General features: G+C 32.8%; 5 protein-coding genes and 1 pseudogene across 6 annotated transcripts; 2 read left to right on the top strand and 4 right to left on the bottom strand.

Moving 5' to 3' along the window:
• Positions 1-18,559: 18,559 nt before the first annotated feature.
• Positions 18,560-28,786, bottom strand: LOC133181525 (TNF receptor-associated factor 3-like). Its single transcript, XM_061316012.1, has 9 exons — positions 28,520-28,786; positions 22,943-23,047; positions 22,324-22,491; positions 21,106-21,186; positions 20,834-20,911; positions 20,605-20,724; positions 20,322-20,435; positions 20,048-20,222; positions 18,560-19,131 (listed from the first exon to the last, which is right to left on the bottom strand). The coding sequence occupies exons 1-9, from the start codon at positions 28,784-28,786 to the stop codon at positions 18,560-18,562; spliced, it is 1,680 nt and encodes a 559-aa protein (XP_061171996.1).
• Positions 28,787-59,805: 31,019 nt separating this feature from the next.
• On the bottom strand, positions 59,806-94,589 carry LOC133181718 (unconventional myosin-Ie-like). 2 transcript variants are annotated; one of them, XM_061316281.1, is made up of 30 exons: positions 94,518-94,589; positions 89,436-89,561; positions 88,042-88,131; positions 87,540-87,634; positions 86,177-86,264; positions 85,772-85,861; positions 85,036-85,113; positions 84,679-84,763; positions 84,294-84,397; positions 83,220-83,352; positions 82,655-82,851; positions 78,380-78,547; positions 77,999-78,169; positions 77,069-77,149; positions 74,851-74,936; positions 73,762-73,843; positions 73,072-73,178; positions 71,888-71,986; positions 71,607-71,751; positions 71,306-71,420; positions 70,892-71,061; positions 70,593-70,652; positions 70,290-70,375; positions 69,358-69,507; positions 68,552-68,706; positions 67,596-67,751; positions 66,727-66,868; positions 66,239-66,277; positions 63,421-63,599; positions 59,806-61,551 (listed from the first exon to the last, which is right to left on the bottom strand). In XM_061316281.1, exons 1-30 carry the CDS (start codon positions 94,524-94,526, stop codon positions 61,475-61,477), a joined length of 3,363 nt encoding a protein of 1,120 aa, XP_061172265.1. In that variant the 5' UTR covers positions 94,527-94,589; the 3' UTR covers positions 59,806-61,474. The 2 variants fall into 2 exon arrangements, with proteins under 2 accessions (XP_061172265.1, XP_061172266.1); XM_061316282.1 differs by lacking the exon at positions 66,239-66,277 and having other exon boundaries at positions 94,518-94,588.
• A 7,302-nt stretch (positions 94,590-101,891) lies between these two features.
• Positions 101,892-102,473, bottom strand: LOC133181524 (uncharacterized; annotated as a pseudogene).
• A 310-nt stretch (positions 102,474-102,783) lies between these two features.
• Positions 102,784-103,995, top strand: LOC133183249 (uncharacterized). Its single transcript, XM_061318207.1, has 3 exons — positions 102,784-102,965; positions 103,143-103,523; positions 103,636-103,995. The coding sequence occupies exons 1-3, from the start codon at positions 102,809-102,811 to the stop codon at positions 103,815-103,817; spliced, it is 720 nt and encodes a 239-aa protein (XP_061174191.1). The 5' UTR covers positions 102,784-102,808; the 3' UTR covers positions 103,818-103,995.
• LOC133181523 (uncharacterized) lies at positions 103,902-106,628 on the top strand. Its single transcript, XM_061316011.1, has 6 exons — positions 103,902-103,906; positions 104,115-104,191; positions 104,359-104,532; positions 104,710-105,332; positions 105,424-105,751; positions 105,838-106,628. The coding sequence occupies exons 1-6, from the start codon at positions 103,902-103,904 to the stop codon at positions 106,626-106,628; spliced, it is 1,998 nt and encodes a 665-aa protein (XP_061171995.1).
• Positions 106,629-108,558: 1,930 nt separating this feature from the next.
• On the bottom strand, positions 108,559-110,785 carry LOC133183248 (small ribosomal subunit protein bS16m-like). The gene is made up of 2 exons (XM_061318206.1): positions 110,515-110,785; positions 108,559-108,836 (listed from the first exon to the last, which is right to left on the bottom strand). The coding sequence occupies exons 1-2, from the start codon at positions 110,762-110,764 to the stop codon at positions 108,565-108,567; spliced, it is 522 nt and encodes a 173-aa protein (XP_061174190.1). The 5' UTR covers positions 110,765-110,785; the 3' UTR covers positions 108,559-108,564.
• Positions 110,786-127,973: the final 17,188 nt, after the last annotated feature.

Below are 127,973 nucleotides of genomic sequence, written 5' to 3'. Positions count from 1 at the left end.
TTGAATTGTATTACCCCTCTTGAAGACTGAGAGAACTTCCATCTGAAAAGATTGAAACAGTGATTAAGTTGATGAAAACTAACTTTGATACTTTGCTTTTTAATTAACAAAATTTTCAGAAACTGTATCAGTTGGGTATATATATTTATTTCAAACAAATCTTGTACTTGATTTGGAAATAGATTTTTTTAATTTAAATCTAACAAAGATCTCTGATAATAATTGCTTAAAATAGTTAAGATATACTTAGAAGTATCAAATAAAATTCATTTTTTGTAAACGTGCCTAATTTAGTACATGTTTTTTTAAAGCAATCAATCTGCAGGCTATCTTTCAAAAAATTGTAAAGCAAAACAGTTTTTAAAAAATACCATATAGAATGAACGAAGTCCCAATGCTTCTATCGAACTTGGTATTTACTAAATGTATTAAATATTTTGTAAAATGCCTGAATCGGGCCATGTTAGTCCTTGTCTCAAATTGACAGAAGTACTTTAAAAATGCTTCTTAGTAAAGCATGAAAGCAAATAAAACTGGTGTCACTTTTACTTGTTTTACCTTTGACATAACAATTACATTTATATGTATTAAAAAACATTTTTAAAAACCACCTGTAATAAGACACCTTTTTATCTCATAAAGAGATTGCTTTATCAATGAAGATGACGAGCAATTATCAAGCTCAAAAGTCCATTGAAACAATATAAATTGTGAGCAGAGCAAACACGGACCTCCAAAAACCACACAGATGGATCAGGTGCTATGGAGAAGTAAGTATCCCCTAGCGACCATCACACCCACCGTGTGCTCCTGGTCTTGATCGAGTAAACGAAAAAATCCGTAGACAATTCAATGTGATAATAATGATCTTAGAATTTGTATGATAAACGTACGTCAGTCAACATTCAAGTTATCGAAAGATTGAACTCGTTAACAAGATTATTGTATCGACCATAAAATTTTCGAAATGTTGACTTTAAACGAGACTGTCGATATCCTTGTACCATCAACTTATTTGTCAATAGCTAGCCTCGTTAAGAAATTGTTCGTACGTAGAGCATGCCCTTGCGTAGTATCGAATCAACTGGGAGACATAAACTCTATATACAAGTGATAATGATATACACATATTATAACATAAATAGTTGACGATAGAAAATGTGAAGTCATCACGTTTATCATAAAGTTTTGTTATTAGTTTGCCATAATATCTCTTCTATTATAATATCCAAATGTGAAACAGATGTGCCAGACTTTGTAGTGTCTTTATTTCGAGTTCAAGGGGATACATATATATGGAATCAACGTACGGATGAAAGTAGATATTGTTTATTGATAAAACGTCGTCGATATCTTAATGTTGAAGCAAAAGTTTTTGAAATATTAAATTCTGCTTCATGTGTAACAAATATAGGTCATAACGTAACCATGAAAATTCTGACAGATTTTTGAAGACTTGATTTCCAAAAATTACATAAATATTGTCATTCAAAAACTCAAGCATCTTTTAAAATCAACTTCTAGGTACTTATGTGTACAATCAGAATGATTTTAAAAAATAATTTGCAGATGACCAATGATAAGGTATGTTTACATACGAGTTCCATTTTATTGAAAAAGCAGCTGTCTAAATCCCCTGTAACACTTTCAAAACAGACCAACGGTCGACGTTTTTTGAGGCAAAAATAGGATTCTTCGGGCGGCAGTCAGCAGTTCATCAGGCGTTGTCTCGCCCGACTATGACCTCTTTTTTGTCCGCCGACCAATTTTGTGTCCGTCGGGCCAGGTTATAGTTTTTTTTTAATGTCGGCGGCCAATTCCTTCATTTGAAACAGTCATTGGATAGTACGTCCGACCATCGGCAGGCAGTTTCCAGGGATGTGACTCGCATGTCACATCTGGTGGCCTATTTTGTTTAATTTGATGTGCCATCTTTTTGCGAACTTTTTCTTGTGATGTTTTGATTGTCAGTTTTACAGGATCTTTTTTCTAGCCAATTTTGGGGGATCAGGAATTATCATATTTTACGTGACCGATAATCAAAGCTTGTAATCTAATCCCCCTTTTGTGTGTTAAATTGTTTTTGTGTATACCGTCATATTAATAAAAGACATTATTTATCTCAATGAAAGTGTTTTATTTGACTTGTGCAAAATTAGCAAAATCAAGCTGCAGTGAGCTTGCCTATAAGCATTAGAAGTCATATAACAACAATTATTTGAATAATAATTGTGTTTATGTATTTAATGCGGTAATTTATTTACAGCTTTCTAGTGGGATTTTATGCCTGTTAATTGGGAAAATTCTTAAATCCACGCCTTGGCTGATGTAAAAATAGCTCCTAGCCAAGGATGGTGTAAGATCACATGGCCAGCTTTGCGAGTCATTCAGTTATTTGTTTGTTTGTGTGTTGTTTAACGTCCATCTCGAGAATTTTTCACTCATATGGAGACACCGCCGTACCACTTGCCGGTGGAGAGCTACAAATTTTGACTTATACTTGGCACTTAGGGCCATTGAGGAGTGAGGGATCTTTTTCGTACCTGCAACTACTGCGACACGGAACCTCGGTTTATACGGTCTCATCCGAAGGACCGGTCTCCACGTCCCACAGTGGGATTCGAACCCGCGACGTGTGGATCAAACTCTTACTCCGCGACTCTAGAGCAGACGCTCTAACCACTGCGTCACGCGGGAGACTATTCAGTTGTATTTTGATACCACCGTTTACACGAGGCACGTCTACCCCAGCATTCAATATGGTTAATGTATATATTAGTTCTAATCCAATTTGTTTTGATGTGCCATCTTTTTACTAACTTTTTTCTTATGATGTTTTGATTGTTAGGTTTTACAAATTCTTTTTTCTAGCCATTGGGGGTTCAGACAGTATCATATTTTACGTAACTGATAATCAAAGCTTGTGAATCTGATCCCCCTTTTGTGTGTTAAATTGTTCATGTTTATACCGTCATTTTCAAAAATGACATTATTCATTCTATGAAAGTGTTTTATTTGACTTGTGCAAAATCAGCAAAAACAAGCTGCGGTGAGCTTGCCTATAAGCATTAGTAGACATAAAATTTATTAAGTCGGCTGTCGGTTGGTCGACATTAAGGGATTGGGTTTTTCTTAAAAACGGAAAATCAAACTGCGGCCCAGCGAAAGATGATCGGGCAACTGTTAGCCGACTTATAAATCTTTAACTTTTAAGGCATCGGTGTTCCTAGGAATTAATGTGACTACTCTGCGTTGCTCGATACTAGTTTCGGCAATTACGTTTTATCAGTTGACGATACGAGAAATATTTGGTCGCCCGACCATCTGCTTAAATGTGACCTAGGTATAAATGGTTGTATCAAGTGTTGAAAAGTCGTACGTTTTGATGCTTATGATTTTGGTGAAATTTTGTGATTTTAATTTTTTTTTTACAAGTTCCTTGGAGTTTTTAAGTGTTTATATCGATTACCATCACTTCAAGAATATGTTATACACTACTCCTGAAATTTCTCTTTCAATGCAGTTAATATTTTGATTAGGGGTGAAGAAAGAGGCTTGGTGGAACATTTACTTGAACCTGCTATGTTTCTTTGTTCGTAAGGGTTTTTTAATGAAGTTTAGGAATCAAGTATAGGTTTGGTAATTCAAATTCAAATTGATTGTAAGGAATATCAAAATATTTTAAACTGACAAGTGATTTTGAAGAATTATCTCCTTATAAAGATAATTTGGAGTATAAGTTGAATTACCACTTGCAGAATTAAATCTAAGTTCCTGTAAGATACAATTGAAATAATGAGCCTTACAAAGACAGTGTAGCTACCTGCTTTTTTAAAACCTGGGACCAGTGCATATTGATCGTGTAATCCATCGAAATCTTTTTTTTTAACTTCTAAATTATTGAAGACAGAAGGTAAGACGATTTTCGTACTGTCCATCAAACGTCTAATGCAAGATTTCAACATCTTTTGGAAACTGATGACAAAGTGTCAAGATTTTCTTTTTCATGTTTGGCCCATCACCTGGTCTTATCTTCGAAATCATTCACAATATTCATAATTTGAAGGATCGTGGTTCCCTAAATTTTGTCCCTTTTAAAAAAAGTGATTTACAGCCTTAAATCTCAAAACTCTAGACGGTCCTTCACCTAAAGATGTCAAACTGTTGACATCACTTTTTTGCAATATTCACAACATGTTTAGAATTAATATTAATCAGTTTTGGGTTCATCCTTGTTTATCATTACATCATAATTTGACCTTTGATTTACAGCTACAATTATTGATGAAAAAGCTGTTGGTTGTTCGACATTCAGTAGGAGCAACAAATCGAAAACGTTATATAAGACAATTTCATCTGAATATGACACTTTTACATTTGTTGAACGATATAATAATAGAAATGCATTTCTAAGTTAAACTACATTTACCATAATGTTATAGAACATGGTTTACTTATCAGGATTTTATACTTTAAAAACGTCAAAACGAAAGTCAATATATCTCAAAAAATTGGAAAATTGCTTAACCGGTAGATAAATTGATGGTGCATCGATAGACCTTTTTTAATTCTCAAATCTTATGCATCATTTTGAAGAATTTTAAAAATTGCTTAAAAAGAATGTGCACTATTAATGGTATTTTTGCATTGGAATCCACTCGAAATGATATTCTTTTATTTGACATTTGACAAGCAATACCCTTTGTCAACACAAAGAAAGAAAACACTTTATCATTAAAAAAATAAGCTTCATGAAAACACAAAAATAATTTTAAACAAGAAAGCAAGGCAATTTTTTTTTATCTTGGTTGTACAAGTATCAGAAACGGCTCCTCTCCACTAATTATGGATCTGGAAAATATGAAATAATTATATAATTCCTTTTTTATAACTGGGATTACTTAAATGCAAACTTGGATTAGAAACAAAGTAACATGCATACGGAATCAGGTTTACCTCAGCTATATTTGTTGGCAAAGTCCATTGTTGCATGTATATCCCGAAGGGCATTGACTGCAGGAAGGACCACTTATGTAAGGTTTCTGGCCAAGGAAGTTTCCACTGCAAAAAAGGCAAATAATAATCCTACTTAGAATGACTGTACGTTTTTGTGGATCAGAACTCTTGGTGTTTGAAAAAGGTTAGACACTTCCATATATGATTATTCTAAGAATGGGAAATTTATATATATATATTTTTTTTACTTTTTGATAATCTACAGGAAAATTTACTAGGAGACATTCACTGGTTTCGTTTTTAGTTTGATTTTAACGTTTTGATTTAATATTAACCAAAATAAATATGTCAGTTTTTCTAAACTTGTGTCAAATTTCATTCAAACTCGAAGAAACTGTGGCAGCATTTTCAAATTAGAATATATATATATATATATATATATATATATATATATATATATATATATATATATATATATATATATATATATATATATATATATATACAGTCAATATTGATAGTCTGGTAGATGTACTTATTCAACGATTATCTTCAGGTTAATTACTTACGCAGGTCCATAATTACAAACGACAAGTGTCCGACCGTTGCAGTTTGGGTTTTCTGCACAGCCCAAATATTCCGAATCTGCCCAGACAACCTACAGAACATGTACAGAAGGTTAATATGTGAGGTGGCATCAAAAACAAATCGTTAACAAAAGACAATATATTTCTGAACATAACAAGTCGGATTCCGGCTGGACAAGAAACACATAAAAAAAGTTCCCTCAAATGCTAATTTCCAATATATGTTATTCCTGTGAAGATACGTACATGTAATGTATCTGTGTTAGGTCATTCTGGACCCTGGACCTTATAACTGTTAATTTCAGTTTTATGTTCGGGACAGATGAAATAGCATTTATATTCTTTCTAGTCAAAGTGCTCATTGTGATTTTATGCTTCGAAGTGTGGTAGCAAAATAATGAAAAGAAATACCTCGGTGACTTTTTTCGCAATTCCATTTTGATTAAGCGTTAATAAAACAAGTTTATGTGAATATATACTGAAACGCAAAAGAAACGCAACAAGCAGTAATCTACAGATATTTGAATTTTTATATAATGATTTTCAAAAATGAATACACTAAGGTAAAACTTGTTTAAAAACATCAGAGATTTGATAAAAATGTTTAATGATTATTTTTTAACTTTAGAAAGTAACATATGACTGTTAAACCCCCACCCCCACCCCGGCCATTCAATTACAGCGTGCAAGACTGCCATGCACAACAGTTGCAGCGTGGTTTCTACGATGCAGAAGGTTCATCAATCTCGAGATCTGATCGAAAGAAATATTCTTTGCCATTTTTTCAGATAATGAGGTCGAATTTTTTCTAGCAGTAGTAACCCTTGGATTTCCGGTCCAAGGACTGTCATTCATGCTAATGATAAGTAAGAGCCTGTTGAGGTGTGATGTGGGTCATATTTGCATCTGCAACTCTCCATCACCTTTATTTTGAGATTTTCCAGCTATAGCAATGGAAATGCGTACTTAAGTCATTTTCAGGAAGCCTTGGAACAGAAAGGGAAATTTATTTTTCGGAACAATGCTGCATTACTTATGATGAACAGATACAAATCCTTAAAACCCCATATTATTGCCAAATGTTTTGTTAAACATGCAATTTTTGATTTCTGTAAAGCAGACTCAAACTTAACTTCTGGTACAGTCCATGAAACGTTCTACTTTCCCATTTTTCCGTTCGCTCACCGTTCGTTCACCGTTCGTTCAGCGTGCGTTCACCGTTCGTTCACCGTGCGTTCACCGTTCGCTCTCCGTTCACAGTTTTGCGTTCAGCGTTCACCGTGCGCTCGCGTTCACCGTTCACAAAGCGTTCACCGTTCGCTCTTCGTTCGCTCACTTTGCGTTCACCTTGCGTTCAGCGTTCACTTATCGTTCAGTCTTCAGTGTCATTCGGAACTCCGAAGTGAAAGGACTTATCTTTTTTTAAGTAAGGATTTACAGGTTTTGAATTTAATAAATAACATACAGTGTTTAAAGAATCATTATTTCATGGGAAAAAAATTATCTACAATATTTATTTTTATTATTGTAACTTATCTGTTAGGTTATTTATAAAATTTATGTGGAAAATCAATGTTGTTATAAGTACATGTACATGTATGTACCGATGTAGAACGATGCTGAAAAATTAAATCTAAATACGGTCAAAATACTGATACTTCAAGTACTGCAACATTTTGCTTTTATGTTAAAGACGACAAATCTTAAATGGATAGATAGTAATCGAAGTCAATTAATTTACCACCTGCAACAAAAATACGAAAATATTTATTTCTATCACATTTTTTTCAAATAATACAGAAATACATGTTAGAACTTGTTCTGAGAATGATAAACAGTACTGCGGATATCCAGTTAATTAAATATCTTTAGAGCGGATTAAATTGATAGTGTGGTTAAAAAAAAAATATTTGTTTAAAATGTAATACATTAAAGAATTTTTTCTACTTTACATATATAAAGTCTTTAATTAGAGAGAGAGAAATGCCTTTATAACATGATTATCATTTATATAACCAAGGTGATTCTCCGGTAATGATATTTTTCACCGTAACTTTATGTTTGTCATTCGATATTATTAAGAGCCCCCCCCCCCCTTTTTCCCTTAAGTCGGTTACTTAGTTAGTATTTCCAATACATTTTAGTTAACATTTAAAAAGAAGTTAATGTGTTTTGTAGCACAAAAATTTCAGTCTCAAAACAAACATGCATCTAAACAAATTCATTAAACAATAGTAGTTCAAAATATACATGTGCCAGCGGTGATACATGTATTTTAAATTGGCAGGGAGTATGTTTCAAATTCAAGCGGCTTAATCATTCCAAGTGTTTCTTCCCAATGTATTTTATTTATTTATATATTTTATTTTATTTTATTTTTTTTTTTAGAAATGTTGGAATCAGATCTAGAAATGATAAGAAAAAATGTTAAAACTTCTTGGAAATACTAACACTTTGCCTTCGGTGTGACGAGACTTTCACACCTGCACAGTGTCGAATGATTTTGATTGACAGGTCAAGCACGTGGACTTCGTGTGAACTTGAAGCAGGAAAATAAAAACCGATTATGACTGTAAAACAAATGGATTTGTTGATAAAAAAAAAAAATGGATACTTTCACTGCCTGATATATTTAGAAAAGAATTAGAATTTTTGTTTGATATAGGTGCAAACATTTTAGGAGGGGGGGGCTAAGACCGAATCTCTCTCTCTCTCATTTGTCTGTTTAATAAAAACTATGCCAACATATTACTTAAATATCAAGTTGTGAAAATTTAATATATAACAAATAATATGATTGCCTCTTTGTATCATCTTGTCCGAGTATAATCACGGCCGGGAAATGTCTACAGATACATGTAGAAGTCCGCTCAATAAATCATCATAAAAAAATAAAACTGACACATAAATATATTATTGCATTAAGATTTTAAAATACGAGTGTATTTATGCAATAGGTCCACATACCTTTGTAAAAAATTTTTTCTCATTATTTTAAACGGAATCCCTTGTATGGTTGTTACAGCCGTTGTAATTCATTCTATAAGTCCGTAGTTTTCTCTTCTAAAATCCACATTATTTGCAATGGTTTTATATATCAAATAAAAATAAACATATTTATTTTACAACTAGATTAATTTCATCTGTTATACTACAGCGTTCGTTAACAATTACAATGTTTACAGCGATAAAAATCGTGTTATTAAAAAGTTGAATTTAAACATCGTACATATGTGCAGAAAATATTGCAAGAAACTTAAATTAATAATTTTACTTAATGTGCATGTATCGTCTTTCTTAGGACAATTTTCATTGATTTGTTTATTTATTATTTATTTATTTTTTTTAGCATCAAGCATTAGAACACAATAGAATAGTTTCAATGCAAGGAAAAGATTAGAGGCTTTCCGAATAAATCGTTCATCTTGCGTTCACCGTTCGTTCACCGTTCACTTTGCGCTCGCGTTTGCGCTCCCTTCGCGTTCTGCGTTCGCTCACCGTTCACCGTTCACACATCGTTCACCAAGTTGCGTTCAGCGTTCACACATCGTTCACTCACCGTTCGCTCTGCGTTCGTTCAGCGTTCGTTCACCGTTCGTTCAGCGTTCGCTCACCGTTCAAGTGGGAAAGTAGAACGTTTCAGGGACTGTAATGGTATGAAAATCATCAACCGTTAAATTACCGATATTTACAAAGTTGAAGATGTCCTTACTTTTTAGATACAAAATTATATCCTATATGTAATATTTCCCGCTAAAATATGATGTTGCGTTTCTTTTGCGTTTCAATATATGACATGTAATTTTCTGAAATTCCTGGTGTTCGTTTGTTTTTAACGTCCCTCTCGAGAATTTTTCACTCATATAGAAACGCCACCACTTACCGGTGGAGGGCTGCAAATTTATACCTATACTCGGCACTTAGGGCCATTGAGCAGTTAGGGATCTTTATCGTGCCAACACCTACTGCGACACGTAACCTCGGTTTATACGGTCTCATTCCAAGGACCGGTCTCCACGTCCCGCAGTGGATTCGAACCCGCGACGTAAGGATCAGCTCCTTACTCTGCAACTCTAGAGCAGACGCTCTAACCACTACGTCAAGCTGGCGACGAAATTCCTGTATGTTGTCAAAAAATACGATACTGATTTGACTTTGAGGTTACATTATCTTAACAGGACAACAGAACCGTTATTACTGCCCTCCTAATTGTAATTGATTAAAATAAATTACAAGTAATCAGATTTTTACATGATTACTAGTTACATCTAATTTGGGAAAAATTACAACTTACAATTAATGTCTATTACATGTCTGCTTTCTGTACAATTAAATGTCTGGAAAATAGTTTTTTGCCCAGAATTCCTACAACTTTTGTACGTACACATGTATATGTCTTGAGTTTTAAGAAAAATATTGCATTCCAATACAAGATTTCCAAGAAAAAACACCGGGCCTCAAGACCATAAACTGAGAACAGACTTAAGTCGAAATTTCGATTTATGATATCTCGAGTTCCATTTAACGCATGTGCATAAAAACTTACAGATTTTTTATAATACACAAACTCAAACACATATTGAAAATTTTGCTTCATTATCAAAATTATTTTAAAAATTATATTGATTTGAAACTTAAGTCTGTTCTCAGTTTATGGTCTTGGGGCCGGACCTGTGTATAATGTCCACATATCCCATAGCAATAGTTATTGTGGTAACTGTAGTCAGATGATTCTGAGGCCCATTCATTGACTACAAAAGACGCCGACGGTGTAAAGGAGCCTGAAATGAAACAGAAATAAAAATAAATTATTTATTATTATCATTATCATTATTTAAAATTAATTTGAAATGGACTTCTTTGTCTCAAACTTCTATCATTTGAAATTAAATATATTAACATTCATTTCTTATATAAGCATAGTTTTATTCATGAAAAATACGTGAATATATTTTTATTCTTACTGTAAAATAAGTTTTCTCCTACTGTCGAGAAGGACGATCCCGAGGGATCAGGGTTATGCTTAAATGTACAAGTAGATACCCAGGACTGGGCGATGTTAGCCAGTGTTTGGTCCCATTTCTGTGAGAAATGAAATACAACCTTGTGTGTATAACATACGGAAATCTATTAGTAAAAGACTAAATTCCCGTACTTACGAAAAAATTATCTCATAATTGTGAAAAAAAGGAAAAGAAAGAAAACATAGCAAAAACAGTATTGTTTTCAACTGTACACTAAAGTTTATGAAGCGTAACGAGGATTTGCCATAATTAAGCAGACCATGCAATAAAACCGCTGTAACTCGTAGTTCGTATCGTAAAATATCCATAAGTGAAATATAGTTTTAACATAAATGTGCAATTCCAATATAAAATCAATTAAATTTATTGTGACTAGACGTTTTTCAGTTTTTAGGATTTTGGGATGTAATAAAGCTTTAACCTATACTTACTTTATCTGTAGTTAAGAGTTGCCAACCATAGATTACAAGTCGTGAATATATATATATATATATATATATATATATATATATATATATATATATATATATATATATATATATATATATATATATATATATATATATATATATATCAGATTGGCCATGTGTTGCTCATGTAAATTATAACTTCTACTTTTAAATACACATGAGAAGAAAACACTTGCTGTGGCGTTCAACTCGACACAGATATATTGACAACGTTTTATCAATAAACAGTAGTTATTTTCATTTATATGTCAACTCGATATATCAAAATGAACTCGAAATAAGACACCACAGAGTCTTTCAGTCCACCAACAGTATTTTATATTTAGATGTTTTAGTGGCTATAAACAATATGGGTCAACTAACCTATCATTGGCTCTTATTTCATATATATTACAGAATATTGGAATTAAAACCTTTGTTTATAAATTGACTTCTCATTTTTGTTTACAGGAAGACTTGTGTACGATATTGACTTCTGTGTTTTGTATGGAATAATGTAAGAAAAACCTTTGTGTATGTATAGAGGAAAACCTTGTGTGTAAGAATTGACTTCTGTGTTTTGTATACGAATTGACTCCTTGGTTGCGATTCGGCTTGTGTAAAAATTGGTTTATGTACGAATTGACTGGATGCCCTTATTTTGGCTGACGTTTTTCATATCAATCGTTAGCTCTTTTTAAAATTAAATTTGACTACGGGAATACTGTATTATATTCCGTCTACCTGATCAATACTTGGGTGACCTATCGACAGGGGATGCTTACTCCTCTTAGGCACCTGATCCCAGCTCTGTAATTTCCAGGGGTCTGTGTTGTATTGCCTAGTCGGAGATTTGCATTGTTAGTGGGTTTTTTTTTTTTTTTTTTTTAGATCGATCACTGTTCGATATCTTCTACTTTTTCATTAAGTCCCGCAAATTTTATATGTAGTTTTACAATTGAGAAACACATCTTTTAATTGAAAATCTATCTTTGGTTCGTTCTTTTTAATTTTTTAGGGGGGGGGGGGTGGGTCGTGTGTGTGTGTGTGTATGTGTGTGTGTGTGTGTGTGTGTGTGTGTGTGTGTGTGTGTGTGTGTGAGGGTGGGTGTGGGTGTGTGTGTGGTTTACTAAGTGAACTGTACGAAAACTGATCTTCCGCCAATTATTTGTTAAGTTGTGTTTAAATCTACTGGAGTAGAACATGTTAATGCAACGTTTAATCTGAGAGAAAAAAAAAAAGAACAGAGAAAAGAACTCACCATTTCCTTCATATTTGCGGCATTTGGATTCACATTTCTTCTTTGGTTATTATGAGCCTAAAAAGATCAATTCATAAGGTGCAAACAAAGTTGACTTTTATTTACAAACAATTTCAGATCTGATTAAAACATTTTAAAACTATTCACTTAAAAATTGACCAAAAAGTTATTGATGACACAAGATATAAATTCAATACTATTGATCGATATCTAATTGTCAGTTGTAATCAACCAAATTGGACATCGTTTACATGGTACACAAACAAAAAATGAATATCTATTGTTTAGACGTTTCCACATTTTGATTTTTTTGTTAAAAAATATATTGTATAACGTATTGATTTATTTTTTAGCGATCTTTGCTATTCCATCGATCCCAAGTGATAATAAAGGTAGGTAAAGTCGTTATTAATCACAGTTCATTTATTTACGAGGGCTGTTCAATAAATTATGTCCTGAACTCTATGACATGCATTATAAAAATCATATGACATTAACTTTGGCTTTTTCTCATGATTGAATCTTTAATAAACTGATAACCGGTTATGTGACCACGTTTCATCATTCAGTTTCATTGTGAGAAGGTGGAAAACAAGGGCTATCCGAGATACTACATTCAAAGTGAATGGTAAAGAATCAGTAAACAAGAGTGAAGTTAGAAGCTTCATTAAAGCTGCTGTAAAACTTGGTAAAAATTCCAAAGAAATATTAACTGAAATATGTGATATCTACAGCAACCAATGTTTGTTTTATAGACACATGAGCAGGTGGATTTCAATGATCAGAAATGATAAAATAGGCGTCAAAGATGAGTACCGTCCTTGGCTACTAGGACTTATCAACCGATGTAATGTTTTCCAAAATTTAACAAATTATCACTGATGATATTTGATTGACTTTAAGACGCATAGCAAATTAGGTAGGCATATTTTTGGGGGTAGTTCACACTATTTTAAAGAAAAAAGCTTAGTACTTAATGGTTACCCTATGTTTTGACAAATGAGTGAAAACGGAAGCGTGTAAGAATATCCAAACAATTATTTTAAAAAATAAAAAATCGTAGTTATCTACGTTTGTCTTAAATTCTTAGGGGTAATGAAACCTGAATCCATTGCTTTGAACCCCAAAGAAAAATTTACAACAAGATGCACTTGACCAGAAAAAGCAAAGGTCTGGGAAGAGCAAAGAATTTCCAGAGCACAAGGAACGTTTTATATGCCGTTTTCGTCAATAGTAGTGGTCTTGTTGTTCAGATTCTTTATTCGGGAAGGCTCTTCAATTTCTGGACAAGTCTAGAAACCACAATTGTTGCAAAAAAATCAAAAGGTTTATAAGAGGAAGGAACCATAATCAGGAATCTGCTAGATTAATTTTCTACACAACAGTAGACCATCCCACAGGTCAAGAATAGTTAAGGAGTTTTTTGGATCAACAGAAAGTTAATGTTTTTGTCACACCAACAATATTCGCCAGATCTTTCACCCTTCGACTTGTTTTTTTTTCAAACTTGAAAAAACACCTTTCAGAAAGAAGAAAGAAGTCCAGGAAATCATAGGATCTGCCATATTCCAGTATAAGAAAGGCATACTCAAAAATGTGTTTTAAAAACAATTAGGAATTGGATAAAAATGTTACAAACATGTGTTTCAATTAAGGGAGAATATTTAAGAGAAATTATTAGGACAAAAACATTGAAAAGCCTTTAAGAAATCATAAGTCATGCATTTGAACAAAATCCTGCTGAAAATTCTTCATTAAACACCATGATAGTACAAAGATTTCGAATGACTATTATACATTACTAGTATTTTTTTAATTAAATGCACAGTTTCAGATTAGTAGTACTCATTAAAAAAGCAACCATCCGTGTACTCATAAATATACCTGCTGGCACATACCATGAACAGAGAGGACTGCTGCATTATTCCGATACAGAATTTTAAAAATTGTCAACGATGACACGAGTAATATAATATTTCGACTGAAAAATAAACAAAAGTCTATACTTCTTTTATCCGATATTCGAACAGGTTGTTGATAAACCTTAATTGCATGCCAAAGAATTGTAATTAATTAAATAATTCAAGTAATTGCTTGAGGGAAAAAACCAGCGTGACAACTAACCGATTTTCGAATAAACACTAAATGATTGTGATGTTACAGGAAAAGTTGTTTTTTCCGTCACTGCGATGGCAATCACGTATGTTGCTTTGTTTTCAGACCGAATATTTACTAGAGCAGACATGTCCTTAAGATAATATTAATCAAATACCTGTCAAAAAAGGATTCCTAATGGTAAAATTACAAAAGCAGATCTCCTGCTACTAGCATCATTATGTATGTAGCGTATATGATATTTCAAAATTGATATAGTATTTTAATGTCCAACATCTGAAAATGTGTAAATCATATTCCTATTCTAGTTTTATTAAACATAGATAAAAGCTTGTCGTCGTTAGAACATACATGTTATATCAACAATGAGATCGAGAGAATTACCTTTTTCTTATATATTGGCATTGAAATACTAAGTGTATATTAATTTGAAATGTAATATTCTTTGTCATTTTCACCGCAATTTTCAAAGTTCTGAATAGGCCTTTGTCTAGTTGTTTTGCAAAAATAAGTGTTCTTTATGTTATTATATTTTCTGAAAAGACGAAAAAAAAAATACGAGTATAGTTTGTATGCCTTACCTTTAATTCAAAGATGGATGAAATGTAAAGACATTTCTTTCTGTGTTTTCCCCTCCAATATGAAAATTTCATTGCAAGTGTGAATAAGTTTAGTTAAATAATTTTGGACTTTGAAAGAAAACTTAATTACTTAAATAGACATATATATATATATATATATATATATATATATATATATATATATATATATATATATATATATATATATATATATATATATATATATATATATATATATATATATATTAAGCATCAACTATTCACCTGGACATATTCAGCCGGAACAAGAGCCTGAGCAATAACTACTTGGGTGAGTACAATAAAGATGGCGGCCTTCATGGTAAACTTCTGACTGCTGATATTCTGAGGAGATGTGGACTCAAACCTTTATAAGGATTTCTACCAATCCTAAAGCTAATGTCTATTGATTATGAGAGGAAAGTCATGAAAACTTGTTTACTTCATTTCGTTTTTTATTAAGATCTTTCTTGCTGATAAAATTGAAAGCTTATAATTGATAAGGGATTCAATACAGTGTAAAAGTACAGTCATTACTTAAAGTACTTTAAGCGAACTGCATGGACTCTCTAATCGTGAACTTATAGGTGATAGTTGTTTTTTGTAAACGCATATCCTAAAGCTCTTGCCCGGGAGTACAGCTTCATATCTTAGGCTTCATTTGTCTCTGGTTCTTTAGAATTTCGAATTTAATTAATTAATTAATTTAATTACTTGAATTTCTTAAAATTCAAAAGTGAACATTCGATCGTTTTAAACAGCGACAAAGTAAGGAGTTTAACTGCGAAGTTCACCCGTTATTGATATAATGAAATATAAAGATAACGAAACATTTCGATCTATTGCATCCATTCTGTGTATGTACCATTTACTGTATGAGTTATATAAACTCTGTTTTCATTGCAGGATTAAGCCGTTTATTGAAACTCTTAATATTGCTCATTGCAAGAGTTCTGATTCTATGGTAGTTTTATGCTTTAAGTGTGGTCTGCCGTTTGATGTAAAAATGGAATAAATGGTGTTCTACAGTGATGAAATATGACGATAACTTGTAGTAATCAAGCTCAAAAGTTCATTGAAACAATACAAAATGGGAGCAGAACAAACACGGACCTCTAAAAACATCAGAAGTGGGATCAGGTGCCATGGAGGAGTATGCATCCACTGTCGACCAGTCACACTCGATTGAGCTCCTTGTTATGATCGGGCAAATGGAAAATGATGGTCTAGTAAATTGTACAAAAAACGTTAGACTTGGCAATAAGCTGTATTTGCTAGCAAGGTCATTGAATCGACCATAGAATTTGCGATATGTTGACTTTAAACATGACTAATGATATCCTTTTTATCAACTTATTTGTCAATAGCGTGCCTCGTTTAAGAAATTAATTGTTCGGACGTACATGTAGAACATGTTCTTGCGTATCGAATCAACTGGGAGACATAAGCTTCATGTGCAGGTGATACTGGCATATTGCGACATAAATAAGGGAAGTTGACGTTAGAAAAGTTAAGATCTTCACGTTATCGTAAAGTTTACTTGTTAGTTTGCCATTAATGGCGTTCTCTAATAGAATATCCAAATACAAAACAGATCGTGTCAGACTGTCTTTTATTTCGAGTTCAAAGGGATAAAGGATGTATCGAATCAACGTAGGAGTGCAAATGAATTTCGTTAATTGATAAAATGGTACCGGTCGTCGATACATCTAAATATCGAATTCAAGGCCTCCTCAAGAGACTTTTTATGTAGATTGATTAATGTAGATTTTTTAAGCCCCATTTGAAAAAAAAATCACTCATACAAAGTTGTCACCTTATACCTGTCAAGTGCTTCAAATTTAGACCTATACTCGGTACTCAGGGCCACAGAGCAGTGAGGGTTCTTTATCCTGCCAATGCCTACCGTGACACGGAACCTCGGATTTTATGATCTCAACCAAAAGACCCATGACTTTTACTTCTAATGCTGGGCGCTTGGCGAAGGAACAGTTAACTACCTATATTTACGTCTTAGGTTCGGAAAACAAGAATCGAACCCCGGGCCTCCCAATCACGAAGTAAACGCCCTACTACTAGACTACCGTGACTGGTTTCTTTTCGTGAAGTAAGTGAATAAATTCTGTTTCATATGAATACAAAAATAGGTCGACTAATAACAGGGCCCAATTATTACCCAAAGGAATTCCAACAGATTATTGGAGGACCTTATTTCCAAAAACCACATAGATACTGTCAATCAGAAACTCAAGCATCTTTTTAATATCAGTTTCGGAGTACTTAAGTGTAGAATCAGAATGTTTTTAACAAAATAATTTTGCAGCTGACCAATGACAAGGTAAGTAAATTTTCAAGTTCCATTTTTATTGAAAAAGCATTTGTCTAGGAAGTCAAAAAGCTGGTCTTGAATTTATCCTGGGGAATTGTTGTATAAAGTGTCCGAAAGTTGATGCTATTGATAGTAAAATATTTAAAGCTGACATATGATTTTGAAGAATTTCATCCTTAGAAAGGAAAATTGGGATAAAGTTGGATTATCACTTGCAGAATTTAATCCAAGTTCCTCTACAATACAATTATGATAATGAGCCTTACAAAGACAATGTTGTTTCCTGCTTTGTTGGCTAGGACCAGTGCAGATTGATCGTATAATCTATCTAATGCTTTTTCACTTTTGAATTACTTAAGACAGAAGGATAGATCCTTTGCATATTCTCCTCAACCGTTTAATACAAGATTTCAACATCCATTTGATACTTTTAATCCATTCTTACAAAGTGTTGTCTTTTTCAAGTTTAGTCCATCGCCTATCGTAATCTTCGACAGAATTCATAATATTAATGAAATTTTGACGCCAGGTGAAAGTAAATGACACAACTTGAAACAGATAAACATTATATTAATCAGAGATAAAGTTATTAAAACATTATTTGCATGTGTTTTTCCATTGGAAGTAAACAAGAGCGATTTCTATTCAGTAATACTTCATTGTCTTTGAACATTTTACAGGAGATATATAGCAGATGTCCTATGTTGAAAATGAACCATATAAAATTCAGTTTGTTTTCAGCTTCCTAAAGGATGTATGCTACACCAAAATTTTATTTAATTGATGTTTAAAGTATCTTTTTTGACATGATTTCATTGAAAGACCAATATAACCTCTTAATATTTATTAATGTTTTGTTGGTATTTTTTTTTTCAGAAAAAAAAATGAAAAATTGTTAAAATGAAATCATATATGAAAATAGATACTTTAAATATCCAGGAAATACAATTTATTGTGGCATAACTCATTAAAGGAAATATTGCTAATTCAATTTGGAAGATAAACATTTTCCTGTCATCTTTTATAGAGTATAGGTGCACGTTCACAGAGGTTTTTTCTTGACTGGATTAATTTTAAAATGCCTGTATCTCAGATAATTATGAGTCGCATTGATAGTATTAAGTGATTTAAAACACTAAATTGACAGTGCTCAAGAAATGTTGGGAAAAAGTCATTGAAATATCAATTGAAACAATTCATTTTCGAGCCAACAGTCTTTTCAATTTCCAGAATTTGACCCTAATGTAGTTTCAAATCGTCGGTGGCTACCACTACTTTGATGAATATCGTGTCGTCTCTGAGGTATCCAGGTGTTTCTAAAACAGGGTGACTTACAAACATTGGACAACCAGAAGCTATATTCATCTCTGTATTCGGTCGTTTAAAACTAGAGCTTTTTACATCTGGTCTAAACGAATCAGCGATATGTCTTGTTCTGTTTTCCTGATCTAACAACATCAGCGTAACTTTCTGTTTGAAAGGCCATGGTAGCAGCGCGTCATATTCACCTTTCTGGACAACAAAGAATAAAGACAAGTGCGTGCCTTTTCCAACGCCATCTCCATTCAAATAAACACGCGCACACATTTTATATCCAAATCTTCCCGTGTAGAATGGCTGACTGTACAGTGATACAGTCCTTCCTGTCTTTGCATCTTGCTTTCTTTTACTGTAATCTCTTATCTTCCACATCAACACTCCGTCGTAGCTTGCCGCCTCCATAACCTGCATCTTCAAGTCTATCTCAGCACACCGAGCATCCATTAATGCTAGTTGTCGATCGTGTTGATGAAGCTGTGATCGCACCGTTTCTGGACAAAATCAAGTCGTGTAGCATATTAGGGACCACAGTAGGGTACATGTAGTATGGCGGCATATTTCTGCCACTAATTGTAAAATAATTTCATTCACTTATCAGATATCAACTTGTCAGATCTTTATGTTGACATATGAGATAATTATAATGACTGGAAACTCAGTACTTTAATATCTTGCTAATGACACTTACGGAAATCTACTTGTCATCATAATATCTGACAATTAGACATTGTGTCGAACATGTAAACATAATTATCTGAGAAGTCGACTTATCAGATGTTATGTGACTTGTCGCTTTATGATGGTGACTTTTGAGATGTTATGTCAATTTATCAGATGTTATGTCGACTTGTCAGAAAATTATGACGACTTATCAGATCTTCAGAAAAAAAATGTCGTCAACTGGATTGTATAAACTGGCCATAGACACGTTTTATGAATATAAGTGAGTACTCACCAAAAAGCTCCGAGAAGTCAACAGAATTATCTGACAAGCCGAAATAATTATCTGTCAAATGATGGCAGAACTATGCCACCATAGTGTAGAAATTTAAATAACTGACAGAAGGTTTTTTTTTATCAAAGTACATATTGTCTTAAAATTTATAGCTGAAATATATGGAGATAACGAATAGTATTCAAGCTCAAAATCCATTAAACAATACAAATTACCTCTAAAACATCAGAGGTGGGATCAGGTGTCATAGAGGAGTGAGCATCCCCTGCCGACATTTTTGGGTATTTTCAAAGCCGAGAATGCGTGATAACAAGAGTAAATTACGTGCACTATAAAGAGATTGTGTTGGTTTTCATGTTTCTTTCAATAATAAATATTTATCTTCGGACGGAACGATAACAAAATAATTTTGCATTTGGTATTGCAGCAGTTTCACTTACCATTCGCGACACTGCCTCCCTCTGGACCCGCCCTCTCCAAGTACGTCACTCGCTGTTCCAGTGTCCCATGCTTGTCTTTTAACAACAATATATCTCTACGTTGTTTCTCCATCTCCTCTTTGTCAGCCATGTTTTCAACTCTGCGTTCTACATTAATGAGTCTTTCTGTCTGTGAAACTGCTTTCAGCTTACATAATTAAAATATTGGATTTATTATAATTTTTAAAACACTCATAATAAGGACAATTTCCCCACTAATCATCATGAGCTGAAACAATATACCAACCTTTATATCCTTTATTGATGTCTTAACGCCTTCTATGACTGTTGTAAGGTATTCCATTTGTTTTGAATGTTCCGTTAAAATCTCTTGTAGACTTTGTATATGTGTTGAAAGTTCCTTCAAAGAAGAAATGTATTATTTATTACGTAGATTATAAAACCCATATAACCGATGACTTATTTTCAGTCATAATTTTTGAATCATCATTATAATACTTGTATTTGTCTCCTGCAGTTGACATTATCTAGGCTGGTTTCTTGTGATTGTAATGCTATGATTATAATACTTTTATTTTTCTCCTACAGTTGACATTATCTAGGCTGGTTTCTTGTGATTGTAATGCTGTGAGCTGGATATGCTGATCCTGGGACACTTGACAATGTCTCCTTATTTCTTCCTCTGAACCCTTTAAATGACAAGAATATGATCCTGATCCATATAAATATTTCTCTTTATAAACTTATGGACTGGTGATACCCGAGATTCTATAATGTGAATCCTATAAACCATTTTACCGTGAAGTCGCATCCAATTGTATGATATTTACAGAATCGTGGTCTTTTGGGACATTCCGCCTCGGCATGGACATTCATCTGGAACGACCATTCCAAACTTCATGAATATGATTACAATTTCAGTTTTTCATCAGTAATTCAAAAATATAAGCTACTTGTAAATGGATTTAAACAACCATACCAGGTAAATGAATACATAAATAAAAATTGAAGATATAGACTTTATTACTACTCGTTTTCCGCATTAACTGTGTTTAGTCTTCTTGGATTACCTCCAATCTTGGGCATGGCTGTTTTTCACAGTTGTATTTGCAATTCACTATTACGTTAGGACACTCCGTTTCTTTGTGTTTCTAGATAAGGAATATATGAAACTGGTAAATGCAAAGAAAAACAATATTGAAAACAGAAGTGAAACAAGCAACATCGAAATAAAGATATTCTGCAACAATACAATTTAAAAAAAAACAAAACAAATATATCTTTCTACACCAAATAAAAAAAAACACTTTACAAAACTACGAAATAAAAATTTAAGCAAAAAATGAAAATAAAAATTTAATGATAGAATTAAACAACAAAAAAGTAAAATCTCTGCAAAGCGTAAAAAGATTATTTGTCTAACAACACAAATATTATTGCAGGAAACAGAAAAAAAATCGGTTAAAAACATTTATACTTCAAAACAAACCTTAAATACAATAATGCTTCAACAAAGAACAACAAAAATAACAAGAGGCCCAAGGGCCACAACTCTCACCTGAGTTACTTTGGCCCTGCTGTTCGTCACCAGATTCCCCTAAGTAATACTAATTGTGGCTCCACCCTTCCCCCGGGGGTTATGATTTGAACAATTTAGAATCTACACTACCCCAGGATGCTTCCACATAAGTTTCAGCTTTTCTGGCCCAGTAGTTCTCGAGAAGATTTTTTCAAAAAATTCCTACATATTTCAATGTAAAACTGATTCCCTATTTTGGCCCCACCCTACCCCCGGGGCCATGATTTGAACAATTTAGAATCTACACTACTCCAGGATGCTTCCACAATAGTTTCAGTTTTTCTGGCCAAGTGGTTCTTGAGAAGAAGATATTTTAATGACCCAACCCTTTTTTTGTCTTTTCTTGATTATCACCACTTGTAAGGGGGTTGGCCCTTCCCTTTAAAAATTTAAACTTCCCTTCACCCAAGGATTCTCTGTACCAACTTTTGTTAAATTGGTTCAGTGGTTCTTGAGAAGAAGTTGAAAATGTGAAAGGTTTACAGACGGACAGACAGACAGACGGACAAAGGTGATCAGAAAAGCTCATTTGAGTTTTCAGCTCAGGTGAGCTAAAATTTGGATCAGATTATTCACTAAACCAATATAAATAAGCACACAGCATCAAAATCAAAATAAAACCACAAGAAATTCGACAAAACCAGCTGATATTTTCATAAAATTGAAGGGAATTAATTGCATAATTTAGCAGCGGGTATTTTTCCCTTACCTTTAGACGATTATAAGTTTGATGTTGGGAACAAAGTTCACAACAAACAGTTCGAAATTCACAATTCACTGCATGACTTTCCTCATCTTTCTTCGGAAGATTTATCTGACAGCCTGCTGGATGATATCTGCAGAACGTGACTTTGTACTCGCATGTTTTCACATGTACCTATAATAAAAAGCATTTTCCTGTACATTGATCACGAATGAAGATTATAGACAATCAACATTTAAAAAATACTTCAAATGCTTTACAAAATACATGTATAACCCATCATTGGGTCATCTTTTGTCTGATGTGTTTTATACCAATTGACAGGCTCTTGCTTTTATATTGAATTTGACTACGGAATGTTCCGTCTATCTGATTAATATGTAGGGCTTACGGCGGGTGTAACCAGTCAATAAGGGATGCTTACTTTTCCTAGGCATCTGACCCCGCCTCTGGAATTTCCGGAGGTCCGTGTTTTATGCCCTCTTAACATTTTGCAGTTTTATAGATTTTGTGATCGATCACTGTTTGTTATCTTCACCTTTTTATTATACAAATGATTGATGCACGTTTTCCCCGCTTGACCTATTTTGTTGTCTGAATTTTGAACATGAAGGTTATAATTTACCTCCAGTTTTCTCCATTGTATAATCTCCTTACATCCTTCCTGTTGATGAGCACAGTACACCTCCAAGTTACGAACCTCTCTCCGGATACTGAAGTCGCCATGTATCTGATAAGACACGAAAATCATAAAGAATGAAATAGAAATAAATTTGATTTTTCTACACAAGCACTTGTTTCTTTCTGTATCAAATATTTCACCCTATAGTAAATGATACAAAGTATCCAATTCAAAATTACATAGAGTGCAACCATCCCAAGAATTGCAGTTATTTTCTCTTTCAGAGAACTGTTTTACCACTCTATTGTATTATAATTTAACTACAAAGATGTATGGTACGCTTGCCTTTATTGTTATAGCGTCCAAACATTGCTAGCTGACTGAAAAACTCGTTTCAAACCATCAAACCCTATGTCCTTTCTCCAGAGCCATAAAACTTAAGCGAGCTCACTTTTTATATAAAGTAAAAGAATTAATTGTTGAAAATAGAGAGTGAGATAAAAATTGATCTCATCTAATTTTTTGGTCCAGGAGCCAAGTCTCGTACAGAATGCAAATATAAATTCAATGGGTTAAAAATTCAATCTCAGTGTTCAAACATTGCAAATATAAATTCTATGGGTTAAAAATTTCAATCTCAGTGCAAATATAAATTCAATGGGTAAAAAAAATTCAATCTCAGTGTTCAAACATTGCAATTCATTTAAAAAAATTAATATGTTCTATAATGGCTACATTTCAACTTTCTATTTTCTATAAATCATCCACGATATATTTTAGAATCAGTCTTTTAACCAATTAAAATCCTAATTATTGATATTTGATTCTGCCTGAAAAAAGTAGACAGTGTTTGATGGTTGAACAGAGATTTCGAGTCCGTGACCAATGTTTATATTCTGTTTTTGCAGATAGAATATGATTTTGAAGATAAATCCATTGGCATTCCCCATTTAATTTCGTAACTGACGAAATGATAAGTATATATATTTAGGACGTGACGCACGGTATTTTATGGAAGCCCGTTTAGAACCTATCAAAAATATATTTGAATTCGATATAACGAATTGTCGAATTTGTTATAACTTAATTCGTGATAACAATTTTTTGAATTAGTAATAAGGAATTAAATCTGTTTTCACAGATTTGTTGAATTCGTTATAACAAATTCAAAAATTTGTTATAACAGATTAAATTCGTTTAAACGAATTCTAAAATTTGTTATGAAGAATTTAATTCGTTTAAACAAGTTCTTAAATTTGTTATAATGAGTAATTCGTTTAATCTAATTTGAAAATAGGGTCTATAGAAAAATACACAAGAATTCGATATAACGAATTGTAAAATTCGTTTTAACGAATTTAATTCGTTATAACAAATTTTAGAATTTGTTAAAACGAGTTAAATTCGTTATAATAATTTTTCTAATTCGTTTTAACGAATTCAACAGATTTGTAATAACAGATTAAATTCATTTTAACAAATTAAAAAAGAAATGATATAACGAATCAAATTCGTTATAACAATTTTGACATTTCGTTTTAACGAATTCAAAAATATTTTTTTTATTGGTCCTAAACAGGCTTTCTGTAGTATTGGGTACACATTGACGTTACGTCAAAATAACGTTATTAATGTCATACATTTAAACGTTATTTATTACATTAAATATTTGACACGAATTTTATCAATTGAAATAACTGACCATACAAATTTCAATGCTTGAATCTTCTATTAAAAATATTAAGATATGTTAAGTAGATGTTATCAATAAATATTAAGATTTTTTTGTATGGAATTAACAGATAGGCACTTAATTAAGAGGATCTCAATTATCCTCCTGTATATCTTCTAATCCTCTTCCTTTCTTTTTTCTCACTTTAATCTCAGTCTTGCAGTCTCTTTTAAAACATGTCAAGTAACTTTCTGTTTCAATCGCTTCTCCCTCATTTTTGTGTTAAGATATTCCAAGTTTAATATAAAATAAAACAAAAATCAAATTAAGTTCTTTATCATCAATTAATCTATGCATAGGTTCTCATCCACATTAATTTTCGGGAAAAAAATGAGAACCATAACGTTGGAGGTTCCGATCTTGCTGTAAAAAAAAAGTTGGGGAGTTATCGACCTTTGAATGGAAATTTTCATGCGAAATTTAATTAAAGCAAAGAAGTACTCTAAAATAATGGGTGAGGGGTGCTCCCCATCCAACCCCAACTGGTACTACGAACTGGAAAAAATCGGAAAAAAGACTAGTCGACAACAATTTGACATTCCGACGTCAATAAAATGACTTTCTGCGTACCTGTGACATTATGACTACATTTTCATTGATGCTTGCATTTTTTTCGTAGATCATAGCCTCAGGTACTTATGGACAGGACCCCCCCCCCCGATATTCAACCCTTGGGCTTGTTGGACATATATTATATTATATTATATTATATTATATTATATTATATATATTATATTATATTATATTATATTATATTATATATATTATATTATATTATATTATATTATATTATATTATATTATATTTTATTTTATATATATATATATATATATATATATATATATATATATATATATATATATATATATATATATATATATATATATATATATATATATATATATATATATATATATATATACTCTCTTATAATGTATAGTGGGGTATTTTTTTGTGTGTGGAACGATTATTTTGGGGTTTTCACAATTTTTTCCTATGGTACACATGATGAATAAGTGCAATAAATATAATTTGTGAAAAAAATGTCCAACAAGCCCCAGAGTTGAATATCGGGGCGTGGGGGGGTGGGGGTGGGGGGTCCTGTCCACAAGTACCTGTGGTGTAACAAAATGGCTACACTTAACAATGCCTTAATCTCTATTGTGTGTGTGGGGGGGGGGGGAGGGTCTCAGATACTATCAATCAAGGTCAGATTATTTATTTTCTTTCCAGTGGAGGAGACACATTATTTTCTTTCAAAATTTTAAGGACATGTTATTTATTTGCAGAAATTGTCAGTTCCCCTTTCCCCCGATTCAAATTGTCGTCCCTCTTTGATTTTACTCATTTAAAGAGGATATTGTCTAGCTTTTTGTACAATGAATGGCATTTCCATGACATTTCTTTAAGAATATTTATGTATGATCATGATTAAAGTTTTACAAAGAGTATTTAGCAGGCCTGTGTTTGCATAATTATTGCGAGTGCGTATAATCTATAATCTAAACAGGAAGGAATTCTTTCTTTCTTTCTTTTTTTTCTAGAGAAAAGATACAAGCATAATTTGGTCCCCTGGATGAGAAAAAAAAAAACAAAACAAAAAACAAAAACGAAAATAAAACAAACAAAATAAAACAAAAAAGGAGGAGAATCCAAATGATAGAACGAACATTAACTATGCTTACATATATTTCAATTCAAAATATGAAATTAAAAAAAATTAAATTACGTATTTTATCATCAAAGTAATTTATGCATAGGCTCTCATTCACATTTTTTTTTGGGGGGGGGGGATTAAGAACCATAATGTTGGAGGTTCAGATCTTGCTGTAAAAAAGTTGGGGAGTTACCGACCTTTAAATAAAAATTTTCATACGAAATTTTAAGCAAAAAAGTACTCTAAAATAATGGATGAGGGGTGCTCCCCACCCAACCCCAACGGTACTACGAACCTGCAAAAAAAAAAAAAAAAAAAAAAAAAAAAAAAAAAAAAAAAAAAAAAAAAATCGGAAAAAGACCACGTCTACAATAATTAAAGGTCAGATTATTTATTTTTTCCAATGGAGAAGACAGATTACTTTCTTTCAAAATTTTAAGAACAGGTTATTACTTTGCAGAAATTGTCAGTTCCCGTTTCCCCCGATTGAAATGATTTTACTCATTTAAAGAGGATTGTCTTCAGCTATTTAGGCACTGAATACCTTCCGTGACATTTCCTGTAAAAATATTTATGTATGATCGTGATTGGAGTTTACAAAGAGTATTTAGCAGGCCTATGTTTGAATAATTATTGCGAGCGTGTGCAATCTATAATCTTAACGGGAAGGAATTCTTTCTTTTTCTTTTTCTGTTTATCTCGAGTAAAGATAAAAGCTTTATTAGTTCAATTTGGGCACACGGAGAAGCAAAAAAATAAATAAATAAATAAATAAATAAAAATAAAAAAAATAAAAAAAATAAAAACAAAAGAACAAATAAAAAAGGAGGAGAATGATACAACAAACTTCTTATGTGATAAAGTGATAAAGAGAGTAATTTATAATTGTATAATCACTGGTAAATGAATATACAGAAGATATACCGAATATACATATTGTATATATAGTCAAGTAACTACAAGAATACATTTATGTATATCAAAGAATATATTGACATACATATGTACCTGTACATCCCCCAATATATTTAATTTCTTCTATTAAGGAAGGTTATTAAGAAATCTAGCAAGTGATCTTAGGATGTCAGGGTCTTCATTAGTCATAAGCCAATGAAATTGATAATCATAAGATAGAGACTGAAAATTTTGACATTTATTATAACAAATATTTATGAGTTCATGTCTTTGTACACGAAAATGAGGACATACAAGGAGAAAATGAACTTCATCCTGAACCTCATTGTGGTCACAAAGTGAACAAATTCGTTCATCTTTAGGTATTTTTTGATATCGTCCAATTTCAGTTTTTAGTCTGTGTGCTGATATTCGTAACCTTGTTATGACTGATCTATGTTGATTGATCTACTACATAGGGTTCAAAACAAAAGTTAGTCTTTAGGCTGGTGAAGGTATATAATTAACCATCCTTTTCCAAATTCCTATCTTTTTTCCCATGTAATGTTATAGAAGTTAATTAATATTTTTTCAAGCTTAGCTTTAAATTGTGAAAGTGACACATCACTAAGTTTAATATCAATATGGTTGAAGTTATACAAGAATACAACGAAGTAAAACCATTTTGATGTAGTGTTTTTATAACATTTAAAAGCCTCACTAAGTAAGGGAAATTCACCATCAAGATTCCCTTATCTATGCCAATATAACAACGTATTTTGAATGATATCAAAGTGAATATGCAATCGTCCTAGCTCAGATCTTACAGCGAAGTTGCTGTTTATACCGTGAACCATTAACAAATGTTTGTAAAATTAAGATATATTTAATTTAAAGATATATCGCATACATATGTAACATTTGATTGCTGGTAAGAAAAGGAAATTCTCTCCTCAATAGTCAAATTAAATGAGTTGACACCATTAAGTTTGTTAAGTAGAGCTAGTAAGAAGAAAATGAGCTAAACATTCTGATTCGAAATTGAAAGCTTATGATTGTTCAAACGCCATATCATGACCTCTTCATAACTAGGCCTATGCAGGTAAACTTTTAAAATGTCTGTAGAGGCAGTCAGCAAATTGTAATAAACTGATGTATCCAATTAAGTTTTTTTTAATTACCATTATTATTACAATAGGATTTCGAAAAATGAAACATATACATGATTTTATTTATAAATTAATAAAATAATGATTTTTTTAAAAATAGAATTATAAGATGTCTCTGTATGGATTACCTCAGTCCCATTTAGTATGACACAAAACTCCTCGTTGGCTGGACACTTGATTCTCTTGGGATTTCCGGTCAGTAGCTGGTCCACACACTGACCACAAGCCCTGTGACCACACAGTGTTTGTACAGCGTCCCTGAGGACTCCACGGCATATTGTACATCTGTACTTGGCTGGTAGGGACACGAAGTCAGGATTACCCGGGGGTGTCTGTTGGTGTGGGAGGGAAGGGAGGGATGCATTTAATGTCAGAGACGGCAATTTCTGATCCATGTGGGAATACACTGAAAAAGGGAAGTATGCTAAAAATAGAACAAACTCAGCCAATTTACATTTCACAATATTTAGAAAAACTCTCAGTCAGCTATTTTAAAAAATACATTTATATCAGCATCAATAAGTTGAAGAAATCTATTGTGACATTTTCCTAAATATTATCTTGTCTGACATTCAAAATATTGTTTACAATTTTAAATGATTCTTTAGTTTCAGTTCTTCCTTGTTTAAAAATTGTCACACACATAATGGCAAGATAATCGTGTATGTTTACTAAAGATCTTAAATAATTCTAATGCGATTGCAATTTGTTTGCACCTATAGACGTATTTATATCACAACTAAAACTTTTGTAGTTTATTTACTTTTGCTTTTCAAATAAGATGAATTAAGGAGATGGGTGACAAGGCGTGAGGAATGCCTATACCTTCAGATATATAAAAATCATAAGCAATTTGTGAATTTAGTATTTAGAGTAAAGTTCTCATTATTGAAATTAATGAAATTACGATAAAAAAAACTTTTCTGAGGAAAATTTTATCGAGAAAAATTATTCTGTTATTAAAAAAATAATGTGGTATTCGTGGGGTTCGAACCCTAGCAATAAAAATCCTTAGTACAAATGTATCATTTTCCTTTGAGACTAACACGTTAACCACAACGCTACACATGTCTTGAAAAATTGTGGCATTTAAATCATGTTTGTGATATGACCCTTTACTAAATGGACTTCAAGTATTCATCGGAAAGATGCGAATGTTGTGTCATAAAAGTGTATTTAAGGTATAGTGGTGTCTTTGCTGTATATTTTTGTTGACCAAAAAATGTATATTTTTTGGCAAACTTTGAGGATGAGCTTAGAAAAATATGGAGCGAAAACCCACACATATCGAAAAATTGTGTTTTAATATGAGAAAATGATCCTTTTTGCCCTCTCTAGTGTTTGTATGCTATTTCATAGGCAAATAATTTCGATCTTAGTGAGATTATTGGAAATTGTGGAGATTTTACAAAAAGTATACTTTAATTTTAGATGAAATATCAAAGAAAATTTTGTTATAATTAAGATTTAATTTTCACATTCATGTTTGTTGCACTATAGGCGTTGCGCTCGCCTGGATCTAGTGTCACGTGATAATGCCAATGATTTCTTCAAATGATGAACATCACTGTAAGCACATGTCGAAAAAAAGAAATCTTTGTGCAATTTGCAAATTCAAAAAAACCTTCATGTTATAAAAATAATAATTTCGAATTAAGCTTTTCAAATAGAATTCATACACTGGCAATTGATTTCCATTTCATTTTAAATTTTAAGTTATTAGTAACAGTTTTGTCATATTAATTGGAATTCACATGGGTACCAATTGCGCCCTGTTATTAGCAGACCTATTTTTGTAATCATATGAAGCAGAATTTGTTCAAAATCTTATACGTGAAAAGAAGAAAACACATGCTGTAGCCTTCAACTCGACATTTAGATATATCGATGACGTATTGTCAATTACCAATGGTTATTTCTATTCTTATGTCGATACGATATATCCCGGTGAGCTTGAAATAAAAGATACCACAGAGTCTGACACATCTGTTTCATATTTGGATGTTTTACTAGAAAAAGACGTTAATGGTAATCTAACAACCAAGCTTTATGATAAGCGTGATGACTTTAACTTTTCAATCGTCAACTTCCCTTACTTATGCAGCAATATACCTCCATCACCTGCATACGGGATTTATATCTCTCAGTTGATTCGATACGCTAGAGCATGCTCTACGTATGAACAATTTCTAAAACGAAGTAAGGTATTGACAAACAAGATGATGAAACAAGAATACCAGCAGTCTCCCTTAAAGTCATCTTTTCGTAAGTTCTATGGTCGATACAATAACCTTGTCAGCAAATACAATCTATCATTAAGTCAAATGCTGACTGACGTTTTTCATACTAATTGTTAGACCATTATGTGTGACCGGTCGGCAGGGGATGCTCACACCTCCATGGCACCTGATCCCACCTCTGATGTTTTAGAGGTCCATGTTTGCTCTGCTCCAAAATTTGTATTGTTTAATGAACTTTTGACCTTGAATACTGTTTGTTATCTCCACATATTTCATTATACCCTTAAAGGATCCAGAGAAAAGAGATGTAACTTAACAAGTCAACACGAGAAAGCTGTAATTTTCCGGAAACTCGTATCGAGTTTCTTTTATACGTTACACACTGCCTAATATCATATGTTTAATATAACTTATATATATATATATATATATATATATATATATATATATATATATATATATATATATATATATATATATATATATATCTTATAATTGAACTGTTTAGATTGCTGATTTTTTGGTATGTCTCTTGAATCTGATATGATGTTGCTCTGTAATACAAATGTAATTTTTTTAAAGTGACTTTTATATGATTTTTTAATAATCTAAAAAAAAAATATGAAAACGTTTGAGTTCTAGATCTGCGTCCAGTCCTATCTGTTTGTTGAAACACAAGAAAAATATGTGCAATTCGTATCAATGACTCTATCTATAACAAATATAATACCCAGACAGTATATCATATGCGAGTTGAATGTTCATATTTCTATAATAAAATGAGACATTAAAAATAACTTTTTACATAAATGAAAAGGAAACTAAAGTCGGCTAAATGTGTCAAGGACACCCACAGACTACATAAACAAGACGCTTTCCAGTGATCTTCCAGATCATACGCTCCTTGTGACTATAGACGTTAAATTACTGCATGTACACTAACATTCCGCACGATGACGGAATTTAGGCCTGTAAAGAAGTCTGAAACAATAGATCTATACAAATTCCTTCTACTGAGTCTTTCGCCAAGTTCCTTGATGCATGTGTAATAATTTTTAATGGAGAAAATTACCTACAAATAAGTGGCGCTGCTGAACTAGACCGAATTCCTAATTTGACAAACAAGACTATCTTTTCTAAAGAGAGTAAACTGTACAGTTAATCCACATTATTAATTTTTAAAACAAGTATTTACCTTCCTTTGTAATTATTGCTTATATTATTGTTTATTATTGATTATATCCGATATAATAGTTTGAATAATATTTCACAATTTATAAGAAATCCTAATTCTTTTTCTTTCTTCTAAATAAATTTAGAAATTCTCCCTTATTTTATCGCTTTATTATCTTTCATATTGTTTCTTTTCATTATTTAAACACACTTTTTAAGAGAATACAACTTTGTAGACTAACAACTTTGTCGTTAGTAATTAGCGATTATTAATTCGTTCAATTACATAAATTGCACTTTACTGACAAAACTACACCAGACAGACCGGGTGGGTTCGGGATCCGAAATTATTTCGAATCGATTATTTTTCAACTTTCAAATTAAACATATTGCACTTTACAAAAATACAACAGACAGACAGGGCGTGTTAAACAGAGATCCGAAATTATTTCGAATCTATTAATTTTTAACTTTCAAATTAAATATATAAAATTGTAAATGATACTGGTTTTAGTAGTTAGTTTTAGTTTTGTAGTGCTAGTTGTTTTTGTTTTTCCACTTTGCTTTCATGACTTTCTAATCTTTTCTTTATCCTGAGGAAGGAACAGAGCGTCTCAAAAATTTGACAATTTCTGTTCGTGTCATTTGTCATTTTTTAGTATTCTGTATCAATTTTTACACGTGACCTTGTGACTATTTATTTAGTAGATCCGACACAAAAGGACATTCAGTGTCGTTGGTTTTCTAGTACTATATATATATATATATATATATATATATATATATATATATATATATATATATATATATATATATATATATATATATAATAAAAAAAACTTTCAAACACTGATGAAGGTGGGTAACACGGTCAAAATATTTCAAAAAGTGTTTGAAAGTTTTTTTATTTCATTACCAAAAAGAGACTTTGGATATATATATATATATATATATATATATATATATATATATATATATATATATATATATATATATATATATATATATATATATATATATATATATATATATATATATAGTTATTATTTGTTGTCATTGTTATTTTTTTATCTGGTGGTATAATTAGGAGTCGGAAACTTTTTAATTACTTTTATATTTCCTGTTATTGACCCTATCAATATATTTTTGATGAATAGTTTTGAACCTGTTCATAATTATGGAAATATCTCATTCAATATACGGAAACAAATCTCATTTAGTTATTAGTCTTGTTCCATGAATAATGTGTATATACAGTTCACATAATTTTGTCTTTTTTGTTTTGGGAATGATTAAGAATTCTGATGTTTTAAAATTAATTTTTTGTAAGTATTTTTCTCAACGGTTACACTACAGTTGTAGAATTAAAATTCAATTGAAAAGAAAATTAAAATTTAAAGACTAAAATGTCACGATTACAGCTTTCAAACCTTTGACAATCTGTGCAAACCTTTGACAATTTATGAATACTTGCTAAGTATAGTAATAATAGATGATAATATATACTTCCTGTGGTGATTTTAATGACAAATATTTGCATGTCTTAAGATATAAGAAACTAGATGAAATCCCGCGCAAGCGCGGGGAATTGAATTTATACCACTACCGACAGAAAATATATTGTAGTTCTCTATTGACAGCCTACCGGCTTATAGCAGGAACAAATACTTTGTTCAGCATGCAGGAACAAATAGTTTGTTCAAAATCCCGCATGAAGTAGATTTACCTATCCAATCCCCCCCCCCCCAAACAACCCCCCCCTTTTTTTGTTTTATTTATTTATTTATTTATTTATTTTAAACTTGAAAAATAGCAATTTCATTAATTGACGTTTATTGTGAAACCTGTTATACTGTGTTATGGATATTGTACTTCAGATGCTCTTATTTCATTTCCGTCAAGGATAAAAGCAACGAATATGGACATTTTACTAATAAATTGATGGGGGGGGGGTGTAAAAATTCACAGGTACTTGGATCTTGGTTTATAAATATGTTTGTACCTTATTGATATGTAAAAATGTACTTTACTTTTTTACCTGTCAATAAGGTACATACATATTTATAAACCAAGAACCAAGTACCTGTGTAAAAATTAGTTTTTATCGCCCTAAGAATAGGCTGAGTATTTGATACAAAAGACTAAGCTGCAATAATGTAGCCCTCTCCGATTTTTTTTTACTTGATCCGATATTTTCTGGCCTCTCTCTCTCTCTCTCTCTCTGTCCCTCCCCCCTCCCTCCCCCTCAAAAAAGGAGAGGGCTACATTATTGCAGCTATAAAAGATTGTATTTAGAAATTAACTGTGCATTGATTAAAGCGCAAAATTTTACATCTTTAATTGTATTTGAACAATACCTTATTCATTAATTTTCTCTTTTCATGTAAGCAAGTTTATTACGAAGTACAAATTGTACTTCGGGTTCGTTGTCACGATGCGCTCAGTAGGAATATATACAAATTTTACCGATAAATTTATTGGGAAAACCTACTACATACATGTAAATGTAATAGTCTTTCGATATATAATTATATTCACAACTTATAGTGTTATCAGTGATTTACCATTATTTCAATTATGACCATTTACACGAAAAAGCTTTTCTTATGGTCATGTAGCTATAATCGCCTCCTTTTTTTCTTAACATCGGGCTCGATGCTATATGATGTTCTAGAAGCTTCCGTCAATATAAAGATCGGTGAATGACGAAAATATTTTGCACATTTCCCTTTTTAATCGGTTATCAAAACTTATTTCTTTTATATCATTTAAATCGAGTTTTAATTGAATAATTCAGTGATGACGTTTTATGTAATAAATAAACGATTGCTTGTTGTCAGTTTCATTAAAAATTGCCAGTAACTTAGATCCGCCAACCGGAAACGCCACCGTACTCACGTTTTAGCTATTTCATGGCTGTTTATAGAAAATGAAAGTAGACTTTTAATTTAATGTACGATACTTACTATGCGAGTGAAATCTAAATATAGTTTACGGACATCAGCTTGTATCTAGTGTTTTGTGAGAGGAGTAAGTAAGAACTCTGGTGCACCCGTTTCGGAGTTTATTTGAAAAATTTATTAATTTATAAGTATAGATATTAAAATGAAATAAACGAAGCGAAGCTCTCTGTGTTTATAAGTCATCACTGTCTTTACCATTAAGGGAAGTTTTACAGTCTTCTTTTGTAAAAGATATTAAGATTATATGGTTTGTCCAATACCTGGTCCACGGAGAAGCAAACTGCCCCACGGTTCAGGAGTGGGATTCGAGAGCTCTTGTGAAATGCTCGGATCCCTCCTTGTACCACTGTCTGTTGAATGATGAAGATCAGTACACGGAGATTTGTATGGAAGCCGTTCACATTCCAAAAGGTAGTGAGAAAAATGGGTTAAGTCAAGGGGCCTATTTTGTATTCTACCAAAAAACTTACATATTTTTTCTTTCAACCGAATAATCCAAACTTGTCATTCATTTCTTTTCTTATTTTTAGTTAAATAGATTTTTTTCCAACCATAATAAGTATAACGTACTTCGGTTGCAAAGAGTAATACCCATGATTTTGAACTTTGTACTTTTCATTGAAGTGAATTTAATTTTTTATTTATCAGGAAGATATCCAAAGCTCTCTAGAAATACCGTATTTATTAGTAGAGCTTGTCCTATGGATGAATACCAACCATTTGGAAAACTGTCCAATAGATATCGTAGAATCACATGTGATTTCAAAAAATCCGCATGCAATGACGCGGGAGAAATTCCATGTGACGACGGATCACCCATCTCTGATAGACTGTGTGAATGTGATTACAGGAATGGTTACCGGAACTTCCTGTCAAACACATGTTACAGGAAAAGTACAACGTCTACCCCTTGTATTTATCTTCCATGTAAACCTGGCAGAGAGTTAAATCCTGGTAAGTCTCTATGACACAGTGGAAGTTGTACGAATATCAGATAAGGATCAGATGCGTTTTACTAACGCTAGTATTTTATATTCCATTATCAATATATTATTAAGAGAAGAAAAATGATGTATTATTTGCAGATTTTCAATGCGTAGATATATGTGCTGATGGTTTCTTCCGACCATATAAAGGCTACAGTTGCATTCAAAATCAGACACAAACAAGGATGTGTGTATCCTTTTGATTTATTATTCTCTAATTGATCAAGTGTCACATCATACATCGAATGTTTCAATCTTCTCTCAGCTAAATCTAATACACAGTTTCAAAAATAAGGGTTTTTTGGCATTCTGTCCAAAGTATATTTGATATAATAGTATTTTATTATCACCATTTATCTTTTAGGCAAAAAAACATGTATGTTGATGGCACGTTCTCCACGTTTCAATCAGGACCACATGGTACGTGAAGCACTCAATTCATCCTAAGTTTGAAATCGCTTGAACTTTCAGACCATTTTCATTCACTTTTAATAGGTATAATGAAATCCATCACAGCATCTACTCACAGAAATCTTCGTATTGGCGAGTTGATTGATGACAATGAGACATTGATACAAACAACAGAAGTATCAGCCACTTCAGATGAAGCAAACTTGTTTGCAAACGAAAAAGTAGCTTCTTCCAGATTGCTTCCGAAATTTAATCCTTCGATGCAGTCTTCCATATCTAAAAATGGTTGTATCAGAGAGGAAATCGACGAAATTAAGCTTGGCAAAAACCAGGACGGATTATCATTTGATTCAACTGACGGTATAACATAACGTACTTATAGAAAGAGGGTATTATGTAAAAATATTAAAAGCAAAAAGGAAGGCATACTTTGAGGGATATATCTCTTAGTTAGTTTGATACAGTTACAAATAATCTATGCGGTAAAAAAATTGACTTCTTGAGGTAAATAATATAAGTTAAGTTTAACAAGTACCTTGTAATTTTATTTCATATTGTACCGATTGTCATTAGTAAAAAATTATAAAGATGTTAAATTAAACACATGCATTTTATACAATGCCATATTCTGTTAATATAAGTGATTGCTAAGATAAAAGATGCTGCCATTGTTGTGTTACTGGTGTCTCTGGTCATAGTCTCTCTTATTGCCAGGAAGCAGAGGTACATCAGGTATTTATCAATCGAAACTCACTTTTCAAAAAGCCTTAGAGGATTAAAAGGCATTCATGCCTGCTGTTTAACCTCGGTTTTGAAATGTATTTTACTTTTATAGCTTGAAACATTGGTATATATGCTGTTTTGTTCAGTCAACAAAAATTTGCAATAAAGATTGAATTATCTAATAGTTTAAAAGGCAACAGAAAGGGAAATTTTTTAAAATAAACCTTCACACTTTAAAATTCGTTGATAAATACTAGTAGTAATTAGATCAGATCGACAACTTCCCTTTTTTGTATAGAATAACACCATTATTACCTGCATATGGAGTTTCTGTCTCCCAGTTGATTCGATACAAGACGCAAGAGCATGCTCTACGTACTAACAGTTTCTAAAATGAGGAAAGCTATTGACAAATAAGTTGATTTTACAAGGATATCAACAATTCCATTAAAAGTCAACATTTTGCAAATTCTATTGTCGATACAATGGCCCTGTTAGCAAATATAATCTATCGTAAAGTCGAATGTTGACTGGCGTTTTTCATTCAGATTGTAAGACCATTATTTTTACACTGAAACTACGGGTTTTTCCGTTTTCCGTTTTCTCGGTCATGAGAAGGAGCGGTTGTTACCGGTCGAAAAGGGATGCTTACTCCTCTATGGCACCTGATCCCACCTCTAATGTTTTCAGAGGTCTGTGTTTGTTCTGCTCCAAATATGTATTGTTCCAATGGACTTTTGAGCTTGAATACTTTCGTTAACTTCATATTTCATGATTGTAGGTTAAAGAAAGTAAAAGAAAAATCATGCCTGTATTTGTCAACAGAAGGTTTCCTAGGAGATCTAGCGCAGAACGAAGTTGATATATACCAAACAGTGAATGCCAGAGAAAATGACAGCAAGTCACTTAGCAGCGCTAGCAGGAATTCTGCAGAAAGACCACTTGAATATGTAGACCCAATTGTCATGGACTTAAATCCACTTGATAAGGAAATGGATACAAAAGATAAAGATTCTGAATACGTTCAAATGAACAGAATCGTACCAGATTTAAATAGAGTCAAATATTTTTGAAAAAAAAGAAGAAACAATTGTAAACTGACTATCATGAATGCGGTTAAAGATAATATATATTACAGTTTTTTTTGTTTTGGTTTTTGTTTTTACTGTTTATTATGAGGATATAAACTTACTCTTTGAATGATCTCAATATGTTGTTAAAAAATTATTTTAAAAAATGATTGAAAGTTTTGTGTTAATACTGTCTACTTGATTAAGATAAAAGGTATATCCTTAAGAGTCTGAAGAATAATCTTCTGATTATTTTTTGAAGTCACTTTGTTTTCATTTCATGGTATGATTGTATTAGACCTTTCGAGAAAAATAACACTAGTAACAGTTAAATTCAACTTAGGGGTGAATTAAAAAATAATATCCATCAAATTGAAATTATTTTTTAAAAAATCAAATTACCATTACATAGTTTTCAATTATAACACCATATTGTATATACATTCTAGTTTAAATTTCTGAAGAGACAATAGAATATACAAATGCATAAAAAAGTTTCAGAATTTTTTTTTTAAAAGAGCTATATTTGAAGAAAAAAATATTACTATATCCTAAAACACTTTCTGAAATATATAATCAAAAGAAATTATGGTATTTTATCCTTCATAGACAGAATTCTTTATTTCCTCTATAGTATAGAGATGGGTTCTATCATATGGAAAAACATTTAACGTCAACAGTGCATAAGTTAATAATATAAGTACCAGTGCATAAGTTAATTATATATGTACAAGTGCAGTGAAGAAAAAAAGTTTTTTTTCACAATGAAATTTCAAAGATTTTTTATCTTCAACTATAAAAGTTTTTTTTATGTCCTTCAGCATTGCTGTAATGCCGGTAGAAACCGACAGTATAAAGGTGGTCCATTCCTCTTTTCTAGACCTTAGAAGATTATTCATTATAATAGTTTCGGGCTTGTGCGTGAGAACGACATATATGTTCACTGGTAGGCAGTTAACAATCAGGGTCATAAGATGTTCACGGCTTTTAAACAGATTTGGACAGTCTAAGATAAAATGTAAAACGATATCCTGTGTACTTTTTTGCACAATTTGCACACTACTTCTTCCGTCTCATACGTAATTGAAAGATTTATGAGTTCAAATAGTTTCCACGTAAATTCTGGATGCTGCAGGATAAGCGTCCAAAGTGGATGGGGTGTAAATTCATGATGTATTTCCGCGAAATGATTTAGTTCTGGTCGACCTCCAAGTGAGGTTCCCCATTCATCATAAGAAGAAAGGTTTATAAGATTGCTGATGTACTGATTCCAACTAAGTTTTGACGGTGTTTCTCTATTGATGAGGTACTCGCTGAAGAAGTACTCCATATTGTAACTTTTCATTATCTTAGAAATACAGTCTATAAATCCGCGTTTCGTTTGAAGTGTATTATCAAAGAAAGAACACAACCTTGCAATGAATAGACGCTAAGAAAACAATGTGTAGCTAGATCTACAAAGACGGTTCCAGAGGAGTAGGTGGTTCTTCTGAATAATCTTTTCCATTTTTATGAGTCCCAAAGAGTATATAGTGCATGGTGATGGAGATTTTCGATCGAATCCTTGAATCCCGCGTGCTGCAAATCTTTATAATATTTCAAGATTCTCTGCTGATTCCTTTGAAATGATTGCAGCCATATAAGACGGCTGGTACATCTACTATGTAAGAACTTGCAGAGAGTACAAGCCCGCCCCCAGTAAGTTCTTACAGAGAGTAAAACAAAGACGTAAGTATATACTTGCAGAGAACAATGACTTACATCCTCAATAGTAAGGACTTACAAAGAACAGACTTGTATGTACATAAAATAGCTACATCAATGAAATTTTTTTAAAAAAATGCGGTATGTACAATTTGCTTATGTGCTCTGTATGAAAACAAAAAAAACATCTCATGTGTGTGTATCATACACATCGTGGTAAGTGGCTATACTAGATACTATAAATGAAAAACATTTTAACATGAATTTCTTTTTGTCTAAAACTTGGCCATGGGTTCCCCTGAGAACAGATAAGTAAAAATTGTACTCGTTTAATGTGAGAAAATCTATATACACGTCATTGTATTCATTCAAACATGTATTCAGTTCTTTCATTAGATGTTATATAACAAATCGCTATGGCATGTTGAAAACTGTTTGTGAAGGGATTTGAGCAGATATTGCAATGATATGTATCCTTCTTTGGTACAAGAGTCCACAGATTTTCAGTTTAATTAACTACTTGCATTTCTTTTGTTGAGAGTGAATATGTCCAAAGTGAAGCCAAGTTTACAGTTGAATGAAGAAACTTGAAGTCAGTGAAATCTGGATCGGAGTGAATTTAATCTTTCCATGAAGAATTGTAGTGAAGAAATGTTAATGGCCTGTTTTACGATGTTCTTCCAAATATTTCTGGGTGGAAAACTGGTATTGCCTATGTATGTTTGAAGGAGATTACTATCATTGCAGCAAAGATTTCCAAAGAAATATAGTTTTTCTTTTATCAATTTCAGCTTGTATTGGATGTAATCAGAGCATACTTTCGCAAACAGCTGATCTTGTTGATAGTTGGAAATTTTATATGTCTTTTACAATAAATTGTTAAAACCTACAGAAATATAATAAATCCCCCCAAAATTACTTATTTGTCCATTTAGTCAATTTTTCAAATCTAAGTCTAAAAAGAATTTCTCAATATATATATATATATATATATATATATATATATATATATATATATATATATATATATATATATATATATATATATATATATATATATATATATATATATATATATATATATTTCACAAAAAATGCTGGATTTTGGAGTGATCCTATTTTACCATATTTTGTTGCAGTCCTGACATCTGATATGTTTTTTATTCAACATTGCAACATTGTTTTGAAAATTATAACAAACAATTACTCATTCAAAGTTTATAAAGCAGTTCGTCGTTTTGATATTTTTATCATTTACGGCAAGTTTTTATATTTTATTAACTTCAAAATATATGTTTAGTGATAAAAAAAATTTTGTGAAAGGACTGTAAAATGGCCAAAAAAGTCATGTAATTTGTTGGTAAACATAATGATTTCAACTACAAATAGTAACAAACATTTTGGGCAATTTTTTCGGAAAGCTAGATGAAGTTCAATAATAATTATAAAACACTTTTGTTGCACTCCTGACTGCAATAAAATTAAAAATCAAACCATAGAACCATCGTTATAATGAAATTCTGTAATATTTATAGTCTCAATACTTCATGGTTAAAACAAATAAAACTGTTTTAACTTGGCCTTTTATCTTGAATTATTCCCTATTAATGTCGCAAAACTAACTAAAAATATATTTAGAAGATACAAATATATTTTATAGGACATTTTACTTCATGTGACAAATACTGTTAGCAGAGATCAACCCGAAACATTCTGATCATCAATTTTTCTTTACATTTATACATGTTTGATCCTCGATAATTCTAATATTTTTCGTTGCACTCCTGACTAAGAGCATACGAGTCTTTCAAGTAGAATTGTGAGCATAAATTACACAAGAACGTGTTCTGTTCTTTCAGTGAAGTTGTGGTGGAATTACTTGAATCTTATAACAATTTTTTGGTGCGTATTTTTTTTTTAATTTCATAAAATTAAAGAAAAGAAAAAAAACAACATTTGTTCCAATAAAATTGAAAAAGAGACGTGGTAACCTAAAACAAAGCTTTATGATAAACGTGATGACTTCAACTTTTCAATCGTCAACTTTCCTTACTTATGAAGCAATATACCCTTATCACCTGCATATGGGGTTTATGTCTCTCAGTTGATTCGATACGCAAGAGCATGCTCTACGAATGAACAATTTCTAAAACGAGGCAAATAATTGACAAACAAGTTGATGAAACTAGGATATCAACAGTCTTGTTGGAAGTCATCATTTCGCAAGTTTTACGGTCGATTCAATGACCTTGTCAACACATACAACCTATCATCAAGTCAAATACTAACTAATATTTTTCATACTAATTGTTAGGCCATTACTTATACACTGAATTGTCTACAGATTTTTCCTGTTTTTTTTTTTCGATCATGACAAGGAGTCGACAAGGGATGCTCACTCCTCCATGGTACCTGATCCCACTTCTAAATTTTGAAGTCTGTGTTTGCTCTGCTCCAAATTTATATCGTTTCATTGGACTTTCGAGATTGAATACTGTTCGTTATCTTCATATTTCACAGATGTCAATAATAAAACTGTAAATAATTCAGTACTAAATTATTCAAATAGATTCTTATTGATCAAAGAATACTTACTAGTATGATTAGAAGTAAGCAATTTTTATCAGTGAACTTCGATCCTGACCGTAGATATATTGACCTGAAACACAGACTTCAAAATATGATTACTTGTAACTGATTAATTTATTTGGTAAAAAGTTTCTTTTTGTCTTTATTTTCTAAAATAGAAAGCAAAGAAGCATAAACTGATAATTTTTTTCCATGCTAGAGAGCAAAAAATCAAATGTTGCATTTCTGACATAAATGGGTATGCACAGATACTTGACTTTCATTAATGCTACTTGTGATTCAGATAACCTTTTTAACTCAGTTATTGTTTCATACTTTGAAAATTCTTTTTTGACTTAATTATCATACAGATTTCTAAACTCAATGATTTTTGGCGACATTAAATTTGATTGTTGCACTCCTGACATAGTATAAGATTTTTTTTCAGCATAAGCCATGTCCATAACTTGAACAAACAAAAGTTACTATAGTCTAAATCTATAAGCTCAATACATTGCATTTTATCAGGAAAGTCTTTATTTCCAACATAAATCATTCTAATTTATTTTACAGATCTTCGAAAAATTTTAAATTTTTTAAATATCACAAATAAGGTGTTACTCTCCTGACATTTTTAAGTATCAATTTTGGGCATGACATTTTGTGGCTTAAGATATAAGTGAGATATTTGGCAGGTCCTTAGACAATATCAAAAGACATATGTTGTGTACATCGCCTGTGTATTTAGAACAGATTGATAGATGTGTGTCTGGTCATTTTTTTTTTATTATTTAACCTTTAAGTGGGTGACTTTGACCAGGTTATCTACAGTGTGAGGGGAGGTGAATGAAATTTGTAAATGGGTTGCATTCTAACGATGTAGGTGGTTGTATCGATGAAGAATGAACTCTGATATGCTTGTGTGATTAAATATCTATGTTGTGTACATACCTCCCGCGAAACGACCCCCAAAGTTTGGGGCAATACTCCAATGTATATTCAATACAAGTTTTTTCGTGATAAGTACATGTGTCTAGTGGAAATTATGGTTTATACTTGGTTTACAAATCTAATCATGTTATTCTTGGAGTACTGTAGAGGTTTTCCACCAAATTTAATTCCGCAATCCCATATATTTCGTAAGGTATGCTAAAATCAATCCAAAATTTTCCTTTTTATCTTTACTCGAAACTAGCTTGGGCCACTGATTGTAAAGCGGAAACGACAGGACGATTTTTCCGGAATTATACAAAAGTTGCATAAATTGAATACTACTAACATCTTAATTTCTTTTAATTCATCTGGTGAATCCTTGGTAATCTAGGACCTACTTCTGATCATTCCAATCTGTATAATGCCCCCTCCGCCTTTGTGCTTTTTTTCTCATACTGAGTTGTAATAGTTATGCAAAAATTCTTTTTAATATTTCTTTATTACTATAGAATTGAAAGTTCAACAACTATCCAGAGAACAAAGTACATTCGAGGATAAATGCAGTTAAAACTTGATACACTGACAATATTGACTCAGGACAATATCATTCTCAAAATTGTTTATACATAAACATTTTATGTTATTTAAAATTTCTAATTTCTTCATTATGTTTGATTTAAGGTCAGATGATACGTTCCTCGAATATCTGTTTTGCAAATCTTCGTAATGTATAAAAATATTCAAAATTTTAACTACCATCTGATTTCTTAGCAGGTTTCTTATTGTCCTGAAATAATCGAAACACAGAAAAGTGTGATATTGGCAAATAAAGTTTTTCCCAAAAGGATTATATAGGAAACACCATCCTCTGGTATCTTGCACAAAAGCCTGGTAAGGTACCTTAATTTTTTGCGAGTAAACATGTTAAAGTAGCAATACTTCAATGACAAAATCTTGGAAAAAATTATATATTAATGAGGAACGTATCGTCTGTCCTTAAATTGATAATATGCAACACATCATAAAATTAACCAGGTACTTATTAAAAATGAAAAAAAAAATCACAAAAATGAAAAAAAAAATCATCAGTAAGGAATAAAAGCTCTAACGATAAATTTTAAACGATCTTTTTATTGTATGTTTGTCAGATAATGTTTATTTTCATTTTTTTTAATACAGGAAATGATTTTATGTCATAATTGGTGTTATCTATCCAACTGTTTTTCGATGATTGTATTAAAAGAAACACAGCAGCTTAAAGGATTTGATTCTACATCACGACGACATCAACAATACAAAACTGTCGTCATTAGTTTTGTCCCTTTCCTGTAGACAGCTCAGTCAATTCCAACCCGGTTCCCATCCCCCTCTAAAGCCATTAAGAACTCGTCAAAGATCATGTCAATTTCTTGTAAACATTCTTCCAAAAACTGCGATAACAGGTTAGTAATGATATCTTAATCCTTGTTTTCAAAAGTATCGGTGGAATGTTTCCTTAAATCATATCAAAATAGGGCATGATTTCTCAAATTTGAAAGCTAGGTTTACCGTATCATGCGACCCACGAGGTCTTGTACACATAACCAAGGGCTTGCAACAATCCTATATAAAGCAGGCTTCATTCACTTCTGTCAAACCAGTGTTTTGATCGTAAAGACTTGACTTTTGTTAATCTTCAACACAATAGATATGAAGATCTTTCTCCTTCTTGTTCTTGTAGGATATGTGTACGCCGCATGTAAGTATTTCTGGGTTTTATTTTTTAGCAGAAATTAGATGGTTCTTTTCTTATAATCGTCCTTCAAATTTTAATTTTTATTATGGCATCAAGATATATTTTCCAAATCTTTATCTGAAGAAGATATAGATATTCGTACATATATATGAAAATATTACAGTTTCTGTAATAAAAAATAAGTTCTTGAAATTGTAGAAATAAACAAAATGGTTTCTTGAATATGATTTTTATAAAATATTTACATCAATTTCAGCAATCCAAAGAGTTCCACAACCCGTGGAGCAAAAAGTCCCTGAAACGATCGCTCAAGGTAAATAGAAAATGATGATGATGTGTTTAACTGTTTAATTTAGAAGCAAATAGTCATTTAAATCCTCTTGATGCCTTTCTTTATTTCATTTTTATAGGGGTGTTAAAAGACATCGGATTGGAAGACCAAGTTGGCATACAAGCCGGTGCTAATATTGTTGGTACTAGTTCGACTCCTAATATCCTCTGTAAGTTCTTCTCTGATTGTCAAAAGACATAAAAAAAGGATCTATTTTAAAAAAAAAAAAAACATTATTTTTTATTGTTTTAATGGCAATCACTGTCTTTTTCTCATTATAATTTGTAATCACTGTTCCGGGTAATATCTTCTTCAATAAAAATGTTTTTTTTTTTAATTTTAGTTAAAATACTGATTTTTTGGTACTAAAGTTAAATATATTTGCTTATCCTTATATATATATATATATATATATATATATATATATATATATATATATATATATATATATATATATATATATATATATATATATATATATATATATATATATATATATATATATATAAATATTACATGTGACTAAAAGATACATGTTTATAATTATTTATATTTTGATTTTACATCTTGCAGATGACTGCAAGCTAGAATTTAACCGCTTCCATTGTCAGGGTTGTTTCTACGACTACTCTAAACACATGTGTTGCTGCGCTGTTTAATGCTACCTAACAGACTACAGACAATACCGACGGCGGACCAGTTTGTCCTGATCACGAACCGATTCTACCTTTGTAGACCATTGAAATTATTCATCTCAATACGGACTGCAACCCTTCAGACTGACAGCGAAAGTGTTGCAAGAAACATTTAAACACGCTAATTTGAACTTTTTTTGAAACATTTTCCTCTTCAGCCATTTGAAAACGGTTTCATTTCTATCATCCACTTATTTTGACCCTTTTCTCTATCTTGCAATATTTTCCTGTTTTAATTGTGCAATACTCATTAATATATTTAAGATAAATATTCTATTATTTATTATATTATGCTTATTCTTAAATGTTATGACTAATAAAATATATCAGCATGAAAATGTTCTAGTGAGTTCCTTTTAATTTATTCAATTTTTAAAGAAAAATATGTCATATACTAAGTTCATTTGTAATTTATAACGTAAATTGAAAGTAAATAATTTTGGAAGAGAAATACTTTTTCTGCAGAAAAATGATATGCTCTGATGTTTGGAGGTCCGTGTTTGCTCTGCTCTTATTTTGTATTGTATAATGGACTTTTGAGCTTGAATACTGTTCGTTATCTCCATATATTTCATAATATAAATATCTGCAACAACATTTAGTGACAGAGTATTTCTGATTTTAACAAACAACAGTGAAAAGACTTAGAGTCTTTCTCTTTTGAAGTCCAAACCGATTGCACACAACCCTATATATTCCTATTAAAAAAACAATAACGTTAAGATATCAAATCACATGTTTTATTTACATAATTTACATTGGTATGATTGTTTCTCTATGATTGCAATACAAAAATTACGAAAAAGAAGTAAGAATTAAAACAAATATTCAATTCAGCAAGGCAGCAAATGTCAAATTGATCCTGATATAAATTGTCAACTCCGTAAAGCAAGCACTCAACCACTACCCACTCAACGACATACTCACACCTTCGTTGCGAAGGGATAAAAAACAGAAGTATCCTTGTGAAAAATCAGGAATTTTATTTAGTTTAAAATTATTTTTATTATCATTATTATTATTATTTTGTGTTTAATGGTTATTTAACTCCAGTTTTATTTAGGACGTTTAAATGACGAGTTTTGTAAATCTCCTTCCTGATATTAACAAGTGATTTTTTTAAAGAAAAAAAAATTACTGAATTTTGAAAGGAAATTAAAGGTCTTTTAAGGTGAGTGCACTGGTACTGAATATAAACATAAAGTTGAACACGTGTTTGTTAATTCACGAGCTTCATGCAGATATCTTAGACAGGCCCCTTCATGTTTCTAATATATAAATAAAAAGACGAGAAATTTTCACTTTTCAAATCATCATTTCACTTTTTATTATGCAAGTGTAAATCTCAAATTATAGATAATTAAATAATTAATCAATTATTCTTTTCTTTTTTTCTATTTATTCATTTATTTTGAAAAAGAAATAATTCTGAAACGCGTATAAGTCTATCGGACAAGTTAATCATTAAATAAATGAACTTTTTCTTCTTTAAAAAGAGAAATGTGTAAGTAAAGTCTGAATAACTGTTCACAGAATATTCAAGAACTTCTTTGTTTTCTGTAACATGGGAAAATAACCATCACAATTTATTTCTCAAGTGTAAGTTTCAGGCTTGAAAGGATTTACATTCTTAAAAAAATATATGTAGCTCTTTTTTGTGAAGCAATTGTAGACAACCTATAATCATTTTATTTCTATAATTCTGACAAATGAATTTTTATCATGGGAGTCTGCAAAACTTATTGCATGTTGAGTACATTCTTTTTCTGCTTTTTGTGTAACTTTAGTAGAATGGGAATTATTTTTGCATTTAAAATCTGTAACTATATAGAGTTATGATTTTATCTAATGTGTTTCATGAAAAAACGAGTATTTTACAGGATTAAATATGATAATTGACACGTAATATATAAGATACATTAAAAGATTATTCAAGGTTACTTGCCGACAGGAATTCGATCAATAGTCGGTCAAGGTATTTGATAATGAAAAATTCCATTAATTCAGAGTATAATTTATTTACATTTTATTTCATTAATTCAAAGTATCAAAGCTAGACTTTGATAAATGAATTTTCTGTGACAATTATATCAGGGACAAATGTAAGTTATTTAGTGTTAATCCATCTCTTGTATACCTCTTTTGTAATGACTTCCCCTGTACAGTTGATAATGGTGAATAAGACAAATTTCAAACTGACATTGACCTCTATATCTAGTTGACATATAGGAGAAAAACAGCACGTGCCAAGTTTTCCTGGGTTAAAATGTAAGGCGTTTTCAAATGAATATGAATTTGCTTTTAGTATATGCATGGAATTCCTCACGAGGCAACACTAATTGCCACTGGTAACTGCTACTGCCAACTTCCACAGGTTAAAGATGAAATTGACATATAGGTATCTACTCAAATTAACTAGAGGTACTGTGACCACTAAGCTCACAAAATAATACCCTTGTTCCCATATGAGTATAATGGCAAAGTACATTTTTTGAAATGGGAAACCCCAATGACTGTCTGATCGAAAAATAAAATAAGATATGCACAGTGGCACTATGTACATGTAAGAAAGATTCTGTGAAAGTCTCATTAAATTTTATTTAGCGGTATAGCAGGAGTTGCAGATAAGAGATGGGTACCCCTCCATCTTATAGAAAAAATGACAGTATCCATGTTTTCCCATGGGAAACCCCAAACATCTGTCCTATCGAAAATTAAAATAAGAGCCGCACAATGGTACTACGTAATAAAGATTCTTTGAAAGTCTCATTAGTTTTAATTCAGTGGTAAAGGAATGAAATACATGGAGATAACGAACAGTATATTCAAGCTAAAAAGTTCATTAAACAACACGAATTTTTGAGCAGAGCAAACACGGACCTCTAAAACATCAGAGGTGGGATCAGGTGCCATGGAGGAGTGAGCATCCCCTGCCGACCGGTCACACCCGCCGTGTGCTCCTTGTCATGATCGGGAAATAACGGGAAAATCCGTCAACAATTCAGTGTGTAAATAATGGCCTAACAATTAGTATGAAAAACTACTTTGACTTTATGATAAATTGTATTTGCTTACAACTTCATTTTTCGACCATAGAACTGCTGATATTCTTGTTTCATCAACTTGTTTTTCAATAACATTCCTCGTTTTAGGAATTGTTCATACGTAGAGCATGCTCTTGCGTATCTAATCAACTGAGAGATATAAATCCCGTATGCAGGTGATGAAGGTATATTGCTGCATAAGTAAGGGAAGTTGACGATTGAAAAGTTAAAGTCATCATGTTTATAATAAAGCTTGGTTGTTAGATTACCACTAACGCCTTTTTTAGTAAAATATCCAAATATGAAACAGAGGTGTCAGACTCTGTGGTATCTTTTATTTCAAGCTCACCGGGATATATCGTATTGACATATGAATGGAAATAACCAGTGTTAATTGACAATACGTCGTCGATATATCTAAATGTCGAGTTGAAGGCCACAGCAAGTGTTTTCTTCTTTTCAAGTGTAAGATTCTGAACAAATTCTGCTTCATATGAATACAAAAATAGGTCTGCTAATAACGGGGCGCAATTGGTACCCATGGGAATTCCAATAGATTGTTGGAAGACCTGGTCTCCAAAAACCACATAGATAATGTCAATCAGAAAGAATTGTGAATAAGAAATGAGTACACCCTGTGTTATAAAAAAGAATGGCAGTCCATAATTTGCTATGGGAAACCATAAATATGTGTCCGATCAAAAGCAAAATAAGAGGTGCACACTGACACTAAGTAATAAAGATTCTGTAAAAGAAGGAGTGTCGGATGAGGAGTGGCAACTCCCAATCGTAACGGACGTACAGACGGATGCCCCATCAATATATACCCCCGCTTCTCAATTTTTTAATTAATCTTGTCTTAATAAAACTAAGCTTTTCTTCAAACCTCGTATGTGACAACATCATTTTAAAATATTTTTATCATTCATTAATATGTCAAGTGTATTTTCACAACGAAAATATCGTTATCGTGAAGATTTTTTTTTTTTTTTTAAATAATTTTAATCTCTTAATCATTTAAAGTTTAAATGTTAAAGCAAAAGAGAAGTTGAAAGTTTTCTATTGTTTCAAGTCTGCTGAAAAGTAAAATGAAAAGTAGAATAAGTAAATAAATTAATAAATATTTTGATGTTAAATATTTTGATGTTTCTGACACAGAAACATTGACTTTTCCCTCTCGATTTTGTGTTACTTTATTATTTCCTAAGCTAAATGGATGTTTATAAGTTCCATTATTGTCTTTGTACCCCATGTTTCTATGTCCCTCTACTTGACCACCAAAAAGATATTTATGAATTTACTGAGATTTTGGTGAAATGTGTGATTAAAGGCAGGGTTTTTTTTAAGGTTGTAGAAAAAGGACATGTCTTTTTATATCAGCAGCAGGAATTTATGGAGTTTCTTCTAGTTTTTGTGATATTGAATGAATTAAAGAATGAAATACACGTATATTGTATACATTGGAATGTTGCTCTTAAATAAGATAAGTTAGCCAGAAATGCCAAACAACCAAACAAATGTTGTTAATAGGTTAGCAGTTTCAGGGGCTACTTTCCAAGGTCTCCTTTTGGGCCTTTACAATTAAATTAAGGTATCCTATTAAACACAACTTAGTCTAATTTTAAATTAATCAAAGGTAGGTTGGAAAGCTTTATGTTAATGTTGGAAAACTTTGGATTACAAAATTCTTTAAATAAAAAGAAAGAAACAAGATAAACATTTCATCTGCTGGACATGTTCAAGATGAAGCAGGGGTTTATTTTCTGTGTTTTCCTTCTCAGTTGCTATGCATTATTGTCCGTTCAGTGCGCAAGTAAGTCGGAAACAACCTTCTATTTACTCTACAATTACTTTTATCATTAGTACTTTTGCAATGAGAAAATTTTCACTTGTAAAACTTAATTCTGATTATTTTTAAAAGGTTTCCTTTTTCCAGACGAATCAAATACTGACCAAGCACGTAAGAAAAATACTTAATATATTTTTCTTTGATATTTTCATTGAAATATTTCTCTTGCATAAAAGTAATATGGGATATAAAATTGTTTTGATGTTTATGCTAGTTTGTAGAATTTTGTTGCAGCAATTGAATAATGTAAACTACATTCATTTTTAAATCTTTTTTCATTATGTGAAAATCGGACAATAACATCGGCAACGTTTTACTCGAATGGAAAACAATGTTAACACAGAATATATTTAATTTCATTTCATGAAAATTTATTTGAACATTCTTTCTGAAAAAATTAAGATAAATGAAATTTTATTCTGAAATATGTTTTGACAGTTTAACATGAAAAAAATAATTTAAAAGAATAATTAAAAATAAATCTACTAGTTATTCAGACATTGGACATGCGTTTTATTACTTCAAAAAATATCTTATATAATTCCGATTTGATAAATTTTTTAATAGTGAGGCTCTACTTTTGGCAGAAAATTTTCCACTGCAAACTGACATTTGCAGTAATGTTAACCTCGCTAATGACAGCAACGCCTGTAAACTTGTCATGCATAATTCAATCCAGTTATTTTAGGAGTATTTCAAAATCCTAGTTATATTCTATAATTTTTTTTAAATATTATTTTTCTATTGCAAACAAAAATTATCCATAAGTGCAACTGAGTAATATAAAAAAAGAGTTATTCCGTTTAATCAAGACTAAACAAGTCCGTACTTAACTTTATTGCAAATGGTTCAAAGCAAATGAATTCAACATGTTTTCCCTATTTTATATTATTTTGAGTGAATGATCATCATTTCATAGAAAGTGTTCGCTGAATAATACATAAGATACAGACTTGCCTGTCTACTTTAAATAAATGCTTCCAATTCAAAAGCATATAAACATTGTTGTTAACTTGGAAGCTAGAAAAGTTTTTAAAAACGAAATTACCAGCTTTTTATCAGTGAGAATTCATTTTGAAAGAAGTATAGAAAATGGAGAAACGGCGTCAGCTTACATGTAGGTGAGTAATTGTGAAATACTGGTCTTGTAGAGAAGGCTTTCCCCCCTAAAATCTTTTCACCCGGAAAACTTACTTTAGAGTACGACCCCCCCCCCCCCCCTCGGAAAATTGGCTGTAGAGTAGGATTTCCCCCTGGAAAACTGGCTGTAGGGTAGGATTTCCCACAAGGAAAAATGTTTCTAGGGTAGGATTTCCCCCACGGAAATCCCATTTCAGATTCAATTTTTCGGGTGGGAAATCCTACTCTGTGTTACTAACAGTCATAGAGTGCGATTTCCCCCGAAGCCATTTTTCCCCCAATGAAATATCATGGCTGTACTTAGGGAGCGACACATTGTTACAAGTGTCCCTTCTTCAAATGGAGACCAGTTCCTCTGAAACATACGACATATGAAAAATTAAAATTTTAAATCTCATTTTTCTCAGTAACTTTTGAAGCATTAAAATTTTAAATTTTCATCTGGTGAAACTCGTTTCTGAAAAAAAAAATGGTACAATGTAATCGGTTGGACAAATTTTCAACTGTATCCATGGAAACAAAAAGGAATTTTACTTTAAATTGATTTTTTCCAATTGTATTTCAAACTACATTTACATATTATTGATATGTATGTGTCTCTCTAAGTTTCTGGGCCCCGTTTTACAAAAGAACTTACGACTAAGACCAAAAATTTTAGCTCATTTTAAAATTTTGCAAAATTCCTGATTCTGTTCAAATTTGCTACGTTAAATATCTCTCAACATTCCGTTTTAAATTTCTTGTAAATTAGAAAGTTATGAGCAGAATTAAATTTTGGTCTTAGTCGTAAGTTCTTTTGTAAAACGGGCCCAGGTGTTTAAATATCCAAAATAGCTGCAGTTGCCATGGAACCAAAAATGTGTAAAAGATGGGAAATCCTACTCTGAGAAAGAAAGAGGGGGAATTTGGCTCTATTGTGAGATTTCCCCTACGGAGAAATCCTACTCTAGAGTACAGATTCCAGGGGGGAGCTGGCTATGGGAGAAGTCCTACTCTACAAAACCGGTATTTCATTGTATTGGATAACTTCCTGAAGGGGGGGGGGGTATATAAAGAAGTTGTCTTCCATTATGGAAAAATGTAATAATATATCATAACGATTAAACATTTATACCTTCATATCAGCCATCTCTAGAGATTAAATATGTTTACTCTCTACCGGCCTGGTATTTTATCTACGGATCGGTGCTATTTACAAAGGGTTTGTAAAACGCTAAAAATTATATCATTGATAGGTTCCACATTTTCTAAAACCTAAAAACAAAACAGTATAAGAAACATTGCACGTGCAAGCTATAGCAGAAGTATTCCCCCACTCACCCACTCGACCCCAGCAATGTAATACCGGATTTGAAAGCAGAAAGTAAATGCCCTCTCAAAGTTTTGCAAAATTTCAATTTTTTTAATATTTACACATTTTTAGATCCATGGCGACGGCGGTTTTTTGGATATTTAAACCCAAGAAACAGAGAGAGACATCTACACATCAATATTATGTACATGTAGTTTGAAATTCAATTCGAGAGAAATCCAGTCAAAATAAAATTTCTCGTTCCTGTTTCCATGAAAAATGCTATTTAAATTTTCAATTTTCATATACTTGTATGTTTCCATGGAACTGGTCGCTATTTTGAAAATTTTAAATGAATCCACAACTAGACTTTTTGATTATTTTTTGTGAAGTTTTATTAAGATTGTTTACTGCGAGATCAACTGTAGAAAAATTATATCAGAGGGACACTTGTAAGAACAGGTCGCCTCCTCCTCCTCATACATTGTATTTAAATACAGACATATTTCATAAGGGGGATAGTTCTGGTGAATTACACAGAGTAAGATCCCCCCGGAAAATTGATTCTGATGTTCGATTTGCATTGGGGGAATCCTACTCTCTAGAGCTATTTTCGGGGGGTACGTTGGGGGTTCTATACTTAGAACCACTGAGTTTTTGGGGGAAGATCTTACAGGGGAAAACTTACTTTCAAGACCGGTACTGAGATATACAGTACTTGTGAATAGTGTAACCTGTCCACAAAGTTTTAGCAAAATTGGAGAGCCTTGTATGGTTTTTACCAATAAATATGAAGATTTATTTGAAAATATTAAAATGAATATTCTTCGTTGTTTTCACAGAGGACTGCTTCCAGGTTCAGAACATCCACCAATGCCTGGGATGTTTTTATCATTCGACAAACCACCAATGCTGTTGTCCAACCAACAGATGACGTCACTGTGAGACAGACTTATGTGCTATAAAGATCAACATTACATTCAATAAAGCAATTAATAAATGGATTCATATTATTCTTAGAACCTAGCATGTGTACTGGTGGAAAGGAAAATAAATACCAATGTAGGAGTTACATGAATATTATACCCATTTTTGTATCTTTTACGTAATACAAATAAAGTAACTCAAAATACTTTCTAGTTAGCTTTATTTGTAATTTACAAATTATGTTATACTAGGTTAAAAACATACATCTCACATTGCTGGGGTTTTGCAATCACTACTGAAATATCACGGCCGCTGTTGAAATAATTATTTCTATAATGGCTTTTTAATGAAGAATTGGCAAGTTCTTTTTTAAAAAAAAACCGTTAAGGTTCTTAAGAACGGGATGGTATGTGGTTACCAGTGGAACCCTGCTGCTATAATTGATTTCTCTTTGTATTGCATAAGGGTTTGTCTGCCGATCCCTGCCATTTCATTAATAGCGGTTTGTACGGTGTGGGCTTCGTAGCCTCTCTTGGATGAGAGGGACTATAGTAGATTGCTCTCTTCCTAAAAAAAAGCAGCAGAGGATGAACAGATGCGGTGGATTCTGGAGGCTAGACCCTTAAGCACACCCTTGAATGTGTGTGGGGGGATGTCAGCTTGTCGGCATGAGATACATGTAGGAATAAGTGGGTTTCGTGTAAAGACCGAGCTCAGCTTTGCCAACAATCAGTGGATCCTCGAGATGTTGTTCCAAGAAAATCTTTTTAGAATTGGATATTTCTACAGCGAATTTACTAGTAATTGATCGGTGGAAGGAAGATGGCAAACGAAATAAATGCCTCGGGTGTCTCGCGGGACACCATCCATTTCATCTATATAATCAATGAAACATAACCACATCAGGGGCCTAAACGGTGCCTGAAGTAACAAGTTACGTTCAAGTCTGCCCATGAAAATATTGGCAGAAGACGGGGTCATTTAAGTGCCCAGAGCTTTGCCATTGACTTGCAGGTAATGTTCTCCATTAAACATGATGATATAATTTATTATAATTGAGAACATGTTCAAGGAGCTTGGCGAGGGGCTCAGTAGAAGGAATTTGTATAGATCTACTGTCTCAGACTTCTCTTAAGACCTCAATACTCTCAATTATGTAAACTGCACTTTACCAGAGTACAGACCAGACGTATTTCACAGAGGTCCAGAATTGTTTCAAATCATTTTTTTGCTCTCGGTGCAACGCAGTCAAAATTTAGCTTTATTTTTAGAAAGGATAAAATAACCTTCTTTGTCCTATTGATTTGCAAAAGTTTAATTTCATATTGTAGTGAAGTAAAACTGCTAGCGCTGTTATTTATTGACCGTATCGTTTTCAGTGGATACGTGTTCTCGTGGGCTTTTTAAAAAAGATGAAGATAAGACCATCTTTAAAAAAAAAAACTGGTTGGTTGCCCTCTCCCGACCGACTGGCTACAAATGTCTCGAGTCAAATCTAAAAATGTATCCAGGCAAACAAATTCAAAGAAATGTGGTCCCCCGCTTTGATGGGATGCCATTGTTTATGGCATATTGTGTAAAATATGAACGCCCTATCATATGTCATTCAAAAGTAATTACCAAAGTTAAACATTTTTTGAAAATTAGGTCAAACATCAAGGTCAAGGGGTCAAAAATCATAATATGCTCGGAGACATCTTGTCACAGATAATACACATGTCAAAAAGATGACATTTTGAAAAGTAGGTCAAATTCAAGGTCAAGGTTACAGGGTCAAAATTCATAGTATATTTAGAAAGGCCTTGTCACAGGTAATATACATATTTAACATGAAAGCCCTATCTTTTTTCTTTCAAAAGTTATGACCAATTTAAAGTAATGTTTAAATTTTTGAAAAGTAGTTCAAACTTCAAGGTCACAGGGACAAAAATCATAGTATATTTGGAAAGGTCTTCTCACAGGTAATGTACATGTGAAATATGAAAGCCCTCTCTCTTCTCATTCAAAAGTTATCACCAAGGTAAAAGTTTTTGTGACAGACTGACAGACGAATGAAATTTAATGTCCCCTCGTGGGGGACAAAAATTGAAAACCGAGCAGCAAAGGATGAGGGCGCATTTGATTAGATTCGGCAGGAATCTTGTTGCATTTGAAAAAGTGAACATTTCATTGATCCGTCAAACGATATTCTCGAATTCTACTGAAATATCGGAATTCTATTATATAGGAAAGGGAAAGGGAAATATTTTCCCGTTTTTTTTTGCATTTTGGTTTGCTAAAAAAAAATATGCCATGAAATATTGCTAGAGGAGTCATTTGGCACAAAATGGTACAATTTTAAACACATTTTTCTAAAATTTTCAATTTCAAAGTCATCTCTCCACGATTTTGTGTGCATTTTAACTCAAAGAAATGAGCAGTCTTTTTTTAATGGAGAGAAGACCCAGGAACTATAATAACAAGAGGCCCAATGGCCTTAACGGTCACCTGAGTACAATATAACAATTTAGAGGATCCATAAACTGATAAATGAAGCTTTAAATGTTGCCAAAAAGCAAGAAAAATAGTATGATAAGCATCAACAGAATAATTGGTATAGCATCTATCTGTCCCCCATTTAACACTATTACCATGCAGACTATTAACAAAATGTCTATTTTTAATCCCAAATTACTACTTCTCACATTGGTCTCTGATAAAAATACCCTTGCATACTAAAACTTTTACTCTGTTTGCCTCGAATATGCCCAGAAGCATAGAAGATTTTCAAAAAAATGCATGTTCACTATATAATTAAATAAATAAAAGCCCCCCCCCCCCCCCACACCAGAACATCTTACCCAGGAGCCATGAACTCACAATTCTGGAAGAAGAACTTTGCTTTATTACCAGTAGTAGAAAAAATATTTTGAAAGAAATTATGCATTTTCACTATAAAATCAATAGAGCCCCCCCCCCCCCCTTCACCAGAACCCTGACCCAGGGGCCATGATTTTCACAATTTTGGAAGAGGCATTCTTCCTTATCATAACTATGCACTTTCTTTATTTGAATAATACCCAGGAGCAGAGAAGATTTTGAAAGAATTTATGCATTTTCCCTATATAATCAATAGAGCCCCGCCCTAACAGCAGAACCCTTCACCCAGGGGCCACGAAATTCACAATTTCTGAGGAAGCAGCCATGCTCATCATAACTATGTACTTAGTTTATTTAATATCCAGGAGAGAGAAGATTTTCAAAGAAATAATGCATTTTCACTATATATATCAATTGAGCCCCACCCTGACACCAACACCCCGACCCAGGGGCCATGAAATTCACAATTTTGGAAGAGGCAACCATGCTCATCATAACTATGCACTAAGTTAGTTTATTTAATACCCAGGAACAGAGAAGAAGATTTTCAAAGAATTAATGCAAATAATCAATAGAGCCCCACTCTAACACCTGAACCCCTGATCCTGGGGCCATGAAATTCACAATTCCTGAAAAGGCAGCCATGCTCATCATATCTATGTTCTTAGTTAGTTTATTTAATACCCAGGAGCAGAAAAGAAAAGATTTTCAAGGAATTAATGTATTTTCACTATATAATCAATAGAGCCCCACCCTAACACCAGAACCCCTGACCCTGGGGCCATGAAATTCACAATTTTGGAAGAGGCACACTTGCTCATCATAACTTTGTACTTAGTTACTTAATTTAATACCCAGGAGCAGAGAAGAAGATTTTCAAAGAATTAATGCATTTTCACTATATAGTCAATAGAGCCCCGCCCTAACACCAGAACCCCTCACCCTGGGGCCATGAATTTCACAATTTTGGAAGAGGCACTCTTGCTCATCATAACTATGTACTTAGTTACTTTATTTAATACCCAGAAGCAGAGAAGAAGATTTTCAAAGAATAAATGCATTTTCACTATATAATCAATAGAACCCCACCCTAACACCAGAACTCCTGACCCTGGGGCCATGAAATTCACAATTTTGGAAGAGGCACTCTTGCTCATCATAACTATATACTTGGTTAGTTTATTTAATACCCAGGAGCAGAGAAGAAGATTTTCAAAGAATTAATGCATTTTCACTATATTATCAATAGAGCCCCACCCTAACACCAGAACTACTGATCCTGGGGCCATGAAATTCACAATTTTGGAAGAGGCACTCTTGCTCATCATAACTATATACTTGGTTAGTTTATTTAATACTCAGGAACAGAGAAGAAGATTTTCAAAGAATTAATGCATTTTCACTGTATAATCAATAGAGCACCGCCCTAACACCAGAACCCCTGACCCTGGGGCCATGAAATTCACAATTTTGGAAGAGGCACACTTGCTCATCATAACTATGTACTTAGTTACTTTATCTAATACCCAGGAGCAGAGAAGAAGATTTTCAAAGAATTAATGCATTTTCACTATATAGTCAATAGAGCCCTGCCCTAACACCAGAACCCCTGACCCTGGGGCCATGAAATTCACAATTTTGGAAGAGGCACTCTTGCTCATCATAACTATGTACTTAGTTACTTTATTTAATACCCAGGAGCAGAGAAGAAGATTTTCAAAGAATTAATGCATTTTCACTATATAATCAATAGAGTCCCACCCTAACACCAGAACTCCTGACCCTGGGGCCATGAAATTCACAATTTTGGAAGAGGCACTCTTGCTCATCATAACTATATACTTGGTTAGTTTATTTAATACCCAGGAACAGAGAAGAAGATTTTCAAAGAATTAATGCATTTTCACTATATAATCAATAGAGCACCGCCCTAACACCAGAACCCCTGACCCTGGGGCCATGAAATTCACAATTTTGGAAGAGGTACTCTTGCCCTTCATAACTATGTACTTAATTTGTTTATTTGATACCCAGGAGCAGAGAAGAAGATTTTCAAAGAAATAATGCACTTTCACTATATGATCTATATAGCCCCACCCTAGCACCAGAGCCCCTGACCCTGGGGCCATGAATTTCACAATTTTGGTAGAGGGTTCAATGCTTATTACAATCATGCCAACAGTTTGACTGCTTGATGTCCAGGAGTAAAGAAGAAGTTTTTTAAAGATTGCATTAATTTTGGTGGTTTTAGCCCCACCCCTCAGGCCCCAGGGGGGCAGGGACCATGAAATTCACAATTTTTGTTCCCCTTCACCCATAGATGCTATATACTAAATTTGCTTGAAATTGGTTCAGCAGTTCTGGAGAAGAAGCTAAAAATGTTCAAAAGTTAACACACGACGGACGACGCACGCCGACGGACAAAAACGGATAGCAATAGGTCACCTGAGTGACTCAGATGACCTAACAAATACCCCCCCCCCCCCCCAAAAAATCCCATTTTGTAAATGCACTGCTTCATCGTTGTTTTAAATTCACATTCAGCATGTTGCATCTATAACACAGTTGTGTATGTTACAAGTCCATAATGGTGAGGAACTGATAAGCTTTGGTTCGATCCACACATGGAGCTTTTTTTTTTAAAAAACAAACAAGTAGTTTGTCAGTTTGTAAATTATCTCCACATTTGCACAATATGAATTATGCATTGTACATATATAGTTGGTAAATTAATGCTGAATGTTAATTTACAAAAATAACATAAAAACAATGTAAAAAGCTACAATATTGCAATTTAATGAATAATCATAATGAGAAAATATGCATATAAAAATATCAGTTGTTAAAAAAATAACAGATCTTTATATTAGAATAACAAGTTGATAAGTCATGGTGATATATGATGCAATGTCATGTACCACAGATTATAAACTGAGAGAGAAAAAAATTGCCATTGACCAAGGGAATGTACAGCATGGCACACACTGCCTTCCTAACAGCAAAATAAAATCTAGAAATGGAATTTTTTTTATTGATTGATTTACTGTTTTAAAGCAGTTAACTTCTTCTCTACAATGTACAGTTATAAAATTTCAAATAGGTTTCATTTCTGATTTTTGTTGAATTTTAGCTCTTAAATACATCATTGTATAGCCCTGTGGATTTCACTTGAATTATACAAGTGAGATTTGAGACATTATTCCTTAGGAATTCATGTATCATATAAAGCATTCACTCAAAAAAAAAAAAAATTTAAAAGTTCATATCCTAGCATACAACTGTAACACTGTCTTGCTTGCTTACTATATATTTTTTTCTATTAAAATATTTTATACTAACAATTGAGAATAAACTTCACAATGTTTGAACAAAAGTAAAAAAAAAGTCTCCCTATGAAGTTTGAGGTAAACTCCAATAAAATTCTCATTTACTTTGATTAAGAATATAATACGCTTTTGGTTTATCCCGAGAAAAGTGATTTCAAAATTCATTTTGAGGGACGGAGAAAAATGCATAGAGGTGTTGAACAATGGATCTAGCCTTGATATAAAATAGATTTCCTCACAAGCACCAGTTGTTGATTGATAACAAGAAACTTCATAGAATAAAACAAATAATAACAATTATGACCTCTCCAACAATAACAAGACTTGTAAAATATATCAACAATACAATGTTCAAAGCTGAACAATGTTGTATCTACAAGAACAACTTTTCCAAAGTTTAATTCTTAAATTAAAAACAAATTCTAATTCAAGTTTTTGAGCTCAGTTCAAAGAGATATTTTTATATAATAATATTTGCTTTATAATCTTGCTGGTAATCTACTTTCATTTTCAATTTCTGAGATATGTACAAGTACACTGCCTACAAATACAGAAATCTTTTCAAAGTAATTTTCTTCTTTCTCGAATTAAAAGTTTGCTACATTGTGGATAAGATAATAAAACTGATATATATGTAACTGAGAAAAGCTAGCATTATACATGTAACAGACAGACTACAAAAAAAAATATTATCGATAAAAGTTTGATACACCCAAATCACATGTATATCACTTAAAACAATGCCAATGAACATGGTATTGACATCTGTTTTATTCTGCATAGTCTTTTATAATGTATTTTTAATCCTGAAGAGAATCGGAGATCAGACAGTATTGGTCATGTTCAAGTCACTAATCCAGGATTTAATAAAGTCATTTTAAAAGTTTCCTACTAAATACTACAAAAGGCTTACTGATCATCAGATTTTTTTAAACTAGCATTTACTTTTCTAAAACATGAATATCACTTAAACAAGTTTCCAAGAGTTGCTTGCCCTTTTAATTCCATGGTTAGAAAGAAGTCCATTCATACCTTCCACATTACATGCCATTACCTACTGGAGATGTGTCTTCCTTCACCAGTCAGATTGTGGATATCGAAAGGCTACATACATATCACATCTTTTCTATGTAATTGGCAGGAAACAGTCCCTCCTTACCTCGTAATCGGCCCCTCCACCAACCTGCAGGATCTAATAATAAAAACAGATACTCTATGAATGAACAATTTCTAAAACGAGGTAAGTTATTGACAAACAAATTGATGAAATAGGAATATCAACAGTCTCGTTTAAAGACATCATTTCGTAATATCTAATAATACAAACAGATACTGATAAAAAAAGGCATCATAACATAGCTAGTTCTGTCTAGGATTTACTGAATGAATTTAATAGATACCCAAGTTATCTGTAAAACATGGGTTGGGACAGTTTACACTTTATAAACCAAGAAGTAATTTATAAAATTGTAAACTGTTCTAACCCTGGTTATAACTTCGGTAGTTATCAAATTTACTCCTTATACACGTAATTTAATTTTCTAAAGCAATGTAAAAAAACCATTTTCCCCTCAAAATGACTTCACATTGTATAAAATTTAAATGCAACGTCAAGCAGATTGATGCATTTTTGACTTCAGTCATATTGTGACGTACAAGTTATATGATGTAAACTAATTTTTTCAGCCAATCAGATTGTGCATTATTATCAAACGGGGATTTATTGACCTTTTTTGGTACCGATTCCTGTACCCTTTCAACTGGGGATTCGAGATTCAATAAAGTAGCAACATTCTGAAATACTGATGACATACATGTACATGAATGATGTATTGCAGCAGTAGCTGTAAAATAAATCCCCTTTATTGTAAGCTTATCCTCTATTTTAATCTAAATGAACCTGTATAATCTCAAAATTTATAATTTCTTTTATAAAAACACTGAAATATTAATCTGCTTTTAATGTGGGAATGTTTCCTTCATTTTGGGACACAAGATGCCCATGGGCTGCAACACTCACTTGAGTCAATGTGGTCCTGTTGTTCTTCATTAGCAATTTTTTTTCTGTTATATATGTGTATATTCCTAGGTTAAACTTTGATCCCTGTTGTGACCCCAACCTACCCCCAGATGTCATGATTTGAACAAACTTGAATTTACACTATCTGAGGATGCTTCCATATTTATACGACTAATCATGGCTTTGCTGTTCTTGGGAAGATTTTTAAAGATGTGACCCCATCCTACCTCTGGGGGGTTATGATTTGAACAAACTTGAACTACACACCCTGATAATACTTCCATATCAATATGAGTAATTCAGGATTTGCTGTTCTTCAGAACATTTTAAAAGATATTTTTCCTGTATATCCATTTGTAAAACTCTGATAATCCATTGTGCCCCCCTCCCTCCAGGCTCATGATTGTAACAAGCTTTAATCTGCGATACCTGAGGATGCTTCCACATCAATATGACTAATCCAGACTTTGTTCTTGAGAAGGAGATTTTTAGACTTTTTACTAAATATCCTATGTCAAACTTTGATCCCCCATTTTGGCCCCATCCTAATCCTGGGAATTTATACTATGTAATAAAGGTTTCACATTATTTTCAACTGTTTTGGCCCAGTGGTCTTTGAGCTTTAAACTCAGGTGAAGTTAACTTTCAATTTGGACACAATCCTTTTACCAGACCTGCATGCAGTGGATACTAAGCCTTGTGAAATCAATATTAAATGAAATTTATAAAAGCTTACAATAGTTTTTTTTTATTTATTGAAAAGAGTGTTTGCTTTGTCTCAAACTGAAAATTAATTTTAGAAATTTGATCCTCTTCAAGAATATTGCCTATTTTGTTACAAAAATCATTTAATAAAGTAAACAGCATATAACTTCTGGAAAACAATGCAAGCTTATACCGACTTCCTGATTTGACAGATAAAATATAGCAACAACAGAATATCTAACAGAATATAGAATGTATTTGACAAAATGAACATTTATTTACCAGTCAAATACATGTATGTATCTGTCATTGTGACACAAAGCCTTGTAAACCTACCCTCTTTGAGGATTTCAATGGTATCTCCCTCATTGAAGCTAAGCTCATCTGTGTCCTGAGCATCATAAGCATAAAGACAACGACATTTAGGTAGACTAGGTTTGGGTTTCTGGGGTGGGGGTTTGGGTCTACCTGCCCCTGGGGGTGGAGGCTTTCCCCCAGACTTCCTCCTCTGGACTCTGAAAGATGAAACACCAGAAATCAAATTATTTTATCTAACATCAAATATACTGTTGTAAAAGAGACTTATTTCAAAAGAAATTGAATAAATAAACTAATATGCTTTAAGTTTTCAATACAGTGGCGCCTCGTTAATCCGGACGCCTCCGTCCCCAACAAAATCGTCTGGATAAGTGAATCACTTCTTAAAAAGACGTACCCTCTCAAAACATGTACATATGAACATAGTGGTATCAAATGTGAAGGCAAAGAAAACACCTTTATTTTACCTTGACTTATTGATTTTATTTTTATAGTTTTAAAAGCAATAATTAATATTTAAAAAAAACTTCTTTTTCTAACACAAGAAACTTTACTCGCCTTCTATTTGACGTGTAGTTACATGGGCTGACCAAATTTTGATCTGCTACTGTTTTATTTCGGCACATTTTTTTAAATTTATTCAAGCTCATATTAAGTAGAACTGTTCATTATCACCATTGAGAATGTTCAAATGACTAACCGCGTATATTCACTACATAGGGAAATAAGTAACTAAACAATGTAATCAGTGTACATATTGCAAATATTCAACGCAAACACAAGCCATATTCAGGATTATCAATACTTTTTCTAAAAACTCTAAGTTATATACCTTGAAAAAACGTGATCGGCATTTATAACTAATGCCAGTTACGTATTTCTTAGCGCATTAAATAGAAATATATTTTCTTGAATTATGTATCATAATAAATAGTCTTATGAAAAAAAAAAACCGTTTCAAATGATGTACGTTTTGAGAATTGGAAAATCGTATTTTGATAAACTTACGCATCTCAATACTACAACGAAATCTCGTGATTTATTATTCAGTAAAAAAAAAATTATTTACAACTCTCCAAAATTCTCATAAATTTATAAACCGTTAGCAATTTATTGTATTCTGAACGGATTTATATTTAATTAATGCACAGTATAAGCTAAATTCTTCGGGCTTTATGATATAAAAGACGTGTGTTTTATCTGAGGTAAACACACGCTAATTATAGACGCTATTGTTTAGAGGTCACAGGTAACCGCCTTCAAACTGACTCCACGGACAATGTTTTTACAATAATTATCACTACTGCAAGAAAGGTGTGAAAAGTCGTTCCTCGAAAAATTACCGTCCGGATAAACGAGTCATTTTTCTATGAAATTTTACGTTTTGTAGTAGAAATTGACCGTCCGGATCCGGAACGTGAATTTCCGGATTAATGAGACAGAATAATGTGGAAAAAATCGGTTCCCAGAAAATATCGTCCGGAAGGTGAAGCGTCCGGATTATTGGCGTCCGGATTACTGGTGTCTGGATTACCGCGGCGCCACTGTACATGCAAACAAAATATAATAATAATTTAAATATAACAAAAACGTTAAAGCATTGTTATTTTTCATGCCAACTAATAAGCAGTGACAACCTAGCAAATATGCTACTCAGCAATTGATAAGAAAAATGAAGGTTGTCAGTGGCAAAACTGTACATGTATCTGTGCTGACCACGTTAAGATGAGAACAATATAATTCAAGTCAAATGGTTTTCCATCCCCCACCTCCCAACAGCAATTTCAAGCAATCTCTTTGAAGTGCAAAAACAAACAACCATTGGCAAATTCAAATATTGTGTCCTTATCTTACAACAGAAATCACATCCTTTAAATTATTTGACCAAAATGGAATCCCATAATATCAATCCATGATGTATATAAAACAACAAAATTCAAATTTATTTGCAAGTTCCCCTGCAAGACCTAAATAAATATCTATATTCATTAAAAGAACGAGGTAAACAAACCCTATTTTTTCCTGACCTGCCAGGGATAGAACGTTACTGAAAAGGAAGTAGTTTGTAGGATTGTTAAGCTGAATGTTAGCAATAAAAAGATTGATTATTTCACACAGTACACAGTATTAATTTTCACAACTCTTGTGTAAGATAGAGAGGTGTTGCTACTACGTGCACATCTGACATTATATTCACTCAGAGTTAATAATTCAAAATTTTACCTCCACTTCAAAAATTAAAAAAAAATCTAATTTAAACTATGAATTATTGTTAATGTTTATAATAAAATTCATTTGGGTGCATCATTAAGGTTTACCTTTTAAAGCTTTCAAATCTGAATTTTTCATGAAACCCATACTGTGATACATGCAACTATTTAGAAGAGCTTTCTACTGAATGTGAATGTGATCTATTAATTTGCAGTAAAACAGCTTTATAATGTAGGTGTCTGTATTTGTGTGACTGTATTTTTCTCAGTTTGCCAAGCATATTCTAAAAAAAAGCATGAAGTCTAATCAAGAATGTCTGCCTCCTTTATACTCTAAATCAACTACTGAAGAACCCTTGTTGTGTGAAGTATATAAACTCATTTAAAAATATCCAGTATGTTCACTGTAATCATCAAAATAATAAATTTAAAAAACAAACAAACAAACAAAAAAATCTAACAACAAAAAAAAGAAAAGAAAAAGAACAGGTGAGCAACATAAAAATATACTTCTTTGTTAATACTTTAACAAAAAAAAAGTTCATTAATTTTTGAATGACATTAATTTGTACAGTGGGGTGCAGAAACTGGTTTCCTTAAAACCATGCAACAAACACACAACTTACTGTGACGTCATTCTTTCCTGGTCTAACTTGGCTAAAATTCTACAGAACAACGGAACCATTGTTATTAGTGTTTTAGTGTTATATTCCTTCAGCAGGGGGAGATAAGTATGTTATTTCTGCTCAGTCTCTCTAGGTGAATATTTATATTTGTTCTATCATCCTTTCACCATCTATTGGGGAACTTTGGTATAAAATTATACTGAGTGATGACTATTGAATGAATTGAGAACATTGCTTATCAAAACAGATTTTTTTTATTTTTAAAAGAAATTGACTTCTTCATGTTTTAGTGAGTCTGGAGCTGTTAGGCTTATTATTTAAGTGTTACGTGTGAGGTAAACAGCTTTAAATGGTAGATCTCACAGAGTCTCCAATAATACAACTGTGCTTACTAAAACATCAGACCTTCAACTTCCAAATACATGTACGTTACCGAGTATCTAATTTGTTCAGGAAGCGTCATGCAGTATGTCTTCTCACAAACTTACCCTGCCTGGCCAGCTTCTGGTGTGGCCATGAAGTTATTGTTTATTGGGGCATTCTTCTTACTCCTCCGTAGAACCTGTTGGAATCCACCCTGAGGCAGTGAGGGGGCATGGTCACTATTAAGGCGAGATCGCCGCTTTCCTCCTGATAATGAGAAATCAATCAACATTGTAAGCATTAATTTAACATTATACAACAAGAAATCATTATGGTTAAATTGTGAAATATTGTACATGTATGTATAATTCAATAAAGCATAATCCACAAAAGATGAATGTGTTCAATTTATCAACAGACTAGGTTAAATGTCAGAAGTATACTCCAAAGGGTATGTGTAATTTAACCATCTACTCCTTCATGCTACACATGAAATTTAATTGTCCCTCTCTTTGAAGTTTGAAATACAGTACATACATGACAGTCAAATAAGTGACAAAAATTGTCAGCCCCAGCATCATAATGGTGAAATATTGCCAATTCAAAGCAAAGCATTAACATCAACACATTCAAGGCTTAAAATTGTACCTATACATGTACAGTAAAACATACAGTGAAGTGCAAGAGATGAACAAATTTGATTCATTATAAAATTAATTTGTTAATTATAACAGATAATTTCATGATACTTTTTAAACCTACAGGTAATGAAAATCACTCTGCTACACTGTAGATTCCTTATTTTACACAAGTACTTAATATTGCCAAATGACTCTCAGACATAAAATTTCCTGAACTTTTATATGATAAATGCAAGTAATTTTATTTCATGACTTAGTGCTTCTTGCAGACTTACTCAATAAAAAATTCCATGCAAGAATCATCTAAAAATCTCACCAGAATTACCTGTGTTTGCAATGCAGAATTAACTTACCTCCCATATGTGGTGGTTCTGACCCTGGTATGGCTGGTGGAGCAAAGTTTGGTGGAGGTCTGGTAGGGGCAGGCCTTGAGGGGGGTCCTCTTTGTGACCCCGCCCTTCTAGATCTCATGCTGCCATTACTGACTGCCATCTTTGTCTTCCCAGGACCTACATACAAATTAAATGGAATAATCAAACATACACACATCTGTTCATTTTCCTATTTAAAGGAGATGATTCCTGGAGTTACTTTTGCTCTGTTTATTGAGAAAATTTCATTATAAATCAATGGCACCCACATTATTCTTTAAAAAAAAATGTGGTGTCAAAATAATCGGACTTGATGCAAAATCTGAGATTATGGAACTTCATAAAAGTTACACACTTTGCTAATTAATCCTGGCCTATGTATGGTCATGTGTTCTCTATAAATGATAAGAGGGTAGCTGTAGCTGTAGCTGAGTACAGAATAACTGTGGTCCTACACCCTGGATAGTTTGATGGTGTCTAAATGAGTAGCTACTTGCATGTTCTTGGGTAATCTGGATTGTTTTTCCCTGATGGACTGAGCATGGTCATAATTACTTATGCATCGCCAACTTCTTGGGTTATCTATGCCTCAAGGACTGGTGGTTTCCCTGACAGATTGAGCATGCTTATAACACTATATACTTATGCGAGTGCTTGGAAAATCCTGGCCTTCTAGAAACACTTAGCATTTTCCCTGATAGACTGAGAATAGCTATAACACTAGTTATAATAATATACCCAATGGTGTAACACTAGAGGGATATATAATAAATTTATCATTATAACAGTAACTTTATACAAAGAGCTGTATCACGTTTTGTTGATAGGTGCCTATCATTATGAGAGAATGACAATGGCTTTAACACTAGTTACTTACGCGAGTCCTTGGGTAATCCTGGCCTTAGAGACTGACAATGGCTATAACACTAGTTACTTACGCGAGTCCTTGGGTAATCCTGGACCTATGGAAACAGTCAGTGTTTTCCCTGATGGTTTAAGGATGGCTATATCACTTGGTTGGGGTAGCCTCTGGAACTTTATCACCCTAGTTCCACCTCCTCCCCATCCTTCTTTCTTAACAGGGAACTCAATTCTAAAACAACATTATCTTATATTATTCTCAATATTTTTAAAAATAATACATTCATATTGAAGGGAAGACTACAGTAACTGTATTTTTTTCATGATAATCCAATATTCCTTTTCTCTATGAGAATTTTTAGAATGCAAAATACTATAAAAGCAGAAATATTCATTGGGGATTAATTTTTGTATGACTATATATCAAATATGGTTGATTTTGAAACGACAGAATTTAATGTCCTCAAAACCTTTGTAGATGACAAGTCATAAAATTTTATCCCCCCAAAAATTTGTGCTTCTACAGTAATAAATGTGTACAAAATTGTCATCAGTTGTTTATCATGTAGATTACAAAGACAAATCTAATAAACCACTGGAAGAATCGCAAAAATAGACCTAAGCAAAATAAATGTAACAGCCTTTTGGAATATTTTTGAAAAAATTGTGATACAAAGAAAAAACTATAAGATATTATTTCTACATCAAGGGTGATGTGATTTTAGCTGAGAATTTATTATATAAATGTTAATACATCACCTTGTTGGTATACAACTGCAGTATACTATTAATTTTTACTTTTATTCCCAACTACTTCATATGTTGCCATAAAAGAGGTATTTACTCATTTACTAATGGATCAAGAACCACAAAAAATACTTACACATCTGAAAAACTTATTGGGAGCTCTCTGTTTGTTTTCTCCTTGTATCTCTTTTTCAAGGTCATGAGAAATTCTGTTTTAAACATGGACTCTAACATGCTGCTGAAGTCATTTTCTATATGTATCACAAATATATCATCCTGGAAAGGACTGGAATCATAAAATACAAGAGCTGTAATTAATAATCCTGCATCTTAAAGTATCTCAAACTCAAGGGGGCCGGAAAAAAAAACTTCAAGATATCCAAGGATTCAAGACATTGAGGGTAAAATACTGAAAGAATAAGTGTTTGGGACTTCCAAATAAGATTTGACACATCCATGGTATTCGAGATATCAGTGTTTGAGCTAAAGAAGTTTAACTGTATGTCTGTGTCTGTCAAATTTATATACCATTAGCTACCATTTAGATAAGTTTTTGCTTTCTAGAATGTACCAGCCATTATGAATTTAAAGACATACAAAAAACTTTTGACCTGGAATACACATTGATTTTTTTAATTCAATTTTATTTCATTTTATTTATTTATTATTATTTTTTTTTTTTTTTTGGTTTTTAAAGAATATAAAATTTCAATTTATTTAGAATGCAGACAGAATTAAACAGATTTTTAAGATTAACAGATGTTACACTTGGTCTACATATTAACAAAATACATGTTCTTTTTAAGTAGAATTTTTCCTTAAATTATCCTTCATGCCTAAAATTGAAAAAATAAAAACTTGTCCAAATTCCATAAATAGCAAAGTTGTATGTTCATAATTAAAGACCCAATAGAAAGGCAGTGAGAACATAATCAAAAAGAAGGGAAATTACTCTTTCACAAGACATGGTACTGTTGGATATTTCAAGCACATTGAGTGAAATATCAGAATTTAGCTACCATTAATCTTTTTAAATATCAGTAGTATGTCTCCCATAGCATCACTCACCTTAAGCACACCTGTTTTATACTTTCTAGTGGAATGTCACGTTTTAGAACCTCTATCATTTTCCCCTTGTCTGGACCTTTTTTTACCTAAGAAAAATGTTCAAGGCCTACATTTCATCCAAAATGTAAGAAGCAACAACTTTGAAAAGAATATGTCTTATTTTTCCTTCTCATTTTTAACAAAAATTATTCAATTTTTTTAAAACATGTCAAAGTCTGAAAGCAACAATTCATTCAAAAGCAGCAATCGATACAAATAACTATAATTGAAGAAAACATTCTCAAATCTTTCATCTCGACTTACTATTTCCCTTCCTATTAAATAGATCTTCTTTGCTGTTAAAAGAAGATCTCTCTTGGCAATCTGCCAAAAAAGGAAAAAAATGATAAAATTTAATGAAAAATAAACTCTAGTTCCCTTTTTCTTTCAAGTACAAATTAGATAGTGAGAAAATATCAGGATATTCTATAAATGATAATGACTTAAAGAAAATTTAACAGTGATAATTTTTTAAAGACTACAAACAGCAAGAAAATTAAAAAGAAGGTCACTCTGACTACAGTACAAGTAGTAAGTACATGTAGCAATACGCCATACAATACCTTGAACCTTCTGTCAAACTTCAGCACAGTATCAGCAAACTCAATCCTCTCTCGTTTGCCAACAAATGTACGTAATGCTGGATTGTCCTCCATTCCCAGGTAGTCCCCGACAAAGTTCCTGTTCAAACTGTGTCTTCTTCTCTCCTTCTTGTTCAACAAAATGTCCGAGGCTACATAAAAGGTATACAAGCTGATTTTTAAAAGCATAATTTTCCTTTACTATGGAAAAGTTAATTTATTTAGAATATATAAAGTGCAAACAAGAAGTTCCTTCATTTCTAGGCAAAGCTTACTACATTTTGAGTTTGTATATATCATAATACCTTATTGAAACTCAATTAACCTACTTTGCTTTCACTTGTAGATGACTTAAATAATTTTACTGAACATTTGACCATTTAATGAGTCACAAACCTTCTTCTCGTAATTTATAGTACATTTTCCTGGCATGGTATTTCCTGTAGGCTTTTTGGATGACCCGAGCATAAGAGTCAAACTTTCTTTCTCTCATCTCTTCCAGTAAAAACAACTGAATGGAATACATGACAAACAATGTTAATTCAGTCTTCAAAAAAAAAATACACATGTACTTATCAATTATCAAATTATCAAATATTATCAAAAATTATCAAATACAATGCATCCAGGAATCCTCAAATTAAAAGATATTTCCTAAATGAAACAAAAAGTGTTGTTTTATGTCTAAAGTACTTACCGATTCTGGATTTTTGATGAACACCTTGGTGTGCCCTAGCTGCCATTGGTCGGGATCCATGTTGACATAGTTCATCAAGTGTTTGATTCCCTGTCGTGGATCACCTCGCCACTGAGGCCACGTCTCCGGGGTCAAAATTGCATACCTTGTCAAAAGATTATTCTTAATATGTTTGTGCAAAGCAAAAATAGCAATGGTTAAATATGACCATAAAAAGATTTAATCATTTTTTAAACTCTGACATTTAAAAAAGGCCCATATTTGACTGAATCATCTAATACCTTCTCAAGAATTTGGAGAACTCTCTCCTGAAAGCAAACCCTGCTCGTCTGACTCTGATGTTCTCCTTCAGTCCCAAATACTCCACTTGATGTTTCACCCTAAAGGTCAAGAACAGAAGAAAAAAACACTATCACAAAAGAAATGAATTGGCACATGGATTTTCAAATACACTCTTGATAAATAACAAATACATGTACTCTCTTGATAATTTGCAAAACGGCACAATGTACCATAGTCAGCTAAAAATCAACAGACTGAGTAAAGTTTCGAGAATATCTCCCTTAGTGCATTCTTTAGCTGAGGAGGGGAGTTTTTTTCCCACATAAACCAGCAGATGGGACAGTTATTTATATTGGTTTTGGTACATCATTGATATGCGGGTCTATCATAACTGTTTGTCCAAGATGCATTCATCAACTTGAAAATTATTGAATTTATTAATAAGTACAATTTTTTTTTCTCGACCAAAAATGTTTTTTCAAAAGAAAGACAGATCAGGCCAGAGAAGAGACATGGATCTCTTAGAAATACACAGGCATCTGATCACTGCATACCAACTCTTTCACATATGATAATTTCAAAGAGTCCACTAACTCTTTAGAAAAAAATTGTAAAATTAAGGAAGCATTGTAGCGATTCTTTTGTTTTGTAGTACCTTAGTTGAAGAAGATTTTGTGAACATGTATATTAGAGCCTAATAAAACTATCAAAATCAACACTGCTTGACATTATTATCTATCTATCATTTTAAAAATGAATTTTAAAAGCCCTGGTTCATTGTTCATTTATTAATGCACATTGTGTAGCATCAATAACATCCTGCTTTTGTGCTAAGATGGATGCTATTTACACCTCTATTATTTGAAAGCTACAATCTCAAAACTTGCCTATAGTTTAGTTCTAATGGGCTTTGGGGTAGGGGGTATGTCAGGGTTTGATTAATATTAGGTTGGCCAATTTTTAAATGCAAGTAATAATACATGTATTGTAATCTACATAAAATAAGATCTACTGAGAGAAAGATGAGAAATATGAAGTATAAGGAAGCCTTCATGCCATAAAATCATTTACCTATAACAAAAATTTTAAACTCCAAAAAGTTCATCGGACATGCAATTTGCCTTATCAAGTTTTAATTCAGTCAAATTTTTATATCAGATTACCGAGGATATGACAAACTTACCTGCTGTCTTCAAAATCTCGAGGTTTCTTAGTTTCATTTGGTTTAATACATCTTATGTAGTGTGGTGTACATTTCATCAATGTATCCACCAACTTGTTAGCCTGGGTCTGAAAAAAAAAATCCAATATTTAAGAAATCCTTTGTGGGCCAAAAATAAAATCTCTTAAATTCTATCCCATCAATTCAAAGAACAGATATTCTTTGGCCCCAAAAAATTAATCCACAGTTTCTCAGACACCGCTGCATCAGGTCAAACTCAACCACATTGAACTGACATTAAAAAGGGAAATAATTTTCTATTTTTCCAAGTTGAAAAAGAAAATTATGCCCCTTTTCATACCTGCTAACAGAAAGACGTTTTTATTAGATACACTATATATTTTTGTTAAAACAGTATTTTAGGAATAAACTTTAGAATTCATCAAAAATGTTTAACTTTATATAAAAGAGACCTGCCTGCCGCATTGAATTTTGAAATTTCTGGCCTGAGAAACTAAAGATTATTTTTTTGGCCTTAGATAAAAAAATGTCTTGTGCAGATACTATTTAGCAATGCAAATTATATTTTTTAAAATAGAGCTCTCTTTTGCAATCACTTAAACACATGTTAAATTTATATCAGTAATCACTCTTTGTCTTGGTTGGTTAAAATTCTTTAACTGTTTGATCATTGGTAAAGGATGTAGGCACCTTAATTTTACTGGAAGCTGTGGATGGTCTCCCTTTGGTTTGCTGACTAAGATCTTCTGGGAACAAACTGACTAAGAACTCACTGTAACAATACAACATTTACTAGAAAGTCACACAGCAAATTAACTGCATTAATAGTTACCAAGCTTCAATAAAAAAATATTGACAACAAATAATATACCGGAACATATATACTAATCTTTATCAATAACAAGGAATAGAGATGTACATATAATTATTCATCTAGATCTAGTTAATGCTCATATACACAATGTACATTGTATAGTAATCTGTTAGCTTGTTCAGATGCTATACATGTACAATGACAATTAAAACAACTCGATCCTTACAACTATATCTGGATGTTTTGGAGGTACAAATACATGTATTACAAATTCTGGAGAAATTTTCCATAAATTAACCATCCACTACCAAGTTTTTCCAGGTTAATCTTTATTTATTACATGTACTGTATAATTATAATTATCATTAGTGCATTTGCTATTACATTGCTCCTTCTTCCTATTTCCAACTTCTGGAGATAGATTAGTTGTAAATTAAAGTGCACTGCAAGTCAGTTGCCAGTCCCCATTATCCATTGTTTTGTATATAAAAAAATCTTGTATCTACAACATTGTTGAGTTTTAAACAAACTAAAAGTACAGAAAAATTTTGCATACTTCTCAAATTCTTCTTAAAATACAAAAAGCTAATGAAATCATGTGGAATCTTTTTTAAAAACTCCTTTAAAGGGGCCTGGAAACAGTTGCATTGTTTTAATATATTTTAAATTTCTATGCTTATTCAAAAATAAAACCAGTTAAATGAATTGAACTTACAAGAACATTCTTATATTTAAATGACAACGACATTTCTCTTTACATCACATCAAACATCTGTTTTTGTAAACAAGGCACAAGCTCTGTTATTGTTAATGTTTACGATTCATAACTCTATCATATTTTACGTCATGATATTATACAGAAAATTTGAGAAAATATTAAATTTCAAATCTGTGTCTATGCCCCTGTAAAACAGAAAATTACAATATGTAATGAATTTATAATGAAGTGTAAAATAGAAGTTTACTTCTGACTGGATTGCATCAGCATGACTAAATCTTGGAACAGGACATCTCGGTTTCTTTCACAAAACCCATCAGCATCATAGGACACCTACAAAGCATTCAAGTTCTCTGTAGCTTATAACTTAACAGGATGAGGAGAAATCATAGGACATCTACAAAAGATTCAAGTACTCTGTAGCTTATAACAGGGTGAGGAGAGATCATACGACACCTACAAAGGATTCAAGTACTCTGTAGCTTATAACAGGATGAGGAGAGATCATACGACACCTACAAAGGATTCAAGTACTCTGTAGCTTATAACAGGATGAGGAGAGATCATACAACACCTACAAAGGATTCAAGTACTCTGTAGCTTATAACAGGGTGAGGAGAGATCATACAACACCTACAAAGGATTCAAGGACTCTGTAGCTTATAACAGGGTGAGGAGAGATCATACGACTCCTACAAAGGATTCAAAGACTCTGTAGCTTATAACAGGATGAGGAGAAATCATACGACACCTACAAAGGATTCAAGTACTCTGTAGCTTATAACAGGGTGAGGAGAAATCATACGACACCTACAAAGGATTCAGAGACTCTGTAGCTTATAACAGGATGAGGAGAGATCATACAACACCTACAAAGGATTCAAGTTCTCTGTAGCTTATAACAGGATGAGGAGAGATCATACAACAGCTACAAAGAATTCAAGGACTCTGTAGCTTATAACAGGGTGAGGAGAGATCATACGACACCTACAAAGCATTCAAGTACTCTGTAGCTTATAACTTAACAGGGTGAGGAGAAATTTAAATTCTGCTATAATATTGGTATATTACTAAAAAAAAGAAAAGAAAAGAAGATTTTCAAAGATTTTTCCCATACATTTCATCGTAATCTTTGATTCTCTATAGTGCCCCCACCCTACCCTGACGTGATTCGAACAATTTAGAATCTACTCTACCCCCAAGAAGCTTCCAAATATGTTTCAGCTTTTCTGGCCAAGTGGTTCTTGAGAAGATTTTCAAAGATTTTTCCTATAAATTTCAATGTAAAACTTTGAATCTCTATAGTGGCCCCACCCATCCCCCAGGGTGTCATGATTTGAACAATTCAAAATCTACTCTACCCCCAAGAAGCTTCCACATAAATTTCAGCTTTTATGACCCAGTGGTTCTTGAGAAGAAGATTTTTTGATTAGCCCACCCTAATTTTGTCTTTTCTTGATTATTTCCCCTTGAAGGAGGCTTGGCCCTTCATAGAAAAAGTTTTAACTCCCCTTCACCCAAGAATGCTTTGTACAAACTTTGGTTAAAATTGGTCCAGTGTTTCTTGAGAAGAAGTTGAAAATGTGAAAAGTTTACAGACAGCTAGGTGGACAGATAACAGACACCAGGTGATCAGAAAAGCTCACAGCGAAAGTCCATATGCCAAATGAGGAATGATGAATGACAAATCCTATACTGGATCCCTGATAATGTTCTGACTATTCTTACCTTTCCTGCGTAATGATGAATGACAAATCCTATACTAGATCCCTGATAATGTTCTAACCATTCTTACCTTTCCTGCGTAATGATGAATGACAAATCCTATACTGGATCCCTGATAATGTTCTGACCATTCTTACCTTTCCTGCGTAATGATGAATGACAAATCCTATACTAGATCCCTGATAATGTTCTGACTATTCTTACCTTTCCTGCGTAATGATGAATGACAAATCCTATACTGGATCCCTGATAATGTTCTGACCATTCTTACCTTTCCTGCGTAATGATGAATGACAAATCCTATACTAGATCCCTGATAATGTTCTAACCATTCTTACCTTTCCTGCGTAATGATGAATGACAAATCCTATACTAGATCCCTGATAATGTTCTGACCATTCTTACCTTTCCTGCGTAATGATGAATGACAAATCCTATACTAGATCCCTGATAATGTTCTGACCATTCTTACCTTTCCTGCGTAATGATGAATGACAAATCCTATACTAGATCCCTGATAATGTTCTAACCATTCTTACCTTTCCTGCGTAATGATGAATGACAAATCCTATACTAGATCCCTGATAATGTTCTGACCATTCTTACCTTTCCTGCGTAATGATGAATGACAAATCCTATACTAGATCCCTGATAATGTTCTAACCATTCTTACCTTTCCTGCGTAATGATGAATGACAAATCCTATACTGGATCCCTGATAATGTTCTGACCATTCTTACCTTTCCTGCGTAATGATGAATGACAAATCCTATACTGGATCCCTGATAATGCTCATGGCTTCCTACTCCACCAGCTAATTTCTGCAATTTAGAAAATTTACCATTATATTTTTTTCCAAACACACATGTATAAACCTGCATTTGTTTCACATAAATTACATACCGGTATATATACTCATATATACTCTACAGTAAATCTTTGTTATACATAAGAATGCATATTTATCTTCCTTGAAGCTAATATACTGCTACATGATGTTTATTTGAATTTTCAGAACATCAAACAGCAAATTCTATCATACTGTAATTTACAGGTGCTCATATCTCAATAAATTACAATGATCACACATGCAATTTCTCAGTATCTCGAAAATACTATACCTCTCTTCATTAAAGAAAATTTACTTAAATTGATAAATTATCAGCATTACCTTTCCATTAATTACATGCCAATTTATTTTCTGGTTATTTACCTTCTGTATGCCTTATCAAAATTATGTACTTGTTTTAATGTCAATAAAACATTATCTGTCTATTCTTTATCCATATTATTTCTTTTTTAATTTTCTGTCAATTGTCATTCCATATCTGTGTACAGTAAAACACGCTTATAGCAAACACAATTATAATGAACTGACACTTACATTAAAGTAATTTTAATTCTCCTTGTCTCTAAATATATTGTGATCTTAATGGATATAACGAATTATGTTTATTACGAAGCAAAATCATCCATCCCTGGCACTTCGTTGTACGTGTATTTTACTGTAATAGTGTCTGATCTGTAATTGTCTGTAAATTATCTTTCCCCTATTAGTACCTGTAATAGTGTCTGATCTGTAATTATCTGTAAATTATCTTTCCCCTATTATTACCTGTAAGAGTGTCTGATCTGTAATTATTTGTAAATTATCTATCCCTTATTAGTACCTGTAATAGTGTCTGATCTGCCCCTTCTGATACGGCATGCATGGTTGCACAGACATCATCCATAATACACATAATTCCTGGTGGAGATTTAGTCTCGATTAAATCACACACAATTTTATTGTTGAAGTATTCTATTGGTGTCCATTTGATTCCTTCTTGTACATACTCTTCCTGTTAATTAACAAATTAGTCAATCAGAACTTAACCACGTTTCAGTCAAAAGAAAAATTTGAATACTAATACACAGATTTCCTCAAATACTACTTCCTCATGACTGTATGTTTCAACCAATTACGAACAGTTACAAATATTCTGGCCTTGCATGTACCTATATGTACATGTATTTCCCTTCCACAATAATATATATTCTTTAGCACATACCTGTTCAGCTTTTAATGTCAGTTCTATAAATATCTGCTGTAGTTTTTCGTTCACATAGTTTATGCAGAACTGTTCAAACCCATTCTTTTGAAAGATTTCAAATCCATAGATATCTAAAATTCCAATATTGATCTCTTCATAATCCTTCCTCATGGCTTTGTTTACAGCCTACAACAGTAAACTGATATGTAAGAACAGTTTACAGCTTACAACAATACACTGATATGTAAGACCTGTTTACAGCTTACAACAGTATAATGATATGTAAAAATAGTTTACAGCTTACAATACACTGATATGTAAGAACAGTTTACAGCCTACAACAGTACAATGATATGTAAAACAGTTTACAGCCTACAATACACTGATATGTAAAACAGTTTACAGCTTACAACAGTACACTGATATGTAAAAACAGTTTACAGCCTACAATACACTGATATGTAAAACAGTTTACAGCTTACAACAGTACACTGATATGTAAGAACAGTTTACAGCTTACAACAATACACTGATATGTAAGAACAGTTTACAGCTTACAACAGTACACTGATATGTAAGAACAGTTTACAGCCTACAACAGTACACTGATATGTAAAAACAGTTTACAGCCTACAATACACTGATATGTAAAAACAGTTTACAGCTTACAACAATACACTGATATGTAAGAACAGTTTACAGCCTACAATACACTGATATGTAAAACAGTTTACAGCTTACAACAGTACACTGATATGTTAGAACAGTTTACAGCTTACAACAGTACACTATGTAAAAACAATGCACTTTCTAGAAAATGATATAAATACTAAGGAATGAATGCTGGGTAAATCTTTACTTTCTTTAAATATAATACCTTTCAAAGCATGTATGGTTATGGACATGTATATATTATATATTGTATATACTCAGGGCTCAAAATAATTGATGACCTGCTGGTCTGGGGCCAGTGAGTATAAACAAAATATCACTATTATTATTATGGTTTTGGGCCAGTCTTTTTAAAATCTACTGGCCCAGTGGGACAGTGAAAGTACTGAGCTGACCAGTAAAAATTTAAGGCAATAGCCCGAGTGACCAGTGAAAAAGATAATTATTTCTAGCCCTGATACTGTAAATCATTTAACTTTTCAAAGACTTAAATAATACTAGGAAATGGAGCATACCCCAATATAATAAGCTTTACATTTAAAATTTTGTAGGGATTGCAGAATTTCCAATCAGTTAACCGAATCATGTTCCGACGAATCTAACTGGTCAATTGTATCAAGATACAAATATTAAGATTTTATTTTCTCATGTAAGGACTAAATAACTAAGAAAGACATCAGTTATATTTCGTTTTTCTTTAACCGCCTGAAAAACTAACATATTATTTTATTTCAATTTTAAAAGCATTTATAACATGCCTTAAATATCACAGACATAAATAAATTCTCAGATCAGGTGTCATAAGTTCATTTTGCAATATCACCATTGTCATCTTTTTAATAAAATCTAATTTGATTAACAAATGCAGAGGGAAACTGAAAGCAGTTACTTGTACACAATTAATCTGCTGTACTCAATTTCATTATTTTTCACTCATTATTAAAGAAACTAGAAATCTGACCAGTCAGCAAGGGCCCAGCCGAGGGTTAGAAACATAAGGGTGCAGATTAGGGGATGAGAATTTTACTTGATTCCAAAAAATTTGAATATATATAAAGAATAAGCAACAGCAACTGCTAAATATCCAACAACCTGTAAATAGTATCCTTGTATTTAAATAAGGCAGTAAAAAACATCATATCTATAATAACTCAATTAAATGTATATTTAAATTTAAATGAATGAAGCATGTGTTTTCTAAAATGCCAGCCTTCAGTGAATGCAAATATCACCCAGGCTTGACCTTTACTTCAAAACAAATATCAGTTGCAGACAAAGGTGTTAATTAATCTTAAAGTGACAGAAAGATAACCCTCTAAAATATTCTGCAAACCAGCAAGATAATCAATCCCAGGGGATTAATTATACTGCTCTCTCAACCTTTTCTTCTAAGTTTACAATAAGAACTTTTTCAGCAATGATCGAATGAGGTTATTATCTGAATACCTGTTAAAATAAATAGTATTCTTGAATTTACATAAGGCAGAAAAAAAGAAAAAAAAAAGAAAAAGAAAATAATAATAAAAACGATATCTTTATCTATATCTTGTTTTTAGAATTCAATAAAATCATAACTCATTTTGTATTTTAACAAAATAAAGTATGAAAATTATTTACATCCACATTTCAGAGATGGTAAACAGCTTTCAGAATTGACCTTAACTTCAAAACAAACTTCATTTGCAGACAGAGGTGTTAATTAATCTCAATGTGGCAGATAACGATAAATGCTTTGAATTTTCTTCAAGAGGAAAGTTAATTAATCCCAAGAGACTCATTGCAGCCTTTCATAGTTTACAATAGGAACATTCTCAGCAGTTATCTCTCTTTGCCCATATACTCTTATATAAAGTTAAGGAATCTACCCCACCACCCCAGCTCCAAACCGAATGACATAGAGAACCAAACTTAGCATCAAAATATGTCTTACTGCCTATTCAACCAACATACCAAATTTGAACTTAATTTGTCAACCCTAAAAAAAAATATAAGAAAAAAAACAGAAAATTTGTGGACGGAAGAATGACAGACGGACAGACAGACAGACAGAGTGATTACTATAGGGCACCCGCAAATCCTTGCGGGGCCCTAATGAAGGATGCACTGTTTAAACAATAATTAACAATTCATACACTGACCAACTATATTTACAAGCCCCCCCCCCCCTTCCCAGATCTCATTCCAGGGAACCTTAACTATCTCAAAATCAGATTAATTAGATATGCCAAAACACTAACTTATTAATTATGTCTTTTTTCTTTTTAAATTGAATGGGATGTAAAATTTTCCTGAAAGTCTGGTCAAATATACACATATTTTATTTTTTCAGTCTAACCAATTCAGGATTTTGTAACCAATTACCATCGTTCCAACCAAGTACCATATATACTTGCCTATAAGTCGGTCAGCCTATAAATCAGTTGTATTTTTTGAGCTTAAATTAGAGGGATTGACCTGCTAAAATACCAATCTTTTTATAACTCCCGTATAAGTTGGATAAAGAGGTTTGGACCAAAGTTCAACTCCCAAAAAAACCGACTTACAGGTGAGTATATACAGTAATCAGTTAACTGGTTACTAACACCATCCCTAAAATTCTGAGATATCAACAAACCTACATAATTATACAAATAAAACAACTGATGCAAAATATTTTCAATATGACATGCAAATACATGTACAATAATTATGTTTTTTTCCGAAAGAAAGCAATGAATAATGAAGTATACCTTCTCCACATTTGTCAATATCATGGCAACAATCGATATGGTGCCTCATAATTAGGGCTGTGTCAATATATTGATTAATCAATACGTATCGAATATTCAGGAATGTATCGTATCGAAAAATAACTTCCAATACGTATCGGGCAGGCAGTTTTTCTTATAATTCTGTGAAAAAGTTGGGAATTTCAGTCACCAAAGGTTATTTTTAACTGTTTTGAATTAAAAATGATCAATAGTGAAATAAACATTAAGGAGGTAGCACATCTTAAATAACTATTGCAAAATACATAGACAACTATATTTTAACATTAGTTTTACTAAAGGAATAACTGTCTAATTTTTTGGATTCATGATGTGATCAATTGAGTGGCTTGCGTGATAATTTGCACAAACGTTGAAGGCGTTTATGCATAAAATTATCACGCAAGCCAATCGATTGATCATCGTCATGAATCCAAAAAATCTGACAGTTATTCCTTATATTTACATGCTCCTGATTCTGCAAATTCCCATGCCAATAGCCCTGCTTCTGTCTCTATTTGTCATGCCCCGCACGTGATTTTTTTTAACCGCGCCTATCGATGAACCAGTAGATTTATGTAGAAATAAAGTATTTTTACAATTTGTAATTTTATCTCGGACAAAGACATTGGAAATGTAAATATAATCATTAAAAGTTTGAATTTGAAGTGTACTTTGTAAAGACAGTGAGACATGAACTTTCAATTTGGTAATAAAACACCCAGTTTTTATCAAGTGTATGGATACAAGACTTTTTTGATAGACTCGTTAAAGAATCCAATATATCGCATATTGCTTTATATAATATCGTATCGTATCAAAAATTTTGCTCAATACACAGCCCTACTCATAATGTGTAAGTATGAATACTTACATTGACAAGGTAGTCAAATATTCTTGAGTATAAGGCTTTTGATAGGGCGTCTCGTGTGAATTCAGCCTGCTCTACATTATGAGTGACCTCAATCCTCTCAGACTTTCCACCCCATTTACTGTCCATGGTGTGACTGGTCAGCTTCTGGCGGAGAAATTCCTGGTCAACAGTTAACAAGTAAGAGGGGTACTGTAAAACTAGAAATAGAATACCTTGTGTGAGGGGTAGTGTAAAACTAGAAAGAATGACCAAACGAGAATGGCATTAGAAAAACCTGGCATAAGAAAGCCTTCTGTTTACAAATTGTCAAAATGCTAACACTTTCTGTGTAAAGATTTAAATGAATTAACATAATTAATGCATTAATTAAATTAAAAAGTTTTAAAAAACATTCTAACAAGCTGAACTGAAAGACTGTTAAAATTAGAGTTTCACCCTGCATTATTTACAAATAATTAACATCTGATAGGTTTTTCTCAGTGAGGCATTTTTGAAATTTCAGTGAACATCATTTCACATAAAAAGCTAATATGTTTATTTTCTTTCTATGTTAAACAACACGTACAATCATCGTTCTGTACTTTGGCGTAGTTTCCATCTTCTATAAAGTTAACATTTCCCAGATGAAGGATAGCTGCTATGAGACTCAGAATGTCCTCCTTGTTTTCTTCTGGAATGCCTACCACAGTCATAGCATGCTGTCAAAACAAAGATGTAATAATGATACTGATATACGGTAAAACCCTACCACAGTCATAGCATGCTGTCAAAACAAAGATGTAATACATGTAATGATACTGATATACGGTAAAACCCTACCACAGTCATAGCATGCTGTCAAAACAAAGATGTAATAATGATATTGATATATGGTAAAACCCTACCACAGTCATAGCATGCTGTCAATACAAAGATGTAATAATGATACTGATATATGGTAAAACCCTACCACAGTCATAGCATGCTGTCAAAACAAAGATCAAATAATGATACTGATATATGGTAAAACCCTACCACAGTCATAGCATGCTGTCAAAACAAAGATGTAATAATGATACTGATATATGGTAAAACCCTACCACAGTCATAGCATGCTGTCAAAACAAAGATCAAATAATGATATTGATATATGGTAAAACCCTACCACAGTCATAACATGCTGTCAATACAAAGATGTAAAAATGATACTGATATATGGTAAAACCCTAAGGAGAGTTTTGATGAACCTTTTTACACCTACATCCTTGCCTTACTACAATTGCACATTTTTCCTTCATCTACCCTTTCCATTTTATACAAATCTCATCAGAAAATATATGAATGATTTTCAGAAATTTCAATAAATACAGTCAAACCTCTTTATCTTGAACTCAATGGGACCAAGAAAGAACTTCAAGATACCCAATGATTTGATATATTGAGGGTAAAATACTTTATAAAAATAAGCGTTTTGGATTTCAAACTACTTTGACATATCCATGGTATTCTAGATATTAGTGTTCACGATACCGAAGTTCAACTGTATTTGAAACATGCCAGACAATGTCTCATGAATGATTTACATAAAAAGCAATTTTTTTCCCTCAAAGATGACTAAACCTTAGATGTACTAGACAATTACTTTCCACAGGGGCCTTACCATTGTATCTTTGAATTCCTGAACATCATCTGTTCCATCAACTTTATAAGCTCCACTCTGATTCAGGTACATATAATAATCTGGATTAGTGAGACCTAGTGACTCTGTAACAAATTACAATGGTACAATGTATATAATTGCATGAACTTTTGCAGCAACAAGAAGATATATCAAAGAATCTGAAAATGCAGTAAAATAGTAAATAGCTATACTGATGCTTTGAATACATTTTGACAAAATTATGGATGACAATACTGTTATGCACAGCCACCAGTAAATGTACTAATCAAGATCAACCAGACTGTAGACCCATAGAATTAACAAAACATACATTCATAATGAAAGAAGAGCATCATTATTCTCATATACATGTCTGCATATCTACCTTTAATTTTATTGTCAGCACCAAAACACATCTGGTAAAAAATATGGAAATTTCTTTCATTCTGGTTTTGCATCACAACACGAGACTGAAAATCACAAAAAAAAAAACCATATTAAATAACATGTGAAAATCAAAGTCTACAAATTAAATCAGTTTTAGTATTCAGAGAAAAATGAGTTCATATATTTATTTTTTTATCATTATTAATTTTTATTTTTATTTCTGACACTGTACAAATGCATTACTACCACCTTTAGAAAGCAATATTGCTTATAACATTGATAAAAAAACATTCATTTTAAAGTCATAGGATGAATATATATGTCAGTACAAATATGTTTTACATTTAGCCTTTACCTTTTCTAGAAGGAAGTTTGATATTTTTCCCCCATCTGGTTCACCACCCCGACTGAACTGTATCTCCACATATTTACCCTAAAACACAATAAAAAAACTGCATCTCCACATATTTACTGTAGAACACATTAAGGAGGGATTCTTCTCACATTTATAGTATTTAAAAATTAATGAAATTTTCACAGATTCAAGAAGACAATATCATTAAGTGATGGTATCAATAACATAAAATTTAACCATTTTATTTCAGGAGTGATCGGGTCAAGGTCATTAGCTTTTTCCTTAACCTTAAAAATAAAATACCAGTATATCTGCTGCCAATCATGTAATGCCTACATCTAGTTTAAAAGAACAACCTTTTTTCTTTCTGCATAAAAGATGTCACCTTATATGATCTGCAAGATGATACTACCAAATCAAGATAAATAACTAAAGTAGATATTGTGTAATCCCAATTTCCTCTATTTTTCTTAAAGTTTTAGGGAATATCAGGAATTTTTATATGCTTCGTATATTTAATTTTTTCAAATTTTCGTATGTGGTGAAGTAGTCATATAAAGGTACAAAAGTTAGAAAGACAAAAGGTTTTGACGGTTTAGTAAGAGAGAAAAAACACATTTTAATTATTTTTTGGCTCAAATCTGTTCTCAGTTACCTAGTCAGAAACCAGACAAGAATCCTTCCTTGAGAAAAACATTACTGACAAAAGAATAAGCTTCAACACTTTTATACTTACAAATCGACTAGAATTATTATTACGGACTGTCTTAGCATTTCCAAAGGCTTCTAACAATGGATTTGACTCCAGTATAACATCTTTGACTCTCTGTAATGTGAAGATGACTTAAACATTTAAAGAAATTAAACAATTTTATTTAAACATACTTGTAATACAATTCTACCTAAGTCTGATTCATGATAATTATGTATTAAAATTATATATATATATAAAAAAAATCATTTTTTACTGGTTTTTGTTTTTTGTTTTTTTGTTTTAAATATCATTAAATGTGCATAACACACACTGAATCTCTTTTCAATCTACATTACATATTAATTTAAGTATTTTTTTCATGTGCATTATGAATGGCTTATCTTCTCTTTATTATACTATTGTTGACCCATATTTCTTAAAAGATACCTGAACTTTAGGACCACCACCAGAGACTTTGGCAATGAAACCCATAATAAATTTGGCCGCCACTGTTTTTCCAGCGCCACTTTCACCACTGAAAAGAAATAAATGTACATGTACCTACAGATTATTCAAATCATTATATTATCAGCTAAAAGCGTAAGATGTGGTATCTTTTTTGTCAATGGGCAGCTTTGTTCAGATACTCATATAAATAAACCATAATCTGTTTCAGGAAAATAATGAAAAATATTTTACTACTGTTCATGTTGCTAGAACTACAATATAAATTTCACCAAGATTTAATATGATTAATGTGAGGTTTTGTTGTGACCTTTAGTTAGCTTTTGTTCTTGTATTTATAGCTTTTGTTTTATCTGATGTGTACTTGTGTTCAGCTTTTGTTTTATCTGATGTGTACTGGTAGTCAGCTTTTATTTTATCTAGTGTGTACTCATATTTATCTTTTATCTGATGAAAACATTGTTTTCTTTGTGTGTCTTTTTGCCTCAATATGTAACACTGTCTATATATGATCAATCAAGATATTTAGTAACAGATTTATGCAGTGTAGTAATCTATGTTACAGAACTACATGTAGATATGATTCAAAGTAGTTTGTTTTAACAGCTATTTGTTACTTATCCTTAGACACTCCAGAAAAGCTTACTAAAACCATTATTTGTTATTGGAATAATTATATTCAGAATTTTTCAAGAATAATCCATAATATCATCTTTTTATTCCTCATCTTGATTACTGGTGGTAGAATATCTTGTAAAATGAATATATTTTGTAACGACCAGATATTAGTTATTATATCTACTATAGCTAATATGTTATGTAATGTATGAGTGTGAGGTAGGGCTGTCACGAGTACCCGAAATAACCGAGAACAGCGGTCCAAGTTGTTTGGTTCGGTTCCGGTTCCATTTTTCCGGATTACGGTTCGGGTCTGGTTTATATATTAAAGTCTGTTCAATACAAAAAATGCCGTCGAAATCAAAGGAATGATGACGATAACAGTGATAAATAAACATCACAACTGAAATCTACTTCATTCCATGACAAAACACTTGTCACGGAAGTATTAGATAATTATCAAAACGAGCAGGAATGGTCAGGTTGTGGCTAATAGTAGGCCAAGTCACCGATGTCTAGACGTTCGCATGGTTAAGACTTGTTTTCAATGTAAATTTAATGTAACAAATAAAGATTTTTCAAGTTAAATTCATGAAATTAAGGTTTAAAATAGATGTAAATAAATGACCCAAAAAAACCCGAAACTGAACCGAAAATTTACAGAACCGACCCCATCCGAAATATTTTGGAACCGTGACAGCCCTAGTGTGAGGGTATTTATTTTTACCTGATAATGACACACTGGTTTTCCATGTCTATCATCATGTTTCTATACATGTTGTCTGCCAAGGCATAAACATGAGGAGGATTCTCATACTGAGCCTTTAAAAAAATATATCCATGAATTAAAGTGAAAGCAAGAAAGTCCAAGAACATCATAAAAACTTATAACTCACAAAATAAATCTTTTGTTTTTATTTGTTTCCATTATTGCCTATTTCATTCTTTGTAATATTTCCACACATTTGTTTGTTTTTTTTTCAATTATAAATTATCAATAAATTATTATTAAGTGCAATATAGTCATTGCACCAGCTAATCAGCAAGAACTGTCGCACTAGAGCTGGAGTCCTTGATCAAGATTCCATGACCTATATCTCATTTTTTCCCTCATACACTGAAAACAGCTTATTGAGAATTTTATGATTGTATATTGACCTATAGGATTGTATCAGAGACCCTTCTAGGTTTCGAACATGAATCTGTAATGTAATACTGCAGCAACTTACAGCTCCTTGATACATTTCCACCTCTCTATCTGTGAAGATGCTCAGCTGTTTGAATGGGTTGACCGAGACCAGCACAGGCCCAATATAGGTCTGCAGTGTTAAGGTTAGCAACATTAAAATCATTATTACTAATACAGGGTTCTCCATCATTTCAAATTTAACTGTGGCGCAAGACTTTCGCGAAGTGCTAATATTCGTGTTCATTTCGCGACCGAATTCGCGAAGGAACCACAAAATAAATTGAAAAACACACAACCCCCCTGAATCAATAGTTTAATATACAAATGATATTTATTATTTGGCAAATTGATTATTAATTTTAATAATAGAAGAAATGAAATGATATCGATTTAACATAGTGTAAAACAAAAATTAGGATGTTCCCAAAATATATGCATACTGTGAAAAAGACCCCCTCCCCCCTCCCAAACACATACATACTTATAAATAAACAAATATTAGCTTTAAAATCTGAAAATAAAAGTACCAGTTACAACAAGTTTTAAGCATTAAACCCTCTTTAAAAAAAATTACAAAAGGTAAATGATGTAGTGTTCATTAGAGGACGGAGGAAATTCTGGTAAGTCATACAATCATGCTAACATCTATATGAATTTGCAATTTTCGGTCTGAAGACTGAAATATCTTAAAATTTGTGAATAAAAAATACTTAAGCAGTTTAGAGTCATGAAATAATATTTTGGTGGATCTATCCTTAATTTTTCAACATTGAAAAAATACATGATTACGATATACGTACGATCTTTGACACGCAGTGCCAATGCAATTTTGGAGAAGTGGTTATCTGTAGAACTATTAAAACATGAATTAATTAATATTAAAAATTTCATTTGCAATTAACGTGAAATGTGTGGAAAAAATGGCTTGTCTCTTTTCATTTAAGTATCCAGAGAGGTCTAGAATATAATTGCCTGTGCAAGCCAAACAATGGGCCCTAATTAGAGTAAATTAACGGTTTAGCATTAGAAACTGAAAAAAGGTACATAATTTGGAGGTTCATTTGGTTTACAAATTTATATATTTATCTCACTGATGACGACGATCTTACTGTGGCGCTAATATTTTAACTGTGGCAGAACTATGGCGCTGATTTTTTAACTGTGGCGCTAAGGAATTTAACTGTGGCGGGTCCGCCACGTTAAACGGCTCAAGGAGAACCCTGCTAATACATGGGATGATATATCTAACTTTGGCGCAGTACCTTTTTATTTCTCAGTTGAGTGAAGATAAAGTGTCCTACTGTTTTCACAACTAAAATTCAAGATTTTCTCCAGTAAGTCATGTCTTGTATATTTTTCAAATTTAAAAAAAACAAAAAGGCATCACTGAAGATTTGATTTAAAAATCATCAAAGTTAATTATTAAAAGGATACGAAGATAGTATCCTCCATGAGTCTCTTTTTGAGGTTCTCGACGATTGCGGACTCCGAAATTTTTTGGAGGAGAACCATATCATCCACCCCGCTGGTCTTGACATTGTGGCTCTGCCAGTGGTAAGGCTAGAAAAAAAAACTGCAGATTAAAACATCAACCCCTTTTCTAAAGAGAATACCCCCCCCCCCTTTCCAAACATCTCGATAGTAATACAGCAAATTCAACTTTAAATTACAGACACTGGCAGTATTTCTTGAGTAATAAATAGAGTAATTGGCTTTGGTGTCTTTTTTAGAATCTGTAGAAAAGAAACAACTAAAAAATTTCCTTTAAGTAGGTGACCATTGGATGTCCCGGAAATGTTTCGAGAAAAGATCAAAGTGAAGAAAGTGAAATATTACCAAGAATTGTAAAATCTTACCATCTTAAACTAGTAAACCTAAACAATCCAGCCAAACTGTTCTCTTCATGTATTCATATTCGTGTCAGAAAATCGTAAACTTTACATTGGGTAACATTGTTAAATTTAATGAAACATTGTTGACAGATAAAAGGAAGGAGCACCTGTATTGGGTGCGCGCGCATTTAATGGAAATTATAAATGTAGGTGTTCTGGCGGGGATTTTAAATCCGGTTTAGATACTGCCGGTGACCAAGATAGCCCAGTTGGTAGAGCACATGACTAGAGATTAAGGGGGTCCGGGTTCGAATCTGGTCTGTCGCATTTTTCTCCTTTCCTGTTACATCTGGTGCCCGTGCCATGCCCTGGTCCAAGTGACAGGTGAGAAACCTGCCAGGGAAGGATCTGGGTTTGTGTCTTCGGGGGCGAAGACCTTTAACAGAAGAAGGGAGGATTGTGGTGGTCAGACGATCGCCGGTATCCAGATAACCCAGTTGGTACAACGATAGCTCAGTTGGTAGAGCACATCTGACTGAAGATTCAAGGGGCCTTAGTGTTTGCATAACTAAACAAGATGTAACGTGCTCAATTTTCTTCTAAAAGAAAAATTATATTTTGTAATGTTGTGTATTTTTTGCCCCAATATATCAAATACTTTACTATAGAAGACAAAGATAATTCACAGTTGTGCCCCTCAATAAGTACTAGAAAAAAATCTAATTTCTTTAGATTTTATGTGTCAACGTATGTTCTATGTGCCATTTCCTGAATAAACAAGCAAACAAAAAACAAAGTTAATTTATGGTGTTTCTACTCAAAAAATGTCTAACGACCTTCCTTTTTTTTAATTGTTTGTCAAACCATTTTAGTAGGTTGCCCCCTCCCACCCTTCACTGAAACTTCCTCCTATGCATGCTATGGGCCCGATTTTGCTAAAATATCTATATGGCATGTTATCATAAAGAAATTTAATTGCTGAATAATTAATTTGTATGTTGACATAATCTATAGAAAATTAACTTGAATAAAAGTGATAGAAATTACTACGTCAACTACTACATGTACTATGAGTCACACCCAGACTTGCTTGACTAACTTTTTTTCCCTTTAACAAGCATTTTTTTTTTCAGTTTTATAAAATGCTAAATTAAAAATAGAACATCAAGATAAAGTATTATAGTTAAATCTAGACGATTTCCCGTGCATGATCAATTCATCGACTTTACAAAAAGCCAGGATCCGCTTCCTCATAAAATTAAAATGAATCATAAAATTATGACATAAATGTAGCTACATGGAATTATATAGTTGTTTCTAATGGTTTCAAAATAGTGTATTCTATATTATGAAAAGAAAACGAGAGAAAAAATTCAATGTAAACTTAAAATCGAACAGTTTTATCCGTTATTAATAATAAAAAAAAGATGAATGGTTGGGCAGACGATACATGTCCAACACTCCTCATGAATGCATTAAACCGGTCTAATTTTATCGTTTTTTCCTTCCGAAATACCTAGCTTACTGTGAATCAGGTACCGGTAATTAAAATTCGCACAAAAACTCCTAAGTATAAATGCCCACTTTCATTCTAGTATTCCTTCTTTTTTGCGCAAATTATATGCCCACCACTTTCGCATTAATGTCCTTTTCCGGTCACACCATCAACGTTGTTTGCCAAAGTTGCAAGGTGTTCGTTGCTTTAATTGCCTATTTTTAATTCACTTAGATTAATGTTATACGTTACTAAAGTGGGCATATATATAGAAGACAAATAGTATACGGTGCACGGCTCTGTTAGTAGCACTAAGAAAAGATGCAATATACAGCTTTGGAATCATGTTCAACATTTTACATATCATAATTTCTTCATAATTTTACACAAATATTTGAATAATAAATACATCTAATTTATATTTTACTATTTTTACGTCATACAGTCACTTCATTTTTAATTAAGTTCACAGCACTATGCCTATGACTTAAGGTTTCAAATTTTAAAATCCAAACTTGCACGTACAGAGAAATTTACTTTCGCATATATTTTTAGTATATGTGTCAGACGCTACAATATGACTACTTGAACTGTCACAATCTAGATTGTAGGATCGAACAGACACTTGGACGGGACTAAGGTTGGACTGTACAAAAGGGGTTCCCAGTACTAGTGCTTTTGGAGTTGGAAGTTACATTTCCTACCGGGTGGACCTCTTTCGTCCTAGAGCAAACAAGGAAATGAAGACAATATTGATCGCTAGCTTTGGCGACCTCTTCTCGCTAAAAAGAAAGTTTTGTATTGGCAACCCAAAGGCTAAGTGACAACAAAGAATTTACAGATTATGTTAGAGTGACCATAGTTATGTAGAAGAACGGTGAATAGTGCCCTCTACCAATTTAGAATTTTTCAATATAATTAAATGTGTTCAAATTCAATAGCATCGAAACATTTGACTTTCCAACACTTTACACAAGCACCCCCACGATAAATTAAAAACCAGGCTTTTTAACATCATGCATATAGACACTTCTTTTTTAAAAAATAGAATGGAACTCGCAAAATTTCCTACCTTATCCTTGATCATCTGCAGACTTTGTTAAAAACCACCCTGATTCTACACACGAGTTTTCTATATACATGTAGATCTGATTTTAATATTTAAAAGATTCTCGAGTTTCTCATTGAGATTAACTATGTAGTCTTTGGAGACCAGGTTTTCCAACAATTTCTGTTGGAATTCTTCTGGGTGCTAATTGAGCCCCATTATTAGCGGACATGCTTTTGTATTGTGAAGCAGAATTCATTCAAAAACTTCTACATGAAAAGAAGACTGGCACTGGTCTTCAATTCGACATTTAAAAATATCGATGACGTTTTATCAATTAACAATAATTATTTTCATTCATACGGAATAAAAGACACCATGCAGTTTGACACAACTGCTTCATATCTGGATATTTTACTAGAGAGAGACATTGATGGCAAACTTTCGACTAACCTTTATGATAAACTTGAATTTATCTTTTCTATCGTCAACTCCCCTTATTTATGGAGCAATATCACAGGCGCTTGTTTCGGTAAAAATGTTAAATCCATATCATAAAAAAATATATAACCGAAACAAGTGTCTGTGAACAATATACCATTATCACCTGCACATGGAATTTATGTCTCCCATTTGATTCGATACGCAAGAGTATATTTCTTGAACGATGTGGATTTAGACCCCAGGAGGCCCGGGTTCCCTTTTGTAATAAGGAATGCTGGACCCGCCTGTGAGAGAGATATGGAGAATATTACCTAGCATATGTAGAATATCGTACTAGCTATATGTACCGAAAATCAGTTATCTGACAATACCCTTCGCAAATTATTGTTTACAGACTTGTGTGCCCCCAGAATACAAGTCCTACACGATAGGCTTCCACATCTATAGATTAAAATTGAATTTCCACAGAATATATGAACATTTCATACTTCAAGCGCTCGCTCCGTGATCGGAAGGTCGTGTGTTCGAATCATGGCCGCGACTGACCTAAGTCGATAAAAAATAGGTAGCAACTTTTCCTTCGCAAAGCGCTCGGCACTTTGAAGTGAAAGTTGCGGGTCCGTCGGATGAAACCTTAAAAACCGAGGCCCCGTGTTATGGTAGGCATTGGCACGATCTCACTGCTCAATGGCCCTTAGTGCCGAGTAAAGGTCTAAATTTGAAGCCCTTCACCGGTATATGGTGACGTCTTTATATGAGTGAAAAATTCTCGAGCGGGACGTCAAACAACAATCAATCAATCAATCAAGTATCCTTGCGTACCTCTCCTCTATTTGTGTACAAATTGTTTACCCTAAAAAATGTCCTATTGATTTACACTGAATCACAATTTACAACGTGTATTTTCCATTGACTTGATTTCCTTGTCAGTTTTTTAATTTGAAGTTTTTGTTTACCCCCCCCCCCTCCCTTTCACATATTTTTGTCCCATGTATTCACAAGTTAAAAGTGTTTTTAATGAGTGAATATGCAATATTAAACATTTATTGACTGAGTTGGACGGCAACATGCGTTTTGCTGCACCCAAGAACCAAACATTTAGTTCGAGGGGTCGACAAAACGCATTTTGCCCAAGAACACATGCAGACAACAAATGTTTTGTTACACCCTTTACCTTTTATTTTGACATATAAGCTTATATTGCGCTGACTTGGCTAATCCGCATACACTGTGACGTAAAAAATGTCATAGTGGTATCTCATCGACAGGTCCAGTATCTCAGCGGTCCAACGTCGACTTTTTGGACCGCTCAGAAAAAACATTGGAAGTAGACTTTTTAGTGTAGGCTTTTTCAGGAAACAATTTTTAAAGGTATAACTTTAACAATAATAAAGATCTGTAATACTAGGTTCATACCACTAATATATAATGATAATTCTATATCCACAAACACTTAAAAAATTACAAACTTTCCTTGTCAGAAATATACCACAAAAAAGTATATCAGTGGATTGATGTTGCATAGGCTAATGATAATCTCAGATAAACGTTTAAGAGGATACAAAGTATAGAGTGTCTCCTTCACAGGCCCTAACTAGTTCATGCATATTCTACACATCGAAATACACTGCATCACTCAGCATATTTAACATGTCAAAAAGGGTCAGATGGAAACATAACAAAAGGAAGAACATTACCGCCGCCATTTCAGTCCCTCTTCTATTTGGGTCCTGTTAGATCATCAAAGCATTCTCGTCCAAGAAAGCAACATATATAAAATATTAATGAACAGAACACTGATTTGTGGTTTAATCCTTTGGTCCTCGGTGAGTAAACATGAGGGATGTAATTGATATGACCCCAGAGAGCTCGTCGATTTCCAACTTCCGATACGACTATCTATACGGAAACTGACTAAACGCTCTCAGTGCATAGCTTAAACACACATTATATACATCTCTGTCTTATCAACTCTCTGTCCCTATATATGGGGGATACTTCCTTAATCGGGCTAAAAAAGGATATCAAATATAAAAATTTTACGGATTGATACCTAGTAGAGGACATTCAGTGTGTAGGAGGGAGGGAGGGGGTGTCGGTGTCATGTAAAGCAGAAGAGAACATCGGGGAAAAATTATTTTAAAATACAACTGTAGTATATACTTGGACTAAAAGTACATTTATTTCAGGTTTTCACTGGTAACAATACAATGTTTAGGGAAACCTGTTTACTGTTTACCTTGATCAGGGAGGTCTGCAATCACTGGCGGATCTACTTCCGCATTTGCAACCCTGCGGCCATGACCTCAATTCTCACCTTAAGCTTGCTCCAATGTAAAAAAATAATTTAATACACGCGATATCGATTTCCTGAATTTTTTTTTTATAATATGTGAAATTGGCATGAAAAAATAAAATTATGGCATGACTGATCATAGATTTTAAAAGATTTTTTATGCATTTATACTGATTTTGAAAAAAGCATTTGATTCTGTATGGAGAATCGAAATCTGGAACATTATATTATTTGATTGCAATAGATGGAATGGAGTTTTAGAATTATCAAGAAAATGTATGCATGCCGATATCAAGGCAAAATCAAAAGTAAATGGTGCTCTATCTAATCCGTTTCCTTGTTAAGTTGGTGTAAGACAGGGTGAACATTTATCCCTTTTTCTGTTCTCTGTCTATTTAAGACTTGTTTCATACCATTTATAGCCATTATAGGCCTTGTTTTTGTACTGAATTGACTACGGATTGTTCCTTCTACCTGATCAATACATAGGGCACACGACGGGTGTGACCGGTCGACAGGGGATGCTTACTCCTCCAAGGCACCTGATCCCACCTCTGGAATTTCCAGGGGTCCGTGTTTTATGCCCTCTTCACATTTTTGATATTGTTTGTGGATTTTTTGAGATCGATCACTGTTCGTTATCTCACTTTTTCATTAATTGATTTAAATTCAATCCTCACTATGAATAAAATAAATGGCCTGGAGATCGAAACTATCTGAAATGATTGAGAATAAACTTCTTGAAATGAATATATTAAACTTATTGCTCTATTATGTGCTGACGACTCTGTTTTATTTGCTGAAAACCCTGAGTCGTTACAAAATATGTTGAATTGTTTCAATGAATTATTGTATAAAATGGCGGTGAAAAGGCTATGTTGACAAAACAAAAATAATGATTTTTGTAAGAGCATAGAATTTATATTTTACTTACAATGATTTACGTTTAGAAGTCGCTTTTAGTTTTAAGAACTTTAATTGGACTATATTTTTCAAAATCAGGAATTTTTTATCAAAACATAAAAGAACAATGTAATAAATCTGTTAAAGCTATTTATGGAGTGGTGTCAAAATTTCATCAACACAAAGCTTTCTATGGATTGTCAGATAGAGATGTTTGATAGAATAATTCAACCAGTTTTACTGTATGGCTGTGAAGTATATGAGGATTTACAAAAAATACTTTAATTGAAAAACTTCACTTAAAATATTGTAAATATATCTTAGGTTTCAACACTAAAACACCAAACTTTATGGTATGTAGGGAACTTGGTCGACTTCCACTTATTATAATATTAAGATGAGAATGGTTACTCTTTTGGGAAAATCTTCATTTTTCTCAAACGAGGGATAAATTTGCTACAAAAATGTATGCACAGGCATTAACTCATAAGTCATAACTTCCCTTTGGCCAACTATGTTAAAATGTTTTAGATGAGTATGGATTATCTAATTTATGGACGACACAACGGGCGTACAGTTTAGCATGGGTTAAAAAAGAAGTAAAAAGAATACTTGTTAATTGACCAAATATCCAAAAACAGTAAAAGTAAATTTATATATAATTCATCAAAGGGAATTAACTATCGAATTTATAAAGAAATACTTGAACCGCAAAAATATCTTGTTATTTTGCCTCGAACATTTTCAACTTTGCTATGCAGATTTAGATATAACAATTTTAGACTCCCTATTGAAACAGGGAGGTGGAATGGTTTTCCAAAAGAACAAAGGACTTGTACTGGTGATGAATTTCATTGTATTTTTGAATGTACACAAAAAGAAAATCTAGATGGTACAGTACCCCACTTAACGAAAGAATGAATTTAAAAATGTTCAGCTTTTTGAGAAAGTTGCGGGGGGGGGGGGGGTATTTAGACAATAGGTACTGTTGTAGGCGAAATGTTTTTTCATGCTATATGCCTGTCATATATAGAAACTATTAAAATATATTACTGGAATTATTATGTCAGCAGTGGTAAAAATTCAATTACCCGCGCTTGCGCATGATTTCATCTAGTATTCTATAATTTAATGCTTTAGGTGAGGTTTGATTATTTGATTGCCAACTTTGAAGTGATCAATTAAGGTAGTCCGATCCTCAGGTTCTGAAAATCAGGAGTTGAGTGATTGAAAATGCTCACAAAATGTCTTTGAATTCTCAATGTGTATCTACCCATGGTATTTCTTCAAAGTTCATCATTATAGTTAATCATTATATAAGAAAATTTATCAAATCTCAAATATATTTTAGGAAATGCGAATAAATGCACCCATTATCCATTTTCTAATTAAAAATCGATCAAGAAATATATTAAATAGGACAAAAAACTGTAGGTATCCAGGTATTTGGAGAAAATTGCATGTTTTTTGAATACTTATACACTACTTTAGTTCTTCTATTTAGTTCAATAGTTATATAATAATCATTTATAGTGTAAAAAGCTTGCGCTATCATTGCAAGACATCATAGATCACTTCTAATTTCATATAATGCTAATAAACATTGGTATCTAAGGGTAGATTCAAGGAAATTCAATTTCTCTAAAAGGTGTTTATTTTTGTAATTCGTTTTGTTTTTTGTTTTGAACATATTTTATTGATTAAATCAAAAGGATTGGATACAAGTTCTAAAATAACTTACTAGTTCCTCTCCTTATATAATACAATATGTCATGCAAATTAAATAAAAGTAGTACAAATGATACAAGTGAAATTTAACATATCAACTAAGAAAATCTACATGTTTCATCAATAAATTTATGAACAGCAGCAAAAATACTGTTATTTATCTGTAAAGGCAAATTTTCATCACCACATAGTAATAGGTTTAAATCTATATAGTGACCAATTCAAGCATGAACAAGCGATTAAAAGAGTATTTCTAGCATTGGAATAATTTTTGAATGCAAAGAATAAATGGTACACATCTTTGCGCTTTCCGCATGAACATGAAGGACTATTTATATAATATTTCGTTTATATAAATCATAGTTTAGTATACAATAATAGCTTAGTATGAATGATATTGGTATATCGCTTTCCAAAAGAAAAGTATTATGGTGGATTTTTAAGTTTTCCTATCAAGTTTTTTTCGGAATGAATTAATTCAGATGGCTTCCCTAACCTGTTTTTAGTAAATTCTAGGGATGTCAACGAAAATTCGAGTAATCGACTATCGTTCGATCATGCCGACTATCGACTAAAATTTTTAAACTCGGTTATTGGTTAAAAATTTGCTACTTAATAGTTATCTTAAATTCAAGGTGATAAAATTGGATCCGCGTAATTCATTTATCAATGCAGCAGTGTTCTCGAGAGTAAAACTCAGGGTAAGGCTTAATCGGTCACTGGGATATATCGTATCGACATAAGAATAGAAAAAAAATTAATTGACGTTATGTTCTCTTTCGCTTCGCTCAGCCGAACATAAATTATTTCCTATTCTTTTTACATAAATAAAAACTCAAACACAAATATTGGAGGAGGCGACAATGTTAGCCAGATTCGAATAAAAAACGTCTGAGGAAAAATATAATTTTTTTTTTTTTTTTTTTTTTTTTTTACAATTCCAAATATTTTGACCCAAAAAGAACCTTCTCTGTACTATTCTAGCCATAACCGTCCTTTGCTGTGTCACTATTCCACCATCCATCAGCCTTAGAAAGTCTGTCAGGGAAGTCTTAATTGGCTGTAGCTGAAGCACTTCCAGATCTAAGTGAATGCACAACGAACTTTGACACATCCTCATCTGCATCTTTCAAAGACTTCAAAATAAGTACTCTAACACAAGTATAAGATATGGCCTTGTTACTTTTAGCAAGCTTATAAGAATAACATTTTTTTTTTAAATTTATTTATTAATTTATTTTATTTATTTATTTATTTTTTTTTTAAATATCTTTTTACTGACCTAAATGTAAATTCATAAGAACCGTTCTGAATACCAGCTAATCTAAGAGGATAGTCAATTAAACACTAAAGAAGACACATTTTTGCTGCACAATTTTACCCCTTCTGTATATATCAGTCTTGAAGCTTCTTACATGAATTTCCACATGAGTATCGTAAAAGGTAATATTCGATCTCTTAACTCTCTGGCCCTGAAAAATCCTGGAAAAAACAGTAGTCTAATACACCAATTAGATAAATCAGACAAATTACTCTTTAAGCTGAAGATCTTACAAATAATATCAGAAGTAATCGGTTGTTCACTGAGGTTTTGCAAAAGTATACAAAGCTCCCTCAAAAGTCATTTTCACAAGTTTGTCAATACACGGGTTTGGAAACAAATATTTCTCATGATACCGCTGCACTGGATAAAAAATAGAATTGAACACCGAAGATGTTGATTTACTCTGAACAAGATCAGAAATGAAGAGAGACATTGTTGCAGGCGTTGCTGTTAAAGAAGATAAATTGTGAAGTGAACACCAGTTATCAAATTTAGAAAATTATGTCTTGAGAAAGTGAACTTTGATTTTCAAGATTCGATTAAGCCTGATATTTTTTTCAGCTAGCATAGCAATGTTCCCTCTTCATGAGTTTTCAATTTTTCTCGATGTGAATGATTGAAGAACTGAAATCATAAACAACAAAAACATAAAGGAATAAAATTTCATTTTTTTTTTTTATAATTTCGCTTTTAAGATTAAACGCAAATAATAAACAATTGCAAAAAGACTCTTAGTCTTGACTCTAGCTTTAACCAACATGCATATAAACTTCATTCATGGCTCTCAAACCAATCAATTACATATATCAGGCTCTCAGCCTACAAAACACATCTCAATTCTGGCTCTCAGCCAATCATTACACATATCAGGCTCTCAGCCAATCATTACACATAATTATCAGGCTCTCAGCCAATCATTACACATATCAGGCTCTCAGCCAATACTTACACATATCTGGCTCTCAGACTTAAAATGCAAACTATCAGTCATGGCTACGCTGAAATACAAAATAAATTCATCTGAATAAGTCTAAATATTACAATTAACATTAAGTATTATAACATTGGAGAAAAACTTCACACCAACAAAAGACAACTTTTTTTTTTTTTTTTTTTTTTTTTTTTTTTTGTAGGATCCTGCAATGAAGAAATATCTTAATTTGTCATATTCAACGTAGTCAATAACAAAGTTTTTGAATTTTCCATCTACATTTTCCAACATAGACCAAAAAAAAAACGACGTCCATTTTGGCACAATAAGTGTGCCATGCACTTTACATGCACAAACTTAAATGATTAATAACATCTGAAATAAAAGAAACTGGGGTGAATAATCAAACAGTTAAAACATTTCCAATTAAAAGCAGACGCATCAACCCCATAACTCCATGGCGTCCAAAATTTGCTGAAAAAACTTTTTGAAAACTTGAAATTGTTATAATCTGCAAAAAGATTACATCATATGGTCTTCATTTTTTGCTGAAAAATTTTAGAAACAGACAAATCATTAAAATCATATACTATAACAATCTGTAACCCTATTTCTATCTCTCGGAATCTACTCTACATGTACTTCTAATTTTTTTTTTTTTTTTTTTTTTTTTTTTTTTTTTTTTTTAAACTCTGAATACAAAAAGAAAAAAGAATTAAGTGCAATACCTTAAAAAACTCTTTTTTTTTTTTTTTTTTTTTTTTTTTTGCTACCTAATTTCACCATTTTAACTACATTTTCATTGTCAGTATAAAGTTTTACAGTTCTGTTGCTAATCTTATCTGCAAAAGATATTAAAGTTGTCTCAACTGCTTTCATCTCCCTCCAGGTAGAACTCTTGAGAGCTTCCAAAGAATTCTACATTTTATGCACTATACTATCTGCGAATTCCACAATGTAACCAGCCGCTGCATACTTGCTTGCATCCGTATAAACGATCCTTTGTGGAATGAAACCGACTTAAAGAAAATCATTGCAAAAAAATTCAGTCGTAATTTCATCTGCAAGAAAATTAGGATGATCCCATGAAACTGAATTGGCAATAACCATATGTATAACTCTTATAACAGGACATGCATTTCCTAAAGATTATTGGAAATTACATGTGTCCAGCTATACAAAAGCCAGAACACGTGTTGTAAATTTTTCGACTAAATATATAACACATCTATGACCTGCTGCTCTCCAATATTTCAACAAGGACTTGAGCAACTTTGTCAAAATAAAAAGAACAGAATTCAAATCGAAGGGAAGTACTATAAAAAAAAAAATAATAGGTTCTTTTCCAAGTGAAACTCAAATAATTAAAATGCAATTGGTTTAAGACCAAATGATGATGGTCACCCTTAAAATCGAACTTGAACACAGTGATTTTTCTTGCAAAACTTGATAGAGCTACTAATACCTTCTAGCTTAAATTAATGTATTTTAATGTATTTTTTCTTACACACTTGTTAACATGTCTGTGATCCAAAATTATTCTTATCTTACCATGAAAATTTGTAGAAACCGACAAATGATTGACAATTGAAGGAACAGTGTTACACCTAACAATTACTTTTTTTTTTTTTTTTTTTTGCCTAAAAGACTACTTATTTCGCTGTCTAAAAATTCCTCATGTTCAAGCGAAGACATCAATCTGCAGAGTAATTGGTTCTAAAAAAATCAAAAGAAATACTATAACCATAGTGAATAGTATCAATGATGTACTGTGCTGCACGTAATTGGTATTTCCAAAAAAGAAAATATGTTTTTTACTAGACTTCCTTTAACTGCATGTTTGTACATTTATAATTTCTTTTTCACTAGACAAAATATCTATTACCGGTTTAGGTTTTTTGATTGTCTGTCGAGGGTCCGGTTTGGGTTGAAGTTAGCTTCCCGTAGGGTTGGCTCTTTTTCTTAAGTATACGTACAACTGAACAGTGCCCAAACCCGTTGCGATACAGGCACTGATCTGGTTATATTCTGTAGGTTTGAACTCCAAAATTCCCTATGTGCCGACTTTTAGCCGTGGTTTCCTCTTGACGAAGTCCTTGACTTTCCTCAGAACACATCATAATTGGAACATCCTTATACTCTTGGGCTACAGCTACATGTACACCCCAACCGTATTTATCTGAAATTCTTATAACTTATTCTGGTCTTTAATACGAAGAACTGGTTTATCATTATTATTATTATTATTATTTCTTTAGCATTCAAAACATCAACATAGTCAATATATCTATTTACGCTTTCTAAGTCACTTCGTAAATTTGCTAAATATTTGTACCTTTCTTTGCGATTTTCCAACTTGAAATCAACAGAATTTTCTTTTTAAAAACAGCTTTATGTGTTCAGCCAAAGCTGCGTCCAAACTTGCAGGAAAACAATTGGAATGCTTCAGCGTTAGCAAGGTCCTCTGTCATGGTTTGCAAACGAATTTCTTGAGCGCGGCATTACTCACTGTTGTTGGACATAGTCGATTTAGCTCAACGTGGGGATTGCTCTCTCCCGTCTGAATCGTACAGCTGTGGATCTAACTGATAGGTCGTGGCTAACTTGTCGAATGACAATAGAACTTAAAACATGAGTTTAAGGACAGACGCAACGTAGTTTTTACTTTATTTTTTCTATCTCCTAGAAATAAAGAGTTCCAATAATGATTCCGTAATATTTCCCGAATTGGGTTCGATTTTTACTTTCGATTACGTCCCTTGAGAGCTCTTTCGTACGTAGAGATAGTTTTAGGATATCTTTGTTTATGATGGAGAAAATTCGCGACAAAGGAGGGCGATTTATCTCCAAAGGAAAACAAAGTAAAATAACATCGATTAAATGTAATAGGCAGAAGAATGTGGCAGTTGAGGTCCCTTCTACAAATTCTCAAGCTGATCCTGACGATCCACTGCCTATTCCAAGTAAGTTATCTTGATTTGTGTACTTGCGAATATCGTATAATAGACGTATAAGTAAACAACAAAGAAGGGCTAAATACTTCATTGATTGAAGTTTAAGAAAACACTCTTAAGCATTTAGATATCTTTGTGTCGCTCATTCTTTTATGTCCTCGGTTATTTGTGGTAAATTTATGACAGATGATGATTTCCCAAATCCAATCCACATTTTGGAGCATAACTATGCCTACGATCTATCAATACACGGAGACTGTGAAGAGGAAGTAGTTCCAGTGCTTATTGATGACGAAGATACATCACATGTCATACAGTGGAACACAGGAAGAAGAATTGTTGAATTGGAATTTATTGTGAATAAACTTATAGAGGGTTGTTGTAAATGTAAACAATCTTTGAATTTGAGAGACATTTGTGGTGAACAGAGATATGGACTAGGTTCCTTATTACATATCAAGTGTAATTTCTGTACCACAGTAAACTATGTTCCCACAGGAAAACGCCATTCTCGCTCGGACAATAATGGGATACGAGCATTTGATGTGAACACAAAAGTTGCACTAGGTTTGTAATTATTGAATACTGACTTTATCATTCATCTTCATATGATCAAAGTATCATCTTAGAATACAGTTATATTTATTATGGTATCTTGAGAATTTTTATTACATTGCAGGGATGCTCCATGCAGGCATTGGCGAGAAAAAATTATCTATGCTCCTAAGTGTACTGAACATCCCACCACTATCAAAGACCTCTTTGAAAACCTCTGAAAGACAAGTTGGTCGAGCAGTTGAAGATGTTGCCAAAAAAAGTTGTAAAGAGTTTGCTAATGCAGAGCAGGAATCATTTGGGTAATACTAATAAATCTTTGTACAGGACCAGTGTTTGATAGATTCTGTCCTCATATTTCTTTGTTATGACCCACACATTTGAAAGGAAATGGTGTATATAATTTTGTTAATAAACTATTGCTAGGCAAATAATAAAATATCTCTGGCTATATAAATATGAGAACTGTAATTATCAGTAATGCATGCAGTATTCATCAAAATATTGTGCATTTATTTCTTGAATAATTTATTTTTATTTTATTTATTTTTTCAATTTACAATCTGAAACATTATTTCTTTCATTTCATTTTTGATTTTGCAGCAATGATGACTTTTCAGTGTCTTTCGATGGAGGATGGCAGAAAAGAGGTTCAGAGCGATCTTATTCAAGTTTGTCAGGTTTGAAAAATTAGTAATTTGCAGATATATATATAAAGATTTTTTCATAACATATATGTATATTGGAATGACTTTGAAGAATGGATGTGTAAAAACCCAAGTATTATATATCTATTGTTATGCCATAAGACCATGATCAAAATCAAATAAAATCATCTCAATTGTAGGACATGCTGCAATGATAGGTAAAGAGACGGGAAAATGCATCGCCTATGCAACAAGAAACAAGTTCTGCAGAGTGTGTGAAAGGGCAGAGAGGACAAAAAAAGATATCCCTGAACATGACTGCAGGAAGAATTGGTCAGGTAGTTCTAAGGCAATGGAACCAGACATGTGTATAGGTAAAATAATTGTATAGTGTTTTTTGTATAAAGTCTGATATGCTTGGTATTATACAAAATATCAACATGATCAATGTAAATGTAAAAACACAGCAAAATTTTCTCACATGATTGTATGAGTCAGCGAACATCATTTTGATTTTTTCTATTGTTCATGTTAGAATATTATCATAACAGGTATGATGAAGGAACTTCAGGATAGCAACATTCATGTTGGAAACATAATTATGGATAACGATTCCACAACAGTTGCGAGAGCTAGAGCTGAAGTAAATCCGGCCCTAAAGAAGCAATGTGATAGAAATCATACTCTAAAACAATTTACAAATAAGCTATACGAGTTGAAAAAATCTAAAAACTACAAAGAATTGAATAGTAAGACAATTCAACATCTGTCAAAATGTTTCAAATATTGCATTTCCCAAAATGAGAATGATCCCTCGGGTATGAAGAAAAACTTAGAGGCAATTGGAAGACATGTTTTTGGTGATCACAGTTTCTGTGAATCCTGGTGTAAATATTTAGCTTCACCACTAACATACAAACCTTGGCAATTACCTTATCACAGATATCTGAACAATCAAGATCTAAAGAGTGACTTGACATCTCTACTCAGCTTATACATATCACAGGCAGATAAACTAGTAGACCTGGGCAGTACACAACCTAATGAAAGCCTTAACAATACCATTGCTAGCAAGACTCCAAAACAAAACTTTTATTCAGGATCAGAAAGCAATGATTTCCGTGTTGCAGCTGCAATTGCCCAAAAAAATTTGGGTCATCATTATGTTACAGAGGTATAAAACTTGTATATTCATTTATTATTTCATAAAAGCAATTGTAAAGTTTCAAATCAATTATATTTCATTTCATTGAATTTCATTGTAGGTCAATGAGGTCTTGCTATTATCCCCAGGTGAAATTACTTCTTCAAAAGCCAGAAAAATAGACTTGAAAAGGAAGAGAACTAAAGAAACTGAAGATACAAGTACTTACAAGAAAAAAAGGGCACAGAAAAAGATGGACCAGCATAAATCACAAGAGTCAGCAGAAGTGAGGGAAGGAAGAACATACGAACCAGACACAGATATGAACAACAATACTGATCCAAACAGCATCAAGGAAATACCTCCACCTCTCAGCAAACCTGTACCTACTCCTATTACTGAGGGTCAATACACATTTGTATATTTTGACTTAGAAACTACTGGTTTAGGTAATTATCAGTTTTACAAAAATAACTCAAATTGAAATTTCTGTCATTTATTTTACTATTCTCATGGATTGAATTTTGTTTTGCAGGTGACGATTGTGAAATAACACAGATCGGGGCCTCTGTCAATGATGATGTGTTTTGTCAGTATGTTTTGCCATTGACTCAACCAATTTCTGCTTCTGCCACAGCTGTGTCTGGTATTGCTACACAGAATGGTTGCATGTACAAAAATGGACATGAAGTTCAGTGTATGAGGACACCAGATGCAGTGAACAATTTTATACACTGGCTTGGAAAATTTGGGAAAGTATTGCTTGTGGCTCATAATGCCAAGTTTGACTCTAGAGTTCTAGTGCATGTGTCGAGTTCCATCGGTATTAGTGCGTCAGAACACATAAGTGGGTTTGTGGACACATTATCTCTATTTAGAGAACTTTACCCAGGCCGCAAGAGTTATAAACAAGTGGACTTGCTGAAGGACCTGTGTGTGACTCATTATGATGCTCATGATGCCAAATCTGATGCCTTGGCCTTACAAACTCTTTTATTGTCTTTGTCAGTTTCATGTCAGATTATGATGAAGCATAGTTTTTCTACAGAATTTGTTGTAAATAATTTGAATTTTTTGATGATGAAAATGAGAAACATGCAATCATTGCAAAATCTTATTGATAATAAGATTTTATCCAAGTTTACTGTAAACAAAATTGCTGAAACAGGTCTTCATTTCCAGCACATTTTATTAGCTTACCAGAGAGACAAAGAAAACGGGGTAAGATCTCTGCTATCAGAAAAAACAGGAGGAAAAGCAAGAGTGACAGGAAATTCAAAAATTATTCAGTCTCTTCAGAATCATTTTATGAATATGAAAACATAAATGCATGTACAACAACTTTCAGTGCTTTCTGTTGTATGTATGGGTGTATTGCATTTCTTTCTTCAAAGAGAGGTAACTCAGGTACAAACAACTATGCAAATTAGATTTTTAACAAAAATCCAAGAAAAAAGGCTGGTTTCATATGCTGAAAACTCTAGAGTTTCATCATCTATTGCTGTAGTACTCTTGTAAAAAAAATTTGGAAGAAATACCAGCTAAAATTATGTTTGAGGATTTTGGTATATTTTGCATAGAAAAACGCCAAATTTTCATCATATGTTATCTTTTCAAAACCCCTGGTAATATATTCCGATTTTTTGCCTAAGAACATCTTAGGGGGCCTTCATTTTAAGTTAAGAATTTCTTGAAAAACTACCAACAGGTAATGTACGTTGCGTATGACCTTAAATACCCTTCGATCGAATTACTACGTGCCACAAAATAGACCCCGAATGTGATTTAAATTAATATAGCGCTTAAGTGACATCAATAGAAAGTACACCGAAAAGATACATATTGCCTGGATAGCCGAATCAATATACCCTCCGCCCCTCACGCCGAAGCAACCAGGATCGACCCTACAGAGCATCAAACATTTTTTTTTAATGTAACCGAAAAGAAATTTATATACGTCGTCGATATATCTAAATATCGAGTTGAAGGCCACAGCAAATGTTTTCTTCTATTCACGTATAAGATTTTGAACAAAGTCTGCTTCGTATGAATACAAAAATAGATCTATAGATTCCTGATGATGATAGTTGCACATCAACTTAAGACTGGGTCATACCATAGCTATTCATAGAAAGTCAAGATATATCCCGAACGCAGTTATCGTCACTTACAAAAAAAAGCAATCAATGATTGGTCGAACGATATTTATAAACTCCAATCACAATGCGAGAAAAAAATCCCGATTTTTTAGCACCATAGGGCAAGGGTTTATGAGAAAGAGTAGCGGATCAGAAACCCTTGGCTAGCGAAGATGAGTTTACCGATAAAAGACATTTTTAAATCCTTAACCTAGTCAAACTAGTACTAACATCTTGCAGAAACCATACCAACTGCCCTACCACATTCTTCTATTGTCAAAAGCTGCATACCAAGTCATTTTTTTTCTGAGTTTTTATTAAGATCACATTTTCAAAGAAGAAAATGGAATTTTATTCCTCTACAACATGTGAGCACGATTTTCAAGCATTTCTATAAAATAGCACGAACTTCAGTTAACATTTATTTATTTACCTATTTGGGAATTTAAAAATCTTACTTTTATTCATGGTTACATATTCATATATCAGAATATCAGATGTCTTAAACAATTTTTGAAAAGAAAAATTTCTGAGATGGTGCGTTAGGAATTATGTCTAGTGTATACTATAGTCACTGTATTTCTAGATGCAGTTGCGAACTTTATCTTAAACTTTATTTCATTTTGTACATAGCTTGAATTCTACGATTCAATGAGTTCATCATACAGTCTTTTGATTGAGCGAAAGAAATATTCTGTCTTTTTGATGTGCCTGTTTCTCAGATACTATATGCTATGCAGAGTAGAAGCCCTTAGTCTTCCAAGTAAGCGTATGTTAGGTTAAATATATTACATATATCATTTGCACTCCTTCAACTTCATAAACGGATTAATGCCGCTATACCTAAGATGGACAGCAAAAACCTCTTGGAAACCCAAATTATGGCCAATTTGTTTGTAAAAATTTAATATAAGGATTCTTTCTAATCTGGGAAGGACTTCTCTCCAGTAACGAGATGAAAACTGTCAACCGTTCAATTATCAACTACACAAAGTTGAAAACGTCCCAACTTTAATAGTACGTAGTTATACTTCATTTATGATTTCTTCTGAAAAAGGGATGTTGTATTTCTTTTGCGTGTCAGCATATAATACTAAAATAGATTACTAACAAAAAAGTAGTTTTTACACTTTTAATACAGACAATTTTTTTGCTTTGCTTAATGATTCCGATAATGTTTCTCTATTCTGATTGGCTGTTGTAGGCATTGTGTCAGAATCCATGTTATTTGATTGGTCAATGTTTAAATTCTCTTTTTCCACTTCCTCTTCTGATTGGTCACTTTTTTGTTCACTGTGCAATTCTATAAGCTTTTTCTCCAATTCTTCCCGACGACGAGTTATTCTTCTGGCCTCAACCAGAGTGTAAGGATGAATAGGGAAATATCCCACAATTCCTGAAAAATACGGACAACACTACCTGTATATACTTGTAAAACAGAAAGTAACATTTGTCAAACAGTTTGCCCTGGAAAGAATATTATCATAACAAAAATTCATTTGACTTTTGGCATTATCTTAAATTTGACCCAAGCTTCAGTGATATATATAATACAATATATCCAAATATGAAAAACAAATAATTCTTTCAAAATTCAGATTTTATGGCTATGGTTAAAGCTTTGAAGTGCTGAACAATTTTTTTCTGTGTACCTGTATATCAAATTTAAAATCGTAGAAATTTTTGGTTCTGGAGAAGAAAACTAAGAACTGAAACACAAGACACTTATGATGACTATTATAATGAGTACTTTTCAGTTTGACTACTGGATCAACAATGAAAAAAAAAAGATCAGAAAAAGCTCAAGTGAACTTAAAGAATCAATGCAAAAATAATACGCCCATTTAAATTAAAATATTATATTGACAACTTTCTGATTGAACTTTGATCCATTTTCTATAATGATAAACTCATTGAAATGAACATTAAAAATATTTGTACATGTACTTTCACCAGAGACATACATATTGTTTTTTATGTCTCTGCTTTCACAAATAATTCAGAAGCCAGTAACTCTGAAACTTTCACAAATACATGGAAAGCTATGGCTAAGGGCTGTCCTCACAATGTCACGGGTCCCGAGTCCACTTGTGGCCGTTGAACCCTGACAAATTTTATTTGATATTCTACTGGTTTGCCTCTCTGATTGAGAAGCACCAATATTAGATAATTTAGATTGGGGCTTTCACAAGTTGATGTAAAACTTAAACAGAAAGTAAACAGCTGACACCTTAACGCAAATGCCAGTGTTATAGGTTGTTTTGGCACATAATGGTTTAGTTTTTGGTCGAGAGATAAGAAAAACAATCAACATTTGTAATTTCCCTGTTGTGGCAGTCAGTCTGTAGAATATTGAATGAGATTTGTCAGAGGTCCAATAGCCACGAGTGGACTCAGGACCCCTGACGTTCTGATGATTGGGCTTAAATCTTTAATTTTCAGTGGTTACTAAAACATCATTGATCCATCAAAGCAGTGTGTTAAGTAGGTCAAATACAAAACTTACAGATTTATAGAGCTATTTCAACATATCTGGCATTTCCAAGCTTTTTTTTTTTAAACAATTGATTATCAAAAATGTTTAGAGCAAGTGCCATGCAATAAGGAAACTTAACAATTGTACAATGCATCTATCACTCAACAAAACTGCTTTTTTGGTTTATGAACAACATAAGCAGTGTAGTGTGAGCATTTTATCACAGTCTTGATGGCGATCATCAAATATCCAATTTTGATGAATGTGAAAATACAAATAACACTTATTTTGAGCATTTGCCATAAAAATATTTAGGGACATTTACTTTAAAGCAATAATTTGAGTGCTAGAACGTTGTACATTCATTATTTTGAAATTTTTTGCATGTTGTAAGACATGGAAAATCAATCTGAGCCTCTCAGCAGAGACAGTGAATTCTCATTTCATACAATCCTTGGCATCTGTACTGACATTTTCTTAGCACATCGGATACTGAATTTGTGAAAAAGCCTGGAAAACACTATTTTGGATAAGTCCAACGTCAGAGGGCCACTTTTTTTCCATCCCACTAGTAGTGATTTCATAGTTAAAATCATACCTAAAAGCTGGAGTACAGGCCTGGAAAACTCTGCTCCAAACTTAAAATAATGGCGAACTCTATCTAGATTCAGTCCAAGCACTTGTTCTCCATTCAGGTTGGGTAATCTGTCATAGAAGCCAATCTGTTCTTTAATTTTCCTGTCTCTTGGATACCTGTTCCAGGTAACAACTATATGATAAAATGGTCGGTTGGTACAACCATAGCGGGCCATTCTGACCACAAGCTTTGCTCCTGGATAGGGCTTCATCTACAACTGCAAGGGAGCATATACATGGATTGTGCCAGATTTTACATAAAAAATAAAATATAAAAGCATACAAGACTACATGTCATGCAGTTAAATAAGCTGCATGTATACTAATAGACGAATTTCACATTCTTAAGAGTTATCTTCCGTTGTTGGCGTAACACTCACTTTTGTCACTATATCCTTTGTAACTTACTTGTAAATATTTTCAACCCTCAAATGGAACGGACAATTTTGACTTGTTCCTGAATTGCCTTAGTATGGGGCAACGTAAAAAACATAATGAACATATTCAAATGGATTTAATTTGCAAGATATTGCCCAGAAAGTTGGTAATGTTATAGAGGAAAACAATGTCCTATGCCAGCTGAATCCAGATTGACCCCACAAAAGGAAATAACTCGCTATTGTGAAATTCGTCTATACGGTATACCACTTGTATATACAGTAGGATATATTATGTATAATAGATATTTTATTTGCATTACAATCGTTTACAAAAAGACTGCAAAAATAAATATGGTTTTTCATTCTTTAAATGGTAGGTCATTTGATTTGATTCTCAGGGGCAGATTTTGGAAATTATCTGTACTCGAAAATGTTGAAATAATCTGTCCTTGCCTGGTCGGAGTCCTCCCCCTCCCACCCCCTCCTCCTCCTCAAAATTAAGTTTTAGAGTTTTTTTTTCAATTTCCTTTTTTCTGATTGTCAAACTCTTTCCTGGTCATCTGGGAAATAAAAAAAGCTGTTCTGTCCTTCACCATGTTCACCATGTTTACTAGCTGCAGAACTGTAACATTATGGTTTTATATTTTAGTCTTTGACCATAATGCTACAGATCCCATAATGTAAATAAAGTGCAATTTACAGCACAAGATTTTCTGCGCACTTTGGGTATGTATTTCGCCACTTTCCAGCACTGTTTCATCAACGACCTTTCATTTCCTAATTCTAGACATATTCTACAACAAACTTGTATATCTTATCCACCTCCTAACACTTTATGGTCATCTCTACAGACCAATATACTCGTTATGCCATCCGACAAAAAATTCACAACAAGCGAGTTTATTGATCTGTAGAGAGGACTATAAAGGGTTAGGAGGTGGATAAAATATACAGGTTGGTTATAAAATATGTCTAGAATTAGGGGATGAAGGTCATTGATTGACCAATGCAGGAAAGTGGCGAAATACATCCCCAAAGTGTGCAGAAAATCTTGCACCGTAAATTGCACTTTATTTACATTACGGGATCTGTAGCGTTATGGTCAAAGACTAAAATATAAAACCATAACGCTACAGTTCTGCAGCTACATGTTCACTGGCATGAAAAATAACCTGACCAGAAAAAAATTGTCTGACCCCCCTTTCGGAATCCAAATTGTCGTTCCTTTATGAATATCTTGGACATGACAGTCATACCAATAGGATAACTTAAAAAAAAAAAATAATAAAAAATTAAGAAATCTGAGGAAATTCTGGCGCAACAAATACACAAATTTTGTCACAACATTATGTTCCGAGATGAAACGTATTAAGATAGTAATGTTGAGTTTATTGACATTTTTAAGAAATAAACACATGAAGAAAATTGGAAGATTTACCTTTGTTTGTTTGCTGTCGACTTTTTTTCTCCTCCTGGCTATATCGTTCATATAATATTTCGTATTGGATTTTGTAGCACTAGTGCGTTCTTCATGTTATTCGAATAATTATGACATGAAGACTTCTTTTTGCGGCTGCCAGTTGGTAAATAACCTAAACTGAACTGAATTGAATATTTATTCTTCTGAATTTTTGTGAAAATGTCATTCAGCTTGATTAAATGACCTTCCATTGGAGTCTTGACAAACCCCCTGATTACAAACTACTTTCTATGTCCAGAGTGTTTGTCCGAACAAGTTTTAGGGCGATCGAACTCTGGGCGAAGGGGAAGGAGGGCGAACGGCGTCAAGGGCGAACAAGTTTTAGGGCGAACGAACATACAACCGTCCTTTAGAAAGAAATCTGACCATGTTCAATGAAATATGGCGATAACTGTGGTAGTTGTACTAAGTTTAATTTTATTTTGATTAATGCTAGATGTTTTTATTTCAGGAATTTCATTCATTCATTCATCCATACATTTTACACAAAGCGTTGTGCATTACTAATAATATATTAAACTTATTTATTATATGTTTAAAGTTCTAAACATCCATGGCCGTAGGAACCGCGGGGGGGGGGGGGGGCAATAATTTTGCCGATATATAGTTTTCTATAAAAACATAGCTACTATATGCTTGTGCCCCCTCAATAAAAACGTCTGATGGCCTTTTTTTTTTTTTTTTTGCTTGTCAAGGAATTTTTGGTAGTTGATAGTGCCCCCTCAACTGAAAATGCATGGCCGTAGGAACCGGGGGGGGGGGGGCACGGGGGGGCCGTGCACCCCCAATAATTTTGCCGATATATAGAATACTATAGAAAACATAGCTACTATATGCTTGTGCCCCCTCAATAACAACGTCTGATGACCTTTTTTTTTTTTTTTTTTTTTTTTTTGCTTGTCAAGGAATTTTTGGTAGTTGATAGTGCCCCCTCAACTGAAAATGCATGGCCGTAGGAACCGGGGGGGGGGCACGGGGGGGCCGTGCACCCCCAATAATTTTGCCGATATATAGAATACTATAGAAAACATAGCTACTATATGCTTGTGCCCCCTCAATAACAACGTCTGATGACCTTTTTTTTTTTTTTTTTTTTTGCTTGTCAAGGAATTTTTGGTAGTTGATAGTGCCCCCCCCCCCCCCAGCTGAAAATGTATGGTTGTGCCCCCTCAAAGTGAAATTGCTTCCTACGGGCCTGAAATGTATGAAAATGTATAGCTGTGCCCCCCAAACTGAAATTGCTTCCTACGGGCCTGACATCCCTATATAAGTAATGATTTAACCCAAAGACTATGGGTTAAAGTAGATTAAGGAGCAGTATATTTGTAAATAAGGGTGTTGATATTTCATAATATTCTATTGGCCAGTTATAATTGGCATTGTTTGGTCAGATATGTCCATTCAGGCGGGAAACCTTTGTTTTACTACAATATTCAAAAATTTGTTTGGTAAGGATGCAGATATCTCTCTGTCTGATAGTTAAAATTGGATATACTTATTTTGGAGTATATGAAACACCCATAAACTATAAGTCAACTTTTTATTAAACGAATTTAATGATAATTTAAACTAATATTAAAGATAATGAATGAAATAAAGTATATAATAAAGTATATTTTAAAAATAAAACATGCTTAATAAGTGTGAATGTGCTAGAGTGAAAGTTCTAGTGATTAAAGTTATAAAGATTGTTATTGTAAAGTAGAAGTAATTAAGTCACGTTTTACTCATTCGTGTAAGATCTGGGTCTGAATTATTATGATTTGATAATTTATTAATCCATTAGGTCATCATGTAATAACTCAAAGTCCTCCTGATCGAGAGATAAATCACTCAGTTCCATGCACTGGTATGTTAAACTCATATTCTTAAAGTATTGCAAATATTTCAGTATAGAGAAAAATAATTTTTATCAATTCAATCTGAGTTTCAAAGAGTTATCGCCCTTTGAATGCGTTTGCATAAAATGTAAAGTAATTGGTCTAAATTTATGAATGTTTATGTGTTTTAAATTTTGATCTTTTTCTGTTGTAAAGTGAATGTGCTTGTCTCTATGTTGTCTGTGTATTTATATTTTGTTATTGTTATTTTAGGTTGAAATATTTATAGATCTCATCTATAAATACCTTATAGATGATACCATCTTGTCAATGAATTTCTACAAGACCCGGTTACAATAACACGGACCTCTAAAAACATCATAGGTGGAATCAGGCGCCATGGAAGAGTAAGCATCCCTTGTCGACCGACTTTTGACAGAAAGTTAAATGACATTCCGTAAAAGTTTTGACACGTTCTAAAACGAAAGCTTATTAGGATAAAACTACAAGATAAAAAGGCATTATAACGCGAAAAAAGCGTAATAATATTACGCAATGTGAAAAGACGTAATAAAGCATTTGTGAAAAGGCTTTATAAAGTGGAAAAAGATGTAATATTTAAACGCGACGTAAGAAGGCGATATAACACGAAAAAGGCGATATTACGCCGTTAAATATGGAGACCAACGGGTTCAAAATTCCAACGCTGTAATTTTTAAAATGTAAATCATAATTTGTCAATTAATTACAATTATACATATTAAGGTTTTTACATGAAATAACGAACAATATTCAAGCTCAAAGTCTATTAAAACAATACAAATCGGGAGCAGAGCAAACACGAACCTCCAAAAAACATCAGAGGTGGGATCAGGTGCCATGGAGGAGTGAGCATCCCTTGCCGACCGGTCACACCCGCCGTGTGCTCCTTGTCTTCATCGGCAAATAACGGAAAAATCCGTCGACAATTCAGTGTGTAAATAATGGCCTAACAATAAGTAAGAAAAAGGTCAGTCAGCATATGGCTTAATATGATAGATTGTTTTTGCTGACAAGATCATTGTATCTTGTTTTTGCTGACAAGGTCATTGTATCGACCACAGAAGTTACGAAATGATGACTTTGAACGAGACTGTTGATATATTCTTGTTTCATCAAATTGTTTGTCAATAACTTAACCTCGTTTTAGAAATTGTTCATATTAGAGCATGCTCTTTCGTATCGAATCAACTGAGAGATATACACCCATATGCAGGTAATAATAAGTAAGGGAAGTTGACGATTGAAAACTTAAAGTCATCATGTCTATCATAAATCTTTGTTGTAAGATTACCATTAACATCTTTTTCTAGTAAAATATCCAAATATGAAACAGATGTGTCAGACTCTGTTGTATCTTTTATTTCAAGCTCACTGGGATATATCGTGTCGACATATGAATGGAAATAACTATTGTTAATTGATAATACGTCGTCGATATATCTAATTAAAATGTCGAGTTGAAGGCCACAAGAAGAGATTTCTTTTTCTCATGTATAAGATTTTGAATAAATTCTGATACATATGAATACAAAAATAGGTCTGCTATCAACGGAGTGCAACTGGTACCCATGGGGATTCGTATCCAAAAACCACATAGATATTGTCAATCAGAAACTCGAGCATCTTTTTAATATCAACTTCAGAGTACTTGTGTGTACAATCAGAATGTTTTTTAACAAAGTAAATTTAAAAATGACCAATGACAACGTAAGTATATTTACGAGTTCCATTTTTATTGAAAAAGCAACTGTCAATGATGTCAATAGATTGGACATTTTAAGAATTACAGAGTTGGAATTTTGAACCCGTTGGCTTTTCATATTTCAAAAGGCGTTATATAACGCAAACAAGAGGCCCATGGACCACATCGCTCACCTGAGCACATTGGCTAGGAAAAAGCACAAATCTTTTTAGTATTGAAAAGTTTAAAGGGGGGGGGGGGGCTTGGATTTTGAACTACCTGAGGATGCTTCCATATCAATATAACAAATGGCTTTGCTGTTCTTGAGCAGAAGATTTTTAAAGATTTTTTTTCCTATATATTTCCTTGTTAAAAATTTGATCCTCCATTGTGGACCCTAACCCTCCCCCATCATTTGAACAAACTTGAATCTACACTACCTGAGGTCAATATGACTAAACATGGCTTTTCTGTTGTTGAAAAGATTTTTTCCTATATATTCCTATGTAAAAATTTGATCCCACATTGTTTCCCCACCCTACCCCTGGGGGTAATGATTTGAACAAGCTTGAATCTACACTACCTGAAGATGCTTCCATATCAATATGACAAATCATGGCTTTGCTATTCTTGAGAAGAAGTTTTTTCAAGTTTTCCCCTATACATTCCTATGTAAAACTATGACCCCCCATTGTGGCCCCACCCTACCCCCAGGGGTCATGATTTGAACAAACTTGAATCTACACTATCTGAGGATGCTTCCATATTAATATGACAAAGCATGGCTTTGCTGTTCCTTAGAAGAAGATTTTTCAATTAATTTTTTCCCCTATATATTCCTATGTAAAAATTTGATCCCTCATTGTGCCCCCACCCTATCCCCAGAGGTCATGATTTGAACAAACTTGAATCTACACTACCTGAGGATGCTTCCATATTAGTATGACAAAACATGACTTTGCTGTTCTTGAGAAGAAAATTTTTAAAGATTTTTTTCATATATATTCCTATGTAAAACTTTGATCCCCCATTGTGGCCCCATCCTAACCCTGGGGGTTATGATTCGAACAACGTTAATTCTACACTATCTGAGATTGCTTCCATATCAATATGACTTAACAAGGCTTTGCTGTTCTTGATTGGAAGATTTTTAAAGTTTTAAAGTTTTTTTTCTGTATATTCCTATGTAAAACTTTAGGGGTCATGGTTTGATACAAACTTGAATTTGCACTACCTGAGGATGAATCCATATCAATATGACTAATTGTGGCTTTGTTGTTTTTGAGAAAAACAATTTTCAAGATTTTTCCTACATATTTATATGTAAAACTTTGATCCTCCATTGTGGCCCCACTCTACCCCCGGGGTTCAAGATTTGATAAACTTAAATCTGCACTACCTGAGGATGATTCCATATCAATATGACTAATTGTGGCTTAGTTGTTCTTGAGAAGAAGATTTTTAAAGATTTTTTTCTATATATTCCTATGTAAAACTTTGATTCCCCATTGTGGCCCCACCCTACCCCCGGGGGTCATGATTTGAACAAACTTGAATCTGCACTACCTGAGGATGATTCCATATCAATATGACTAATTGTGGCATTGTTGCTCTTGAGAAGAAGATTTTTAAAGATTTTTTTTTATATATTCCTATGTAAAACTTTTATCCCCCATTGTGGCCCCACCCTACCCCTGGGGGTCATGATTTGAACAAATTTAAATCTACACTACCTGAGGATGATTCCGTATCAATATGACTAATCGTGGCTTAGTTGTTCTTGAGGAGAAGATTTTTAAAGATTTATTCCTATATATTCCTATGAAAAACTTTGATCCCTCATTGTGGCCCCACCCTACCCCAGGGGGTCATGATGTGAACAAACTTGAATCTACACTATGTAATAAAGGTCTCACATAAGTTTCAACTTTTACAGCCCAGTGGTACTTGAGAAGAAGATTTTTAAAAGATACCACCAAATTTTCTTTAATTCTTAATTATCTCCCCTTGAAAAAGGGTTTGGCCCTTCATTTGAACAAACTTGAGTTTCCTTTACGCAAGGATGCTTTGTGGCAATTTTGGTTGAAATTGGCCTAGTGGTTCTGGAGAAGTAGTCGAAAATGTGAAAAGTTTACAGACGGACGGACGACGGACAAAATGTGATCAGAAAAGCTCACTTGAGCCTTCGGCTCAGGTGAGCTAAAAAGGTTGCGCCTTTACAAAAGGCGTTATAACGCCTGTCAAAAATGTGTAATAATGCAAATTGAAAGGTTTTATATAGTAAAAAGGTGTCTTAGCGCGAAAAAAGTCGCTATAACGCCTTTCCAAAAGGCCTCATAACGCCTTTCCAAAAGACGTTATCACACCTTTTCCAAAGGCGTCATTTCACCTTTTCAAATGGCGTTATTACTAGGGATATCAGCGGGATAACGAGTACTCGACTATCGTTTGATCATACAGACTATCGATTTATTAATATTTTATTCGGTAACTCGTTAAAAATGTTCTACTTATAGTAATTAAATCTTAAATTCGAGGTAATAATATCTTATAATATACTAGTATTATATTTATGAGCAATAAGCCCTATACCAAATTGGGAAATTCATGTCACACTGGTCAAGATTTCTATGGCATGTCAAACGTTGCAATATTCGATCTTTTCCATTTGTATTGTATAACTTTCCATTTGTATTGTATAATTTTTATTTGTATTCTATAATTTTCCATTTGGATTCTATAATTTTCCAATTGGACTGTATAGCGTTTATTTGCATTCTATATTTTCCATTTGTATTGTAAAAAAATTATTTGTATTGTATAATTTTTCATTTGTATTCTATATTTTCCATTTGCATTGTATAATTTCTTATTTGTATTGTATGATTTCTTATTTGTATGCGATAATTTTTCATTTGTATTGTATCCGATATATTGTTTATTTATTTCGTTACGAAGGATGTCATTGGTCACTAGCCTGTACAAAGGTTTCAGGTGCCCAACACAAACTTAGTCTAGTACCCTTCCAACAATTCCGATCGCGCACTCTCTACAAACACAATCTCGGCTCCTTTATTTACGTGCATGCTAAGGGACGACCGAACCCGAAAACCCAGTTTCTTGGGGGGGGGGGGGGGAGTGGTAGGTACCACTACTCAAGGTTAATTTATTTATTTTCTCAGTCAACATTTCTATTAGGACAGATTATTTATTTGCCATCTGCCAGCGGTTCCTTTTGGAATCCAATGACCGTCTAACATGTACGCAAATACATATGAGCCGCAGGCACTTGTTTCCTATACGGGGCACCCCCTACTTATTATTTTTACCACAGTGGTAAAAATAAGTAGGGGTGCACCGTATACGAAACAAGTGCCTGTGATATGAGCCCAATTTGTTTGAGCACCCGGAACATCTTCAACCCGATACAGGCTGAAACTTGACCAATAAAATCCTTCGTAACGAAACAAATAAACAACCCGTGGATACAATACAAATGAAAAATTATCGCATACAAATAAGAAATTATACAATACAAATAAGAAATTATACAATGCAAATGAAAAATTATAGAATACAAATAAAAATTATACAAAACAAATGAAAAATTATACAATACAAATGAAAAATTATACAATACAAATAAAAATTATACAATACAAATGAAAAATTATACAATACAAATAAAAATTATACAATACAAATGAAAAATTATACAATACAAATGAAAAATTATACAATACAAATAAAAATTATACAATACAAATGAAAAATTATACAATGCAAATAGAAAATTATACAATGCAAATAGAAAATTATAGAATACAAATAAAAATTATACAATACAAATGGAAAATTATACAATACAAATGGAAAAGATCGAATATTGCAACGTTTGACATGCCATAGATTTCAGCCCTCCGGGGTGTGGCTAAGTTAATAATGTGTTAAAAATACACCTCTGGAAAATCTTCTTTACTTATGTCTATCTAGCAGGCAAACTGTTTGCCTGATTTAAGTGGGAGCTTAACCCCCTTGCAAGAAATAATGTCCATGTGCTCTGGATACATCCCCAGATAAGAGCTATCTTGGTCATAGACTGAATGTTCATATACTTTTGAAAATCTAATTTATCATGGGCAAGTAAGCTGTATACATGATGTTATAAGTTATGTCCTTAACAAAAGGCCTTTTGATGAGCATTATTACACCTTTCGAAAAGGCGGCATTACACATTTTAATAAGGCGGTATTACACTATTTAATAAGGCGATATAGCGCCTTTTCATTTTGCTTTGATATGCTTTTTGAAAAGGCGCTATAATACCTTTTTGAAAGGCGCAATAACGCCTTATTAAAAGTCGTTTTTATTTTTTCGAAAGGTGTAATAACGCCTTATTTAAAAAGGCGTAATGACGCCTTTTCTTGCGTTATAATGCCTTTCACTTTGCCTTATTAGGCGTTTTTGAAGGTGTAATTACGCCTTTTTGAAAATCGTAATAACGCCTTTTTACCTTGCATTATAACGCCCACTCCCACCCCACCTCCATGCAAATATATACCTCCAGATTCTTCAATATCAGGATATAACATTCAGACCTGATCATAATAGAGACAATCACCCAGAACAGCATAACTGAAAAAAAAATTATCGATAAAGTAGACATAATTTTTAGAGTACGAATTTTTAACGAATTTCTTCTTCCTCCAGTGCTGGCCTTCTTTGTTGTCACGACTATACTGCCATTTTTTGTGTGGACATGGTCTAAAACAGAAATGTTTTTATAAAGTTTAAAAACGGGTTAAAACTCGTTATGGATTGACTTAATTGAACAACTTGTTCACTTCTGATTTTAACATCTCAAATGATTTGGAGCGGGCTAATAGATGTCTGGTGTCCCCCACTGTGTTTACGAAGAATGACCATCGTCTAAAATCCTGATTTGCTGGTGGTATTGCAACGGTGTTGTAAATGCATGCAGTGACTGTCTGTTTGGTCGTTTAAAATAATCATGCTGGTTTACAGCTAATTCGTTGGTTGTGATCTTATATACCATCGACAGCTAGTCTTGCTTCCTTTCTGCATTGTTTTAAACTCGGTCCCTCTAGCTGAGCTATCATTTCTTCTACACTAGATCTGTTTTTATAATTGTATTCTCAGACTTCTCGCTGATCTTTTCTGTGCTCTTTCCAAATAATATACCAGGTATACGCCCCTTTGTGTATGGATCCCATACAGTGACTTAGTATTCTACCTGTGGTCTTAATAGAGATATGTACACCTTCTCTTTGATGTTACAAATTGATGTTTAAGTTGCATCTTAAAAATCCAAGCGTTTTGTCGGCTTTAGTGCATATGTTCTTGATGTGGATTCCTCAGTTAAGATGAGAAGTTATTGTGCAACCCAGATATTTTGTTGATGCGTCATGAGCCAGGATGTGGTTTTGGAAAGTGCAGCTTTACAAATTTTTTTTATATAGTGAGTACTGTACATACACTTGTCAGGATGGAATTCCATTTTCTTTTCTTTTTCTGCAAGTTACCATTTGTTAAGATCCTCGTGAAATATTTTGCAGTAGTTTGCAGTTTTGACAGTTAGGTAAGCTATCATGTCTTCAGCGAGGAGTCGGACTGTAGAACTAATGGGTTAAAGATGATTCGTTGATATATATAGGAGAGAAATAAGCTAGGTCCCAGAACACCCCTACTCACATTTGCCATATCTAATGTTTTCCTTTCCACAACTACTACCTGATGTCGATTCTTTAAGAATCCCTCTATCCATCTCCTTATTTTCTCCCTGATTCCATAGTGGAATAATTTATGTAGTACTTAATAAGTTGTGGGACACTTTATCAAAAGTCTTTGAGAAATCAAGGATATTTAGTAAGTCTGTTTTCCTATGTCCAGAGTTTTGTTTATGTTATCTATGCATTCAAGAAGTTGTGTTTTGCATGACCGTTTACTTCTAAAACCATGCTGTATTTCTAAGCATGATTCATAACGTGGCTCGTGATTATGTGTTCCATTATTTTGCAGCACACAGATGTTCGAGGAAGTTGGTCGAAATTTGCTGGCAAATAACATTTAACCTTTCTTCAAAGCAGATGACACTTGCGCTTTTTTTTTCTAGTTCGATGGTACATCCCCAGTGATTTTCCGAAAATGGCGGTATCAGTATCGGAGCGACCCCTTCTGAAAGTTCTTTTAGAATTGCTGGCTGCTGATATCAGGCCTTGTGAATATTCAAGTTTCAGGACCCGTGACTTTCCATTTCTCTTTAATGATGCAACTCTGCTTTTATCACTCTTTTTAATATGTATAAAAAATGTCTAGTATTTTTTACAGGTTTTTGTTTCCTTTCTCTCACAATCGTCTGGCGTGGAAGTAAGTAGGTTCTCGACATAACTCCAATATGTCCTCCTAGACAGCCTCTGAACTTGAATTTCTTTACATCGTCCTTTTTTGTCTTTTTCTTGACATTTTGTCAGAATGGAATAAATGCATCAGATGTATGTTAAAATCTCGCATTAAGCGATTGAGGGGCAGTATGAAAACCATCTTCTTTCTGTATTCAATAACTGAGAATTGAAAAAAGAATTAGGTAGATTTCAAGATCAGTACGTACTGGTCCCTGCTGACAAAGCAGGTAACAACATTGTCTATTTGTAAAGCTCATTATATAAAATGTATTTTAGAGGAACTGGGATTTAATTCTACAAGTGGTAATCCAACTTATACCCATAGCTCCCTTTCTAAGGAAGAAATAAATTCTTCAAAATCATATGTCAGTTTTGAATATGTTTAATATTCCCAACAACCAAAATGAATTTGAATTACCATATTTATATTGGATTCTGAAACTTCATAAAAATCCTTACAAACAAAGATACATAGCGGGTTCCAGTAAATGTTCTACCAAGCCTCTTTCTTTACTCCTCACTCAGATATTAATAGTAGTGAAGGAGAAACTTCAAGAGTACTCTGCAACAATATATTCGAGAAGTGGTTTAAATCAGATGTGGATACTAAAAAATTCCAAGGAACTTTTGGAACATTTGAAATCACAAAATTTTACCAAAATCAACAACATAAAAACTTACGACTATTCAACTTTATATACAACTATTCCCCATGAAAAATTAAAGTCCAGACTTTCTGACATCGTCGACAGCTGTTTTTTTTCAATAAAAATGGAACTCGTAAATTTACCTACCTTGTCATTGGTCATTTCAAAATTATTTTGTTAAAAATACTCTGATTGTACTCACAAGTACTCTGAAGTTGATATTAAAAAGATGCTCGAGTTTCTGATTGACAATATCTATGTGGTTTTTGGAGACCAGGTCTTCCAACAATCTATTGGAATTCCTATGGATACCAATTGCGCCCCGTTATTAACAGACCTATTTTTGTATTCATATGAAGCAGAATTTGTTCAAAATTTTTTACGTGAAAAGAAGAAAACACTTGGTGTGGCCTTCAACTCGACATTTAGATATATCGACGACGTATTGTCAATTAAGGGGAAGAAGGACCTTGAGCTGAAAAAATACTTGTCATTCAATTTTTTTTTCATATTTTGTATATTTCTAATTAAGTATGTCCTACATATCTTAAAGCAGTTATATCATTAGGTTTCTTACCTAATTTTAGAGATATTGATTGACAAATACTATGCCCTACAGTATCAAAGTGGAGTTTTAATTCTCCATGTTTCCGGGCTCATTACTCCGTTCATAATAAGATTTTTAAGCATATATTAAAAATATGTAAGTGGATATGTTTCTTTTAAAATATACCAGAGTATGAATAGGGTTTAAAATACGAAAAAACAAATTTCTTCTATCAAACTGCATCTGGATAGGGAAAATTACGTGCTTTTTAAGACAAGTTCAACAACAAAAGACGTAATTTACAAAAAAAATCTATCATTCAATATTTTAAATTTACGTTGAAATGCAAGTTTTTCAAAATATTGATTAACTGTAAAAATTTTGAATGGTGAAGCTGACCTCAATATTGCACAGGACATCGTTAAAGAGGACATAAGCATGACAAAAACGTGTCATGTTTACATTTCTCGAGTACGGGAAAAACCAACTATGACGTCACACGTAAGCTAAAAAAGCGAAAAAAGATATACCTACATAAGATTTCCGTCATCAGCCATGCAAAAATAACTTTGTGTTCCCCGTTTCTAAAAATATTTCATCATATACCGATTATGACCTGTTTTTACATAATAATGCCGCCCCTGTATTCACCGAGTATGATCTTGCTGTACTAACAGATCGTGTATGACGTCACCGACTTGCTGTACGCGCAGTTTGGGGAAACAGAGGAGTGGATCAATCTTTTTCATAATTTGTTATTGTTTACAAGAATGTTAAAACTTTTTTATTTTTTTGTATAAGATGGTAATTAAAGATAAAAAATTGTCAAAAATTTATACAAGAACTGAAGCTTTACGGGTTTTGCACTTCTATAAACGGAGACTATGACGTAGTTAAACAGAGTCATGTGACCATGTGTCCTTCATCCCCTTAACAATGGTTATTTCCATTCTCATGTCGACACGATATATCCCAGTGAGCTTGAGATAAAAGATACCACAGAGTCTGACACATCTGTTTCATATTTGGATATTTTATTAGAAAAAGACGTTAATGGTAATCTAACAACAAAGCCTTATGATAAACGTGATGACTTTAACTTTTCAATCGTCAACTTCCCTTACTTATGCAGCAATATACCCTTATCACCTGCATACGGGGTTTATATCTCTCAGCTGATTCGATACGAAAGAGCATGCTCTACGTATGAACAATTTCTAAAACGAGATAAGTTATTGACAAACAAGTTGATGAAACAAGAATATCAACAGTCTCGTTCAAAGTCATCATTTCGTAACCCTCTATGGTCGATACAATGACTTTGTCAGCAAATACAATCTATAATTAAGTCAAATGCTGACTGACTTTTTTCATACTATTTATTAGTCCATTATTTACACACTGAATTGTCGACGGATTTTTCCGTTATTCTCCGATCATAACAAGGAGCATATGGCGGGTGTGTCCGGTCGACAGGGGATGCTCACTCCTCCATGGCACCTGATTTCACCTATGAAGTTTTAGATGTCGGTCTTTGCTCTGCTCTTATTTAATGGACTTTTGAGCTCGAATACTGTTCGTTATCTCCACATATTTCATTTAAAAGCTCTATCTCGTTTTCTGATTAATGATTCTCTATCTTCTGTGATCCATGGTAATCTTTCTTTGTTTTTACACAGTTTTGTTGGCGTGTGATCTACTGTTTTCCGAATACCTTGTTTGAACTTTTCCGTGAACACCCAACACAATAACCAGTACTCTCAGCTTTCATCATTTCTGTATCAATTAGGGTTTGGATATCTTCCTCATGTTGTTCCAATATGCCTTCTTGTATAGAGTGATATTTCTCTTGGTTTTTGCTTCTTTTCCATTTAGATCTAGCTCTAGATAGACTCTAACATTGACTGATGTAGCCCAGTCAAATTTTTCCGTAAAAATGGGAACCAACTGCAACAGTTTTAGAACTTAGCTTTTATCAGTCTATAAGATGATTGAATAAATAAATATTGATGTCATTATTAGGAAGTATATCACTATGATTAAATGAAGTAAACAGAATCAAATGAAAAATGTTAAGTAGAAACTTCTATCTCGTTTTGAAATAATATAAGTAGGAAATTAAACGTAAATGATCTGAAAAAACAAATTTTGGTTGCTATGTGTGTTGGTTGCCATGGAAACACAGTATAATTTGAGAATTTCAGATTCTTTTGAATACTTTACCTTATCAAGGACTAGGGCAACCAAACTGAACACTTACACACAAAATGTACAGGCCCGTAGGAAGCAATTTCAGTTTGGGGGGGGGGGGGCACAGCCATTTTAGTTAGAGGGGCACTATCAACTACCAAAAATTCTTTGACAAGCAAAAAAAAAAAAAAAAAGGTCATCAGACGTTTTTATTGAGGGGGTACAGGCATATAGTAGCTATGTTTTCTATAGTAATCTATATATCGGCAAAATTATTGGGGGCACAACCCCCCCCCCCCCCCCGGTTCCTACGGCCATGATGTATACTGTTGCAACTAATGCTATAAAGAAATTATTTGGAAGATTTATACAAATAGGTGGTAACCATGGATACATTTGAAATGGATTTTATATGAAGAAAAGGCTCAATATTCACTGACGATAAGTATAGCATGGCTAAACTCAATCACCAACAGTAGAAAAAAACAATAAAAAAAATGTTTGAATTAATATATTAAGGGAACAGGGGACTCCCTCCCCCTCGAATTTTCAGAGATTATTTTTTACGTAAAAGTAACGGAAAAAATGGAACCCACGGAAACACTGATCCCTCTTGAAACAGTAAGGAGAGGCCTGTAATTGAAGAAAGTCAAGGAAAATTTCTTCTCTCCTCCTTTGTATTTCATCAAACCCTTGACAGAATTTTGAGTCCTCTGGGAATATCTCTTGACACGGGTTTGATAAAAGGGCTTTTACGCTCCATATGAAGAAACCACGCCCTCCAGTGTGATTAGAACATAACAGTCAATATTGCTTGACGGAGGGTGATATTCCCAAAAAATATTATATATATTAATATATATAAATTATTCCAAAACATTTTCAGTGTTACCCTCAACTACATGCAATATTATAAAGATATCACACCTTTTTAGGATAACATCTGAAATTGTTATCCCTTGAAAACCATTGTTGACCGAGGCGCAGCCGAGTCAACAATGGTTTTCAAGGGATAACAATATCACATGTTACTCTAAAAAATCATGTAATATTTTTTTGAATGTATTTAGAATGCATTTAGAGGAAAATATGATGAAATGTAGATTGAAATGAAGATTCTGCGTTGTTATTAATTTTTATACTATTACCCATCGTCATGCATGTTAAACCGTTACTATGAAATGTTACCTGGAGGGCGTGGTTTATGCAGGCGGTAGATAATAATTACTTTTTAATAAATGTTTTTAAAACAATTATATAATATTACAATTCTTCCTTGAAATAATTACTACGATTGTTTTCTATTATTAGTCCCCTACCGATGTCCTTCTGTCATTCTGTTCCACTTGGTTTTCCGCACTTTTTTCCTAAACGCTTGCAGATATTGAGCTGAATTACGACCTTTTCAATTTTTAAGGGTTTTCTCAATTTTCTTCTAAACGCTTGAAGATATTGAGCTGATTTTTGGTATGTGACTTTACCTTGAATAGTTATAGATCAAGTTTGCATTTCGTTCCGCTTCATTGATTTTTGACGGAATTATGACATTTTCAATTTTTAACGGGAACCCGATTACACTTGTAGGTAGGGGACTAGTATTGCTAATGCAATTCTCTCAGAATGCTTGTTTGCCAGCATTTTCACTTATAACTGCTTTTAACTTTGTTTTTTTTTAATCAAAACGAATAAAATTATTGCTTTTCAATGCTTTGTTTCCATGGAATAATATGTACATGTAATACTTTTCCTAAATATTTTTATCATTACAATTATAGAAATTATAAGACTTTGGCTTCAATCTGGAAACGCCCACTTTCCTTTTTTCAATGTTGCTCAAATTTATAGAGTGACTCTGAAAGTGTTCCAAATGCTACTGTTTAAAGCATGTTCTTGGGAACACCTCTAGTACCAGTACCCATAAAATGATGCTCAAATTAGTGCCACCTCAGGCATTTTACTAATGACCGCATGAGAAATCTTGTAGATTGAAAAAAATTCGCAGGGAGAAATTGGGTTTTAAAGGATGGGTTTAAAATATTTTTTAAAAGTTAAAATTAAAAGCTTTTTAAAGATCAATTAAGTGTTTCTGTCTAAACAACTCCATTTGAATTAATTCTATGACTAAGCATGAGGCAGCTCTTGTACAAATGGTACATAGAGTCATTATAAAAAAAAGCTCAATATTGGCATAATGCTTGTTACTGTTCACAAA

Source organism: Saccostrea echinata, unplaced genomic scaffold, assembly GCF_033153115.1.
Source record: "Saccostrea echinata isolate AGI-Se365-2 ecotype Australia unplaced genomic scaffold, CSIRO_AGI_Sech_v1 ptg000009l, whole genome shotgun sequence".
In the NCBI taxonomy this organism is placed as follows: domain Eukaryota; kingdom Metazoa; phylum Mollusca; class Bivalvia; order Ostreida; family Ostreidae; genus Saccostrea; species Saccostrea echinata.
Note: the sequence above shows the minus strand (reverse complement) of the source record. Positions and strands in the feature narration are given on the sequence as shown.

Coding starts and splice junctions, on each gene's coding strand:
- LOC133183248 (XM_061318206.1), bottom strand. CDS start 110,764: ATGAAGCCCTATCCAGGAGCAAAGCTTGTGGTCAGAATGGCCCGCTAT. Junction 108,837..110,514: donor GCCTGTACTCCAGCTTTTAG/GTATGATTTTAA, acceptor CGTATTTTTCAG/GAATTGTGGGATATTTCCCT.
- LOC133181718 (XM_061316281.1), bottom strand. Junction 71,421..71,606: donor TCATCAAAAATCCAGAATCG/GTAAGTACTTTA, acceptor TATTCCATTCAG/TTGTTTTTACTGGAAGAGAT. Junction 67,752..68,551: donor AGGATTACCCAAGGACTCGC/GTAAGTAACTAG, acceptor ATTTGTATGTAG/GTCCTGGGAAGACAAAGATG.
- LOC133181525 (XM_061316012.1), bottom strand. CDS start 28,786: ATGGATCAGAAATTGCCGTCTCTGACATTAAATGCATCCCTCCCTTCC. Junction 20,436..20,604: donor ACTGTAGGAGAAAAATAAAA/GTATTATAATCA, acceptor TCTTCTTTGAAG/GAACTTTCAACACATATACA. Junction 20,223..20,321: donor CATCAATAAAGGATATAAAG/GTTGGTATATTG, acceptor TAATTATGTAAG/CTGAAAGCAGTTTCACAGAC.
- LOC133183249 (XM_061318207.1), top strand. CDS start 102,809: ATGATGGAGAAAATTCGCGACAAAGGAGGGCGATTTATCTCCAAAGGA. Junction 102,966..103,142: donor CGATCCACTGCCTATTCCAA/GTAAGTTATCTT, acceptor AATTTATGACAG/ATGATGATTTCCCAAATCCA. Junction 103,524..103,635: donor GAACACAAAAGTTGCACTAG/GTTTGTAATTAT, acceptor ATTACATTGCAG/GGATGCTCCATGCAGGCATT.
- LOC133181523 (XM_061316011.1), top strand. Junction 104,533..104,709: donor GGAACCAGACATGTGTATAG/GTAAAATAATTG, acceptor TTATCATAACAG/GTATGATGAAGGAACTTCAG. Junction 105,752..105,837: donor CTTAGAAACTACTGGTTTAG/GTAATTATCAGT, acceptor TTTGTTTTGCAG/GTGACGATTGTGAAATAACA.